We start from the raw sequence: 144,179 nt of genomic DNA, 5'->3' as shown, positions 1-144,179 counted from the left end.
ATGTGGTGTGGTTGCTAGTTTGCTCTAAATGGTTGCTATGGCGTGGCTAAGTAGTTTCCATGATGATACCTGAAGTCTAATTGCTCACCCAAGTAAAACAAGCCAACTGTCATTTCTCTAGGACATTCTGTTACAAAGATATCACTGTCAGCCAGTTTGAATTGATGTCAATGGGGTTTGCTTGCTAGTTTGCTCTAAATGGTTGCTAGGGCATGGCTAATTAGTTTTTATGATGACACCTGAAGTCTGATTGCTCACCCATGTAAAACATGGCAATTGTCATTTCTCTAGAACATTCGGATCCAAAAATATCACTCTCAGCAATATTTAATGGAAGTCAAATGGGCTGGTTGCTAGGTTGCTCTAAATGGTTGCTAGGGCGTGGCTAAGTAGTTTCTATGATGACACCTGAAGTCTGATTGCTCACCCAAGTAAAACAAGCCAATTGTCATATGTAACCATATCCCTAAAACAATGTAACAGTTAATCATGCCTGGCAACTTGACAAATATGTTTTCAATATTTGTAGGATATGTTAAACTTAAGGTGGCATTTCATTATCTATAATCATTTTGGAAATCACAGATTTATTTGCAAACTAATATTATAAAAGTCAGAAGACATTGTCAGTGTACCACGTTTCTTCAAATAAATTTATATGCATCCATACACTCATGAAAGCCTTAGATTTAAAATTATTTCTTATCCTGTGGCTCCCTATAGTGGACAACAAATAGTATTACAGCTTTCATAAGTTAGATAAATGGCTGATTATTTAAAATTTGCTGTTAGCCCCCTGTTTATCATAAATCCATGAAATTTAGGATGATTCCTCAGAATGTCCTGTTTTCCATATTTACACAGTTTTGTGAAGTTTGGCATTTGTGCACACAAGATACAGGAATATTAGTCATAATGGGCCACACTAGTCAAATATATCGGATTGTATCTTCTAGATGATTTAATGGATCAAAATTCTTTTGATAACTTTTTGCATGGTCTAGTGCTGACCTGGGCCAAGTTTGGTGAAGATCTGATTAACGCCCTAGGAGGAGTTCGAAAAAGTAGGGTTTTCAGTAAATTAGAATGGCAGAAACATTTTATAAAGTGATATACATTTTGTAGGACTTGACACAAAGATTTAGAGGTAAAAAGCATTTTGATTTTAATGTGCTCGGATACGAAGTAATTAGCAAAAATGTAAATGTTTTTTGTAATAGCGCCACCTTATGGCTGATTCTCACAAAACTTGGTATATAGCCTCATTTTGACACTGTGTATGAATATCTCAAGTTTTGTAATGGCCGGCCATTCAGATTTGATATTATTACCTGCTGAAATTTCATTGGCTGCTGGCGGCCATGTTTTTAAAGATATGCGACTGTGCTCATATACCTTGATGGCACCTTGGACAAAGACAGTGCATGCAAAATTTCATGGCGATCGGACCAACAGTTCCATAGTTAGAGCCATTTCAATTTTTTTATTATTATAGCGCCACCAAGAGGCAAAGGTGTGCAATATTTTTATATTAGACCTCAGCATGAGCCCTTACATATGTTTACCAAATTTGGTGATAATACCTCAATCTGTTCAAAAGTTATAACCATTTTAGTAAAATGGACACGCCCACTACAAACTTTTTGGCGTACCGTTTGACGATAAATCCGAATTTCAAAATTCCTTTGATAAATTTTCATATTAAGACTCTGCTGAATCATTCTGCACTGGTTCGGTTCCGACAGGGCAAACGGCCTTGGACGAGTTCGTTTTGAATTTTTTTCAAACAATCCAAAATAGCGGGAAATTGAAGGGGCGGAGCAAAATTCTGTCAGGGGATAAAACTTATCGGCATGATGCAAGGAATCAGAGGAAACAAATAATTTTATTTTTGTTTGCTTAGTTCACAATAGCGCCACCTAGTCTCTGAAGTATGTGTGACTGTATGCCTTAGTAGTGGGGGGGATTTGGAACCATCCTGCCAAGTTTGGAATCTCTACAACTTAAGGTCTCTGATGCCAGACACTTTTAGGGCAGAAAAAAATTATAAAAAGAAGAAATATGGCTGCAAGCAGCAATACCGGGATCAAACCAATTATCAGCGCCATGAGCAGCAAAAGAAGATTTGTGACATGTTTTTGGTTAGAGTCCAATGAAAAGTGTATGAGGAGTTAGAAAATGTAACCTTTCAATCATAAAAAAACCCATTTATTTTAAAAATAACTAAAAATAGCTAGTTCTTAGAATTTTTGTCCAGTATATGGTGCTGTTCTGAGACTGCTCAGGTAGTATCTGGGCATGATGGGTATCAGGCAGGAAAGCGTTCAAGAGTTATAAGCCAAAATAGCATTTTTCTATCTCCTCACCAGTAGGGGGCAGTGTGCCAAAACACTGCAGATAACCTCAGGGCCTAATGTTGATGACACATACTAAATTTCATCCCAATCCCTTAAAGCGTTGCGGAGATACAGCCTCAAGTTCAATTTTGCGCATTCTTCGGCAAATTTGTTGAAGCACCATTCAAAAACGGTATGATTTATCAAAGTTCTGTGAATAACATTTTTGTCGTGAGTGCCTCTAGATGATGCAGACCAATTTTCGTGCAAATTGGACAAACAGTCTAGGAGGAGTTCGAAAAAGTAGGTTTTCAAAACATTTAAAAATGGCGTACAGGAAGTTTGCTCAATCATGACATTATTGAAATCATTGTTCTCGGCCTGAAACACAGAATCTATCAAGACCAGTCTCATGACAGTAGGCAAAAGGAGTCAATAGCTATTAGCATTTTTAGAAATAGCATTATAATATTTGACCACAAGGTGCAGCTGTCCCGAAACTTTTTCAGTCCCTTCAGAGCATGGTGCCAAAGACATACCGAGTTTCGTAACGATACGCCAAGTCGTTCGTAAAATACAGCATTTTATGCCTAAATCCAAAATGGCCGACATAGGAATTTTTCATATCGTTGGACTCGCTATACCCCACTGAATCTAATGAGACCAATTTGATGATTTTATGACAAACTGTTCAGAAGTTATAATCAAAAATGTGCTTTTTTCATATCTCGTGACCACTAGGTGGCACTGTTCCGAAACTGAGAAGGCACCCTCGAGTCATGGTGCCTATGACAAATAACAAGTTTGGTATGAATACGCTAAAGCGTTACGGAGATATACCCTCACATCCATTTTGTCATGCTCCTCGTCGAATTCGTTCAAGCGCCATTCAAAAAGGGTATGGTTTATCAAAGTTCTGTGAATAACATTTTTGTCGTGAGTGCCTCTAGATGATGCAGGCCAATTTTTGTGCAAATCGGACAAACTAAAATTTGCATGATGGAAAATGACGTCATAGGGTGCAATCAAATCATCTTGAGCCAAGGAATCAGGAATTTCATTTCTAGGACTCATGGTTCAAAAGTTATTAACATAAACGTGAGTGCAAATTTGGGCAGTTGATGGCGCTAGAGGGTTTGAGGTAGAGACGCCAAATTTGCTGTGGTAACTTATCAGACTGTCTATCTGTGTGCCAAATTTCATAACTTCCCCGCAAGCGGTTCTATGGGCTGCCATAGACTCAAGAGTGGAAGAAGAAGAATAATAAGAAAACTAACGAAAACAATAGGGGTCTTTCGCCCTTCGGGGCTTGACCCCTAATAAGAAAATAAACGAAAACAATAGGGGTCTTTTGCCCCTTCGGGGCTTGACCCCTAATAATCACCCATCCATAAATGACATATACCCACCCCATTTCTCCACGAACCCATTGTACTTCCCCATTCTTCTAAACGACCCCTCCTCAAAGGCCGCCACCCTTCCCATCTCTGAGCACCACTCCTGAAAGGAGGGTGCTCCAGCCGACCTCCAGCCTCTTAAAATTATCTGCCTGGTGATCATGACACTGGTTAAGACCCAACTCTTTATGTGTCTATTTTCAATGTCGATGACCGCCCCATCACCCAAAATACAGAGTCTGGGGTAAAATGATACCCAAGTGCCTAATTCATCACACACCAGACTCTGAACCTTCAACCAAAACTCCTGGATCTCAGCACACCCCCAAAAGACATGGGTTATCGCCAGCAGGTGGGTGTGTCTTTAAGACCAAGCTTATAGAATCTAGAGGGGGTCCAACAGAACCGATGTAAAATCTTGAATTGTTTTCAGAATCCTAGCCCACTCTCCCTCCTCCAATTCCAAGTTTAAATCTTTCTCCCATAATCTCTTGAGAGTGGTCGAGGTTCCATCCCACAGACTCTGAATTAACAGGGAGTAATACACTGATGCCTCATGACCTTTTCCAAAAGCAGTAATCACGACTCTCATAGTATTTGCTGCTTTAGGGGGGTGAATGCTATTCCCAAAAACAGTACAGAGCAAGTGGGGCAGCTGTAAATACCTAAAAATCTGAGATCTGGGGATCCCAAAATGTTGAACCAAATTTTCAAAGGATCTCAACACACTACTTTCATATAGGTCACCGAGTGTAATAACCCCCTTCACAATCCACTCTGACCAGCAGAAAGGGGACATATGAATACATAGTTTAGGGTTCAGCCATAAGCTCGAGGCAACATTTAGATAAATATCCGAATTAAACACTCTGGACACTTTTGTCCATATCGAGTGCAAATGCGAAATAACGGGGTATAATTTAACTTCTCCGGTTAGATTGATAGAAAGGCTTTTCAATGGCAAAATGGAGCAAGAACTTCCTGTTCAATACAAAATTAGGGAGGGGCTCTTTCAGGTGGAAGCGACCAATGAGCCAATTGTCTCAGACCGAACGCATAATACTAAACAAAATCTTGGGTATGCCTAGCCCACCTTTGTCAATCGGCCTATGCTGTTTACTGAAATGTAATCTGGGAAGCTTACCATTCCAAATGAAAGACTTCACTATGCTCTCAAATTGCTTGAAACAAGAGAGGGGGACATCAATAGGGAGTGACTGTACCAGGTAGTTTTGGAATACAGTTCATTTTAATAACATTAACCTTCCCAATCATCGATAAATGTAATGAAGCCCACCTGCCCACATCACTCGAAAACCTTTTTATTAAAGTGTCAAAATTAACTCTAACTGAATCAGACAAATTTGCTGGGAAGAAAATACCCAAATACTTAATGCCCTGTTTGGGCCACTGGAAGGCGCCTGGCTGGAAAGCCGTTACTTGATAGTATGCTGTCAGAGCCAAAGCTTTGGATTTAGACCAATTGTCTTTGTATCCTGATAATTTAGTTAAGGAGTTAATAATTCTGTGGAGGCAAGGCATAGATCTAGTAGGGTCAGAGACGAATAATAAAATATAATCTGCATAAAGCAGAAGTTATGCACCATACCTCCCGCCATCACCCCTGGAAAATCATCCTCCTTTCTTATCGCGGCTGCTAATGGTTCCAGGGCAAGACAGAACAATAATGGGGAAAGAGGGCAACCCTGCCGAGTGCCCATATCCAGAGTAAAATAATCTGAAATTAATCAATTTGTTTGTACCACCGCTACAGGGTGTCTATAAAGTAACTTAATCCATCCAATAAACGTACTCCCAAAACCATACATTTCCAAAATCTTAAAAAGATAATCCCATTCTACCATATCAAACGCCTTTTGGGTGTCAAGTGAGATGGCAGCAACCGGAGACTGATCATTCGCCACTCACCACATGATATTGATGAAATGCCTAAGGTTATCAGAAGAGCTGCAGCCCCGAATAAACCCCACCTGATCTATATGTATAAGAGATGTCATAACTTTACTTAATTGATTAGCCAAACTTTTTTAATAATATTTTAACATCTAGCTGGATCGGGGAAATTGGATGGTAACTTTTACTCTCGCTTGGATCTTTGTCTTTTTTAAGAATCAGACTGATCCGGGCTTGTGTCATGGTTGGCGGAAGCTTTCCATTCTTTAATGATTCTGTATAAACTTCTAACAAAAGTGGAGTCAGTTCTGTAGCATAAGATCTAAAACATTCAGCAGCAAAGCTATCTGGCCCCGGAGCCTTGCCTGTAGGCAGGGCCTTAATTACCTCGTCAAGCTCCTCCAATGTTATCTCAGAATCAAGAGAATGTTTTTGCTCAGTTGTCAATTTAGGGAGTTCTAGAGGTTCCACAAAGTTTCTAATAACTTCATCAGTAGACGAAGATGTGGAACTATAAAAATCAAGATAGAACTTTTTAAAAGCATTATTAATAATATCAATGGCTGAGGTAAATATTTCACCACCAGCAGATTTCCCTGAGGGAATTGTAGAAAAAGACTCTCTCTGCTTTATATATCTAGCCAAAAGTTTTCCTGCTGTGTCCCCCGGCTCAAAATATGACTGTCTTGCCCTGAATAACCAAAACTCCACTTACTGCGACAAAACAGTATTATATCTGTTTCAATTGGGTCAATTCTCTGAGGCCATCAGACGACATTCTGTGCTTCAGTTCTGCCTCGGCACTTTTAATATTCCCTTCCAACTCTACGAGTTCTCGTGCTTTGTATTTTTTAATGAAAGAGGCATACTGTAAGAACCGCCTTAAGTTCTTCCCAAGCCACACCCACAGAGGATACTGAGGACCAGTTGGTCTCCATATAAACATTGATTTCTTTAAATCAGGATTTTGCAAAAGGGATACATTAAAGTGGCAACTATATGATTTCTTTTTCTCCATATGTGGCAACACCTCTAAACTCACCAGGACATGATCTGAGGCTAAGATGTTTCCAACTGAGCAGTCAACAACAGATGAAATGAGGGACTATTCTAGAATAAATCTTATGGACTGATGAAAAAAATGAATAGTCCTTACCAGATGGGTTCAAAAGTTGCCAAATATCCTCAAGACCAAGATTTTTGGACTGAATCCATCAACAGATTAAAGTCTTCTCCCAATATTATATCATGAGGGGTGCCAGCAGCTTGCAACATCCCTTCAAGATCTATAAAAAAGCCCTGATCATCAGCGTTAGGTGTGTAAATATTAGCCAAAATCAACCTTTGCCCCTGAATTTCTGCTAAAACTATAATGACTCTACCTAATTTATCATTAATCTGTTTGAGACATTTGAATTGTAGATGTTTACTCATCAATGTAATGACTCCCCTGCTCTTACTTGAGCCAGCACTAAAGAAAATATTCCCACCCCATATCTTCCCAAATTTTTCAGCTTCCTGCGAGGAAAGATGCGTTTTTTGAAGAAACACTATATCATATTTCTTATACTTAAGAAATAACCTTCCTCCTTTTTATGGGGTACCCCAACCCATTCACATTCCACGTGGAGAAAGACAGTCCACTCATATTAACATTTGACATTTTGACATATTATAAAAAATAGATTGTGTGTCAAAAACAAGATTATAAAGACCACATTCCCCATTAGTGCAACAATCAAACCCCGAACTTCCCCCAGAACCAAACAAACAGAAAAAAGAAAAACATATGCATTAATGACAGCGCCAACCGGCATCCATCCATCTAAACACAAACAGTCCATGTACGCCTACGAGAGCCCCCGCAACAACTTTGCCATCAGATCGCTCAAGTCCGGTGCTTCTGTACAAATGTTGTGAGGCATAATTACATAACAGAATATACTCTGTAAAACAAACTCCAGCCAATATGCAGAATAAACACAAAGAAATTGTAGATTCATTCACAGAACTGTCTCAAAGGTTGTTCCTCCACAAAACAAGCTCCAGCCTCTAGCGGAACCAGCATAAAAAAAAGAATGTTCAGTTAGCCAGCTGCTCATGAGTGCAGCAGATGACCTAATCCTTCCAAAGTCCTGGAAAAAATACTCCACAAAACAAACTCCAGCCAATAGGAGGCATAAGGCACGTGCACATTCATCCACAAACTATCCCAAAGGAGTGTTATTCCACAAAACAAACTCAAGCCACTAGGCGGAACCAGCAGTAAAAGAAACAAAACAGGCATCCAGATTCCTCGGACAGTCAAGTGTATGTTCAGCGAGATGAGCTCACTCAGGGGCCGCATGAGAAACACCAAATGGCTTTCTATCTTTCATAGAGACCATTGTCTCTATGAAAGACAATGCTTGCTGGGGACATGTAAATACTTTGTGGCCATCCTTAGTATCTATTCTCAGCTTGGCCGGAAACATCAGTGCAAAAGCGATCTTCCGTTGATGTAAGAGTTTCTTGCTTTCCTTGAATCGATCACGTTTCTCTCTTGTCGAATTTGCAAAGTCCGGGAACAAGAAAATGTTGTGATTCTTCCAAGAAATCTTTCGTTTGCTCTTCGCCTCGTGTAACACAAGATCTTTATCAGATGATCTCAGAAATTTGGCCAGAATTCATCTGGGCCTGTCTTCCTCAGCGGATCTGCGATCCGGGACTCTGTGAGCTCGCTCGATTTCCAAATTATGGCCTATTATGTCGAGCAGACTCAGAAAGAGCTCATCTAGGAATTTCACCATATCTCTGCCTTCTTCATGCTCAGGAATTCCAACAATTCAGACGTTGTTTCACCGATTATGATTCTCCAAATCCTCCAGGTCAGCAACAACGTTCGTCAGCATCACAGACATGCTTGCCAGTTGCCGCTGGATTTCTCCCACTGCACCATCCAAACCGAGTCCCTGGTCTGCGGGCCTGTCTGAGGTATCAGCTTTAGCACGTAAGTGTCTTTTAATGTCTCCAGAGCCCGAGGACTTTGAATTTTTTGACCTCATAGAACAGTTATGTAGCATGGTGTATCTCATTCACTGGTTTGTGACATAAAAATCATTAAAAACTAGCAAAGTGCGCAGAGCTCACCATTTACACGTCCGACCCCCACATGGCGCCACGCGACTCCACCAATATGATCATATTTCTTGGTTCTAGTCAGCACTCTGGCAGCTGCATTTTGAACCAATTGAAGTTTATTTATTGAACTTGCTGGACATCCTCCCAGTAATGCATTACAATAATATAGTCTTGAGGTCATGAACGCATTAATTAGTTTTTTGGCATCAGCAACAGAGAGCATATGTCGTAACTTAGTAATATTTCTGAGTTGGAAGAATGCTGTTCTACAAACATTGGAAATTAGATTTTCAAAAGGACAGATTGGTATCAAATATAATGCCTAAGTTCTTCGCTGTAGAAGACGACATAACAGTACATCTGTCGAGAGTCAAATGATATTTTAGCGGCTTATTTTTAGAGGTTTTTGGTCCAATAATTAGTACCTCTGTTTTGTCAAAATTGATTAGAAGGAAATTTCTGTCCATCCAATCTTTGATTTCATTGATACACTCTGCTAATTTGGAGAATTGTGAATTTTCATTGGGTTTAGAAGAAATTTAAAGTTGGGTATTGTCGACATAACAGTGGAAACTTATTCCATGATTCCTAATAATATCTCCCATGGGAAGCATGTATAAAGAGAAAACTGATCCCTAAAACTGATCCCTGTGGCTCTCCATACTTAACTTTTGTTTGATTTGACAATTCCTGGTTTACACATACAAAGTGGTAGTGGTCTGATAAATAGGACCTCAACCATGCTAATGCAAGTCCACTAATGCCAACATAATTCTCCAGCCTATTCAAGAGAATGTTGAGATCTATTGTGTTGAAGGCAGCACTAAGATCTAAAAGTACTAGTAGAGAAATGCTGCTGCGATCAGATGATAAGAGCAAGTCATTTGTAACTTTGATAAGTGCAGTCTCTGTACTGTGATGGGGCCTAAATCCTGACTGAAATTATTCATATATACCATTTCTCTGTAGAAATTAACATATTTGGGAAGACCCTATCTTTCCTAGTATTTTCGACATAAATGGTAGATTTGAAATCGGTCAAGCTGTGGCTTCTTAATAAGTGGTTTGATAACCAGGGTTGGGGAGTAACGGAATACATGTAACGGGAATACGTATTTGAAATACAAAATATAAGTAACTGTATTCCACTACAGTTACAATTTAAATCATTGGTAATTAGACTACAGTTACATTCAAAAAGTATTTTGATTACTGAAGAGATTACTTTGCATTTTATTGTCATTTATTTCATTTAATATTTAGTCCTTTTAGATGGAAAACATTTATACGTATAAATGATGCGATCCAAAGTGCATTTGAACAGCGGTGAAACACTTTCTTCTGATGTGTTACATTCATACGAGCAGACAGAGAAGTAAGTTTGAAGTAAGTTTGGAGCAGAAGAAATAGAAAATAAACCTTGTATAAATTGTCAGCTTTATGCTAAGCTAAAATGCTATTTCTAGCCATTTTACATGCACATGTTACCAGGCGCGATCATATTTTTTATCAAGAAAATTCACGTTGGATCATAATAACTAGTAAGATGTTTGATATTAGGGAAAAAGTCATATTCTTGATAATAATTTTTGTATTGTTTTCCTGTAAAAATATTTAAAAATCTTTAAAACAAGATCAATTTGATTGATCTTGTTTTAGAAACAACACTGCATAAGATATTTAGGTTTTTCAGAGAATGTATTTTTAACATGTGTATTTTGTCTTACTTTACTGGCAGAGTTTTTATAGTCAAAACAAGTGACAAAATCTACAAGTGCTGAAGAAGTAATCCAAAGTATTTAGAATACGTTACTGACCTTGAGTAATCTAACAAAATACATAACAAATTACATTTTACAGCATGTATTCTGTAGTCTGTAGTGGAATACATTTCAAAATAAACCCTCCTAACCCTGTTGTTAACTGCCATTTTAAAGTTTCTTGGGACATGTCCTAAGGATAGTGAGGAGATAATAATATCCTGAGGTCCTGAGATTACAGGGAATACCTCTTTTAAGAGCTTAGTTACATACATGCATGTTGTAACTAAACCAGAACCAGAAGTTTTGTAAGCTCTTCATGACCTATGACAGTTGCTCTCGAGGAAAATTATGAACCACTGTTTTCTGAGGTGCTGTGACAGTTGATTGCATAGTTCCAATTTGATTTCTTATTATTTCAGTTTTATCAGTAAAGAAATTCATGAAGTCTTTACTATTGTGCTGCGATTTTCTATGAGTTTGCTCAAATATGCTGACCTGGCAGCTTTTAGAGCCTGTCTGTAGCTACAGACACTATCCTTCCATGCACCTTGAAATACCTCAAATTTTGTATTCTTCCTCTTGCGCTCCATTTTCCGAGCTGCTCTCTTGACAGCATGAGTGTGATCATTGTACCATGGTGTGAGGCTTTTTTCTTGAATTCTGTTATTATATCAAGTTCTTCTAAACTTTTTGGCTTACTGAGTATGTGAGACAGTTCTGGAAGATTATTAGTGAAGCTATCTTTAGTGGTCGAAAGAATAGTTTTACCTGAACAATTGCGTGGTGTAGATTTAGTGACATTAGCTGATCGCAGCATACAAGAGACAATGTAATGATATGAGATGTCATTGCTTTGTGGTAGAATTTCTATTGTATCAACATCAACTCCATATGACAGAATTAAATCTAGCGTATGATTATGGTGATGAGTTGGTCCTGTCACATTTTGTCTGACTCCAAGAGAGTTGAGAATATCTATAAATTCTAATCCCAATGTGTCATTTTCATTATCTATGTGAATGCTGAAGTCACCAACAATTAAAACACTATCTACATTTACAACTAGATCTGATAGAAAATTAGCAAATTCACCAAGTACAGCTCGTGTGATCTATACACTGTAGCAAGGGCAAAAGACGACAGAGATTTTTTATTTATATCTGATGGTGTCACGTTAAGTATTATAGTTCAAAAGACTTAAACTTATATCCTGTCCTCTGAGTAACACTTCACTGTACATTGTAGCAACACCTCCTCGACCCTTTAGACGAGGCACATGTTTATAACAAAAACCTAGGCGAGTAGATTCATTTAAACTAATATATTCATCCGGTTTAAGACAGGTTTCAATCAAACAGAGCACATCCAAACTATGATCCGTAATAATTTCATTTACAATTAGTGTTTTGGTAGAAAGAGATATAATGTTTAGTAGCCCTACCTTTATATGATGTTTATCTTCAATTTGTTTTTTGTTTTTCAAGTTTGACCTTAATAAAAAAAAAAAATCTAAATTAATTAGTGAGAGTTTTGTGTTTAGTAGATCAGGAAACAGACACAGTCTCTATATGATATCTAGGTGATACAGTCTCTATGTGCTGTAGTTCATGTGACCTGTGTGACCAGTTACCAGCATATTGGTATGCATGTAAATGCACTCATGGCAAAACAGACTTTGAGAACAGAGAAAACATAGATCACCTATTGATGACACACATTAATGTGATATTAAATTATTTCTTATGTAAAAAAAATTAAAATAAATAAATATTGAGGGAGGATGCAGGGGTATATCGTCCCCCTTGTTAAAAGAAATCCTAAAAAGCATCCCCCTAGTAAAACCACCATCCTCTCTTCCATTCCCTGTGACATTGTGTCATCTATTACTTTTATATTACTTGTATAACTAATCATGCAAATCAAATATTTTAATTCTCTATGTTTGACAAATAATATACTCTAATTAATGGCGATTAGCCGATCAGAATTAGATTTCGACATATTTGGGGTTGCCATAAGAGATATCAACAGATCTTTACACTTGCACAGTTTGTTACTGTGATGCTTTAGTTGTGCAATCTGGCAACCACGAGTGTGCAAGCTCTCTCTCCACTGCAAAAAGGCGCCGGTGTTCTGAAAACATCAGAAAACCTATGTCGGAGTTTAGCAATGTGTTGACCTGTCCTTCCCAGTGTTCACATGACACTTACTGAAGGTAATGCACATTTTCAACAGTTTTGCGCATGTTCAAAAATGGCCAAGATAACAGTTCAAGAAAATCTTTTGACTTTTGTAATGTTATGCTATTGGTTATATTTGACCTTAAGAGTTTCCGTAAAATGGACACAGGAATTGACGGCAATGGATTAATAAAGTTGATTTTTGAATTAAGTGAACCTGTTGCACAGTCGTAGCTTTTTACATGTACCAGGAGTAAACAAAAAATAAAATATATGTGCATGAAATGGATGCCATCAAGCCAGCGGATGTATTGAAGTTGATGGGCAATGTGGACAGTAATTGGAAACAGGCTTTTCTGTTATATTTGAGAGCCATCAGTGTGAATGGCAAGAGTGGTGAGCAGAAGTTGCTCTGCTACTTACTATCGCGGGAACAAAGGCTTTACAACACATTCAAATTTGAAGAAGAAGCCCAAAATGATGATTTGTACAAAGTGATTGAATTGTTTGATGCGCACTGTTCACCAAAATTGAATGAAGTGTATGAGCAGCAAGTGTTTCAGTGCCAGTACAGAGTCCAGGAGAAGCGTTTGACATGTTTTTTGACAGACCTGCATTTGAATGTGCAGTCATGCAATTACGGCGAAATGCAAGCATCAATATTAAGGGATCAGATTGTCTTTGGAGTACTAAACAAAAAGGTACGTTAAGGTCTCTTACAGGAGTCTGAAATAACATTGGAGGATGCAATAAGGATATGCAGAGCAAGTGAACAGTCAGAGATGCATGTTTGTGTGTTTGAACAGGGCATGACAACCACGCATGCTACTGCCATTGATGAGCCTTTTGAGTGTTCAGAAGCAGCCGAAGCAAAACAGAACAGGACTCTGCAACAAATAAGAATTACGTTACTGACTGCAGTCATTGTGGGGGGGAGCACAAAGTGAGACAGTGTCCAGCTTTTGGAAAAACCTGGTCGAAATGTAGTGTTGAACCATTTTGCTAATAGATGTTCCAAAACAGTAAATAGAAAAAAAGAGACATTAACATGATGGACACTGATGGACTCTGATGATCTGGATGATGACGATGTTGAAATGTTCATTGGTGCAGTTGAAAATCGTTCAAATGGTGAAGGAAATTCTCTGAATAAATCTGCATCAGCGGACAAATGGGCAGTCCCAATGATTGTGAATGGGACGGTGTTGAATATGAAGCTGAATATGAGAGCCAAGGCTAACCTATTAACACTAAAGGACTACACTTCACTGTTGAACAGACCACAGATTGAGAAAAAGAAAGTAGGACTAAAAGCTTACAATGGACTAAAGATTGAAACAAAAGGTGTGTGCAAATTACTGGTTCAGAACAGGGACATTAAAAAGACACTGACATTTGTAGTGGTGCCCAAAGGGAAATAACTGCTGCTGGAAGATTGTGCTTGTAAAAACATGGTGTTAGTTAAACGTGTGCTTGCAATTACAACACCAAAACACAGGACTACAAGGAAGACAATTCACAGACATTATACTGGGAAAAACAGTTTCCTGGATTGTGTGATGGAATTTGCCTTACACTTACAGCATTAAATTGAAGGACAATGCCAAACCAGTTGTTCATGCCCCACGAAGAATTCCCATTCCACTCCAGCAGAAACGAAAAGTTGAACTGGACAGGATGGAAAACCTGAAAGTTATAAAGCCAACCACAGGAGCTACAGAATGGGTAAACTCAATGGTGTGTGTGACAAACCCAAACGGGGAACTTAGAGTTTGCATGGACCCAAATGACTTAAATGACAACATCCTTCGGGAACAATATCAAATACCAAAAAGAGAAGAGACCTTGAGTGAAAAGGCAGGGGCTCAATGGTTCACCAAGCTCAGGGCATCACATGGCTTTTGGCAGCAGCGGATGGATGAGAAAAGCAACAACTTATGCAAATGTAACACACCATTTGTGCGCTACTGTTATCAGCGTCTACCGTTTGGGATATCCTCATCCCCAGAGATATTCCACTGTGCATTGGAAAACATCTTTGAAGGACTGGATGGAGTACGAGTGTGCACTGATGATGTCATTATCTGGGGAGAGACAAAAGCTAAATTGAATGGAAGAGTGTGGAGAGCCTTGAAGAGAGTGCACAAATATGGACGTAAATTGAAAAAAAAAGTCAATTTGCCAGACAGAAGATCACGTTTCTAGGAGATAGACTGACACCTACAGGAGTAAAACCAGAAGTAAACAAAGTCACAGCAGTCATCAAAATGCCAGAACTGACAGATGAGAAAGCAGTGCAACGAGTTCTTGGTATTGTGAACTACATGGGCAAGTTTGTGCCTAATTTATCTACAAAAACGGCAGCTTTGAGGGAATTACTGCAGTTTCAATGTGAATGGTCATGGCATGAAGCACACAGGGAAGAGTGGAGGAAGCTAAAAGAGATTCTTGTCACAGCAAATGGACCAGGGTTTCTACTGATAAGTCAACGGATGGTGTGGGAGCTGTGCTGTTACAAGATTATGATGTTGTGCGCTAAGCTCAGGAGCGGGTTTGGTTATTAGCAATAATTAAAAATTATCAAAGATAATTATTAATTATTAAAATCAATAGAACATTGATTAGAATCAGTGATAGCTTTTTAATCCTTTATATCAACAATCATCAAAGATAACCATCAATTATCAAATTCAACAGAATATTAATTATTATCAAAGATAATCATTCATTATTAAAATCAATGGAACATTGATTAGAATTTACACTAGCTTATTGATCCTTCAAATTCAACAATCAAAGATAATTATCAATTATCAAAATCAATAGAATATTAATAAGGATTAATATCGCCGGGGCACCACCCTGGAATCAGGGACTAATAACCAGACAGTATAACTGGTAGAATCGACGTCCAGAGAACATCGACATTCAAAAAGAAACAATGAAGGCTTGAAGCCGAGCACTGACATCCCCTGCCAGCCTTTGACACAGGTGTATGCAAAACAAACCAAAACACTACTCTTTGAAATATAACAAAGTTTATTGACACAGTAATATCAATTAATAATCAATACAATGCAGTCAATAAACTTCCAACTACAAAACTAAACAGTGACATGATTAGATATGGTAACCAAAATAAGCCTATAACACATGAGAGGAAGGTATGTGGGTGTGAATGTGTGTGTGTGTGTAAGGAGTGAAGTGCACAAAATGGTGGACGTGACTCTCGTGGAGAGTACGTTTCGTGAGATTTCCGGACAAAGAATATGGCCGCGAATGTGGGAGGAGAGAAGCAGGTTAATGGCGTCTGCCCGCTTACCGCGTGTACGATAACTTAGGGACAAAGCTGAGCTTTATCAGCAAGTTATCTACTAACCAAATACGTGTGCGGGAATGTTTGTGAGGGGGTCGTGTGTGTGTGTGGTTAGTACGAAAGAGAGAGAATAAAGTGGCTGCACCGAAGCCGGTTTCGCGATCGTGGGAGAGAAATCAGCTGTTAGTTTATCATTCAGAGACGCGGTGAACGGCTCGTAAACCGTCCCGTGGTCTTTGGTTCTTTAATGGATCAACTCAATGTGCCGGTCTCACCCGCGATGGCAGAAATACTTAACAGTCCAACATGGTTGGATTACAACACAGCAAAATCTAATTCGTGATAACAGTACATTACAGTAATACCTTAAGTATTATTAGCAGCAATGTGTGGACTCGGCGGTCCGTAAACTGTACAAGCAATAATCTTGATACACAAGAATAACACACTATAATATTCTATCTCTGCCCAGATGTAAACCTTACTTGAATCGCATGAGGACACAGGTAGAATGTGTGTTCATCCATCATTTGACTCTGACTCGGTTCCTCGAGGCTCGGGTGATGACGGGAGTCCGTTTCCTCACTCTGTCAGAGGGCGGTACGGCTGCTGATTCTTGGCGGGCTGGCAGAGAAATCAGCGATGTCAACTCGGTTGAAGAGGGAAGAGAAATCTTCTTCACTTCTGCAGGCAAACAGATGAAGATGCGGTTTGCTCGGCGGTCTCCTTCGGATCCGTTAGAGTGTTCGGTAGAACACAGAGTTATCTCAACTCATCCAGCGAGATGGAGATTGTATGGCCACAGTTTCAATTCGTACGTTACTTCCTTGTGCAACGAGGCTACACCTAAGAGCAGCGATGAGCTGTGTCTACGTACAGCACACAAAGTTGCTGGAAGCAATGCCCAGAAGGATCTCAGAAGTATTTCTACGCCCGATGATGTCATGGTTGAGGGGCGTTCTGTCGTGCACCTCATCTAATAGGAGTTGAGAGTTCGATCCTTTGGAATTTCACACATAGGTGCAAAGTGAGCAAGGCTTCATGGGATTTGTAGTCTGTTTTGGACTCCCTTTATTTGATTTTGGTGTGGTTTTTATCAGTAAGATTTATGACTGTGTGTGTGGGCCTCAGTCAGGCTTTACAACTGTGTTAGGCCTGCCTTTGTCTTATATCTGAATACATGAGGCCCAACTATGAAGGAATGTGGAGGCCAGTGACATACGCAGTGAAATCCTCAAAAGCAACAGAAAAACGCTATGCCCAAACAGAAAAGTAATGTCTGGGGCTGGTGTTTGAATGTGAAAAGTTTCAATCATATATCTATGGATTACCACAAATTGAACTAGAGTCTGATCATAAGCCCCTTATAACCATCAGTCAAAAGCATTTAAATGACATGATGCCAAGAATTCAGAGAATGATGATGCATTTGCAAAGATACAGCTATGTACTCTCATACACACCTGGAAAATATCTGGTGGTTGCAGATCCCCTGTCAAGAGTGACATCCGGTAGTCAGATACACTGAAACCAAAAAATAGTGGCAGAGACAGGAGTGGACAAGCAGCTACAGAAAGTGATTAACTTGATGGAGACTGACTGGTCAAAACAGGAATGCCCACAGTTCTATTCATTCCAGGACACATTGTCAGTGGTGGATGGCCTGTTGCTTAAAGCCCAGCAAATTGTGATACCCACTTTATTGCGAAAATAAATCCTCCAAAAACTACACCTAGGAAATATAGGAATAGAAAAAACAAAGAGGTTAGCAAGAGAAACTGTGTAATGGCCCAGCATCAATAAAGACATTACCAACATGATAGAAAATTGCACAACCGGCATCATTCATCAAAATAAACAACAAAAAGAGCCCATGATCACTGACTTTCCCCAGCAGCCCTGGAAAAAGGGGGAACAGATTTGTTTCACTTTCAGGGAAAAGAGTATCTGTTAGTCATTGACTATTTTTCAAATTATCTGGAAATGGCACTCCTGACTAGTCCTACAGCAGCTGGTGTGATTACACACATGAAGTCGATGTTTGCAAGGCACAGAATTCCCCTAACAGTTGTCAGTGACAATGGTCTGCAGTATACCAGTCAAGAGTTTGCACATTTTGCTCAGCAATATGATTTTAAACATGCCACCGTAAGCCCACACTTTCCCCAGGCAAAAGGCAATGCTGAAAAAGGCGTACAAATGATCAAAACTCTTTTAAAACAGCCAGCCGTAAATAGAGAAGACCCTTACCTTGCTCTGTTGGCATATAGGGCAGCACCTCTGGCATGTGGATAGTCCCCTTCTGAATTGTTCAGGGGTAGGTAGTTGCAAACATTGGTACCAAGGGCACCAAATTAAAATACTTCCTCAGTGATACAAAAAATGAGACGGCTCAAGAGTCAGCAGAAATTCTACTTTGATCGAACAGCAAAAGCAATGCCATCTCTGAGTGCACGATCGTGTGAGAGTGTTTGTCACAGAAAGGAGTGAGTGGATTCGTGATGGCACAGTGCTTAAGGAGGTGACACCAAGATCATTCACTGTGTTTACGGATGCTGGTGCAATGGTAAGGAGAATTCATTCTCATTTGCTGAAAACACCAAATCTTCTCACACAGGATAATCTGCAGGATACACAAGATACCTTGCTCTCAAACCCAATACAACAAGCTGATGCTTAGGCGGAGGATCCTTCGATATCTATGTATTTACCTGTGAAAACAACTGGTGATTGAACAACCCTTCAGGCGATCAGCACGGAGAGTGAAAGTCTCAGACAGACTGAACTTGTAACACACATACATACACACATACACATTTTCAGAAAAGAGAGAGAAATGCATCAACATTAAGTTGTTCTTAACTGTTATACAAATTAAATGTGTTATTTTGTTAGTACACAACATGTTTCATAGCTTGTAAAAATAAATAAAAAAATAAATAAAGAGGGAAGATGTAATGATATGCTAATGGTTATATTTGACCTCATTTGATTTTTGAGTTGAGTGAACCTGTTGCACAGTCACAGCTTTTTAGAACTTTCTTGGAAAAAGAAGAGAACCAAAGGTAAGACATCGCTGTGACTAGTGTTTTAGGATATTTTCAGTGATTTAAAACATTAGAATAAACCATATACATGTTTTTAGATCAAAACATTTTCAGGTTTACGTCCCAAAATGGTTTTGTGTGTAAAACAACACCACTTTCTTACACCACTGTTTAGGTATCATGCACTGAGACAGCCCAAACTTCCATTACTCTTTCGGTTATTGGAGTAGAAAAGATGTGTGTGACTGTGAGTGAATGCTCGAGAGAGAAAACATTTTTCATTATCTTGATGTAAAAAATTTTATTTATTTATTTTTTTAATTTTTTTTTTTACAAAATTCAGCATAAACATTCTTTTGGATGTTGTTTACTGAAGCCTGCTAAAGACAAATCAATGGGAGTTTACACAATTGAATTGGTATGTTATTACGTATGTTATGTTATATTATTACGTTTTAATTTTCATAACTGTCATTTTGATATTTTGATATGTTGACACAAATAGGGAAATTATTCTAACTGTAACATTTACATAGTAAAACTGTGGCAAAATATCAAAGCTGGAGTGCACCTTTCTAATGATGTATAGGTTATCACAATTAAACAAGAATTGTATGGCATTAAATGAAAATAGCAAGGCTGTAGGCAATCTATGTGTGACTACAGATGATACTGTATAAACCAGGGCTACTCAAATTTGAAAAGCTCAGGGGCCGCAAAGCTGGATCTGTGTAGCCTTGAGGGCCGCACTCTTAATTTTTATAGTAATTCTTATATACAGTATATATATACAGGGCTGGGAGGGTTACTTTTGAAATGTATTCCACTACAGATTACAGAATACATGCTGTAAAATGTCATTTGTAACATATTTCGTTAGATTACCCAAGGTCAGTAACGTATTCTAAATACTTTGGATTACTTCTTAAGCACTGGTAAATTTTTTCACTTGTTTTGACTATAAAAACTCTGCCAGTACAGTAAGACAAAATACACATGTTAAAAACACATTCTCTGAAAAACCTAAATATCTTATGCAGTGTTGTTTCTAAAACAATATAAATCAAATTGATCTTGTTTTAAGGATTTTTAGATATTTTTACAGGAAAACAATACAAAAAAATATTATCAAGAATATGACTTTTGCCCTAAAGGTCTTACTAGAAAAAAAGAAATTATGATCCAACGTGAATTTTCTTGATAAAAAAAATATGATCATGCCTGGTAACATGCATGTAAAATGGCTAGAAATAGCATTTTAGCTTAGCGTAAAGCTGACAATTTACACAAGGTTTATTTCTATTTCTTCTGCTCCAAACTTACTTCAAACTTACTTCTCTGTCTGCTTGTATGAATGTAACACATAATAAGAAAGTGTTTCACCGCTGTTCAAATGCACTTTGGGTCACATCATTTATATGTATAAATGTTTTCCATCTGAAAGGACTAAATATTAAATGAAACAAATGACAATAAAATGCACAGTAATCTCTTCAGTAATCAAAATACTTTTTTGAATGTAACTGTAGTCTAATTACCAATGATTTAAATTGTAACTTTAGTGGAATACAGTTACTTATATTTTGTATTTTAAATACGTATTCCCGTTACATGTATTCCGTTACTCCCCAACCCTGTGTGTGTATATATATATATATTCATTATTATATTGAATATTTATATTTATAGAATGATTTATTTTATAATACAATATTATATCATAATAACAGAAATTTTCTCATGGTATGGTTTTAATTTTTCAAAGAGTCACTTTGTACCACATTCATTGCGATAAAGAAAACATATGAGTTATGTTATCACTGTAAAAGATACTGTCAACTCATAAACTCCAAGAGTGTTCCACATCACACTTAACTTATATGTTTATATATGTTTATAAACAAGAGAGATATATCATCCTGGTTACTTTTGTAACCTCTGTTCCCTGATGGAGGGAATGAGACGTTTTGTCGATGTAGTGACACTAGGGGTCACCCTTAGGAGCCCCAAACACCTCTGATCTATGAGAAAAGGCCAATGGGAATTGGCGAGTGGAATTTGCATGCCACTCCCCCGGACATAGGGGTATAAAAGGAGCTGGCTTGCAACCACTCATTCAGGTTTTGTGCTGAGGAGCCGAGACAAGGTCCCAGCCATTTCAGCGGGTAGTTTAGTGTTGTGGCAGGAGGAACACAACGTCTCGTTCCCTCCATCAGGGAACGGAGGGTAATAAAGTAACCAGGATGTTCCCTATATGTCACTCACTCAACGTTGTGTCGATGTAGTGACACTAGGGGTCCCTATAGTTGTGTCGATATAGTGACATTAGGGGTCCCTATACAAAACGCCACAACTAGCTGAACTGCGTTACGTGAACTGGCGGTGCGAGACGAGCAGACCATTGGGCCTCTGCCCAAGGAAGATGTGGGCTCACCAACGGGGGAACTGTCTCGTGGAAGATATATCACCACGGGGTTACATATGGGCAACCAGCGCACGTGGAGCACCTACCCCAGTACAGGGCCAAGTTAGCACATGTACTGTGCTGGCAACAAGTTTCTCCGCAAACTCACCTGCCACAGGGCTAAGGAGGAAGGTCATCCAGGGTCCACAACTTCGTGAACACGACTGGGGGTAAAAAGTGCACATCTTCGCCTCGCTATACGCAAGCGGTACACCCAGCCAGCTGTCCCGCAACTTACCTGCTCATACCTGACAACACACGGGACAAGACCGGCTCAACCTGGAGATTGTAGAACCTCGTGAAGGTATTGGGTGTTGCCCAGCCTGCTGCTCTGCAGATGTCTGCTAAAGAGGCGCCATTGGTCAGAGCCCAGGAGGCCGCCACACTCCTAGTAGAGTGTGCTTGTAGCCCCAAGGGGGGCGGCACGTCCTGGGCGTGATATGCCAAAGCAATGGTATCAATGACCCAGCGGGCGATCCTCTGTTTGGAGACAGCGCTCCCTATCCATTGTCCTCCAAAGCAGACAAAGAGCTGCTCAGAGCATCTAAAGCTCTGCGTGCGATCCAAATAGATGCGCAAAGCACACACCGGACACAGCAACAACAAGGCTGGGTCTTCCTCCTCCTGGGGCAGCGCTTGCAGGTTTACCACCTAATCCCGAAACAGGGTCATGGGAACCTTGGGCACATAGCCCAGTCGGGGTCTCAGTAGCACGTGACAGTATCCCGAACCGAATTTCAGGCACGTGTCGCCGACAGAGAATGCCTACAGGTCCCCTACCCTCTTGATGGAAGTGAGCACAGTCAGGAGGGCAGTCTTCAAGGAGAGTGCCTTTAGCTCAACTGACTCCAGATGCTCAAGTGGAGCTCCCCGTAGGCCCCGAAGGACCATGGAGAGGTCCCACGAGGGGACGAGATGCGGTCTGGGAGGATTCAGCCTCCTCGTGCCTCTAAGGAACCTGATGACCAGGTCATGCTTCCAAAGAGACTTGCCATCAACTGCATCATGGTGCGCTGCTATAGCAGGCACGTACACCTTCAAGGTGGAGGGGGACAGCCGCCCCTTCAGCCTCTCCTTCAGGAAGGAAAGCACTGACCCGACTGTGCATCTCTGGAGGTCTTCACGTCGGGAAGAACACCACTTAGCGAACAGACGCCACTTCAAGGCATACAGGCACCTCGTAGAGGGAGCCCTAGCCTGAGTGATCGTGTCTACCACCGTGGGCGGTAGGCCACTTAGGTCTTCCATGTCCTGTCCAAGGTCCAGACGTGGAGATTCCTGAGGTCTGGTCGCGGGTGCCAGATGGTGCCCAGTCCCTGAGAAAGAAGGTCCTTCCTCAGGGCAATTCATGGGGGGGGGGGGCTTTCGCGAGTAGCATGAGATCCGAGAACCAAGTCTGGGTGGGCTAGTAAGGTGCTACTAGGATGACCTGCTCCTCGTCCTCCCTGACCTTGCATAGCGTCTGTGCAAGTAGGATCACTGGGGGAAATGCATACTTGCATAGCCCCCGGGGCCAGCTGTGTGCCAGCACATCTGTGCTGAGGGGAGCCTCGGTCAGGGCATACCAGAGCGGGCAGTGGGAGGATTCCCGGGAAGCGAACAGGTCTACCTGCGCTTGACCGAATCGACTCCAAATCAGCTGGACCACCTGGGGGTGGAGTCTCCACTCTCCCCTGAGAGTGACCTGCCATGACAGCACGTCCGCCGCGCATGCCTCTTTGGCGGTTGATGTACACTACCGTCACCGTGTTGTCCGTCCAGACCAACACGTGCTTGTCCTGGATCAACGGCCGAAGCCTCCGCAGGGTGAGCAATACTGCCAGCAACTCAAGCTGTGGAAGGCGGAGCCATGGCAGGTTCGAAGGGTGAAGCCGTGGAAGGCGTAGCTGTGGGAGGCGTAGCCGTGGGAGGCTTGAGGTGCAGAGCCATGGCAGGTGGAGCCATAGGAGGCTCGAGGGGTGAAGCCATAGAAGGCAGAGCCGTGGCAGGCTCGAGGGGTGAAGCCGTAGAAGGCAGAGCCATGGCAGGCTCAAAGGGTGAAGCTGTGGAAGGCGGAGCCGTGGGAGGCTCGAAGAGTGAAGCCGTGGAAGGCGGAGCGGTGGCAGGCTCGAGAGGCGAAGCCGTGGAAGGTGGAGCCATGGCAGGCTCGAGGCTGAGTCCAGAATGACTGGGAAATGACTTCAGTGGTCGTGAACATGAGTCTCGGGAGCAACCTCTGTGGTCGTGGACATGGACAGAGACTCGGGAACGACCTCTGTGGTCGTGGGCATGGGCTGAGACTCGGAACGACCTCTGGGGTCGTGAACATGGACAGAGACTTGGAAATAACCTCCGTGGTCATGTACATGGGCAGAGACTCGGAGACAACCTCCGTGGTCGTGAACATGGGCTGAGACTTGGAAACGACCTCCGTGGCCGTGTACATGGACAGAGACTTGGAAACTACCTCTGTGGTCATGAACATGGACAGAGACTTGGAAACGACCTCTGTGGTCGAGTACATGGGTAGAGACTCGGAGACGATCTCCATGGTCGTACACGTGGGCTGAGACTTGGAAACGACCTCTGTGGTCATGAACATAGGAGACCCGGAGACGAAAGCATTTCTCCTCCTCCGGGAGGCCGAAGTTGGTGGTGCAGGCTCTAGGATGGACAAGGCTGGCAACGCAGGCTCTGAGACAGACGAGGCTGGCAACGCAGGCTCTGGGACAGACGAGACTGGCAACGCTGGCTCTGGGATGGAAGAGGCTGGCAACGCAGGTTCTGGGATAGATGAAGCTTCCAGCTCATTGGCCGTGGCAGGCGTGGGCATTGGCTCGTTGGCCGTGGCAGGTGTGGGCATTGGCTCGTTGGCCGTTGCAGGCGTGGGTTTTGGCTCATTGGCCATTGCAGGTGTAGGCTTTGGCTCGTTGGTCGTGGCAGGCGTGAGCATTGGCTCGTTAGCCGTGGCAGGCATGGGCATTGGCTCATTGGCCATTGGCTCATTGGCCATTGCAGGCGTGGGCTTTGACTCATTGGCCGTAGCAGGCATGGGCATTGGTTCGTTGGTCGTGGCAGGTGTGAGCATTGGCTCGTTGGCCGTGGTAGGCGTGGGCATTGCTGTGACATGGCATGTAGCAGGCTGAGGTTTGACTGACTCGGAAGATGGAACCGGGATTGTGAGAGGAGGATCCTCTGTGGTGAGTGTGTCGAGTACTAGCCTCACATATTCCTCCCAAGTGTAATCTCTTAGAGGGGGGGGTTCTGTTATGATTCACTGTTGTTTGTCTTGTGTTTCTCCCCTGTCATCTGTTCCTCTCGGACTACCAGCTGTCCTCGATTGTTTTCATCTGTCCTTCATTTTGTAGGGCTTTACTGGTTGTTTAGATCAGTGTTACTATCAGAAATAATTAATAATTATTTATTTAGTTATTAATTAATATTTAAATTAATTAATTGAATCTAACTCATTAAAACCTCATATGGGGCTCCAGTAAATGTAGTGCGCTACGTTTAGGAGCGGGTTTGGTTATTAGCAATAATTAATAATTATCAAAGATAATTATTAATTATTAAAATCAATAGAAAATTGATGAGAATCAATGTTAACTTTTTTAATCCTTTAAATCAACAATTATCAAAGATAATCATTAATTGTTAACATCGATGAAACATTAATTAAAATTAACACTAGCTTATTGATCATTCAAATTCAACAATCATCAAAGATAATTATCAATTATCATAAATCAATAGAATATTAATAAGGATTAACATTGATGGGGCACCACCCTGGAATCAGGGACTAATAACCAGATAGTATAACAGTCTCAATATTAGATTGTTTTCTTAGGAAAATTGACATCCGAAGAATATCGATTTTCGGGAAAAAAAAACAATGAATGAAGGCTTGAATCCGAGCACTGACATCCCGTCAGCATGACACAGGCGTATGAAAAACAAACCAAAACACTTCTCTTTGTAATATAAACAAAGTTTATTTATGCAGTAATATCAATTAATAATTAATACAATGCAGTCAATAAACTTCTGACTTACAACTACAAACTAAACAGTGATATGATTAGATATGGAAATAAAAATAATTCTATAACACATGAGGGTGTGTGTGTGTGTGAGAGAGAGCGTGTGTGTGTGTGTGTGTGTGTGTGTGTGTGGTTAGTACGAGAGAGAGAGAATAAAGTGACGGCCCTAAAGCCGATTTCGTGATCGTGGGAGAAAAAGCAGCTGTTAGTTTATCGCTCAAAGACGCGGTGGACGGCTCGTAAAAGTCCCGCATTCTTTGACTCTTTAATGGATAACTCAGTTTGCCGGTTTCACCCGCGATGACGAAAATGCACAACAGTCCAATTTGGTTGGACCACAATACAGCAAAACAAATTCGTGATAATTAATACCCTGAGTATTAATAATGAGCGGACATGGCGGTCCGTAAACTGTACAAGCAAAAACCTTGAAACACAAGAATAACACACTATAATATTCTATTTCTGCCCAGATGTAAACCTCTTACTTGAATCGCATGAGGACACAGGTAGAATGTGTGTCCCTCCATCCTTTAACTCCTTGAGGCTCGTGTGATAACGGGAGGCCGTTTCCTCGCTCTGCTGGCGGGCACGGCTGTTGATTCTCGGCGGGCTGGCGGAGAACTCAGAAGTGTCGACTTGATTGAAGATGGAAGAGAAATCTTTAATCTCTTCACTTCTGCAGGCAAACGGATGAAGATGCGGATTGCTCAGTGGTCTCCTTCGGTCTCCTTCGGAGTGTTTGGTTGAACACAGAGTGATCTCAACTCGTCCAGCAAGATGGAGATTGTATGGTCACAGTTTCAAGTTGGACGTTACTTCCTTGTGCCACGAGGTTGCACCTGAGAGCAGCGATAAGCTACGTCTATACTCGGTGAACAAAGTTGCTGGAAGCAAATCCCGGAAGCATTTCAGAGGTATTTCTACTCCTGATGATATCATGGTTTGAGGGACATTCTGTTGTGTGCCTCATCCAATAGGAGTTGAGAGTTCGATCCTTTAGTGAGCAAGGCTTCATGGGATTTGTAGTCTGTTTTGGACTCCCTTTGTTTGATTTTGGCGCGATTTTTATCAGTATAATTTACGACTTGGAATGTGGGGGCCTGAGTTAGGTTTTAACGACTGTGTTAGGCCTGCCTTTGTCTTCTATCTGAATACATGAGGCCCAACAATTTACTCATTACCCATTGTATATATAATGCCCTGTTGTTTGCTTAGTCCTTGTCAGTTGTTTTGTGTTTTGACCTCCCTTGTATGACCAGTTCCCTTCGTAGATGTTTCCTCCTGTTCATGTTCTTGTTTCCCATCGTGGATGTTTCATTTGTTCCTGTGTTTACCCATTATTTTGTACTTGTTTATTTCTCATTAAACTCCTTAGCCGCACCTAGGTCCAGCTCTCGTGACTTCCTTCCAGATCGTTACACAAGGCATCAAATATTGCCTCTTGACCGAGAGCTCCACGTGTCAACAGGTGGACGCTAAAAGCAGCCTTTGGCATCAGTTCCCGACGCATCTGGCAAGCGCATTGCTTTCAATGAGGAACGTGAAATAAAATGAAGACTGATGCAAAGGGCATTAGATTTTTTTCATCATGAGATTATAGGCAATTTTGTCATTCTGACATAATATGCTGGGGTATGCTTTTCATTACGTTTGAAATCAGCCACGTTTATTCACAGTGGTAATGATTAATCAGCAACATTTATTAGTTTGCAGTGGTTAATGTTTAATCCGTTGTTTTCTGTACACATTCTGCTCTGCTGAAGTGACCTGTTCAGTCCCGGGTGTATTCCATGTCTTCCGATTGCTTTGTGTGAAGAACAGAACCAAATGTAAGTTTTTATTCCACGATCATGGTCCCCCGGCATCTGCTGTAACACATCTCGCTCTCAACTCGTTCTAACAAATAAAAAAATTGCCACCTCAAGACGCAAAACGACACAGGTTTGACGTCAGTGACGTCATATTAGTGTGGTTACATTACACATTCATATAGATGATTTTAGATCCCCTAACCCAACCTCATTCTTAAACCTAACCAATTATCAATTATATAAACAGGAACGAGGTTTCATGTTTTATTTCATTGATAAATGGTTAGGTTTAGGGATGAGGTTAGGTTAGGGAATCTAAAATAATCTATATGAATGTGTAATGTAACCACACTAATATATTTATAAATACAATAAAACATATTGTTGTTAAACACATGTGATACTATCCTAAGATTGACAGATACTGTATGCCTCTCTTCGAGACTGCCCTGTGCTACCTGCCACATGCGTCGGAAACTGATGCCAGGGGCTGCTTTTGGCGTCAGTAGATTGACGTGCGGAGCTCTCGCACAAGCAGCAGTATTTGACACCTTGAGAGTGAGAACGAGTTGACTTAATACGTTTACTCTACATATTAAGATGGAATACCAGAAAGTATTTGAAAAAAAAAAAATTAAATACACAATTCAGCTTTGATACACATTCCAGGTCTTATTGCGCGTAGTTAATACACCATAAAATAATAATAATAATATTTGTAATCTTTCATCAAAATAACTTGCTCTGCCTTTTTTGAAATTATTTTCCTTTTCAGGTGACATCACCAAGCACTTTTTTTTAAACCTCCTGTCATATAGAGAGCACTTTTATAATCCAATCAATTTCCAGTCAGTTTTAGAATAGTGCCGGTACAGACATGTACAGTACACCTCTTGTCAAACATTAGCCAACTATACATAGCTATATTTACCATTTCAGCATTTCAAAAACCCAGCAGGATTTGGCATTTCATGTCATTGTTTAATATCACAGTATTTCTGACATTTATTGGTAAATCCAAACAATGTGTTTTTTACATTATAGGTGTACAAACTGTAACTAGAGGAAAATATGAATATGATCCAAGTTTTAAAACAGAAGTTTACTTTTATAGATATAGTAGGATTGTATATAGCTTCTGTGCTCTATAAATGTAAATAAATGTGTTCTATGAAGGGAGGTTTTCCTGGAGTTTTGGCAAAGCAGTAGATCTCATGCAATTTGTTTGACCCACTACAAACAACTTTCCTCATGCATGACGTACAGCTGATGTCAGCAGGTCAGAGGTCAGCTGTGATGGTTGGCTGTCAGAAAAGGAAAGTGTGTTTTCTATGAGCATATTAATGTGTCATAATTAGCAACAGCTGTACAAAACAACTTTATGATCTTTGCATATAGAGAGAAATATTATCCTATGTTGATTTCCTGTACAGTTCTGTATAAAATGTCAACTGAAAATCCTGAAACATTGTGATTAATTAATGTTGTTTGCAGCATCACTATTCTAATGTTTTATGTGTGTTCACACATTACATTTACAACACAGTATTTCACAAATATTTTATTGTCTGCCTGACTTAAGCATCACTGTTCCTCTGTACTTGTTTCAGTTCCTGTTTCACTGATTTGCTCTTTGTCTTAAATATAATAATTATTGCAAAAGCATGTACTGTATGACTAGTGCTGCCACACACATCAACATCCTGCTGGTTTCTTATTTCAGATTGAGTGTGCAGTTCAAATGCAGACTTTTTTTTTTATCTAAGTGTGTTTGAAAACTCTTAGTGCCTTTTTTAAACCAATCCCATAGGCCATGTCCTGGATTCTGTCCAATGCTCCATATACTCACTTGACAGTAAACTGGATTGCGCACAACAATAATCCCTGGTTAAAAGGAGCAAAAAACACAACACACAACACAAATACTATCGTTAAATGCACGGTCAGCCATACATTAATGAGTACAATCTTGCTATTCAGACACTATAATCAGTTCAGCTAAACTGAGCATACACATTTTAAGATTACAATGACTCTGTAATCTTTCAGGTATCAAAGATGCTATAAACGCAGTAGCTGGAATGCATTCATTTGCAATATCAGTATACAAAGCACCTTTCTTAGTGATATGTGGTTGGCCACACACCATTAATGTGCTTCAGTCAATTTTATTAAAGAAAACGCACACAAAGAAGCATGTAGTTTATAGTGGACTATGGAAAACTTTGCACCATCTTAAATTAAAGTGTTTCAGTGCATTGGTATCAGTCCATCAGAATTGGCCCTGCTTTAGTTTTGGTTTTAAGTACATTCAACTTCAATCTAATGAGTGCAATTTCAACCCTAACTAATCTGATGCAGCAAATTAAATATCTAATGACCATTATTAAAAACCACAGTCCACATAGTAAAAGTGCACTGATGTGGTTTTACAATTGCATCAAATGCATCTCAGCAGTTTAAGGCTATGGCGTCACTGATAATGCGTTACTCTTGGCTTGCTGACCAAATACCTCTGAGAATTGACTGTGCAGTTTAACCCTTAAATGCATGCCTCTGGCCTGTAGTGACCTGGGACTTCATTCCACCCCCTTTATGTCATCCATTGTTTGGACCCAGGGTTTCCCAGCAGAACATTGCCCAGATAAATAAGGCCCCAGGTTGAGATCGGCACACTCTGTGCATAGAAGCCGCTTTCACCATGTCAAATTAAAAAAAATCCAGCACACAAGTCATTATTTTAAATTAGTATCTCATTATTTTGAGTTAATATTTCATTATTTTGTACTAGTATCTCATTATTTGGTATCTAAAATCATCATATAATATTTTAAAATGAGATCTCAAAATAATGAGATACTAACTAAAAATAATGCAAAAGAATTACTTTGACAGATTTTTTTTTTTAAAAGCTTCCATGTGCATGTTTACATTTTAACAAAAATGTAAACGTAAAAAAAAATATATTGTTAGGGGACCTGGGTAGCTCAGTGGTAAAAGACACTGGCTACCACCCCTGGAGTTTGCTAGTTTGCTAGCTCGAATTCCAGGGTGTGCTGAGTGACTCCAGCCAGGTCTCCTAAGCATCCAAATTGGCCCGGTTGCTAGGGAGGGTAGAGTCACATGAGGTAACTTCCTCGTGGTCACTATAATGTGGTTCAGTGGGGCATGTGGTGAGTTGTGCGTGGATGCCGCGGTGGATGGCGTGAAGCCTCCACACGCGCTATGTCTCCGTGGCAACACGCTCAACCCCACCGAACCACATTATAGTGACCACGAGGAAGTTACCTCATGTGACTCTACCCTCCCTAGCAACCGGGCCAATTTGGATGCTTAGGAGACATGATAAGATGCGTGGGTTGGCGGTCTCAGACGTGGAGGCAACTGAGATTCGTTCTCCGCCACCCGGATTAAGGTCATAATGAATTGGGCATTCCAAATTGGGTGAAAAAGGGGAAAAATCCACAAAAAAAACAAAAAAACAAAAAAAAAAGAATGAGCATATTGTTGTGCATGTAAACACTCTCAGTGAGTCCTGAGAGAGTACTAATATCTGCTTATTCTAAAAGAATCACTCTTAACTTTAGTTACTCTTACTAAGTTACTAAAATAATAAATAGATACTGCATACACTGTATCTTTGTGAGAGCACTTGAGTTGTATGTTTTAACAGTGTTTTATGAGTCACAGACAGTGTGAGAGACATCTCACTTGTGATAGCCCCTGGCACTGTTCATATTACTCACTGTCTCATGAGGCCCTTCACCACCTCAGACACACTGATATCTGATATGAGCACAGTGTAAACATGTTCATCCATTTACCCAGCAACTGTTGGATGATTGGTTGGGATCATAAAGGTATAATGCCATGACAGTGTTTCTGCATTCTTTAATGTTTCATGTAATTTTTTTCCTTGATTTGTGATAGATTTCTGAGAAGTAATACTTGAATGGCATGGAAAATAAAAATACTCTGAATAGCTTGGTAACATGATACTGTGTATAACCCCAACTATGGTACAACTACATTTCACAGTCAAGTTGAACTGGATGTGCTGGTGCTATAAAGTCTGACTGTACCACTCAATCGGTATATGTCTCATCACTGTCACGACTGCTATGTTGATCGGAACTGCACCCAAGAATTTCACACACCATTGCACTTGTGTATATGGCTGTGTGACAATAAAGTGAATTGATTTTGATTTGATTTGATTTGAATCGTTATTCATTTAAACCACAAAATGAGGACATAAAGGCCTTATTTTCTGTTACAGCATAATTTTCTGTAAAACTGCTTTGAAATTATGTGTGTTGTGAAAAGTGCTATACAAGTAAAAAGAAAAAAAGAAAATAAATTCACTCAGAAACATGGACTACATCCGATCATCTAGAAAACTTTCTGGTAATGTTTCAAGGATCAACACCGCATATATTAAGAATGATGAATTTTCACTAGTTGATAATACTGTATAACAGTTAAACAATCAGAATTAGATTCTGTTAGAATTTGATTCAGTTATCAAATCACATAAATGATAAAAGTCTTGTAATGGTCTAATAAGTTAAAACATTAATAACTCATCATTCCTTCTTCCCTGAAAAAAAGACTTAGAACAAGTTAGAACAAGCCACCACTCCTGCTGTATCTTGTGTGAAAACATCTCTGAAGAGTGGAGCTGGAGCGTACCCATCAGGCCTTTAACAGTATTACATGGTTTATGAAAGGGGCGTTTTGTTAGACAGATCTCCAAAGACTAACTGACATCTTTTAGCTATTTTAAAACTTAACTGTACAGTAATTCAGTAATAGCATTTATGTAAAGGAAATTACTGATGTTTATAAATGTCAGTTTATGGATCAGTCCTGACAGATGGAAGATATTTCAACAGTGCTGGATGTACAGCATCAACCCACTTCAAACTATTAATCAAAACTCTGTAAACTCCTTTTATTTTGGTCCTAAATGCTTTTACAGACCCACATTGTTCAGTTTTTTGTAAGCTTCCATAAAGATTTAGGGCCTACGTCACATTGTTTTTCTTTCTTTCTTTTTAGACAATTGCTTGCTTTTTCCATGTACAAACACACGTGCACACATTTTTCTATCGTGGTAGGGACTTTCCATCGAGTTCTATTGAGTTTAGGGCTGTCAATCAAGTAAAATATTTAATCCTGTTTCATCACATAATTTTTTCTGAGTTAAAACATTAACACATTCAGTTTGAAGAAAACTTAAAAATAGGCCTACAGTGGCAAGAAAAAGCAAGTGAACCCTTTGGAATTAGCTGGTTTTCTACATTAATTGGTCATAAAATGTGATCTCATCTTCATCAAAGTCACAAGTATAGACAAACACAATATGCTTAAGCTAACAACACACAAACAATTATAATCTTTCATGTCTTTATTGAACACATCCCATTAAACATTCACAGTGCTGTGGAGTTAGTGAACCCTTAGATTTAATAATCCAAGGGCCATATTTTTAGGATGTCTAGTGTGAACGGCTCTCTTGAGGTCATTCCACAGCATCTCTATTGGGTTAATGTCTGGGCTCTGACTGGGCCACTCCAAAAGTTGGATTTTCTTCTTTTTTTTTAAGCCATTCTGTAGTGGGTTTACTGCAATGTTTACGGTCATTGTCCTGCTGCATCACCCAACCAACACAGCCACACTGACATTATGCTGTATGATATCTTATATAAATGTTTTCCTCCATGATGGCAAGCGGTCCAGGACCCGATGCAGCAAAGCAGTACACGGTGCCCTTTTTACACCATTCATAGTGCTGCGTGTTCTTCCCAAACAATTCAACCTTAGTTTCATCAGTCCACAAAACATTTTCCCTGTAGCGTTGTGGAGTGTCAATGTGGTCTTTGGCAAACTTCAGATACGCAGCAATGATTTTGTTGGAAAGCAGCAGCAAAATGTTGACTTTTTATAAGTTAAAGTAGCTCTAACCCACACCTCCAATCTCATTTCATAAATTGGATGCCAGGTTTGTTAACTCCTGACTCTAATTAGCTTTTGTTGACCTCATTAGCCTAGGGGTTCATTTACTTTTTCCAACCTACACTGAATGTTTGAATTATGTATTAAATATGTACAAGAACATATGTGTGTTATCAGTTAAAACAGATTGTGTTTGTTCATTATTGTAGCTTAGATGAAGATCAAACCAGATTTTAAGACAAATGTATACATAAATGCAGGTAATTCCAAAGGGTTCACATAATTTTAGACAGCACAGAGCCAGGCAGCTTGCTAATTTTGGAAAAGAGCTATTGATTTAATTTAGCCTAAATGGCCTAAACTTATGACCTAATAAGTCTAAAACAAATTCTAAACTCTAAAAACAATATTTTTTTTCTTGTCTCCCTTGTACTTTACTTTGAAACAAGGCCCACAAAAAACATTATCTTTTTTTGGGCAAGAACTTCTTTTAATTGACTAAGCATAGCAGAAAGAGGAACATTCAATTTGATATTTTGGCATTCAAATCTGTCTGTCTTTTATTAGATTTTCTTTGGCTTCAGTTCACTTTATTCACATGATTGTGTGTTGACAGGCTTGCCATGCTTGCACACCTCTTGTCTGTGTGTGTATGAAAAGGATGAATGATTTTTATGATTATTTCCACAGAGTCAGTCATCAGTGTCTTGGGTGGTGTCCAGAGTGAGGGCCGTAGCATTGACAGATGATAAAAATGAAGAAAATGCATGTGTGTGTGTGTGCGTGCGCGTGCCTGCGTGTTTAAAAACACCTCACAGCAGGCTGGTTTCCTCGTTGTCCAGTTATCTGAACCTGAGGAACAGAGATAAACGGACTCATAGCAGAAACACGCGTGCTAAAGTAATCATGCATTAATGTAACAGTGGTGAGTATCTCTGCAGTTCAAAAGGAAATGAAGTACTTATTTGTGTCAGGTTCCCGACACTTTGTTCAGTTTTTATTTAGTGTTAGGATCCTGTCATCGGTTTTTATTTCGGCTTGTGTGTATTTTCTCCCCCATGTGCTCTATCTTGTGTCTAAACCCTGTGCCCTAGTTTGCTTTATTATTAGTTCATTTCTCCCACCTACTCTCTCTGTTACCCTCATTCACTTCCCTTTATATTCCCTTTATGTGACCTGGGCTGGTTTGTTCTTTGAGTTCCTTTTGGTTTGTCGGTGTTCGCAGCATCCGGTCCTGTCAGTTTGCAGTTCTGTTCTCCTGGTTTGGTTTTTGTAATTTTTTGGTGTTTTGGTGTATATATATATATATATATATATATATATATATATATACATACACATATGTGCTCAAAAGTTTGCATACCCTGGCAGAAATTGTGAAATTTTGGCATTGATTTTGAAAATATGACTGATCATGACTGTCTTTTATTTAAGCATAGTGATCATATGAAGCCTTTTATTATCACATAGTTGTTTGGCTCCTTTTTAAATCATAATGATAACAGAAATCACCCAAATGGCCCTGATCAAAAGTTTACTTACTCTTGAATGTTTGCCTTGTTACAGACACACAAGGTGACACACACAGGTTTAAATGGCAATTAAAGGTTAATTTCCCACACCTGTGGCTTTTTAAATTGCAATTAGTGTCTGTGTATAAATAGTCAAAGTGTTTGTTAGCTCTCACGTGGATGCACTGAGCAGACTAGATACTGAGCCATGGGGAGCAGAAAAGAACTGTCAAAAGACATGCGTAACAAGGTAATGGAACTTTATAAAGATGGAAAAGGATATAAAAAGATATCCAAAGCCTTGAAAATGCCAGTCAGTACTGTTCAATCACTTATTAAGAAGTGGAAAATTCGGGGATCTCTTGCTACCAATCCAAGGTCAGGTAGACCAAGAAAGATTTCAGCCACAACTGCCAGAAAAATAGTTTGGGATACAAAGAAAAACCCACAGGTAACCTCAGGAGAAATACAGGCTGCTCTGGAAAAAGACGGTGTGGTTGTTTCAAGGAGCACAATACGACGGTACTTGAACAAAAATGAGCTGCATGGTCGATTTGCCAAAAAGAAGCCTTTACTGCGCCAATGCCACAAAAAAGCCCGGTTACAATATGCCCGACAACACCTTGACATGCCTCACAGCTTCTGGCACACTGTAATTTGGAGTGACAAGACCAAAATAGAGCTTTATGGTCACAACCATAAGCGCTATGTTTGGAGAGGGGTCAACAAGGCCTATAGTGAAAAGAATACCATCCCCACTGTGAAGCATGGTGGTGGCTCACTGATGTTATGGGGGTGTGTGAGCTCTAAAGGCACGGGGCAACTTGTGAAAATTGATGGCAAGATGAATGCAGCATGTTATCAGAAAATACTGGCAGACAATTTGCATTCTTCTGCCGAAAGCTGCGCATGGGACGCTCTTGGACTTTCCAGCACGACAATGACCCTAAGCACAAGGCCAGATTGGCCCTCCAGTGGTTACAGCAGAAAAAGGTGAAGGTTCTGGAGTGGCCATCACAGTCTCCTGACCTTAATATCATCGAGCCACTCTGGGGAGATTTCAAACGTGCGGTTCATGCAAGACAACCAAAGACTTTGCATGACCTGGAGGCATTTTGCCAAGATGAATGGGCAGCTATACCACCTGCAAGAATTTGGGGCCTCATAGACAACTATTACAAAAGACTACATGCTGTCATTGATGCTAAAGGGGGCAATACACAGTATTAAGAACTAAGGGTATGCAGATTTTTGAACAGGGTTCATTTAATTTGTTTTCTTTGTTGCCATGTTTTGTTTTATATTACCAATTCTCCAAGGGTATGCAAACTTTTGAGCACAACTGTATATATTCTTAAGATTATCTGTATAAAATTATTATTTATTTGGTAGATTCAAAGCTTGCCCCTTTGCAGACAAAGTAAGCCTTCAGAATATATGTAAATGAACACAATCATAATAAATGAACACAATAAACATGCTGCAGTGATGCCCCTAAACTGTATGTTAGTAATTAATTAGGGGTGCAAATAGCATATTTCGCTATTTGCACTTAGTGCAAATAGCCTCTGCCTAAAAAAGAAAACATTACTTGTCAAACAACCTTACAATAACATTCTGACAGTGATAGGGGTAATAACTATTGTAATAACTATAGGAACTACAAGTATTTACTCAGTTTATCCTTTTAAAAAAATAACAAAAGCCAAAGGATCAAATAAAAATAATAATTGTGAATTTACATTCAAGTCAAGTAATTGGATAGATTTCTATCAAACATGTCAAGTCATTTTTAACTGTATAGCACTTTTCACAACACATCATTTCAAAGCAGTTTTACAGAAAAGTAGATGTTGGAGATTGAACTGTAAAATTAAGTGTCGCCGAATTGACTGTGGAAGTGCACGTAGATGCAGTGTCCTTTTTTATTTGTCTGATGGTGGCTATAGTTGGCATTAATTAAATGTCTATGCATTCCATTTTAAGACAGTGTAGTCCATCCTATGACCAATATGATGCAAGCAGTGGTCAGAGAAGTGTTATTCGCTGTTCGACTGGATTGCGGTTGACAGAAGTTTATTTGCTGTGTTCATTTTAAACTAACTAAAGCTTATTTATTGAACCTGCAGGACATCCAGTCTTTGATATCATTGATACACTCAGCTAACTTGGAGAATTGGGAAATTTCTCAAAGAAATATAAAGCTAAGTATCATCAGTATAACAGTGAAAATGAATTCCATGTTTCCTGATAATGTCTCCTAGGGAAATCATACACAATGAGAAAACACTCCATACTTTATTTCTAATTTATCTGAAAAATTCCTTGTTTACACAAAGTGGTAGTGGTCGGATAAATAGGAAGTATACCATGCAAATGACTGTCCACATATTTCAACATAATTCTGAAGCCTATCCAAGAGAATCTGATAATCTATGGTGTTGAAGGCAGCACTAAGATCTAAAAGCAGTAGAAGAGAGATGCAGCCATGTGTCAGGTGTATTTTGTTGATTCATGTCTTTTATTTTGAAATTCTAGTTCCGTTTCATGTCATGTGTTCCTGTTTCCCTTGTCATGTGATTTCTGTTTTCCCTCCATGTTCATGTGTCATGTTTTCATTGGTTTATTGTTTAATTATCTTGTTATCAGTTCTGTTTGTTCATTGGTTTATGTTCCCCCATGTCCATGTATTTAAGCCTCATGTTTTCCATTGTGTAGTTGTCAAGTATTGAATGTGTTTGGTATGCCGTAGTCAAGCCATAGTCAAGTCCATGTCCATGTTTTGTTTGTATTTAATGTTTCTAGCGAGGAGTTAATCATTTTGAGAAAAGGTTCTGAAATAACAGGAAACACCTCTTTCAATACCTTAGTGGGTATAGCATACATGTTTCTTTTGATGCATTAATAATTTTTGTTAGCTCTTCTTGACCTGTAACAGAAAAGGACTGAAGTTGCTTGTAGTGAATATTATGAGACACTGTCTTCTGAGGTGCTGTGGCATAATTCAAATTTTCTTTCTGATAGTAAATTAATTCATAAAGTCTTTACTACTTTGCTGCGAGGGAATATCTGGTTCAGTCGCAGCTTTGTTTCTTGTAAATTTAGCCAATGTACTGAATAAATACCTAGTGTAAGGAAGTTTGGTTATGAGGAGTAAATGGTTTGATTCCAGCAATGGCCTGTTGCACGAAGTTAGTTGAATAATCTCTGAGTTCAAGTTGACAAAACCACTCTGTGTTAATTTGGGTTAATGGGTTTTGTGACACTGGTTATGAACTTTCTCTATCAACACAGGTTTTAACCCTGAATAAATAATTACTCATCACGCACATGCACATAATAGCCTGACGTTTGCAGCGAACAGCCAATAGTGTTTAACATGGAGAAAAGTAGGTGTGCGTACTTTTCGGTTGAAGAACAAAAAAGAATTATGAGAAAATTTTAGGAATTTAAACCTACACTAACTGCAAAAAGCAACAATGTTGCAGCTGCTAAAGCTTGGGAAAATTGCTGGAGGAACATTATGTCAGGATTTCCCCTTGATCTGGTGGTGAGTCACTCTGTTATATCATGCATCCTGTTTCCCTACGTATCCCTGTGTGTTTGTTTACAGGTGCCATGTGCTCATCGGTGCTACATGGTTTCCTCGCAGGGCCGGCAGGCTCGTTATCCCGATCAGCAGCACCTGTTCCCCATTTCCCTTTCCACTTTAGAACTCCCTTGTGTTTGCTGTCTTGTGCCAGATTGTCTTGTGACTCTTCCCAGTTACCAGTGTTGGTCTCCTGTCTCGGTCGGTCGGTCAGTCGGTCAGTCGGTCAGTTCTTGCTGTTTATTCCTGTGGGTGTGTTCTGCTCCCAGCCAGTTCCTCCTCATCATTGCCATACCCCGGATCCAGCAGTCAGCACTCCGCTCACCTTCCTGCCCTGGTTCTCCCAGTTCCCTCATCCTCTCCATCGGCCATGGCTCTCCACATCTGCCCTGCCACTCTCCGCTGATGTTACCTGGATGGATCTTCCCCCTCAGCCCCATGCTTCGGCTGCTGCCTGCTCTGCTCTCCTGAGTGTTGGTTTCATTTTGACTATCACTTATTGGGTTTCATTGAAGCATTGGAATTTATTACCCTGGTCTCTGGGTCCTCCCTAACTGGTCCTGACACATTGCTGATTGTGTAAACACATAAGTTACATTTTATAGGCTCACAATGAAGATAAAACAGATTGAAACATCATAATCATTACATGTAATTTCATTTAATATAAATGTAAACCATTTCAAATTAATATTAATAAAATGTGTCAATTTATTAGTGAAAATATAATTGGACAGGAATAATGAATTGGCCCTGACAAAGGTTTTGTATTTTAAACACATTCTTTTTAATACTTAGATGCAACCCAAACACCAAACAATCCTGGCAGCAAATTAAAATGAAACGAAAATCTCCTCTTTATTGTCCTTGTGAGCATATTACAATAAAATGTATCCTCTGCAGCAAAGAGAAAATAAAAGTGTTAAAGAAAACAGGGGGAGGGCCACCTCACAAACAATACACTGTGGCAGAGGAGTTGGCCCTCTCTAAGAACCAGGGGTGACCCATTATGGATGGGATCCAAGCCAGTATGTCTTCAGATCCAGGTGCTGGCTCCTCCAAAGTGACTTCATTTATACAGGGTATGTGTTCAAGAATTTTAAGATGCAAGCACATATGACTTACTGAATGTATTTTTAGTTCAGGGAAGTTCAGTAACATTGTTGGAGCCAGCACACACACATGCAGAGTCCCACACAGAGGTTAGTATCCAGCACACAAAACACCATATATGAGACATTTCTTTTGCCAGTGTATTAATTGCATCGCCTTATTTGGTCATTAGGGTGAATCATGAGATTAGGACACACTATCAGTGTGCTCAGACAGAGCTGCAGACGTAAATGCACTTTTAAGTGTTATAAAAAAATTTCAGTGTAAAGAAACATAGCAAGTTAATGCCTTTTCACTCATGTCTATTCCATTATAGGATTCACAACTGCACCCTCTATCTGAATCTTCTTCATCCCACAGCTTCCCAGGACAAAGAAATAGGGTAATACATGTTTCCACATACAGACATTATGTGTCCTGTTTTTATGTGCCAATGTCATTGTGTGTGTTTTTTCCCCAGGTCTAGAATATAATTGTAACCAATCTGTTATTTCTACAGGCAGAAACAGATTCCGTCAAAGCCCTTTAGAGGACCCTAGAGTTCAAGGAGTAGGAATATGAGATCAAGCAACTTTAAAGAAACTGAAATAACAAATTGAGGAGTTGGAATACTGGAAGATGGTATGTGAAGCTACCACAATTACTTGAAATAATGCAGTGTTTTAGTATGAAGGGTAATGCATTAACACCTTTTTTCTGTTTCTTTAGCAAAGTGAAAATCAATAAAACACTTGGACTCCCAAATATGTGTACTGTGCTTTTATTGAAAATTAACTGAAATATTGTGCTGGGGAAATATTGCATCTCTGACTGCTCTGCCTGCTGGATGGTCCAATGTAATGGGGTCAATCACATCAGGGGGGATTTGGTGGTTTGGTGGCACTCGCTCTTTTCTGATAGTGACTATATTGTGCAGGATAGCACATGCAGCCACTATCTGGGATGCCTGCTGTGGTGGCACTCTCAGGCCTCGCAAACAGTTGAATCATGCCTTCAGAATTCCAGAAGGTGTTGGGGGTCAATAAAAACCTTTGGCATGCATAACCACTGTCTCCAACCAACAGGCCATCAAATAGCCCTGTCAAGAAGCACAAAACAGAAATTATAGAAGTATACAATACATTTCCCCATTGTTAATTATTTATTTTTTTTATTTATTTTTTTTTTTTTTTGCGGTACTATCTTCAAAGTGCTGACATAATGCAGACTCACAGAAAATTTTGTCATACACTGAACCAAGCCATCTAGCATCCAAGCTTGTGATCATGTACTGATGGTCACAAGTCATCTACGAATAACAGGTATGTCAGTGTTACAGATGGCATGACCTTAAAATCATATTGAATTTGAGCAGAGCAGAACCCACCCAAGGCAGACCATAAAGACAATTCATTCACATCCTGTCCCAAACAATGACAGGAACACAAGTGCCAGGCACAACAGTGACCAACACGGCATCAGCTTATGGACCGAAATCTCAGCCATTAGCCTTAACCTCAACCACATCCTAACTTACAACATGACAGAAACTCAGTCATACAGCAGCTCAAGATGAGTCATATACAGACATCAAGAACTGTGTGAAAGACTTCCATGAACAGTGGCTTCATCAGCATTAACAGTCTCCTAGAGGATCCAGAATAGCCAAGACACATAGCGGGTCCATCGAAACCAAGTCGACAGAAAAGATCTCTGAAAGCCCAGAAAAGAGGGGAGCTTGAAACTAGCTAAGGGGAGCTAAAACAGTCTCGAACACAGCTAAAACAGTCTGACATAGTTCGATCTGTTCTTATAATACACCACTAACACGTCCAACCACTACAGGAAAATATCAAACTGTTTTCCTCATAAAGGCACCCAACACTATTTTAAACCTTAGCTACCCTACACTAAGTTCATAAAAGTATACACTAACCACTCAACAATGCTTATGTTAACTTACCACATATTATGATAGGAAACACTTCAGATTCCTCTTCAATAAGCAAAATGCTAAAGCTAATCCAATTAACCAGCAAGAAAATCAATGGCACTATATAAGTACTGAATCCTTATCCTTTTCATTCACGAGTCACCATGAATTCTTAAAGCATTCAGAAAGCCTCGTACGAATAAGACATTTATCCGTGATATGCCATGATAGCGTGGACAAGAAACAGTCCCAAATAAATTGAAGGAACTTACCACGTTATGCTGCACAATTGAACCATGCAGATCAATTTCCATAAGAACGAAATCCTTCATTTTTATGACTTAGCCTTTCAGTACTTCCCAAGTGAAGAGCGCCAAACTAAGCTCAATCTCTCTTGTTTTAAATGGGTTCTCCTTCACCCTTGGATCTGAATCGCAACAGAAACAATGCGGAAGGAATTCACCTAACTGAAATGACTCAATTTCACAAACAATCGCTCGTATTCATGACGATTCACCCCAATCAAACCGAAATGACCCTTTACTGGTTTCCGAACCACTAAGGATAATTAAAGATTACCCTAAAACCCAAACAATCATGAAAGAGTCCAAATAGCATCAAAACATCTCAAGATTAATCTGAACGCTAGAACATCTACTGAATAATTCATTATTCTGCACCAGTGCTTTAGCTTTGATAGAGGTGTTGTCTTGTTTGTTTGTGCTTGTTTTCTTCTGCCTGTTTTCCAGTGATCGCAGATGATTGTCTCCACTTCAGCAATCGAAGGGGGGAATGTAGTGTATTATGGGCAGAAAAACAAACAATTGCAACACATAATGACTGAATGATTGAATCCAGGATCTACGCTGATATTTCCTTCCAAGTTATTAAAACTAAGACACAGAGAGGCCCCCGAAATTCCTCAACATCATAGATTAAAGACTCTGCCCTGCTGACACCCAACAGTCTACCAAAATCTGACGTAAATGAGCCAGAGGCCTGAAGAGTCCATAAAAGCTGCTCTGTTGAGTGTCAACCATCGTCTGAACACAGGAAACTTTTCAGGATAGCACATAATCTTCCTTCAGACCCCTCCTCACTCATGTTATAAATCAGGAAATACCCCCACACTTAATTGTCATCACATGACATGGCCATCTCGAACATCTGCAAGAGACTTTCCCAAGAAACATTCAGGATTGCAATGGAAAGCATAGAATCCTAGACTGAGGCTTCTTTGTTCATGGACCAGTTTGCTACACTTAAAATTAAAACTCATTGTTCAAGACAGAGAGATTGAACAGACACGCACTGGATCTGAACCGTTGAACTCTTTTTAGCAGGACACAAAACTAATGCTCTGCTCATAACTTCAAATGTACAAATGAATTTTTCAAGTGTATACACATATCAGGACATCTCATCTTAATCCAGGAACTTTGACACAATCGCAAAACTTACTTTACTGTAATTTTATCCTGCACATAACCTGCCAAAGTGCCTAGAACTCTAGGCTCTTGCTCTTCTCTTAGCCCTTCTTCAGCTGGCTTCGCTTCGGCACCCCTCTGCCCAGGTTCCACACAATGTAGAGTTAAGGAAACTCGGAATGCAAAGTTCTGAGAGGAGTTCTCTTCTCTGTGCTATGACTCACACACATGACATGGAGTCAAAGCCCCGCCTGATCATACCGGCACCAAACTATCCGGCGTCCAAATTCTTAACAGAGGTCCAAAACATCGACGGAACAACCAGAACTTTCTACAGACCCAGCCAAAGAACCAAAGCAACGCAATGAAACGCAAGTACACCTCCAGACTTTTGCTAGAAAGTGCTGGTGTTTTATTTAAATACTTCAGGTAACCCGACTCCAAATTGAGGTATACTAAATGAAGTATCTAGGGTTCACGTCATGATCTATAGATTCCTTAAAGTTCAATTTTCTCTGTGACAGATAATTTCCATTCACCTTCTTTCACAGCTCATTCACCAACCTGTTTTATGTTTGTCTATATGTGTTAGTTAGTTGATGTTGTAGATTAGAAATAAAGTCTTGTTTGTAGTCAAAGAGAATTTGACTAGTATATTTTGATAATCTCATCAATTGATTCTTAAAGGTCTACGCTCGGTGCTCGAACAATATTTCAACATATTTGTGATATTATTTTCAATGGCCATGAGAATATTATTACTCTAAAGAGTTGACAGATGCTTCATATCAACTCAGCGTGGCCGAGTGATCAGACGTACACCTTAATTCATGGGTTGGCAACCTTTTTGACATGGAGTGCCATTTTTTTATTTTCCTGGTCAATGGTTGTGCCGACCCCCAACCCACATACGCATGTATGTGATTTTGAGTCCCCTTGTGAAAATGTTTCTATTTTAATCATTTATTTTTCATTACAAATGATATTATCAGCATAACAGTTCGAGTGAAATTTTTTTGCAAAACCCACATGTGAACAATCTTGCATGTGAATTTTCAGAGCATCTTGTGAAAGTGCTTTAATGAAAGAAAACCTGTCCTTTTGTTAAAAATGAGTTAACACAGTTAATGTCACAAATTTGCTCATTTGATTACTGATCACGAAAGTGTGTGGAATCTTAAATATTTCTTATATTACGTCATACATTTTTTAAAATCAGGGGTAATCACTGCTCCTCTCTCGCTGTTGCTTGCGTGCTAGTCTATTTTATTTATATGAAGTTTTTCGCACCTGACCTGCATTCCAATCTACATCTTGATGTAATCCTTCCTCATGATAATGCAGCGTGTTTTCATAATCTGAATGGGAGGCTAAACACCATTCAAGTATGACAAGACTCACGCTGCGTGTGCAAGCCATTCGCACATCACAAGCCGACCAACTATTTAGCCCTTTTTGGTGAATCGCACCTGCAAAATCCTAAAACTTTATTTCCAGGTTTAATTTATATTTTGAATAGACTCAGATTTTTGAACCCCACGATGTGGGTTTGTTTTCTCTTTTAATCGTTTAATGTAATTTTGAATGTGACCATGGTTCAAGGAGGGTGTACCTGAATGCTGGGTTGGAAATCTCAAGGAGTAATAGTGGTGTTTTCCTTACTACATGACATGTTGTTCTGAAAGCAAAAAGAAACAAATGAAACACGGAATGTAGGCTGTCATCCGCACAGCCTGACCGAATCAAAGCGGGTGCGTTTACTCGCGTGATTAACCGAAAGTGAAGCACTGCCGGCTCGTGATGTGTGAATGGCTTGCTCATGCTGCACGAGTCTGTTTGGTGTACTGCAGTCTCAACACATTTTTACTTTTTGTGTAGTCTCTCATTCAGCTCATGAAAACACACTAAGATGTAGATTGGAATGCAGGTGCGGAATTTCATATGAAAAAATAGTCTACTCCTCTCTCACATGTGCAGTAGATTGCCAACCCCTGCCTTAATTCTTTCAAAATTCCCTTCTTAAGCTAAAATTCCTCATACATAAATTGTGAGCAGATACAACAAGCCTGTTGTATTACATACTTAATGGTGTAGAATTTTATTCATATTTCTAATCTGATCATTTGTAATTTATCCTTCATGTAATGGTGGTCGAACGCGGCCAAGATTCCTAAACTAATTTTCATATAAAATTCTTACATATAATTGGAGATGAATGCTGGTAGTTATAAGTGGCAGGGTATATAGTAAATATACCCTGCCACAAAGTCGCTAATTTCCTACAGGGGCATCTAGAATCCTTGCAGTGCATGGGGCTATGTGCAGGAAGGGTAGTGCAGAGAGGGTCTGGCAGCTCTTGAGGCCTCTGTGTTTGAGGGGAATAGAGGCCTGGCATCCTGGCCCATTGGCCGCAACATGTGCTCCAATCCCCGGTGTTGCATCTATTTTGCGCCGGATCCTCCCCGCTCCATTTCTCAACCTACAAGGATCCCAGTGGGTAGAGACACGTCTCCTAAGGAGAGGCGCATTCGTGTTTTAAAGGTAGCAGTGATGAGGCTCTTCATTGAGTTAAGGTGAGCCCCATCACGTGCTGCCAAACAGTGAAAAGTTCCCGTGCCCCTCCTCTTTCTCCTCTGCCCACTCCAGTTGTGGGCCTGGCTGAAGAATGGCCCTGTAAAGAGGTGGGGTGACGATGATCCATGGGAGGGTGTTTCGTTCCATCACAATCACATAAACAGATCATATGCAGGGCTTAATGGTAAAAAAAAAAAAACATTCTGCTGGCCTAGTTGGATGGCTAGACAGTTCCTTCTCTATTCTGACAAAAAAATGGGTATCAATTATTGGACCAAAACCACTAAAAATAAGATGCTAGAATATAATTTGTATCTTGATGGATGTACTGAGACAAATCATCTTGGTCTTAGGATGGACTACACAGCAAATAAACTGCATCTACATACATTTCTGCAGTCAATTTGGGATAGACTTAAGACACTTAATCATTCATCTAACAGTTCAATCAATATCTTTTAGTTTTAAACATTGCCCACCGAAATCTAGTCAGTTTACTTAATACATAACTTGTATTACACATAGATTACTAATATTTGCACTATATTCATGCTGTGTAGCCAGAGGGGAACTAGATTCCCCAAATGAGCCTGGTTTCTCCCAAGTTTTTTTTTTTCATCCATTAACTAACATTGTATGGGTTCCTCATCACAGTTACATTTGGCTTGCTCTTTGGGGACCTAAAAAAAACAATTGTTTTTTTGAAACAACAAGAGTAAATGAAAGGATTTTCATTTTTTGGATTTATGAGAAGTGCGATAATCTTTTCTGAAGAATCTTAAAACAGGCTGTGGCAAAAAGGTCTCTTGCTTATCGGAATGGAGGAGGCGGGAACTGGGTGAACAATCACAAAGATTTTTAATCAAACACAACACATACATTGATGCACACACACAGCTCCGTGTGCATCTCTCTCTTTCACGAACTGGCTTCTCGCGGTTCCTCCTTAGCCCCCTCCCAGCTGATTGGGGTAACTCAGTGCCAGGTGTCCATCCATACGGCCTGGCCATGTCCTCCTCCTCGTCACACAGGCCTATATTTAATTTGAAAGCACATCTGTGAGAAGGAGGAGGGCATGGCCGGGCCGTGAGGACACACATCTGGCACTGAATCGTCCTAATCAGCCGGTTCAAGAGAGAGAGAGAGAGAAACGCACATGTCTGTGTGTGTGTGTGTGCGTCTATGTTTCATTGTACTGTTTAAATTTGAGTTTAAAATTAAAGTTCTGTTGATTGTTCACTACGATTCCTGCTTCCTCCTTGGTAAGGAAGGCAGAGTCTACCACAACATCCATAAAGACTGTGCTGTGACATCTCCAAACACATCACTATCCTTAGAGATAAAGATTAAGATGCCAATTTGAGGCCAATCAAGATCCCATTAATCATACTCCCAGCAACAGTGTGACAGTGCCAGGGCAGCACTGGCAGTGAATGCAAAGGTCAATATGCTGGTGCTCTGAACAACTGCATCCTGCAAGGGCAGAGACAATGATGGATGAATATCTTTGTTTGTCATCCTCTTCAATTGTAAGGGAATGAAAGAGGAAATGAGAGCAATCAATATTTTATAACTAAAGCCAGGATTTATATGGTCCACTCCAGCTGAGTGAAGAAGACATGGCAACTGCCCCCCGCAGTGACAGTCCTCACATGTTGCCCTAGACGAGATCAGACATTTCAATAAATAAATAAAAAGAGGCATACTCCGTATAGCAATATTTTTTATTATATAAAACATTTTATCAACACAAGTCACATTTTATTGGGACCTAAAGACTACATTGAAGCTATTAAAAGAAACAAATATTTGTAATAGTATAATTATCAAATTATCTTATTTAATTCTACAATAAATTTACTATAAATTCTACACAATTTATCTGGCACAAAAACAATGATGATCACAATTAGGGTGACATTAAACCAGAGTTTCCGCCAAGAAATTTTGGTGCTGGCCAATGTGTCCAGGAATTATAAAGTTCACCTGCCAAATTGCAAAACATCCAGTCACCTCATTTCTGTGTTTATTTTGCACTCAATCACGATGTACTACGCATAATATGTGATAATGACACATCAAGTCAAAAGAACAAAATAAATATAGTTTCATTATAGCTGCTTTTCCATTAAAAAAAAAAAAAAAAACTTCAGTCATGGAATTAGCATCTAATAAAAAAAATAAAAAATAAAAAAAAAACACACATTCAAAACAAAAACAGAAGGCAAAGCAAAAAGCTAAACTGCAATTTGCCACTTATCTTTTCGTTCACAAAGAAATATGAAAATTGTTAGGTTACGTCATATAATTTATCACCTTGGTTAATTTCTCTTTATTTTTGACTATTTTCTTCAGATTTTACATAGCACAGAAGCGTTTTGCTGCCAATGTGAAGTCAAATGTGTGCAGCTTGTCTCTACAGTTTGAGATGCATATAAGCCTGTTGTCCTAATTCAGAAGACAGCAATGTAAGGATGTTTTAATACGATTCTGAAGTGAGAAGCTTCTCAATGCAGGCAGGCGAGATGGGAAAAATGCAGACTGCTTTTGCCAGTGTGCGAACCACAAACTGTTGGGAAAGTTTAAACCTCCATTGCAGCGAAGCACTGTCATCATTGGGATTATCACGCTGTACACTTGTGGCATCAGTTTATCCATTTATCTATCAATTTATTGCAGGGGTTGCTGCAATGCTGATGCTTTATATTAATATTTTCACTAGTTGCTGATGCTTCGTGTTAATATTTTCACTAGTTGCTGATGCTTCGTGTTACTATTTTCACCAGACATTGTATCCACATTTTTTTTATTTGTACATTGGGACATTATAACGGTCAAAAAGTGGTATTTACCAGCTATAGCTTTCACAATCAAGCTGCATCTTCTTTCGGTAAAGACTGGACTGTTACAATTCAAACTTTCACTGATGTGAGACCTGTATTTAACACAACTGAATGGGTTGTGCTAAAAATAACCCAACAAAATAAAAAAAAAATAAGCCAACATAATTATCCAATGTGTGTTAACCTACCTATTGGGTAAAAAAAAAATTATTTTTTAAATAACCCAACATGACAACCCAATATGTGTAAAAAAAAATCTATTGGGAAATAAAAAATAAAAATACAAATATTTTTTTGAGAGTGTAACGGAAACCCTGTATTAAACAAGTAGGGTGGCAACATTAAAAAATAAAATAATAGACTTTTAAATGAAACGTACCAACTTGAACAATTTATACTAAATACAGCTATAAAACACCGCGATTGGGTTCAACCTGTCATCTGTGTCTGTGTGTGTTGTGACAAGCTGCTTGTTTATTCAACTCAGTAATATAAACTGTAGGAATTTTGGTAGTATAAATGTACACGGGATAGGTTAAAATGCCCACGTACCCCCACCATTATATGTAAGGAAATTTAGTATGTGTGAGCTAGGAATTCAATTAAACTGTCCTTATCCTACATTATTATGTAAGGAAATTTATAATGGAATTAGTCGCGTTCGACAACCATTATAAATCGATAAATAACAAATAACTAGATTATTTGTCTGAATAAAATTCTCCACCATTAAAATCGTAATACAACGTCTCCTTGTATCCGCTCACAATTTCTATCGTAAGGAATTAGCTTTAATAAGGGAATTATGATTAATTCACTTATTGGCGTAATATTATTCTCATAACTTATTGAAAACAATATTACACATATTTAGGTATAGCTTTGAAGTGAAATCTTTTGAAAACAGGGATGGGATTATTTATTAGAATATATCACAGTCAAATCATCTTTGAATACAGACAAACTTTATTGCTATTCTAAACATAAAACTAATCTAACACATACAACATGAAATAGGTTGGTGAGTAAAGTGACAGAATGATCAATACAGAGGAAATGAACATAATGGAGTCTGCTGACAATGCCTTAAGAACCATTTATCCTTCTTTGAGTCTACATCGATTTGCAATCGGATTACCCAAAGTATTTAACTAATACACCAGCACTTTGAGCAAAAGTCTGGAGATGTACTTGCATGTCGTTGCGTTTCCTTGTGTCGCTTGGTTCTTTGTCGAAAGTTTGTTCCGTCGATGTTTTGGACCTCGGTTATGATCGGATAGTTATTGTCTAGATGAAGCGAGGCCTTCTGCAAGAATGACTCGTGACTCCTGTTGGGTGTTTGGATCGTAGAGCAGAGAGTGAGAGGCTTCCTCGGGACTTTGTGGCCGCACCGCAAAGGCGAAATTGGCCGCACCCCAAAGGCATCCTTAGCCAATCAGAAGTGACTTTTCAGAGTCGCATGGTCGACTGGTCTGTCCTTTTCACAGTTGATTTACAACCCTTTGTGTGCAGAATCCTTACACTCTTCCCGCTCAAAAATAGTGAATGTTTAATCATGAACTTTTATATTTTGAAAGCAGTGCAAGACACATGACATTCATCATCATCAAAATTCTCTACGTAAACAAGCAAACATTTATATACTAAATGTGACATACTTTCATAAATATTACACTTGAAGGTGACAAAACATGAAAATCCTTGGTTACAAATCATACTGGTTAATTCATTGGTTTTACAACATGGATAATACATTACACGTTATGACAAACCTGATTGTCAGGGTATAGTTACTTGAATAGTTACCATTCTTAGTAGAATGAGATGACTCATACAAGATTAAAGATTGTAAACATCGATTTGTTAGTTAGAAGTTATTACAAATCACTACACATATTAATAGGTACATCAGGCTATAATCATTAATTTGTCAGTTATAAAAGTAATCACAGGTCAAAGTAATTTTCAGAATTATCTAGCAAGGCTAGGTATCGTGTACATTGTGGATCTAAATGCATTCTGTACATCTTACAACATTCATGGATTCCTTTTAGATGCTGTTTGCGGAATAATGAGAATCTCATGAAGATCTCATGACTAATTATCGTCCAGAATAAAGAGTCATCGAATTGGTGTTGGTGTTGTAATTCAAGGGGAACAAGACAGGGTGTGTTCTGAATCTTTCCCGGGAGTTCTAGGAATGTGTCCTCTGTCTTTTATTGCTTGTGACCTCTGCACTTAGGGGCCTCTTTGCAGAGAAGTTCTTAATAGCAGTGTCAGGCCAGAACCATTGAATGTGGGGGCATTTCTTCAGAAGCATGAAGTTCTCAAGTCATGCGCTATTTAGACAAGTTTCTTTTGTTAATTTATTGGCCAGATATGAGCTTCAGCTAGGCTTCTTGACGTCAGCTCAAGCAGAGTCTTTTAATTTATGATGTTGAGGAATTCCTGGGTTAGAAGGTTGGGTTTCAAGTCATATGGCTGCAATTCTTCTGCATCTAATATCCTACAAAACTAATTACTGAGTTGAATAAACAAGCAGCTTGTCACGACACACACAGACACAGATGACAGGTTGAACCCAATCACGAGAGCTTTATTGAAGATGACACTTTTCAGGTAAGTCTGCAGTGATATGGGGATTAGTAACTTAGCTTGACAGAGTTCATGTTCCCAGGGAGAATGCTGAAGGATCGCCACTCCAGGATGACAAAGGAAGAAGATGAAACCTTGGAAAATGGAGTATGAGTGGTTTGAGGGTACGAATACAGCTTTGCATAGGGATTCTGACAAGCAGGTGAGTCTGAGCGTCCCTTGCGGAGACTAGACATTGATGGAGTAGCGGAGTAGCGGGGTGAGTATTTATGGCATGAATGTGATTGAGTGCTGGATTGGGATCAGGTGCGAGCGATTAGTGATTCAGGGAGAGAGAGCGGAGTGTGGAGTGAGAGAGGGAGTCCAGTGTGGATGTGACAGAACCCCCCCCCCCAAAGGGCGACTCCTGGCACCCAAAGATGGATGAGGAGGGCAGGAAGAAACAGATGACAGGGAAGGATCCAGGAGGCGGTAATGAGGCCAAGGAGGAATTGGAAGATGATCCGGTGGCCAGGGAGGAGTCTGCGGATGATCAGGAGGCCAGGGAGGTGGCCGCAGGGACAGAGTCAGGAGGCCTAGGAGGCGGCCACAGAGCAGGGACAGGGTCAGGAGGCTTGGGAGGCGGCCATGGAGACAGGGTCAGAAATCTTGGGAAGTGATTTGGCTGCAGGAAGTGGCCATAGGCGGATCCAGAGGTGGAGCAACAGGAGTAGGAGGTTTAGGAGGTGGAAACCATGGTGGAGCAGGCTGAGCCATAGGAGGTGGAGTTTCTGGGGTTGAGGGCGGAGCCATGGAAGACTCTGAGGGTGGCACCATTGAAGGCCCAACGAAGGCAAGTAGAGCCATGAGAGGCTCGATGGGCGGAGCCAGGAAAAGCTTGAGGAGCAGAGCCATAGATGGCGGAGCCATGGAAGACTCAAGGGGTGGAGCCATGGAAGATGGAGCCATGGGAGGCTCAAGGGGCAGTGCCAAGGAAGGTGGAACCGTGAGAGGCTCAAGGGGCAAATCCATGGAAGGTGGAGCCATGGGAGGCTCAAGGGGCAGAGCCATGGAAGGCTCAAGGGATTGAGCCAAGGAAGGTGGAGCCATGGAAGGCTTGAGGGGTGGAGCCAAGGAAGGTGGAGCCATGAGAGGCTCAAGGGGCGAAGCCATGGAAAGTGGAGCCGTGAGATGCTCGAGGGGCGAATCCATGGAAGGCGGAGTCATGAGAGGCTTGAGGGGCGAAGCCATGGAAGGCGGGACCATGAGAGGCTTGAGGGGTGAAGCCATGGAAGGCGGGGCTGTGAGAGGCTCGAGGCCATGGAAGGCAGAGCCTTAGGAGGCTCGAAGGGCAGAGCTGTGGAAGGCTGGGACGGAGGAGCCATGGAAGGCTGGGAGCAGGGAGCCGTGGAAGACTCGAGGGGTGGAGCCATGGAAGGTGGAGCCATGGGAGGCTCAAGGGGTGGTGCCAAGGAAGGCGGAGCCATGGAAGGCTCGAGGGGTAGAGCCAAGGAAGGCAGAGTCAAGGAGGTGGAACCGTGAGAGGCTCAAGGGGCGAATCCATGGAAGGTGAAGCCATGGGAGGCTCAAGGGGCGGTGCCAAGGTAGACAGAGCCATGGAAGGCTCGAGGGGCAGAGCCATGGAAGTCTGAAGGGATGGAGCCAAGGAAAGCAGAGCCATGAAAGGCTTGAGGGGTGGAGTCAAGGAAGGCAGAGCCATGAGAGGCTCAAGGGGCAAAGCCATGAAAGGTGGAGCCGTGAGATGCTCGAGGGGCGAAGCCATGGAAGGCAGAGTCATGGGAGGCGGAGCCATGGAAGGCTCGAGAGGTGGAGCCATGGAAGGTGGAGCCAAGGGAGGCGGAGATGTGAGATTCTCCAGGGGCAGAGTCATGGGAGGCGGAGCCATGAGAGGCTTGAGGGGCAAAGCCATGGAAGGCAGGGCCATGAGAGGCTTGAGGGGTGAAGCCATGGAAGGCGGAGCCGTGAGAGGCTCGAGGCCATGGAAGATGGAGCCTTTGGAGGCTCGAAGGGCGGAGCCGTGGAAGGCTGGGATGAAGGAGCCGTGGAAGGCTGGGAGCAGAGAGCCATGGAAGACTGGGACGAAGGAGCCGTGGAAGGCTGGGTGCAGAGAGCCGTAGAGGCTGGGAGATAGCTGGTAGTGACTGGGAACTGACCTCCGTGGTCGAGAGCACAAGCAGTGACTGGGGAACTGCCTCCATGGATGTAAGTGCTAGCATCGACTGGGGAGCAGGAGTCCCTTTCCTTCTCCTCCTCTTCCGGACAGCTGGGAGCATTGTTGCGGGAACATTCGAGGCTACAGGCGTTGGCTCTGGGATGGTTGAGGCTACAGGCATTGGCTCTGGGACGGTCGAGGCTACAGGCATTGGTTCTGGCTCGTTGACCATGGCAGGAATGGGTGCTAGCTCGTTAATCGTGGCAGGCATGGGCGCTGGCTCATTAACCGTGGCAGGCATGGGCGCTGGCTCATTTACCATGGCAGGCATGGGTGCTGGCTAGTTTACCGTGGCAGGCATGGGCGCTGGCTCATTTACCATGGCAGGCATGAGCACTAGCTTGTTTACCGTGTCCGGCATGGGCACCAGCTCATTTACCATGGCCGGCATGAGCGCAAGCTCATTTACTGTGGCAGGCATGGCCGGTGACAGGGAAGTGACCTCTGTGGGAATCGACCACCGGAGCTTGGAGAGGGTTAGCCCCCCCAAAAAATTTATTTAGGAGGAATGTTGGGAGAGGAGTCACCTTGTGGGTCATGGTGATGGGAAAGACCTCCTTAAAACGTGTGATGAAAGCACTGTAGGTCTGGATCATGTGGCCATTTTGATTCCATAATGTCGTAGCCCACTGTAGAGCTCGCCCAGAGAGCAGTGAGATATGGTAAGCCACCTTCGCTCGTTCAGTGGGGATCTACCAGGCTGCATCTCCATAAACAGTAAACAGTACAGAAGGAATCCAATGCAGTCCTCCGCCGATCCAGAGAAGGGCGCTGGTGCCATGGAAGTGGGGATGTACGTCGAAGAAGAAGATGCGGAAGTTGTGGAGGTCATGGCTGCTGAAGTCACATTCGGGTTTTTTTGAGACGTTGCAGGGACGTTACTAGAAGCTGCAGCGGTGAGCAATGTTTGTCGTAGTTGAGTCACCAGAGTGTCAATCGTGTTAGTAAAGGTGCTCCATTCGGCTCCCACTGGATTCATGGTTGGGGACTAGTTTTCTGTCACGACACACACAGATGACAGGTTGAACCCAATTGCGGGAGCTTTATTGAAGATGATACTTTTCAGGTAATTCAACAATGATATAGGGATTGGTAACTTAGCTTAGAATGACAGAGTTCGTGTTCCCAGGGAGAATGCTGAAGGATCGCTACTTCAGGGTGACGAAGGAAGAAGATGAAACCTGGGGAAATGGAGGATGAGAGGTTCGAGGGCACGAATTCAGCTTCACATAGGGATTCTGACAAGCAGGTGTGTCTGAGCATCCCTTGCGGAGATTAGACATCGATGGAGTGGCAGGGTGAGTATTTATGGCATGAATATGATTGAGTGCTGGATTGGGATCAGGTGTGAGCGATTAGTGATTCAGGGAGAGAGAGCGGAGTGTGAAGTGAGAGAGGGAGTCCGGTGTGGATGTGACACAGCTGCAAGTGCCAAAATATTTTGCATCAAAAAAAGACAACGCAGTGACTTTTACACAAGCGGCTGAATTGAATCTGTAAATAGTTTATTTGAACTGGTTCATGATTCATTAAAGTGATATGGCCTTCCCAAATGTAAAAAACAACAACAACAACAACAACAAAACAGTATGATTGGGTAACCGGTGTTGTGTCACTGATGCAAAATAAGAATGCAAAATTCGGTTTCTAGCAAGAAATACTTATTTTTTATAAATGTTTTATAATCAGTTATAATAAATATAACTGGTTTTATAATATTTTTAATTAATTTTGGATGCTGTGTAAATGTCAGTTAGCAAAGCAGTAATGCCTCTATAGACTGAACAACTCATCACTCCTGACACCATTTCAGATATCATATGGTAACTTGCTAACAAGAAAACTCATACATTTTTGTAAGTTTGCCATGTTTAAGAATTGCGTTTTTAGTTAAATTTTTGTGTTTGAAAATAAAAAGCTGTGAATTAGTTATATTTCCCATCTAAAAAAAAGTTTATAGATTAAATTACTCTGATGTCACATTGCAGCCAACCATGCTTCCGGGTTCTTTCGAATAGCAGATTTCAATGGTGGATATGAGCAGTGCTTAGTTTTTATAATCTTAGCATTGCATAATGTAATAATGTTTGTTTATATTAGAAAAAGTCATTATAAATAGATATATTTGCTGGTTTACAGTAAACAAATTATGTAGGTTATTTTTGAATTATCGGAAAAACAAGTTTTAAATTGATTAAATATGCCTGTGTGATTATGTCGGACATGTAACAGGTTGAAGAATACACATCCTCACACGCTTAACACACTTCTAAAAAGCCTGTGAAATGTGGCATATGAAAATGAAAACTACCATCAGACATACAATATGCGTCTTTACTGCTTAAATTATTATCCCACATACAGTAATAATAATACTATTTTTCTCCAATATCATCAAATTCCACGTTAAAACTTAACAGCTGTTTTTTGACGATGGCTACTAACTTCATTAAAATTAAGTGTATGACATTATTTTTATTTACATATCCTTTCACAACAGTAGCCACTGTGCTGCTATGGTGGAAATGGGGTCATGTTCTTCCCATTAGGCCTTCCATGGGTTTTCTTCATATAAGATCATAGTTTATGTAAAATTTGGCTTCATATGTATCACAGCAGCTGCACTTTGGAAATTAACCAACAGCAGCTGCGGGTCATTTGGGTCTCACTAGAGCAGAGGCGATAACAATGACGGTGATCTGTGATATATCATAAACTCATGAGTTTGTCCTGAAAGAAATTTAAAGAAGCCAAAATATCCAGTAATCAATTGGAAACGTGGCGTTTCAACCCCACAAAACACACTTTTTGGGCATTTTCAGCTAAATTTGAGTGAAGAACCCATAGACAGCAGTTCTTTTCTCTGCTGCATAAAGAACCCGGAAGTGCCGGAGTGGAGTGTTTGTTTGTAGACAGTAACTTCATCTATAACCCTCACCAAACACCCAAATTGTTAAGGGGGCCCTAAAATAGTTTTGTGTCCGGAGCCCGACATTTATTGCTACAGCCCTGGCTATAGGTTATTGTACTTGTGCGTTAAGAAGATTGTTTTCTTTTGTTTGATCTGCATAGTTGTATATTTACTGCCTTTTGAGTGTAAAGTATAATTGTTGTTGTTCAGTATGAAATAAATATTTGTTTTCTAACAGTGGCAGTGTTTACTCTTGAATAAAAATAATATGATAGTGTGTGAGACTCTTTTGAGCTTTTTGCATTAACATAATATCAAGCAACCTATTGTTGTATACAATAGGGGTCATAATCATCTTGCATAACCCCGTTAGAAATGTTTATGGCACCCCCATGTATACATTATCATATAAAGGACAACAAAATTGAGGCTACAGGTGAACTGTCATGTAGTAATAATCTTCCCTGAGGTCCACTGATAATGTTAATATCCTTTTTTGGGGGGGGCATTAAAACTAATTTATTATATAATTTAGTAATATATGATCATTTTCCACCCTGTCTCTGGCCCTCTGTCTGAAACTCTTGGTTTTCACACAAGTGCCTCCTTAAAACTTCAACGTAAACTACCATGGAAGCGTCCGTTGTGGCGTGTCGCCTTGTGATGACAGTAAACAGATGTCCTGTTCCATTTTGTGCTGCACGCGCAGACGCTAATACTGCCAACAACACAAATGGTTTCAAAAGTTTGTGTCGATGTGCCCTGTGTAGACCGCCTCAAGCTGTTGTGTTGCATCATCAGACGCGCCCGTGTGTAAACAAGATGCCAGCAACATACACTGAAATACACCGAAGACACATCCACATGACGCACACTTCCAGTTTCGTCCTGCACTGAAATGCACATCACCGGAAATGCATCTAAACGGTCAAAGACGTCCATCCAGTGTATGTTTTCATACACCAACAATTAAAAACAGCACAGATGGGCGAAAGATGCTTTTGTGCTCAAAACAACAGCTGAATGAGGCAGCAGTTGAATGACAGAGAATGGATTCTTACCGCATCTTTTAAAAGCGGCCTGAGATATGTATCTGTGGCAGACAAGCCTCATGTTTATTGGAAAGGAGGAAGCTGGGAAACCAACTGGCCTCACCTACTCCCCCCCCCCCAACCCTTCCTGGAGGGGAGGTGTTGCCCCTTTGGCTGTTCTGCTGCCGACTGGTCTTCCCCGCCTACTGGGAACCTGAGTAGGACGAGGGGAGGGAAAGGGGAGAGAGAAAGAGAGCAGGAGAGTCCAAGAGAGAGAGGGGGGGGGGGAGAGAGACAGAGAGAGAGAAAAAAAAAAGAAAAAAACTCCAGTTCCCGACCACGCCGCCATTTGGCCCTCAGCCAGCTGTGCAGCACTCCTCCGCGATGCTGGCGATGGCAGCGGGTCCGCCTCCAGGCGAACTGCTCCAGTTCCACTGGATCGTGTATCCTCGGTGTCACAATCCTCCTTCAGCGGTGAGGGCTCTCTGACAGTGCGTCTTTCTCCAGTACTGGGTTTCAGCACTAGTGTGGCAGACAAGCCTCTTGTCCATTGGAAAGGAGGAACCGGGTTATCAACCAAAAAGAATTTTAATAAACAAAACACAACATAAAACTGCTTTTCAGCATAACCAAAACACACGTCAACACACAGCTCCGTGTGTATGTGTGTGTCTGTCTGTCTCTCTCTCTCTCTCTCTCTCTCTCTCTGGCGTCTTTGGCTCCTCCTAATCTCTCTTTCCTGCTGATTGGGGCAACTCAGCGCCAGGCGTGCATCCTCATGGCCCGGCCACGCCCTCCTCCTCGTCTCAGTATCAAGCGATCAAAGATTGTCTGTGCATATTTAAATACAAAAATAATTGAAAATAGTCCAGATGGGTCCCCTTAGGTATTCAGGAAAAGATCAGCCACTGTAGGCTTTGTTTGTCCTTCTCTCTCAGTTTACTGAAGCACCAGTGGGTGGGGCCATGGGTGCATTGATGTAAAAGTAGGCATTGACGATTTTGAGCTGTAGAGGTGATCATGAATTAATGCGCCCCCAAATTATGTAGGGTAGTCGCAGAAGTAGACAATGAGGCATTTTTGCAGCTTGCAAATGTTTTTTTTTTTTTTTTTTTTTTTTTTTTTTTGCATTGGGGATTATGTTTTGAGTTCAGAAATTAACAGTATGTTTTTATAGTAGAAAGACCTAATATGTCAAAATAAAGTAAAATTTGATTCCTCAAATTTCACATGAGATGTGCAAGAAATGGCCCAGTTACACCATAATCTATTAAAACAGAGAAACCCTTCCACTCAATTTAAAAAAACACTCTAGGACAGTGGTTCTCAATGGGGGCGTTCAAAGGATGCCAGGGGGCACTGAGAGAAAATTAGTAGAGAGGAGGGTGTTAGGTTACAAATGGGGGGCATTTATCAGTCATAATAATCAAATCAATCATCAAGTTCCTCTTTGCATTAAAACGTTTATCTAGACTTGGGAGTATATCAGTTGGTTCTCGATTATATGTGTTGGTATGCATTTGTACCACAGTTCGTCTGATTTTGAAATCTAGCGACGCATCTGAAGTATCTGGTTTAGCAGCGTCAAATACACACCTCGGCTAATGCAACTATGGCTCTGTAGATTGATACAGCTCAATGGACAGAGCAGCGCAAGGCAAAGAAGCAGACCGGTCACAAGCTCTTGAACTCGCAGCTCTGCGAGAATCAGTGAGAAACAAGGCGCGAGAAGTGGAAACCATTCGAATTTGGCACAGAATTCTACATCACCACCCTTGAATATACAATAGTAACACTAACTGTACTTTAGGCAGAAATAGATTGATAATAAATATCTCATTACTTCAGCTCTATTAAATTTGTCATAGGCTACATTAGTGGAGTGAGCTGGGGTAAGGGAATGAAGTAGGGGGGTGTTCATCAAAGGTTGAGAACTACTCTAGGATAAACACACAAACCACTTTTGTTATGCAAATCACCATGACGAGCAAACAAGTGCAAACTCATTTGCCTCTTTGAGAACACCATGACATTTGGACATAGTCAGAGTTAGCATAAAGTGTCACTATATGCAAAGAAAACAGCAGAACATAATCAACACGACACAGTATTTAGAGCATTTCAGAACTGGAATTAAAACGGTGTGAAGTAGCAGTGTTACCTGTACAGCAATTTGCTGACTCTGAATTGGGTCCCGATGACTGCAGCGGTCCTCAATCGCACACTCAGCACATCTGTCTATGAGAAGACTTATGTTATCAAAGAAACTAGATATGCATAAAAGGAAACTACAGATCAAAAGATCATAAGAAAATGTATGTGCTCATTTCTCAGAAACACACAGAACAAATTGCCTATTATTTTTTTCTCAATAACAAATCAATTGTTAATTGGAAGACAATGTAAAAGCAATTTTAAACATTAAGAACTAAATATCCTGCAACAGTCATAGTACCTGGGACAGAATCCTAGGAGCGTAACAGTATGGTTTCAGAAGTAAAAATCCCATTCACTTCCCCCATAGGCAAATTGACCTGTAATGGCCTACTGGGAGCTCTGAGGTTTTTAATTGATGGTATATGTTTCTGTAAACCCATCAGTCTGCAATATTTCAACTTTTAATTGCGGAAATTCAGGTGAAAAACTACACTACCGGGGATCCTGAAGAGGTCTTAGATTAGCAAATATCTAAATATTTTGCAATAAAATTAATAAATTGATTCTATGCTTATCAATAGTTTTTTCCTATTAACATTTTTTATTAATGATTAAAATAGTTGACAAAGAAAAAAAATAAATAAATAAAATGAATCAACATTTAACTCCCTCTACTACCCCTTCCCCTCCCCAATCACCAACCCCACCCGACCCTCAACGAACATCCCCGTGGTCACACATAAGTACACACACACAGAAAAAAAACATTTAATAATAATAATAATAATAATAATAATAAAAATATAATAATCATACATATCCAAACCTACGCCTCTCTCTCCACAGCCCCTCCTAGAGAGTCCCCCAAAAGCTCCCCCATTTCCCATCAAATGAATACCAGATCCCCAGCCTTCTATATGACACCTCCTCGAAAGCAGCCTCCCTCCCCATCTCTGTGCACCACTCCCGAAATGAGGGCGCTCCAGCCGACTTCCATCCCCTTAAAACTATCTGTCTGCTTGTCATAACACTGGTCAGAACCCAATTTTTTATGAGTTTATCCCCTATTTTGATGACCACCCCATTGCCTAAAATACAGACTCTGGGGCAAAATGAAACCCGAGTGCCCAACACGTCACACACAAAACTCTGAATCTTCAACCAAAATTCTTGGATCTTAACACACCCCCAAAAAACATGGGTTGTGTCTCCATCTTCTGATTAGCATCGCCAGCAGGTAGGTGTGTCTTTAAGACCAAGCCTATACAATCTAGAGGGGGTCCAATAGAATCTATGTAATATCTTGAATTGCATGTGGCACAAGTTTGCATCTCTAGATACAGACTTGACATTTTTTAGAATCCTAGCCCACACTCCCTCCTCCAATAACAAGTTTAAATCTTTCTCCTATAATTTCTTGATAGAAGTTAAAGCTCTGTCCCCCAGACTCTGAAATAGCAGGGAGTAATACACTGATGCCTCATGACCTTTTCCAAAAGCAATAATCACCACTCCCAGAGTATCTGCCACTTTAGCGGGGTGTATGCTACTCCCAAAAATAGTACAGAGCAGATGGCACAGCTGTAAATACCTAAAGAACTGAGATGGCGCAGCTGTAAATACCTAAAGAACTGAACATTTTGAATCCCAAAATGTTGAACCAAATTTTCAAAGGATCTCAACACTCCGCCGGGCATATTAACCTCCCTAACAATCCACTCTGACCAGCAGAAAGGGGACTTATCAATACATAATTCTGGGTTCAGCCATATGCTTGGGGCAACATTTAAATAAATGTCCAAAATAAACACTCTGGAAACTTTAGTCCATACTGACTGCAAATGCGAGATAATGGGGTGTAACTTAACTTCTCCGATTAGTTTGATAGAAAGGCTTTGCAATGGTGAAATAGGGGCAAGAACTTCCTGTCCAATACAAAACCAGGGAGGGGCTCTCTCAGGTGGAAGCGACCAATGAGCCAAATATCTGAGACTGAAAGCATAATAATAAAAGAAAATCTTAGGTAGGCCTAGCCCACCTTTGTCAATCGGCCTATGTAACTTATTGAAATGTAATCTGGGACGCTTACCATTCCAAATGAAGGACTTCACTATGCTATCATATTGCTTAAAATAAGAGAGGGGACATCTACAGGGAGAGACTGTAGCAGGAAGTTGAATTTTGGAATACAATTCATTTTAATAACATTAACCTTCCCAATCATAGATAAATGTAATGAAGCCCACCTGCCCACATCGCTCGAAAAACTTTTTATTAAGGGGTCAAAATTAACTCTTAACTAAATCACATAGATTTGCTGGGAATTAAATGCCCAAATACTTAATGCCCTGTTTGGGCCACTGGAAGACACCTGGCTGAAAAGCTGTCGCTGGGCAGTACGCTGTCAGAGCCAAAGCTTTGGATTAAGATCAACTGACTCTGTATCCTGAGAATTTAGAAAAGGAATTAATAATTCTGTGGAGGCACGGCATAGATCTAGTGGGGTCAGAGACGAATAATAAAATATAATCTGCGTAAAGCAAAAGTTTATGTGCCACACCTCCTGCAACCACCCCTGGAAAATCATCCTCCTTCCTTATCGCGGCTGATAATAGTTCCAGGGCAAGACAGAACAATAATGGGGAAAGAGGGCAACCCTGCCAGGTGCCCCTAACCAGAGTAATCCAACTTAATCCAACCAATGAAAGTATTCCCGAACCCATACATTTCTAAAATCTTAAAAAAAATAATCCCATTTTACCATATCAAATGCCTTTTCAGCATCAAGTGAGATGGCAGCGACCAGAGTCTGATCATTCACCACTGACCACATAATATTGATGAAACGCCTAATGTTATCAGAAGAGCTATGGCCCAGAATTAACCTCACCTGATTTATATGTATAAGAGATATCACAACTTTACTTAATCGGTTAGCCAAAAATGTTGACAATATTTTAACGTCTAGCTGGATCAGGGAAATTATAAACATATAAACTTTTAGCAAAAGTGGAGCCAGTTCTGTAGCATAAGATCTAAAAATCTCAGCAGCAAAGCCATCTGGCCCCGGAGCCTTCAAGGCCTTAATTACCTCACCAAGCTCCTCTAAGGTTATCTCAGAATCAAGAGAATTATTTTGCTCAGCCGTCAGTTTAGGAAGTTGTAATGGTTCCACTAAGTTTCTAATATCCTCATCAGTAGATGAAGACGTGGAACTATAGAGATCAAGATAGAATTCTTTAAAGCATTAATATCAATGGCTGAGGTAAATATTTCACCACCAACAGATTTCACTGAGGGAATGGTAGAAAAAGACTCCGTCTGTTTTATATATCTTGCCAGAGGTTTTCCTGCCTTGTCCCCCGACTCATAGTATGACTGTCTTGCCCTGAATAGCCAGAACTCCACCTTCCGTGACAAAATAGTATTATATCTGTATTTCAATCGGGTCAATTCTCTGAGGCCATTAGACGACATTCGAAGCTTCGGCTCTGCCTCGGCACTTTTAATATTCCCTTCCAATTCCACTTTCTTGCACTTTGGATTTTTTGGTGAATGAGGCATACTGTATGATCCGGCCCCTAAGAACCGCCTTAAGTGCCTCCTAAGCCAGTCCCACAGAGGATACTGAGGACCAGGTGGTCTCCATATTAACACTGATTTCAGCCTTTAACATTTGTTGGAATTCAGGATTTTGCAAAAGGGATACATTAAAGCGGCAACTATGTGATTTCCTTTTCTCCATATATCAAATCAAATCAAATCAAATCACTTTATTGTCACACAGCCATATACACAAGTGCAATGGTGTGTGAAATTCTTGGGTGCAGTTCCGATCAACATAGCAGTCGTGACAGTGATGAGACATTTACCAACATATACCAATTGGCAACAACTCTAAAATCACCAGGGCATGATCTGAGGCTAAAATGTTTACAATTGAGCAATCAACAACAGATGAAATGAGGGACTTAGATATATAAAAAATAAAATCTATTCTAGAGTAAATTTTATGGACTGATGAAAACAAATTTATAGTCCCTACCAGATGGGTTCAAAAGTCTCCAAATATCTGTAAGACCAAGATTTTTACACATCCTATGAAGCGTCAATGTTGCTGTAGGGGGCTTGCACACTTTTTTGCTTCACTATGATCAAGGACTGAGTCCATTAAAAGATTAAAGTCTCCTCCCAATATTATATCATGAGGGGTGCCAGCGGCTTGCAACATCCCTTCAAGATCTATAAAAAAGCCCTGATCATCAATGTTAGGTGTGTAAATATTAATATATATAATATATAAATATTAATAATGACTCTTTCTAATTTATCTTTAATCTGTTTGAATGTTTTCATGTTTTTCTGTTTTGTAGATGTTTACTTATCAGTGTAATGACTCCCCTGCTCTTACTTGAGCCAGCACTAAAGAAAACATGTCAACCCCATATCTTCCCAAATTTTTCAGCTTCCTGCGGGGAAAGATGCATTTCTTGAAGAAACACTATATCATATTTCTTACGCTTAATAAGTGAAATAACCTTCCTTCTTTTTATGGGGTGCCCCAACCCATTCACATTCCATGTGGAGAGAGACAATCCACTCATATTAACATTTGACATTTTGACATATAAGAAAAAAAAGATTGTGTGTCAAAAACAAAATTATAAAGACCACATTCCAACATTAGCCCAACAATCAAACCCCGAACTACATCTACTCTTAATTTGGCCGGGAATATCAGTGCAAAAGCGACCTTCCATTGATGTAAAAGTTTCTTGCATTCCTTGAATTGATCACGTTTCTCTCGTCAAATTCGCAAAGTCTGGGAACAAGAAAATGCTGTGATTTTTCCAAGAAAGCCTTCCTTTACTCCTCGCCTCACGTAACACAAGATCTTTATCGGATGATCTCAGAAATTTGGCCAGAATTGATTGGGGCCTGCCTCCCTCCGCAACTCACTGAGAAGAAACCCTGTGAGCTCGCCTGATTTCCAGCTTATGGCCTATGTCGAGCAGATTCGGAAAGAGCCCGTCCAGGAATTTCACCATATCCTGACCCTCTTCGGCCTCAGGAATTCCTATAATACAGACGTTATTCCGCTGGCTATGGTACTCCATGTCCTCCAACTTCTCCCAGACATGCTTCGAATCCACCTTGGTCCTTAGCGGATTAGCAGAGAATTCCCTCTCCAATGACTCCAGATAATCAATCCATTTCTTGACATCCCACACTCTTGCAACCACCTCGATGGCAGTGATCGATCGACGTATCACAGCAAGATCCTCCAAGTCAGCATGACCTTAATTTGCCTTGTTTTGGTCGTGAACAAGGTGCTTTATCAGTGGTTTAATGAGTTACTCAAAACACATAAAAGATGTTCATTTGTTGCCACGTACTGGTGTAAAAGTGGGATTTACAAAAATGGTTACTGAATGAATAAGTGAAAAAATCTGAACTAATTTTTTTTATTTTTTATTTTATACCTTTATTTTACCAGGGTTATTCTATTGAAATGAAAATCTGTCTTGGGACGATTCATTCTGTCGGTTTGTTTCTGTGTGTCTCCCTCTTGTTGTTGCAGGTGTGGGGTTAATCACTTGCCGGCGTTGCTCAGCAACACTCATTACCAGCCGCTGATTAGCTCGGCAACTGCACACTATTTGCTCTTCCCTTTATAAGCTGTCCTTTTGCATGAATTCAGTATGGGATCATTCTCGTGTTGTATGTTTTGTTACTCATGTTTCTTACGCTATTCGTTTGTATTTTTCTAGTTTGGATATTTTGCCTATTTTCCTGTGCTCCAGCCATTACCATGTCCTGCATTCACTGAATCACTCACCTCTGTTTCTCTTTGCTCCATTCGCCGCCATCTCACACCACTCCTTGGAATATATTATCTCTACTCTCTCCCTGCTGCAGCTATCACAGTCAGAGTCCTCCACTATTATCTTCACCCACCTCATCTCTGGACTTGATCTACTTCATATTTTCATCAGTTACCTGAACTTCTCATTCATTAAACATTGAATGAATTGCATGAATTTAAGAAAAAGAAATGACACAACATGAGATGTAGTTATTGAGGATTATATTTGAACAATTATGAAAGTGATTTGTAATTTACAGTATTTAATTTACATGGACATACACAAAATATACATTTACAAACTAGTGTGCCCTAGAAAGCACACTTATCTTTCTGATAATTTCAGTACATGAAGAATTAACACTGTACATATGGATTTATGTGCTATTTTCTGCCCCAAAACTTTTAATTTTAATAATAATCCATAACCAACCAGCATCATGTTATTGTTTTTCACATAATGAAGAAATAAAAACTTTTAGTTCAGTTAGTTTACCAAAATTGACTGTAGCCCCAAAACAAGGAAATTCATAATTCAAAAAATCAAATCAAAATAACACCTATAAACAACCTAATATTACAGAAATTATAAATTAAATCAAACTTCATAAACATCAGCTCAAAGCTGACTAACAACACTGTAATCCCTGAAACAATTATTACATTAACCCTGACCCTAACCCACTGACACCATTAGTACAATGCATTTTCTTGTTTAAAATTTTACCCAGTAATTCATTATAACAGATTTTTTTTGATTGCCAACAATTGTTCCAAGACTTCACATCACATCTAAACATAGTAAATTGGTTGGTTTTTGTCCATTGTTGATAAATATTGAAACTTTCAGTTTTCATAGACAAGAGAAGGACCTCTTGTGGTGATAAACGGTAGTATATACTGAATATTCAAATGAATTGATCACTATCTTTCTGTCTTAGGACATCTATGATGTGGTCATAATGTCTCAAGAAATATTTAGAAACTTAAGGTTCCATGGATGGCTTTCACACACAGAAACATACTAGTGCAGACTGTAGACCTGTGTATGAATATTAGGGTAATCCATGTGTATAACATGTCTCAGATTAAAACTACTGATCAGAATCAGTTTCTTCAGTCTAAATACAATACAAAACAATAAAAAACTAAAACTGTATCAGCACTTTCCCTCTGAGAGCTAGCATTATTCATTTTGATCCATTTAAAACAATGGAGACATTAAAGATCAGAGATTAATCATAGGAATGTGACAGAGGGAAATCAAATCTATCTAACAAAAGAGCCGTCCTGAAACATGTTCCTTCATCAGTGTAACCAGTTACATTGTATGGTTTTAAAACAGGTTAAAATCCATTTGTCAATAAACTTTCTCAATGAACAAAGTTCACTTTGTTGGAGGGCTTTAAAATGAGAAAAATGTTTAATACTGTAATAAGTAGCTGATTATAACTTTTAAATATTAATATTAGATTTTTACAATTTGACATTCAAAACAATGCTACGCTTGTGGGTTGTGGATGTTTGCCATTGCTTTACAAATGAAATTTGTAAGCAGATTTTTGCTTTTTTTTAAAGGAAAAGAGGGACAAGTCTAATTAAATTTTGTGGTAATTAACACTATGCAACAGATGCTGTCTATTGAGCTTAACCAGAATATTCCTTTAATATTAGTTAGGGGTTCGTTCAAATCACTAACCTGATTATAAGTAATGATTGCCTTAGCAAACACCATTAATTATAATGAATAAACCATATGAGGGCAAAAGACTGTAATGCTCTTCCAGTTGATTCAGACCTTGAGGAGTGTTGGTTTCTCAGGAGTTATTTACATGTGGATGTAAAGCTCCCAGTGGTCAGTTAGGTCAATGTCCACAGCACCATCAGTAAGGCTCAAGTATCCCCTCATCAACACAAAACCAAAGATGTGTATTAAAGATTAAACATAATTTATATATATAGAAATATAGAAATGTAATCTATACAGAAATATTGTTAATGACCTTTATTTATAAAGAAAGAAAAAAACAGGCCAAATAAGCCAATTAGAATGGACTAATGCTGTTAATTATACAGGGTAGGGGATCTTGTTACTTGGTTCATTGGGAAATATAAATTTGACCAAATTTATTTTATCATTAGTTTTTCACCATTTTGGTAGACAGTATATTAAGATAAAAAAAATATGATGGTCAAACTATATATACTGTTTAATAAATACACACACACACACACACACACACACACACACATATATATATATATATATATATATACATACACACATACACCGATCAGCCACAACATGAAAACCACTTGCCTAATATTACAAAGGTCCCCCTCGTGCTACCAAAATAGCACCAACCTGCATGCTATTCTTCTCAACGCAATTGTACAGAGCAATTATCTGAGTTACCATCATTGAGGAACTTTCCCTTGGGAACTTAATAGAGTAGTTACATCCTGTTTTTACAGTTTAACAAAAAACAGTTAGAAACACGTTGATAGATTAAACATAAATACAGTAAATACTAGGGGTGTAATGGTTCTAATTTCTCATGGTTCAGTCTATATCACGGTTTAAAGGTCACGGTTTCGGTACGGTTCAGTATTTGCTTTGTTAAAAAAAAAAATTATATTACTGCCAAATCCAAAGAATAATCTATTTGGTAAACACTTCAACAGGTTTGCCCTTAAATAACAATCATTGTTTTACAACAGTAATCATAGTTTACCATGGCATTTGTAGTAAAATCATAGTAACCACAATATAAACATGGTTACTGTCATGGTTACAATATATAATAAAATCATGGTTACTATATAGAAACTACAGTATTACTGTTATAAAACCATGGTTAATTGTATCAAAACCATGATTTCTGCTCAGAAAACCATGGTGACCGCAGTCATGGTTACTAAAATATTACTATAGTAAAACTATGGTTAATTTTTGTCCTTAACTAAAAAATTTTTTTTCTCTAATTACTAAATCAACATTTTAACTTAATAACTGCACTAATACGCTACATGCATCAACATACAGTGCACTTCAAACTCATCTCAACATATTCAATATTCGGAAGCAGTACATCACTATAAAAGGAATTACCTTGCTATTAGAATGCATATGAGAAGGGATGTTGTGATAATGCTGCTTAAGTATTTTAATCATACATGGAAATCCCACATGAACACCCCAAGCACTTTAGTTATTGTTTCATGTCTGTCCGAATTAGCATTGAGTGCCTGCTTAAAAACGGAAGGGAGTGTGTGCAGTTTCGGCTCACCTGTGGCCCTTTCCCTGGGTGATGTCGGTGTAAATGATTAATCATGTATCAATGTAATACTATAATGGCATCTTAATGCCATTAATCAAAGCGCATTATTGATGCTCGTGATAGATTACAGCCGCGCGAGGAAACAGGAAGAACTTACGTGCGTGTTTTAAATAAACCCTCATGTGCATTATTGACATATATTACCAGTATACAGCACTCCTGTCGAGCGACATCTGTAAACAGTGCCTGTTTTGTAAATGTCTTTTGACCATCGCTGTTGTAATTGACTGCAAAAAGAAAATGTTCCCAGAAAGGAGAAATGCAGGGGGCTTCTCTATCAGCATTTCGTTTTCTCCACTTACCATTTTCAACTACACACAACGCTTGCAGAACAGTGATGTCATCAAGTTGACCCATATGAAACACAGGTGGAGCGTATCCATTTACAGATCCATTCAGGTGCATTAGCGGAGGTTGTAACTGTGCCTGTCTGTTTAACGCTTTGTTTTCTTGACCAAAACCTGTGCTCCAGATGCATCATTAAATGTGAGGTGAACCGACCACGGTGCCAATGCTTCCCGAACCGTGGGTGGTGAACCGTACGGTTAGGTTTTTTACCGAGAATCATTACACCCCTAGTAAATACACGATAACATGTCAATGTTTTTTATGCGGTTAAGGTATTTTTACAATAAATGCTAACCAATGTAGCCTTTAACATCGTATAGAAAGCTACAAATAATATATTTTCTGCCTTATTCTATGAAAAGAATCCAAATACGATCATAAAAGGATGTCGTTGTCTACACTCACTGGGGTTTTGACATTTAGAGCAGCAAAAATAGTTCACTTTGTGTAAATTGTCATGAACATTTAGCTTTATGATAAACTAAAATGCTATTTCTTGCCTTTAGATACTTCTGTTACCAGACACAATTATATTTTATAATGAATTCTATGAAGAAAATTCATGTTGGAGCATAACTTTTTTCTCGAGTAAGACTTTTAATATTAGGGCAAAGATCTTATTCTTAATAAGAATTTAAATGTTTTCCTGTAAAAATATCTAAAAATCCTTAAAACAAGATACATTTACTCGAGTAGCAAAACCGCATATGATATTTAGGCTTTTTCTCATAAAATGTATTTTTACAGTGAAGTGTATTTCCTTACTTTATTTACTTGTTTATAGTCAAAACAAGTCATGCTCTGGTGAGTTCAGAGGTGTTGCCACATATGGGGAAAAGGAAATCATATAGTTGGTGCTTTAATGTATCCCTTTTGCAAAATCCTGAATTCCAACAAATGTTAAAGGCTGAAATCAGTGTTTATATGGAGACCAACTGGTCCTCAGGATCCTCTGTGGGCGTGGCTTGGGAGGCACTTAAGGTGGTTTTTAGGGGCCAGATCATACAGTATGCCTCATTCATCAAAAATTCCAAAGCACGAGAACTCATGGAGTTGAAAGGGAATATTAAAAGTGCCGAGGCACAGCTGAAGCAGCAAATGTCGTCTGATGGCCTCAGAGAATTGACCCGACTGAAATACAGATATAATACTATTTTGTCACGGAAGGTGGAGTTTTGGCTATTCAGGCTAGAGGCTATTCAGGCTAGTCTTTTTCTACCATTCCCTCAGTGAAATCTGCTGGTGGTGAAATATTTATCTCAGCCATTGATATTAATAATGCTTTTAAGGAATTCTATCTTGATCTCTATAGTTCCACGTCTTCATCTACTAATGAGGATATTAGAAACTTTGTGGAACCATTAGAACTTCCTAAACTGACGGCTGAGCAAAAAAATTCTCTGTTGAGCAAAAAGCTCTTGATTCTGAGATAACCTTGAAGGAGTCAGATGGCTTTGCCAGTTTTTTTAGATCTTATGGTACAGAACTGGCTCCACTTTTGCTGAAGTTTATACGGAATCATTAAAGAATGGAAAGCTTCTGCCAACCATGACGCAAGCCCGGATCAGTCTGATTCTTAAAAAAGAGAGAAATCCAAGCGAATGTAAGAGTTACTGTCCAATTTCCCTGATCCAGCTAGACATTAAAATATTGTCAAAATTTTGATTTTTTGACAATATTTTTTATAATTTATCTCTTATACATATAGAACAGGTGGGGTTTATTCGGGGCCATAGCTCTTCTGATAACATTAGGCGTTTCATCAATATCATGTGGTCAGTGGTGTTGGGCCTCATGTATTCAGATAGAAGACAAAGGCAGGCCTAACACAGTCGTAAAAACATAACTTAAGCCCCCACCTTCTAAGTCGTAAATCTTACTGATAAAAATCGCGCCAAAATCAAACAAAGGGAGTCCAAAACAGACTACGGATCCATGAAGCCTTGCCCTCTAAAGGATCGAGCTCTCAACTCCTATTGGATGAGGCACACAACAGAACGTCCCTCAAACATGACATTATCAGGACTTCAAATAATTCTGAAATGCTTCCAAAGTGGCTTCCAGCGACTTAGTTCACCGAATACGGACGTAGCTTTTTGCTGCTCTCCGGTGCAGCCTCGTGGCATAAGGAAGTAATCTCCGACTTGAAACTGTGGCCATACAATCTCCATCTCGCTGGACGAGTTGAGATTACACTGTGTTCAACCGAACACTCTTAACGGATCCGAAGGAGACCGCCGAGCAATTCGCATCTTCATCCGTTGACCTACAGAAGTGAAGAGATTAAAGATTTCTCTTCCACCTTCAATCAAGTCGACATTTCTGAGTTCTCCGCCAGCCCGCCGAGAATCAACAGCCGTACCGCCCGCCGACAGCGCGAGGAAACGACCTCTCGTCATCACACGAGCCTCAAGGAACCGGGTCAAAGTTAAAGGACAGAGGAAAACACATTCTACCTGTGTCCTCATGCAATTCAAGTAAGCGGTTTACGTCTGGGCAGAGATAGAATATTATAGTGTGCTATTCTTGTGTTTCAAGGTTTTTTGCTTGTACAGTTTACGGACCGCCATGTCCGCTAATTATTAATACTCAGGGTATTAATTATCACGAATTTGTTTTGCTGTATTGTGGTCCAACCAAATTGGACTGTTGTGCATTTTCGCCATCGCGGGTGAGACAGCAACTGAGTTCATCCATTAAAGAGTCAAATAACAAGGGACTTTTACGAGCCCCACTCGTAAAACCGCGTCTCTGAGTGATGAACACGGCTGCTTTATCTCCAGCTATCGCGAAATCAGCTTTCGGGCTGTCACTTAATCATCTCTCTCTCTCTCTCTCTCTCTCTCTCACTAACCACACTGACACACACACACACACACTTATTTCCATATCTAATCATGTCACTGTTTAGTTTGTAGTTGTAAGTCGGAAGTTTATTGACTACATTGTATTAATTATTAATTGATATTACTGCATAAATAAACATTTGTTTATATTACAAAGAGAAGTGTTTTTGTTTGTTTTGCATACGCCTGTGTCGTGCTGACGGGATGTCAGTGCTCGGATTCAAACCTTCATTCATTGTTTTTTTTCCCGAAAATTGATATTCTTCGAATGTCAATTTTCCTAAGAAAACAATCTAATATTGAGACTGTTTTAATATTCGGTTATTAGTCCCTGATTCCAGGGTGGTGCCCCATCAATGTTAATCCTTATTAATATTCTATTGATTTATGATAATTGATAATTATCTTTGATTGAATTTGAATGATCAACAAGCTAGGGTTAATTTTAATTAATGTTTCATCGACGTTAACAATTAACGACTATCTTTGATAACTGTTGATTTAAAGGATTTAAAAAAGCTAACACTGATTCTCATCAATGTTCTATTGATTTTAATAATTAATAATTATCTTTGATCATTATTATTTATTGCTAATAACCAAACTTGCTCCTAAACGTAGCACACTACATTTATTGGAGTCCCATATGAGGTTTTAATGAGTTAGATCCAATTAATTAATTTAAATATTGATTAATAACTACAGAAATAATTATTAATTATTTCTGATAGTAACACTGATCTCAACAACCAGTAAAGCCCTACATAATAATTGGTGCCCCGTGTGAGGCATCCTACGTGCCAGTTCTGTCACAGTGTGTATGCATAAGAATCCAAAGTAATAACTTGAAATCCTTACTTCAAAGTTTGGTTCTGTTTGACAATTTACTTCTCAAAACTTGCCAAACATAAGCCAGTGTGGTGTGAAAGTGCTCTTAAGAGTGAATTAGGGGTTGGAAAATTTACTGTAGTCTGCTTAAAACCTGCTGTTGTTGTTATTTAACTCCTAACGCTTTCATCTAAATGTTACAGAGAGGTGCCAAGTCACTTCATTGACGTCCACCAAAGAGAGAACACAGTGAAATTTGCACATTACATAACAGTAGACCGTAAGCCACAGGTTGAAGCCTCTCAACTGTGCTTTTGTGTTAGCATTATATCAACTGTAAAACAACAAGCTGTCAGAGCCACTATCACAAGAATTTTTACGGCCCCAATAAAATGAGTCACCAATCGCCCTGCGTGATTGGAGCTAAAGCTCCACAGAGGTTAGTCGACCCAGCACTGCAAGATGTAGTTGCTGCTGTCCTCCGTCTCTCCATAGAGGAGAGAAATAACCTTAACGGCTACAATGTTAGTCGTTGTGATGAAGCTTTGCAGGAACTAGTTGATTATGTCAACAACCCGGTCGGGAAGCCAATGCGCACAATCCTGGACCTTGTGGGCCAAATGTTCCTTCTTCATCACCGCAAAACCCAACTGCAAACCGCCGAGCACCAGGCCCAGCTCGCACAGCTGCAGAGCAGCTATCATGCGGTGCAGAGGGAAAATCTCAGCCTGCACCAAGAAATTAGGTGCACTCAAGCTGAGAAAGTCCAGGCACAGAAAGATAATGCCCGATTGCAGGAGGAAAACAAAGCCCTGCGCAGGCAGCTTCAAGCTGCCCAGCTAAAAGTAGAGTCAGATCGGGTAAGTGCAGCTGAAACGCACAGCACATCATCTGACATAGAAGAGGTCTCCCTTTTTAGCGATACGCGTAGAAATGTGCCCCTGAGAAACCCAGGAACACACGCTAGGAGCCGAGCTACCCCTAGTGGTACAGTCTCTGACTTCGTCCTCCAAGACACCTTTCAAAATCCTCCAGCGGCCTGCTGGTTGGATGCAGGTGCCCCTCCTTATAGTTGCCCTCCTCAGTCATTTTTCAGTCATGACACCGTGCGTTTCAAACCGACTGATTCCACACCACGAAGGGGGGACAATTATTTTCAAGCCCAGAGTGGGGTAAGCGGCTCAAAGATCCCATTAGCCAGGGAGCTGTACGCAACCCGGGGTCCACCCCCACGCGTCGACTGGACTCCCCCACCACGAAGGGGAGGAAGTCGTCCTCATCGCTATAGCGATCAGAGTGACTATGATGTTTCGGATGACTCGGACGACCCGTGGTCATACCGACACCAACGCTTGCACATCCGACAACTCGAGTCCCTCGCAGGGGACATAGAACGCTTTGACCCAAGTAATCGAGATTCAAACATCGACAATTATCTTAGGGAAATTGAGCACTGCCTGATTGATTTGCCTTACGCTTCGTCGCGTGAAAAACTCAAGCTCATATGGAAGACCACGGTAAGGAGTGTCCATGCGTTCATGGAAACGCTACCGACTGGTACACGAAACCGCTACTCAGCTCTGTGTAAAGCCCTACGCGAGGAGTATTCGCTGTATATCGACGAAGCCTCCGCTACCATAGCTGCTTTCGCCATCACCCAGAAGAGGCACGAGCCTCCGCGTGAGTATTATAGACGCCTGAGAACCACGTACTTCCAAGGAAGTAATGCACCAGGTCTGGAGGAGGAACGAGCTTTCAAGTCTCTTTTCCTTCACAACCTCCACGAGTGCATGCGATATGACGTCACAATGCACTGCAGAATGGGCAACCCCACCATGCAGGAAATCAGAAAGTACGCGCAACTGGCATGGGAGACACACGTGCGCCCTGTCCGAGGGCACGAAGGCGACGCCAGAGCCCTGGGGATCCAAGCCTCATATGCAGACCTAGCGTTTGAAGGCAACAAAACGCCTCGCGTTAAGGTGAATGCTAGAACCGGACCCCAGAGGCGCCGATCACCCCACCAGCAGGGTAAGCAACAGAACCAGGGGGGTGGTAACCAGACACACCCCCAGGGTCATGGCAGGCCTAAACAACAAAACGTTCGCCAGCCGAAAGGAAATGCGTGTTTCAAACGAAAACCCAAACAAGAAGGTGAATGGGTAGGAAAAGTTTCAAATCCCCTCAGAGAACAAGATTTTACAGAGGAAATGGAGGATATTAGGAGACGCTTGACTGAGTTAGTAACTAAGCTTGACGTGCTCCGTTGTTCACCAGGTCCGTCGACCTCCTCAAAGGAACACGGCACTGAAACCCTGTTAGTATGACTAGACGATGTACCCCCTCCCGTTAACACCAAAGTTTACTTTGTAGGTCGGGAAAAAGGGAACAGTGTCCAAGTTGCTCCCCAAAACAGTCACACCTAACATGCCACACCCTCTTTTCTGACCTTCTTGGGTGATCTGTACCGTAAGGGCAACACCTGACACGTGGGTCATTCAGCTCCCACGCACTACTCGACACCGGTTCCAAAATAGTCTAATGGGTTCCAACACCTTCGCAGAGGTGGCTAGAGCAAAGCTCTCCCTTGGCAAACCATTATAGACAGAGACCTGCAACGTAAGCATCACAAGCTACACGCAAGATAGGTCATCTATCACAAAACGGGCCTGGATTGACACCTTTCAAGGGATGATGCTAACAGACCTTGTTTACATATGTCCCATTAATACGGAACCACTGTTAGTTGGCCAGGACCTATTGAACCGATTGGCTCCGCTCATTGACTGCCGTCGTGGACACGTGGGCTCAGGTTGACATACCGAGACCACTTGGTCCAGAAAACAGTTCGCCAGCTTCAGATACACACGTCGCCATCGTCCAAAAATCCAGCAGAGACGATGACTCCAATAAGAACAATTACAGGGCCTGAATAAAACCCTTCAGGGTACTATAGTCACTGTAAATTTGCAATCCGTTCTTATCAATAACATTTTGCACACTTTAGGGACTTTGTCAGAGAAAACAACTTATGCGTGTATCGTTAGAGATCTAATGCAGGACCTCCTCAGGGAAATTAGCTCCTCAGTCAACAGTCTGAGTGGTGGAAGGATTCCAGCTTACCTGGTCTCCCTAGACCTGCTACTATCTCCATTGTGCAACCTTCACAGATACACATGGCATATAGTTTTGGCATTGAAATTCCAATCCATGTAAATCCTCAGAACCTAAAAATAGGATTTATCCTCAATCTACCATCATAGGCAGAATATATATAGACTAAAATCTGTATTTAATGTTGGTTTTCAGAGAGGTAATGCACACATTCACCTCAAAACACCATCAACACTCGCCTACCATGATGAGGACCCCTCGCTCTACCTTATCTCTAACCTAAACATGTGTACCAAGACAAAGTACATTCATTGGGTTTGTCAAAATGCAACCCCTTTGTTAGAGAGGTGACTAACTACCTCTGCGGCCAAAGAGCCGAATTCCATGAACAAGTGTCATGATAGCAAGTCCATCAAAGATGAAGGAACAGAGACAAAGGTAGAGTGAGCAGGCAGTCGCTGGCTCGTTAACACCAGCCACCGAAGTCATACGACTGCCATGATACAGCCACTAAACTAAGGCCACTAAACTAAGGCTACCAAACCAAACAGTGTTCTTAATGGTTCCCCAAAGAGCCATCGTGCACACTGACGATATTGTCCTCCATCATCTCAATGTCAACAAACATGACGCAGAAATTGAGATCATGGACGCATTTAGAGGTCACAGCCTCACCGTTGATGACACCCTTCAACAGCAGCTTCAGGCTGAAGGGATGGAATTAGTGAAGTTCAGTCTCAAACCGACTGGCTTGACCACTATGTTTCATAGTCACATAAGCAGATCGTCATCTTACCAAGAACACCCTATCAGTTTGGTTGCCACCTGGCTCCTCCTTAGTGGTTGGATCATCGCAATTATTGCACACGCCATGTACAGGTACATTCAACACCTACAGGCCAGACTGGACTCACTTCTCATACAGCCGCATTTTACACACCAGTCTGAGCCCATCACACAGGTTAACCCCATCATTTCCAAGGATAAGCCATTTTAACCTTTAACCCTCCTTTCCTCTAACATTTTGTTCCTAGTAACCAATGTCAGGTTCTACTTTGATTTTGTGTTATGACCAAAGAACAACAAAGGATTGTGTTATGGTTAATGCTGTGCCTTCCAATAACTTGAAATGTTTATGTGTGATGAGTGTAGTTTTAGAATTAGCTAGAAGTTCTATGCCCAGATGTGCCTCAATCTCTGTCCAGACGATAAAACCTCTGTGAACTCTAATGAACTGTATGGACTGTGCAACCATTTCTCTTTCCTATCAGGAATACATGGATGGCGTAACCCACAGGTTACTGTGAACCGACAAGAACTGTTCGGCCCTTCAGTTGCTCTAAAGATGCTGGACAACAACCAACTCTTCAGAACAAAGGGGGGAATGTTGGGCCTCATGTATTCAGATAGAAGACAAAGGCAGGCCTAACACAGTCGTAAAAACATAACTTAAGCCCCCACCTTCTAAGTCGTAAATCTTACTGATAAAAATCGCGCCAAAATCAAACAAAGGGAGTCCAAAACAGAATACGGATCCATGAAGCCTTGCCCTCTAAAGGATCGAGCTCTCAACTCCTATTGGATGAGGCACACAACAGAACGTCCCTCAAACATGACATCATCAGGACTTCAAATAATTCTGAAATGCTTCCAAAGTGGCTTCCAGCGACTTAGTTCACCGAATACGGACGTAGCTTTTTGCTGCTCTCCGGTGCAGCCTCGTGGCATAAGGAAGTAATGTCCGACTTGAAACTGTGGCCATACAATCTCCATCTCGCTGGACGAGTTGAGATTACTCTGTGTTCAACCGAACACTCTTAACGGATCCGAAGGAGACCGCCGAGCAATTCGCATCTTCATCCGTTGACCTACAGAAGTGAAGAGATTAAAGATTTCTCTTCCATCTTCAATCAAGTCGACATTTCTGAGTTCTCCGCCAGCCCGCCGAGAATCAACAGCCGTACCGCCCTCTGAGAATCAACAGCCGTACCGGCCGCCGACAATCAACAGCCGTACCGCCCGCCGACAGCGCGAGGAAACGACCTCTCGTCATCACACGAGCCTCAAGGAACCGGGTCAAAGTTAAAGGACAGAGGAAAACACATTCTACCTGTGTCCTCATGCAATTCAAGTAAGAGGTTTACGTCTGGGCAGAGATAGAATATTATAGTGTGCTATTCTTGTGTTTCAAGGTTTTTTGCTTGTACAGTTTACGGACCGCCATGTCCGCTAATTATTAATACTCAGGGTATTAATTATCACGAATTTGTTTTGCTGTATTGTGGTCCAACCAAATTGGACTGTTGTGCATTTTCGCCATCGCGGGTGAGACAGCAACTGAGTTCATCCATTAAAGAGTCAAATAACAAGGGACTTTTACGAGCCCCGCTCGTAAAACCGCGTCTCTGAGTGATGAACACGGCTGCTTTATCTCCAGCTATCGCGAAATCAGCTTTCGGGCTGTCACTTAATCATCTCTCTCTCTCTCTCTCTCTCTCTCTCTCTCACTAACCACACTGACACACACACACACACACACACACACACACACTTATTTCCATATCTAATCATGTCACTGTTTAGTTTGTAGTTGTAAGTCGGAAGTTTATTGACTGCATTGTATTAATTATTAATTGATATTACTGCATAAATAAACTTTTGTTTATATTACAAAGAGAAGTGTTTTTGTTTGTTTTGCATACGCCTGTGTCGTGCTGACGGGATGTCAGTGCTCGGATTCAAACCTTCATTCATTGTTTTTTTTCCCGAAAATCGATATTCTTCGGATGTCGATTTTCCTAAGAAAACAATCTAATATTGAGACTGTTTTAATATTCGGTTATTAGTCCCTGATTCCAGGGTGGTGCCCCGTCAATGTTAATCCTTATTAATATTCTATTGATTTATGATAATTGATAATTATCTTTGATTGAATTTGAATGATCAACAAGCTAGTGTTAATTTTAATTAATGTTTCATCGACGTTAACAATTAACGACTATCTTTGATAACTGTTGATTTAAAGGATTTAAAAAAGCTAACACTGATTCTCATCAATGTTCTATTGATTTTAATAATTAATAATTATCTTTGATCATTATTAATTATTGCTAATAACCAAACTTGCTCCTAAACATAGCACACTACATTTATTGGAGTCCCATATGAGGTTTTAATGAGTTAGATCCAATTAATTAATTTAAATATTGATTAATAACTACAGAAATAATTATTAATTATTTAATTATTTCTGATAGTAACACTGATCTCAACAACCAGTAAAGCCCTACAGTGGCGAATGATCAGACTCCGGTCACTGCCATCTCACTTGATGCCGAAAAGGCGTTTGATATGGTAGAATGGGATTATCTTTTTAAAATTTTGGAAATGAATGGGTTCGGGAATACTTTTATTGGTTGGATTAAGTTACTTTATAGACACCCGGAAGCAGCGGTACAAACGAATTGATTAATTTCAGATTATTTTATTCTGGATAGGGGCACCCAGCAGGGTTGCCCTCTTTCCCCTTTATTGTTCTGTCTTGCCCTGGAACCATTAGCAGCCGTGATAAGAAAGGAGGATGATTTCCCAGGGGTGGTGGCAGGAGGTGTGGCGCATAAGCTTTTGCTTTACACAGATGATATTTTATTATTCGTCTCCGACCCTACTAGATCTATGCCTTGCCTCCACAGAATTATTAATTCCTTTTCTAAGTTCTTAGGATACAGAGTTAATTGGTCTAAATCCGAAGCTTTGGCTCTGACTGCATACTGCCAGTTAACAGCTTTTCAGCCGGGCACCTTCCAGTGGCCCAAACTAATTAAGTATTTGGGTATTTTATTCCCAGCAAATTTGTGTGATTTAGTTAGAGTTAATTTTGACCCTTTAATAAAAAGGTTTTTGAGCAATGTGGGCAGGTGGGCTTCATTACATTTATCGATGATTGGGAAGGTTAATGTTATTAAGATGAATTGTATTCCAAAATTCAACTACCTGCTACAGTCTCTCCCTATAGATGCCCCCCTCTCTTATTTCAAGCAATTTGATAGCATAGCGAAGTCCTTCATTTGGAATGGTAAACGTCCCAGACTACATTTCAGTAAGTTGCATAGGCCAATTGAAACAGGTGGGCTAGGCCTACCCAAGGTTTTGTTTTATTATTATGCATTCGGCCTCAGACATTTGGCTCATTGGTCGCCCCCACCTGGTTTTGTATTAAACAGGAAGTTCTTGCCCCTATTTCGCCATTACAAAGCCTTTCTATCAAACTAACCGGAGAAGTTAAGTTACACCCCGTTATCTCACATTTGCACTCGGTATGGACAAAAGTGTCCAGAGTGTTTAATTCTGACATTTATTTAAATGTAGCCTCAAGCATATGGCTGAACCCAAAATTATGTATTGATAAGTCCCCTTTCTGCTGGACAGAGTGGATTGAGAGGGAGGTTAATATGCTTGGTGACCTATGGTATATGAGAGTGGAGTGTTGAGATCCTTTGAAAATATGGTTCAACATTTTGGGATTCCCAGATCTCACTTTAGGTATTTACAGCTGCGCCACCTGCTCTGTATTATTTTTGGGAGAAGCATACAAAACACTAAAGTGGCAGATACTCTGGGAGTGGTGATTACTGCTTTTGGAAAAGGTCATGAGGCATCAGTGTATTACTCCCTGTTAATTCAGAATCTGAGGGAAGAAGCTTCAGCTTCTCTCAAGAGATTATGGGAGAAAGATCTAAACTTGGTATTGGAGGAGGGAGTGTGGTCTAGGATTCTAAAAAACATCAAGTCTGCATCTTGAGATGCATGGGTTTGCCTTATGCAATTCAATATTTTACATAGATTCTATTGGACCCCCTCTAGACTGTATAGGCTTGGTCTTAAAGACACACCCACCTGCTGGCGATGCCAATCAGAAGATGGAGACACAACACATGTTTTTTGGTAGTGTGTTAGGATCCAAGAATTTTGGTTGAAGATTCAGAGTTTTATGTGTGATGTATTGGGCACTCAAAATTCATTTTCGACTCTGTATTTTAGGCGATGGGGTGGTCATCAATATAGGGGATAAACACATAAAAAATTGGGTTATGATCGGCAGACAAATTGTTTAAAGAGGATGGAAGTTGGCTGGAGCGCCCTCATTTCAAGAATGGTGCATGGAGATGGGGAGGGTGGCGGCTTTCGAGGAAGTGTTTTGTAGAAGGCTGGGGAATTGAGATTCATTTGATGGGACATGGGGCAGCTATTTGGCGTTTTTGGAGGGCTTTCGGGGAGGGGCAGTCGAGAGAGAAGTTTAGCTTTAAATGTGTGTGATTATTATATTTATATCAAAATCAAATCAAATTTGATTTTGATATATATATACACACACTACTGGTCAAAAGTTTTGAAACACTTGACTGAAATGATTCTCATGATCTTTAAAATCTTTTGATCTGAAGGCGTATGCTTAAATGTTTGAAATTAGTTTTGTAGAGAAAAATATAATTGTGCCACCATATTAATTTATTTCATTATAAAACTAAAATTTAATTTAAAAAAAAGTTTTTGAAATTGATGACTTGGACCAAATAATAAAGAAAAGCAGTCAATAAGTGCCCAACCTAGATGGGAACTCCTTCAATACTGTTTAAAAAGCATCCCAGGGTGATACCTCAAGAAGTTGGTTGAGAAAATGTCAAGAGTACATGTCCACAAATTCTAGGCAAAGGGTGACTGCTTTGAAGATGCTAAAATATAACACAGTTTTGATTTATTTGGGATTTTGTTTAGTCACAACATTATTCCCAAAGTCCCATTTATGTTATTCCATAGTTTTGATGACTTTACTATTATTCTAAATGTGAAAAAAAATTATAATAAAGAATGAGTGTTTCAAAACTTTTGACCAGTAGTGTATACAGTGGTGTGAAAAAGTGTTTGCCCCCTTCCTGATTTCTTATTTTTTTGCATGTTTGTCACACTTAAATGTTTCAGATCATCAAACAAGTTTAAATATTAGTCAAAGATAACACAAGTAAACACAAAATGCAGTTTTTAAATGAAGGTTGTTATTATTAAGGGAAAACAAAATCCAAACCTACATGGCCCTGTGTGAAAAAGTGTTTGCCCCACCTGTTAAAACATAACTTAACTGTGGTTTATCACACCTGAGTTCAATTTCTCTAGCCACACCCAGGCCTGATTACTGCCACACCTGTTCTCAGTCAGAAATCACTTAAATAGGACCTGCCTGACAAAGTGAATTAGACCAAAAGATCTTCAAAAGCTAGACATCATGCCGAGATCCAAAGAAATTCAGGAACAAATGAGAAAGAAAGTAATTGAGATCTATCAGTCTGGAAAAGGTTATAAAGCCATTTCTAAAGCTTTGGGACTCCAGAGAACCACAGTGAGAGCCATTATCCACAAATGGCGAAAACATGGAACAGTGGTGAACCTTCCCAGGAGTGGCCGGCCGACCAAAATTACCCCAAGAGCGCAGCGACGACTCATCCAAGAGGTCACAAAAGACCCCACAACAACATCCAAAGAACTGCAGGCCTCACTTGCCTCAGTTAAGGTAAGTGTTCATGACTCCACCATAAGAAAGAGACTGGGCAAAAATGGCCTGCATGGCAGAGTTCCAAGATGAAAACCACTGCTGAGCAAAAAGAACATTAAGGCTCGTCTCATTTTTGCCAGAAAATATCTTGATGATCCCCAAGACTTTTGGGAAAATACTCTGTGGACTGACGAGACAAAAGTTGAACTTTTTGGAAGGTGTGTGTCCCATTACATCTGGCGTAAAAGTAACACCGCATTTCAGAAAAAGAACATCGTACCAACAGTAAAATATGGTGGTGGTAGTGTGATGGTCTGGGGCTGTTTTGCTGCTTCAGGACCTGGAAGACTTGCTGTGATAAATGGAACCATGAATTCTGCTGTCTACCAAAAAATCCTGAAGGAGAATGTCCGGCCATCTGTTCGTGACCTCAAGCTGAAGCGAACTTGGATTCTGCACCAGGACAATGATCCAAAACACACCAGTAAGTCCACCTCTGAATGGCTGAAGAAAAACAAAATGAAGACTTTGGAGTGGCCTAGTCAAAGTCCTGACCTGAATCCTATTGAGATGCTGTGGCATGACCTTAAAAAGGCAGTTCATGCTCGAAAACCCTCCAATGTGGCTGAATTACAACAATTCTGCAAAGATGAGTGGGCCAAAATTCCTCCACAGCGCTGTAAAAGACTCATTGCAAGTTATCGCAAACGCTTGATTGCAGTTGTTGCTGCTAAGGGTGGCCCAACCAGTTATTAGGTTTAGGGGGCAATCACTTTTTCACACAGGGCCATGTAGGTTTGGATTTTGTTTTCCCTTAATAATAACAACCTTCATTTAAAAACTGCATTTTGTGTTTACTTGTGTTATCTTTGACTAATATTTAAACTTGTTTGATGATCTGAAACATTTAAGTGTGACAAACATGCAAAAAAATAAGAAATCAGGAAGGGGGCAAACACTTTTTCACACCACTGTATATATTTCTTTTTAATGTTTTTTTGTGTGTGTGTGTGTGTGTGTGTGTGTGTGTGTGTGTGTGTCTATAATCATGTGTGACCACAGGGATATTGTTGAGGGTCAAGGTGGGGTTGGGGATTGGGAGGAGGAGGGGTAATAGTGGGGGTTAAATGTTGATTCTGTGTATATATGTTTTGCTTTTCCTTGTTATCTATATGAATAAAAAAAAAAATATGTTAGTCAGAAGAATCAACTACAACACACGCACAAAATTACTGAAAGGCAGAAAGCTGTCACTGAGACAGATGAGATATCTCAGGACACTTACTGTATTACAGCAGGGCCAGAACCACCACAGACATTGAGGGGGACATGTCCCCTCCCCCAAAAAATTTTTTGCATACCATTCTATCTAATCTTGCTGCTAAACTTCATATATTACAAAAACGATCTTAGGAATTTTTTTTTCGTAACCCCTGGAACCTGCTTACGTACAGTACCCCCTGGTGCACATACCCCTGGTTGGGAATCACTGACCTAGGTCATCGAGGTAACAATATCCTGCACACAGCAAAGTCTAGCACACATACCCAACCCTTGCTCCTTCAAAACCCTCAGTGGGTAGATCTGAGGGGAATGGTCCTCTACTTTGAAAAGGTACTGATGAAGTGGTCCAAGCTGTATCAAGAGTTAATGGAAGTACCACAGAGAAGCATGTCTCCACTCTTCAGTTTGTCCTTCAGATGGTGATTGTGGGGAATCGAAGAGGTTCATAAAATCAGAAGATTATTAAATGGACACACATCTCCCAAAACACATGCTAATTCATATTCAACAGCAGTAGAAGATCCTCTGATTGCTGCTGGTGGTTCTGACAAACAGTATATGAGTCCACTATGTGGATATGTATTGGGTTTTATTAGTGTCTGTTGCTGTATTTGTTTCTACAGCACTGTCTGTGCTCTCTCTTTTGCCTTCTCCTCTTCTCGTCTCTTCATGGCCTGTATCATTGCCATCTCTTTAGCCTCTTTTTTAAGGTTCCTCTCCTCAAACAGCAACCTGGCAGACAAAGGAAGGAATAATGCTGACTTCATTTAAATATCATTGGTGCTTGAAATGTCCATTTCAATTTACTTTCTAAGGACACCCAAACAAACATTCAAGTACTATAAATCAGAGATGATTGTAACACCTGTTTTTGATGATCCTCTGTACAATGTCGTCAGTGGTGAGACTGTTTCCACTGTCCACTGTCCGCAATATCCCCATTCTCCTAGGCACCTGCGGGTAGAAAACATGAACATGATCAAATCGTCAAACAGAAGCAGGACTCGACAATAAGGATGGCCTAGGGCCAATGTTGCATTTATGCTGTCAATTTAGTTTGCCCCATGTTCACTTTCACAGTTTATTTAGTCTTTTGACACAAAATTTCCTTTAAATTTAGTCAATATTTCATCATGTCATATTCATTCATTTTACTCTAACTAAAACAGCAGTTTCAGTTTTGTGTTCTGAGTGTATCCCAAATGCTGTGTGCTACTCTTTTATAATTTTAATAAAAATAAATAAGCATTCAAAGCTTAATTAAGACTTGATTTGGTTTTTTAAATAATGTTGTGATAATTGTGATAAGGCCTTCGGAGTTATGAAAGTCATCTTCTTTGATATTTACTTTAGTAAATGTCAAATGTCACTATGGTTACAGGTGCTATTCACAACTTTCAAAAGAACAGAATAAGGGATTGACATGATTGACCTATTTGTTCATACAGACAGTATTAATCCACTACTGTAAAACTTGAGTTACACCCTTTAGTAAATACTGTTTCTGTGATTCTATTGCAAATCTAATATTTCGCTGTTTATTTGAGTATTACAGCCAGCCTGACAGCAATATTATCTCAAACAAAAGTGTGAGTTTGCAACAGGGCAAGTACAAATTGGAACTACTGTACTAGCCCAACCGTGAGCAGAGAAATACTTGTTCAGTCCTGAAAAGTGTATTTTGCTGCACTTACAAGAGGTGGTGAAATTAACTTACGGCATAAGGGTCTGATCCATCTCTGTCTAGAAACACTTCTGTTTTCCCGTGGCACACCAGATCCACCTGTACCATGGAGACAGCAAGTGTGTTGCTCACTATATTGGAATGACAAATGCCATCTGTCAACCGTTCTTACACACAAGAGTCAGAAATATAAAACAACAAGAGAGTGTATACCTTAAAATTGTCCAGTAAGTCTTTAGTAACTGCATATGGTGCCCCAATCACAACCTCGGAAACATACTGGAAGTTTGGAAGATATCAGAAAGGGAAGAAATTCAGCATTTAAGTTCAAATTCCATTGTTTATACATTCATATAATAAAAGGTATCTAGACAGAAATGCCGTACTATTTGATTTGTCTCTACCCAAATAAATGGATTTAATTAAAATAATGATGTGTGAAAAACTTAAATTGTCTGCATTCTGAGTGAGTTTGATTCTTGTGTGAATAAACCCTCATCTTGTTCATGATATCATTTTACAGCAATTTATATGCAAAATAGAGGTCGAACAATATTGGATTTTGTTGATACAGAAACTAAGTTGCTGGAAGAAAGGCGATTAATCGGCAGATAGTTTTTAAAATTCATATACTGAACTTTAAAAAAAAAAAAAAAAAAAAGTTCAAAATACACGGGGACTCTTATTTTGAAATGTCTGTGCTCCCAGCTGCACACACAAACAGATAAGGAAAACAAAATATACACTGTTACACTCATTTACAACGTATAACAATACAACCACTATAAAGTAAACATTGTCATATAACAAATATGAGCAGTAATTATGGTAGATCATCAGTGAGCGCATTTACATGTACGTTCTTACACTGATTATGCTTAATAAGATGACAATGTGTGTGGTCATTAAAACGCAATAAACCATGTTCCTTTTCAGTGTCAAGGCCATAAACTGCTTATGAATAACCCGATCGACACGGGAAGATTTTTCCCCCTTACGCCGATTTCATGTGCCATGTAAACACCTTATCGTTTGTTCTTACCGGCTCATCCAATGTGCGCACATGCCTCTTCACAGTTTGACGTCAAAAGTAGAGATGCGATTATTTCAAATGTCATGTAAATACAGATTTCTTGCCTTTTCAGATTTTTTTTAAAATAAGCTGATTTTAGAGTAATCAGCGTATTGGTGTGCATGTAAATGGGCTCATTGATCACTTGCTGTAAATGTCCGGTAATCCAGTATTAAACATACTTTTTTCCTTTTCTTCTGGGGAAACCGCCTAACAAAATCAACATGAACTCGATCAATAATAGTTATATAAATACACGTTCATTAATGTCCACATTATATGTGCTAATTAGATGTCATCTAATATGTGTCTTCTCTATAATAATCATGCATTAGTCCATAAACAGTGACTGAGACTTAGCTCTGTTAAAATGCACTACGTGTGAGCAATCAGCATTAATTTCTGCTGATAACCAATAGTTCAAAAAGTAGCTATCGGCCTTTCGATATGAACAGGGCTCTAAAGGAGAAATGAAGAACTTACTCGACAAGCCAGCACACTCAGTGTTCTTTCATGGATGTTCATGATGGGATAGTTTTTCCCTTTGTAACGATTCACCTCCTACAGGGATAACAGAAACAAATACAGTTCCTCCTTCTACTCCCATTCAGATATCTTCTGTCCATTCTACAACACTGAGCAGTATGCCCAATCAAGAAAAATAAATGTTGAATATATTTCAAAGAGTCCAGAGTCCAGTTTCCAGCTTACCTGATCGAAGTGTAACCCCACAATAACATATGGCTTGTCTGAAAGCTTAGACACTGCCTCCAGGAAATCCACATGACCAATGTCTGATGTATGCCTGGTCAAGGAAGACAACATTAACAGTGTCTTAAGAGGCATGCATTCATAACTTAGCAACACAGGATGCATTCTTATTAGATAACGTCTGGTATTGTCTTTTGCCGATACTGATAACTAAGGTGGTAGTAAAAGCCAATAACCGATTTATCAGCCGATAGTTTTAAAAATCAGTTTATTGAATGCATTTAATTTCTAAGAGAATTTTCTTAGTTTTGACAGGCACAGATATATAAGCTACATGAGGCTACAAATGAATGAAATCCCAGCTGCAGTAAATTGTACAATCAAAATCCCAATAATAACCAGAACAAATTTTGAGATTTGGTGGATAACGAGGGACAGCCACCATAAACCAGATTAAAATATATTGGGAATCTTATTTTGAAATGTCTGTGCTCCTAGCTGCTCACACAAACTGATAAGGGAAACAAATTCTGCCCAAAGTTCCAAAAGTACTTCCAAAAGTAGCTATCAGCACAGTTTAATGACCAAAGAAGTCTTGCCATTTACCACCTAAATGTCATACAGAAAATAATGGCTAATAAGAAAATAATAAAGTGGGTCAACTGTGTGGAATACTTTTATAGAAAACCATTTGAAATATGAAAAAAAAAAAAAAAAAAGAATATATATATATATATATATATATATATATATATATATATATATTATTTTTTATTATTATCTATGTCTTGCTGCTGTTTTTGTATTGTTTTTGTATTGTTGTACACTGGAAGCTCCTGTCACCAAGACAAATTCCTTGTATGTGTAAGCATACTTGGCAATAAAGCTGATTCTGATTCTGATATATATTTGGACCAATCTTGAGACTTCAGTTTTAGACACTGCTGAGAAAATGCACTAAAAAGTAAGTGTCCAAAGATAAAATGTTTTTTTTTTTTCCTTTTGTAATTTTTTGGTTTATGACAATACAGCTTTTGTGTTGTTCCCCAACATGTAAACTGTACCTGGTTAAAACTTTATGCTGATGGTACAAAGAAATCAAAGTTACAACATTTGGGACTCTGATGGCCTTTTTTAAGTAATTCATGTGTTTTATTGAACATTAAAACTGCTTATAAATGCAAACATATCAATAAATCATAAAGCACCACTACCTCTACCACTTGTTTTTGTGCATTTAAAAAATAATTGTTTTACCAAATATGGATCAGAACACTCTAGATATCCAATGACGATGATCGAACGCATCTATTACATGATCTATGAACGAGTCTCATGACCAGACGTGATATGCTAGTAGACACATTTGTGTCATGACACTGAGAAATAATTCAAGATCAACACATCATATCACATTGTATTTTTTTTCTTGTTTGAATCGGGATCACCTGCTGCAAGCTACAATGTGCCATTTTGCACATTATTTGTATTTTTCATGAAGTAATTAGTGAAAAGATGACAAAAAGCAACATTTCTTTGCTATATACTAAATATATACTATATACTTCATACAAAATCAAAGAACTAACAGGTGTGACATCATTTAGAACAAAATCTGGCCAAAAAGAAGGAAGGTGTTTTTGAATTCGTTTCGGTGGTTTGTAACAGATCGCCTGGGTGAACTTGTAGGAAAAATTATTTCCTGGATCTGGAACTCCACCTACCTTGAAGCCGACTTTAGTCAGTTAAAGGTGCACTTAGTACTTTTTTCCTTATAAAAAAGTTGAACTCCTAAAGACATTAATTGTAATTTTGCAATATATGTATGAAATCATGAGCACTCACATTAAAATTAAGACTCCAGTCATATCAATAACCTTAAAAAATCAGTTTTATTCTACATGGATAGGGTCCACACATGGGGGCTGTCATGTTAGAATCACATGACCAGCCGAATACTACTCGCTTAATCTCAGTAACCGTCCTGTTATTTGACACTTTCACTCATTGATTAAAATAATCATGGCTGACTATGAATACTACATTTCTACAATGGCATCTGAAACTGAAAACTATTGATTTACATGATGCTGCATCCAAGCCGCTAGGTGTTAGTGTAAGTCCAAGATGACACAAAGACATAAGTTACTGAGTGCACTTTTAAGATAATCAACATGAACACACATTTACCAAGACATTTTCATGCTATTTTTTGTTGTTGTTGTTTAATTAAAAAAATAAAAAAATTATAAAAATAAAAAATAAAAACATTAATAAAAAAATTTAAATAAATTAAATTAAATTAGTCTACAAAAGGAATCAAACCTTTTCAAATACTCTCAAGTGCTCATTCACTCATGCACCATCTTCAGCGAAAGCCATTCACACATCTGCCCAAAGAAAGATATGCCTCTATTATCATACGTTTGGCTTTATTCTGCACATTAACACTTTTATACTCATCTTTGCAGTAGTATCAGTGTCATCATAAATTACAATAACAGTGTAACTGACGCATATTATGGCTGTGTATTAAGTTAGCGCATTAGCATCATGGATTCTAAATGTAAACAAGACAAATGAAACAATTTCCACTGCATATATATTACTTTAAATCATCATCGAGTGATTAAAATAACTTCTTTTACTGACCTCATGTGAATTTTACTCTAGAATGAGGCATAAAGTCATTGATAATACATTTTAATGTCACATTAGTTAAGGTTTAACATGTAGCGTCCTAATATTTTAATGTACTTTTAAATGCCTCCCACAGCGGTGTGGCTAGTGTCTGAATGTTTGCAAACAGTATATCGTTGCTCAGCTAGCCCTGAATGAAGAATGAAGAAGAACTTCTCCAGACGTATATAGGGGTCTTTAGTTTGTTATATACTAGTTTGGTCTCTGATTGAAACAAAGATGCTTTCCAACGATAGTATTTGACTAATTGGGACCCATGTCAGGAAGCAGACAAACTGGTTAATCCGAACGTCTCCTAGCTGCCTTGAGACGTCACACAGGTCACATAAACTACAACACATAGAGACTGTATCACCTAGATATCATATAGAGACTGTGTATTTTCCCCGAACTATCAAACACAAACCCCTCACTAAATCATTTAGAAAAAATTTGATTAAGGTCAAACTTGAAAAAACAAAACAACTGAAGATAAACATCATATAAAGGTAGAGCTACTAAATATTAGATCTCTTTTACCAAAACACTAATTGTAAATGAAATAATTACAGATAGTTTGGATGCGCTCTGTTTGACTGAAACCTGTCTTAAACCAGATGAATATTTTAGTTTAAATGAATCTACTCCCTCAGGTTATTGTTATAAACATGAGCCTCATCTGAAGAGTCGAGGAGGAGGTGTTGCTACAATTTACAGTGATGTTTTTGGTGTTACTCAGAGGACAGAATATAAATTTAATGACACACTGGGATTAGCATTTATCGATATTCTCAACTCTCAATTCTCAAATGTGACAGGACCAACTCATCGCTATAATCATACACTAGATTTAATTTTGTCATATGGAATTGATACTATAGAAATTCTACTGCAGAGCGATGACATCTCAGATCATTACCTCTTCTCTTGTGTGCTGCGATCAGCTAATGTCACTGAATCTACACCATGATATCATTCAGGTAGAACTATTCTTTTGAACACTAAAGATAGATTCACTAATAATCTTCCAGAATTGTCTCACATACTCAGTAAGCCAAAAAGTCTGGAAGAACTTAATGTAATAACAGAAAATATAAATACAATCTTCTCTAGCACTCTTGATAGTGTCGCCCTCCTTCGATTAAAGAAAATTCAAGAAAAAAGCTCCGCACAATGGTACAATGATCACACTCATGCTCTCAAGAGAGCAGCTCGGAATATGAAGCGCAAGTGGAAGTATACAAAATTAGAGGTATTTCGTGATGCATGGAATGATGGTGTCTGTAGCTACAGACAGGCACTTAAAGCTGCTAGGTCATATTTTAGCAAACTCATAGAAAATAACCAGAACAATTCTAGGTGTTTATTCAGTACTGTGGCTAAATTGGTTAGGAATAAAGAATAGACTGAACCAGATATTCTGTCGCAGCACAATAGTACTGACTTCATAAATTTCTTTACTTATAAAATTTAAATAATAAGAAATAAAATTGGAACTATGCAATCAACTGTCACAGCACCTCAGAAAACAGTGTCTCATAATTTTCCTCACAAGCAACTTCAATCCTTCGCTGTCATAGGTCATGAAAAGCTAACAAAATTTATTAAAAAAATCAAAAGCCACAACATGTAAGTTAGATCCAATACCAACTAAGCTCTTAAAATATATTAGGACATGTCCCAAGAAACTTTAAAATGGCAGTTATCAAACTGCTTATTAAGAAGCCACAGCATTGAATTGGCTAATTTTAGATCAATTTCAAATCTACCATTTATATAGAAAATGCTAGAAAAGGTAGTGTCCTCCCAACTATGTTCCTTTCTACAGAGAAATAGTATATATTAATAATTTCAGTCAGGATTTAGACCCCATCACAGTACAGAGACTGCACTTATCAGAGTTACAAATGACTTGCGCTTATCATCTGATAGCGGCTGCATTTCTCTTCTAGTGCTTTTAGATCTTAGTGCTGCCTTTGACACGATAGATCACGACATTCTCTTGAATAGGCTGGAGAATTATGTTGGCATTAGTGGACTTGCATTAGCATGGTTTAGGTCCTGTTTATCGGACCGCTACCACTTTGTATGTGTAAACGTGGAATTGTCAAATCAAACAAAAGTTAAGTATGGAGTGCCACAGGGATCAGTTTTAGGGCCTCTGCTTTTCTCCTTATACATGCTTCCCCTGGGAGATATTATCAGGAATCATTGAATAAGTTTCGACTATTACGCTGACAATACCCAACTTTATATCTCTTCTAAACCCCATGAAAATTCACAATCCAAATTAGCAGAGTGTATCAGTGAAATCAAAGATTGGATGGTCAGAAATGTCCTTCTACTTAATTCTGACAAAACAGAGGTATTAATTATTGGACCAAAAACCTCTAAAAATAAGCCGCTAAAATATAATTTGACTCTCGATGGATGTACTGTTACATCGTCTGCTACAGCAAAGAACTTGGGTGTTATATTTGATACCAATCTGTCCTTTGAAAATCACATTTCCAACATTTGAAGAACAGCATTCTTCCACCTCAGAAATATTGCTAAGTATTGATGCTCTCTGTTACTGATGCCGAAAATCTAATTTATGCATTCATGACCTCAAGACATTACTGGAAGGATGTCCAGCAAGTTCAATAAATAAACTTGACTAGAATCAATAAATATGATCATATTAGCCACATTTTATCATCATTATATTGGCTACCTGTTAAATTTCGTATTAATTTTAAAGTTCTGTTAACTTCATACAAAGCTTTGAATGGTCTAGCGCCACAGTACTTAAGTGACCTTCTGACACGCTACATTCCATCACGTTCATTATGATCACAAAATTCTAGCTTGTTAATAGTTCATAGAATATCAAAATCCACAAAAGGAGGTGGATCATTTTCCTATTTGGCTCCTAAACTATGGAATAGTCTCCCTAACACTGTTCGGGATGCAGACACACTCACTCAGTTTAAGTCTAAACTAAAGACTCATCTATTTAGCCAGGCACACACCTAATTTATCCATCAACTCACAATTAGGCTGCTTTAGTTAGGTCTGCCAGAACCAGAAACATCTATCATGAACTGTAGCTCTACATAACATTTAATGACATCTACGCTAATATTATTCAATTTGTTTCCCTGTCTCAATCTCAGGATTCAGAGCCAGCCAGATCCAGCTCTGTTCCTGCTTGGTGTCGGACTCCACGTCTATGTGTCTCTGAGTGATGACGACTAAATGCAGCCGGTGCTAGCCAGACATCACTTTAGTCTTTTACAGTGGACTTCAGAGGATGAACTAAGGCCAACTCCTATTGTAAGACATGGGATACTTCATATGCCACTGCCTGAACCTTGGATTTAGGATGGACTCCACCAAACCTCACCAAAATGACCTGCCAGTTGTACTGCGATGCACCTCATTGTGCCTGCATCACCTTTGTCTATTGATGGACTACACTCTTGAAATGGAATACATAGACTATCGTTTAATTGCCAACAAAAGCCTTCATCAGCCAACTAACAAAGGACAATGCATCAATGTGAACTTTTGCAGTTAATCAAGGATGGACTTCAAAGACATTAGTCATTAATCTAACAGTTCATAAAAATCTTTTTTTTTTTCAACACTTACTTAGTTTACTAATCTTAAACCATGACCTGCACTGTATATAAATAAATAATATTGGCATTATATTCATGCTGGTTAGCCAGAGGGGAACTGGCACTCACAGTGAGTCTGGTTTCTCCCAAGGTTATTTTTCTCCATTAACCAACATCTTATGGAGTTTTGTGTTCCTTGCCACAGTCGCCTTCAGCTTGCACACAGGGGTTGTTAAAACAGTTATTATTTAATTATTTAATTTTTATACACAATTTACAATCATATTTAATCAAACTACACAATAATCACTCTAAGACTTTATAGATATTACAGTTTCATTTTCTGTTAATGCATGATTTTCTGTAAAGCTTCTTTGAAACAATGTGTGTTGTGAAAAGTGCTATACAAATAAAAATTACTTGACTATATTACACATTGCTATTTGTTTTTTATGATTTTACAGATTCTGAATGTGACTTTTAGGATCACAAACTTGCAAATTCTAAAAATGGAACAGTTTTCATTTGAAAGCAGATTAATAAGCATTAAATGTGATTTATTTCATTTTTTTATTTTTAATACATTTGCAAAGATTTCAAACAAACATCTTTCACATTGTCATTATGGGGTATTGTTTGTAGAATTTTGAGGAAAATAATGAATTTAATCCATTTTGGAATAAGGCTGTAACATAACAAAATGTGGAAAAAGTGAAGCGCTGTGAATACTTTCCGGATGCACTGTATGGACTACATTTAAGGTCTTTTTTGTCAGCCCCAGTCCTTATAATGGAAAAGATTGTGAGTTAATGATGAAAGAATTTTCATGTTTTGGATGAACGTTTCCTGTATAATCTTAAGCATGAAAGGATACGGAATAGGTCAAAAGCTCCAGCCACATAGATGATGGTGTCTCCAGGCTGTGGCTCCTCCCCTGAGGCAAACTGAATTATTTTTTGGGACGTCTGCAGAAACTGTGACACTCCCGTCCAGGGACTGTGGCCCTTTGGACCCTATGTAGCAGTACAGAAATGATAACAAACATCACAGCAAAAAATTACAAGTCTACATGATATCAAAATTGATGATATTTATTTTCTTATTACACGTTCCTGGTCTTACTGTGAATGATTCATCAGAGCACATCTAAAGATAAAAAGATTACTCGTAATCTTTCATCAAAATTTCATAATTTGCACTTGCTTTTACGGCTGATGCCATCAATACCTCTTATTATTCAACCACCTCTCATACAATCACAAGTCTATTCCAATAAATCAAATCAAATCCTACCCGAATTGTTTTTCTTGTTGAATGTGCTGTTTCACTCAGAAATGTGTCACATTAAGGAAGTAAAATAGGTTGTGAAATTGGTTCCATGTTGATGTTACACCTGCAACCCATTGAGGGAGCCAAACAGCTATTAATCCATGGCAATATTTCTTTTTCTACTGTCAAGTGTAGGCTTTCTTGTGTGACTAAGGGCATCACAGCACTATTCTTTCTTCATTTGGAGGCACTGATTGAGCAGTGCTTAGTCAATGTTAAACTCATGCACAGAGGTGCCATTCATGGCTCTGAATATGGACTGTGGCCACAATAAATCATTTCATGTGCCAACTTGGCAGGTGCATATGAGGACAACGCAAGCAGCAGGACGACGAGAGCAAAGAATTAAAAACAAGGGGGTAACCTAAAGGGTGAAATCTGAGGACACATTGCAATTTTCCAATCCTTAAGAAACTTTTCTTTCATTTAAAATGTTGTATTAGTTAGTGTTTTAGGCCAAAATATATATATTTCTACAAGGCAAAGTGTTATTTTAGGTAAGTAAAAAAAAAAAAAAAAATTAACACTTTTAATTACCTTTTTGCCTTCACTAGTTTATTTTAAAGGTCACTGACAAACAAGGTTGTCCAAGGTGATAACAATTATAATCTAGTTTATAACACACGTCAAGTTCGTAGAAATGTAATCTTTGTGTCCAAATATTTGAAAGACATTTAGAGCATTTTCTAAAAACAAAAAAAAATGGATTTACTCATTTTTAAAATGTCATGTGGTGAAACTATCATGTAAAAAGTATTAAAATAATTTCCTTGAACCTTAAATACACAAGAGTGAACACAACTTAATCATTAATTTAAAAATAGTTTTCAAAAATATTTTTCAAAGTAAAAAATGTTTTTTTTTTAAATGTCATCGATTTTTGAGTCACAAATAACAAGAAGTTTTCTCATGGTTACTCCATTTGACTTGAACTAAAATGTACCTTTTCATAAAAATGTCAGAATATCAGATATTTTTTAAAACTTCACAAACAGTCTCGAGGGTCTAAAGGGGTCCGCTCTGTTTTTTGTTTTATTTTTGTCACAGAACAGCAAAATAGATACGTACATGTTGGTTACACCACATGACTTTCTACACTATTCATGTCAACATTTATTTTTTCATGAATTTAAGCTTTTAATGAGATTTACTATCTGCAAACTTTTTTAGCATAGAAAACATGTTCATCATAATAGAGGTGTATTCAAGTAATTGTTTTGTGTAAATTGGATATTTTAATGTACTTTTTAAAATGTTACATTTTTAAAAAATGAACAGATCTGGACAAATAATTAGCTTCACGTCATCGACCCTGCAGTGGTCCTGCAGTGACAAACAAATTCTCAAAAGTACAAATATTCCATGTAAGATCTCAATTGATACATGGTCATGAAAAGTGTATGCAGAATACTTTTTGAAAAATTACCATTTAAAGCAGTTTTAAATGGAGTTTAGCATGTCACACCACAGGACAATTCAAGATACAGTGGTAATAAAAAGTATGTAATCCCTTTGGAATTACCTGCATTTACTGTATGTATAAATTTGTCTTAAAATTTGGTTTGATCTTAATCTGCAGTAAGTTACAATAATGAACAAACACAATCTGTTATTGTTCTTGTACATACTGAATACATCATTCAAACATTTACAGTGTAGGTTGAAAAAGTATGTGAACCCCTAGGCTAATGATGTCAACAAAAGCTAATTAGAGTCAGGAGTTGGCAAATCTGGCATCCAATTAATGAAACGAGATTGGAAGTGTGGGTTAGAGCTACTTTGACTTATAAAAAGCACTCAAACATTTTGAGTTTGCTATTCACAAGAAGCATCTGCTGAAGTGGACCATGCCTCCCAAAAAAGAGATCTCAGAAGACCTACGATCAAGTAGTTGCTTTGCATAAAGCTGGAAAAGGTTACAAAGTTTTCTCGAAGTACCTAGATATTCATCTGTCCACAGTTAGACAAATTGCCTATAAATGGAGATGATTTAGTACTGTGGCTACTCTCCCTAGAAGTGGCTGTCCACCCAAGATAACTCAAAGGGCACACTGCAGAATGCTCAGTGAGGTAAAAAAGAACCCCAGAGTGACAGCTAAACACTTGAAGGAATCATTGTAACTGGTTAATATCTCTGTTCATGAGTCTACTATATGGAAAACATTAAACATGCATGGTGTCCATGGCAGGACACCATGAAGAAAGCCACTGCTTTCCAACAAAAACATTGCTGCGCAACCGAATTTTGCCAAAGACCACCTTATCACTCCACAACGCTACTGGGAAAATGTTTTGTGGACTGATGAAACTAAGGTTGAATTGTTTGGGAAGAATACACAGCACTACATATGCCATAAGAAAAGGCATCACATACCAACATGGAAACATTATCCCAAAGGTTAAGTACAGTGGAGGGAGCATCATGATTTGGGGCTGCTTTGCTGCTTTGGGGCCTGGACAGCATGCCATTATTGAGGAAAAATGAATTCCCAAGTTTATCAAGATATCCTATAGCAGTGTTTCCCCTATATGCATTCAGGAGTGCTGCTGCGCCGCTGCAGAATTATGAACGCTGCTATTATCTATTGACATTTCATATGGTTCATTAATATCCATGACGCAACGTAACCCTTGCCAGCAACAGTCAGTTGCGCGCTTATACTGCATGCAGTCAAATGGGACACCTGTATGAAGCAAAAGGGACCCCACTATTTACATGCACGTATTCACTGTGACGTCATTGTATAGCAGCCCATCAAAGGCTGTTCGCGAGCGCATACACATACACAACAGAGAAGCAGCAGACCCGAAATATAACATATAGATACCTCTTCTAGCGGAAAGTCTTTTACTCTGATAACTTCTTTGGTAAAAGTAGTAGAAATATAGGGCTCTAGACTGCGATTAAATGGTTGCATCTTGCAATAATTTTTCCTGCCGGTGAGACTTATGTTTTTTTAGAGGTCACACCGGTGTGACTACAGAGTCTGCCAACTCGTTTATGCGTGACGCGTCTGTTTTCTGTTTCGTATGAGAAAAACGGAACGTAACATCACTAGCCACTATCCGGATCAATTATCAGCCAGCTCAATAAACAAAGCAGCACCAGCGCAGAGCAGTCTCACCCACGCAGTGCAAATCATTATAATCAGCACTGTGAGAAATGTGGCGCGAGACGCGAAACTCATTTGAATTTGGCTGTGGAAAAACCCTACGAAAACCCTTAGTGTCTCTTGCCTTGATGATTTAACGAGTTTAAAACCATGTTTAGCGGCACACCATTATAAACAGCACAGACCAGAACATAAATTATAAGGCTGTACAATCCATACATCACCACCCTAACAAAATTGTACCTTGGATTTACTATAGTAACACTTTATTGATTCATGTTATGACCATTGCCTGTTTTTCTGGATTTAATGCTTTATGGATAACTCTTTGTTTTGTTTGCCTGGTTGGACTGTCTATTTGGTTTATTGGATATATCGGCCTGCTTTTCGACTACGACTCTCTGCCTGCTGTTTTGGATTGTTTGCTTGTGTCTCTTTTAATAAACTTCCTGCACATGGATCCTAACTCCGTCTCCATGGCCAGTTCGTTACAGAATACTTCGACTACCATGGATCCAGCGGAAGTCTCACAGCTCCAGGCTGCATTTGCACACCAGTGCAAGGTTTTAAAGGGTTATCAAGACCAGCTGAACAACCTACGAGCCGCCAACGAATGTTTGACTCACTACATTCACTCACTGCCAGCTCCCTGCGCTAAACCATTAAGCCTTGCTCTTCCTGACAAGTTTGATGGTTCTGCTGAGAAATGCCGGGTTTTTTTTACGACAGTGTAAAGTTTATTTCTCTAATCAACCTGAATCATTTAATCAAAATGCCAAGAAATGTACCTTTTATGATGGCTCTGCTTACCGGTAAAGCACTCGATTGGGCCGCCACAGTTTGGGACAAAGATCCTCAAATCCAGACCTCGGTTGACTACTTCGTTCAACAGATCCACGAAGTCTTCGAGTATCCAGCGGGTGGTTAAGATATCTCTGTTCAGCTGCTTCATTTACGCCAGGGCCATCGATCTGCAGCAGACTACGCAATTCTGTTCAGGACGCTAGCGGCTCAAAGTGGGTAGAACGATGTTGCTCTGAAAACTGTTTTCCACGAGGGGCTTCACCAAGAACTCAAGGCTGAACTGTCATGAACTGAACAATTCATTACCATGGTTATCAAGATAGATAACCTTCTTCGTAATGCTCCATGGCCCCAGTTTCACTCCGCTTCTAAGTCTACAGTCTCAGTACAGGCACAGGCATCCACTGAATCACCCGAACCTATGCAAGTTGTTTACGCCCGTATTTCTATGGAAGAACGTCAACGTCGACATAACGAAAAACTTTGCTATTACTGTGGTGAATCAGGTCATCTAAATGCTGCATGCCCACACAAGAAATCAAGTTCCCCTGAATCAAGGCTGAAAGTGAGTACCACGAACTTTGTATCACCTATCCTTCACAGTTTTCTTTTGCCTGTAGAGATCTCCATTGGTGATCATAGAAAATATGTTACAGCTTTAGTGGATTCCGGGGCTGCTGTGAATCTCATAAATCAAAAGATCGTACAAGAACTCAATATTCCCACCAATCAATGCATTCCAACGATTAATATCACCACAGTTGACAATGCTCCCATTGGTACTGGTATAACCCAATAAACTGTTCCCATAACCATCAAGATTGGACTATTTCATGTGGAGAACATTTCACTATATGTCATAAACTCACCCAATCACGCTCTTATCCTGGGTCATCCTTGTCTGGCCATCCACAATCCTTCTATCTCCTGGAACCAGGGTGATCTCACGGTATGGTCTAGTTTCTGTCATGAACATTTGTCTCCATGTTGCTGTCTCCATGCCTTGTCTTACCACCAGCATTGAAAGCCCTGAATTCCAAACAGTAACCATGATTCCTGAGGAATATGCAGAATTCAATGAAGTTTTTAGTAAGGTCAAAGCTACTCAACTTCCTCCTCACCTTCCATGGGACTGCGCCATTGAACTTCTGCCTAATACAGCTCCACCGAGAAGCAAGACTTATCCATTGTCACATCCTGAGACCCTAGCTATGGAAACATACATCGAGGAAGCCCTTGCCTTCATCCATCCCTCCACCTCTCCAGCAGCTGCAGGTTTTTCTTCGTGGAGAAAAAGGATGGAGGTCTATGTCCATGTATCGACTATCAATGCCTGAACTCTGTCACCTTGAAATACCGTTACCCACTGCCACTCATCCCCTCAGCCCTTGAACAACTCCGTGAGGCTAAGATTTATATTAAGCTCGATCTAAGAAATGCTTATAACCTCATCAGAATCAGAGAAGGAGATAAGTGGAAAACTGCATTCATCACCACCAGGGGGCACTATGAATATCTGGTCATGCCGTATGGACTTGCTAACGCCTCCTCTGTTTTCCAGTCTTTTGTCAATTAGATTTTCAGAGATCTAATGAATCAGTGTGTGGTGGCCTACATTGATGACATCCTCATCTACTCTCAAAATAAAGAACAGCATATCCAGCATGTCAGGACAGTCCTATCACATCTCCAGGAACACCAGTTATTTGTCAAGGCAGAGAAATGTGAGTTTCATATCTCCCATACCACGTTCCTAGGTTACAATATCAGCCACCAAGGTATAGAATTGGATGTCTCTAAAATCACAGCAGTTACCGAATGGCCTCGACCTTCCACAATCAAAGAACTACGGCAATTTCTACCGCTGCTTCATCAGAAACTACAGTATCATTGCAGCCCCACTCACATCATTGCTCAAGAGAAAACCCAAACAGTTACCATGGAACGATGACGCATACCAAGCCTTCGTCTCCATCAAGTCAAGCTTCACGACCGCTCCTATACTGAAACACCCTGACCCCAGTCTTCCTTTCATCGTTGAAGTAGACGCTTCTGATTGTGGAATTGGAGTGGTCCTGTCACAACGTCACAGTACCCCAGGCAAGCTTTACCCTTGTGCCTTTTTCTCCAGAAAGTTAAATTCTGCTGAACGAAACTATGATGTGGGGAACAAGGAATTACTTTCTATGAAGGCAGCACTCGAAGAGTGGCATCACTGGTTAGAGGGGGCAGTCCACCCATTCCAAGTTATCACTGATCACAAGAACCTTGAATACATCAAGGCAGCCAAGAAACTGAATCCACATCAAGCCCAATGGTCCTTGTTCTTCACCAGGTTAAATTTTACCGTTACTTACCGCCCTGGCAGCAAGAATAGCAAAGCAGATGCACTTTAATGCAGGCATGATCCACCCACATCCAGCCTCATCCTGGATGAGTCCTATCACCATCTGTCATCATTGCACCGATTAGTTGGGATATCATGGAAGAAATACAGCGAGCACAACAGCACGAACCGTCACCACCTGACTGCCCCCCAAACAAGCACTTTGTACCACAAGCTCTATGTCTGAGAACTATCCAATGGGTCCACACTTCTTTGAGCACAGGACACCCTAGCATCCAAAGAACTATCACACTTGTACGTAATTCCTTCTGGTGGCCATCTGTAATTTGTGATGTTACTAAATATGTGAAGTCTTGTCAAGTGTGTGCACAATCTAAGACCCCCAGGGAACTACCCATGGGATTACTCCAACCACTGCCAATACCCCAAAGACCATGGTCCCACCTGTCCATCGATTTAGTCACCGACATGCCAAACTCCAATGGATACACCACCATACTGGTAATTATCAACCGATTCTCAAAATCATGTAGACTTGTCCCTCTCAAGGGTTTACCCACAGCTATGGAAACTGCTAACTGCTATTTCATCAAGTATTCAGAGTCTATGGATTACCAGAAGACATCGTGTCCGATCGAGGTTCACAGTTCACATCCCGAGTTTGGCAGGCGTTCTGTAAGCAACTGGACATCAATGTGAGTCCCCCCAAGCTAACAGACAGGTGGAATGTTTAAACCAGGAGATTGGCAGATATCTTTAGAGCTACTGTAGCCATGAACAGGAAAAGTGGAGCGACTTCTTGCCCTGGGCCGAATACACACAGAATTCCCTCATACCTCTACGGGACTAACCCCCTTCCAATGCGTGCTGGGCTACTAACCCCCAATGTTCCCTTGGTCCGGAGAACCTTCTACAGTGCCAGCGGTGGACGATTGGATTAGGCAGATTGAGAGGGTGTGGGACAGCGCACATGTCCGTCTATAGCAAGCGGTTCGAGCACAACGCTTTCAGGCTGATTGGCAGAGGTGCCCTCACCCCAACTATCAGCCTGGACAGAGGGTCTGTTTATCTACAAGGGATCTCAAGCTGCAGCAACCTGCAGGAAGCTCAGGTCAAGGTATGTGGGTCCATTCAGAATTATCTGTCAAATAAACCCAGTTACTTATTAGAGCTTCCTGCTAACTACTGCATCTCTCCTTCCTTCCATGTGTCCTTGCTGAATCCAACTGGCGTCTGGCCCTGGAATCACCAATCCCGAGCCTCCGCCTCCATTGGAGGTTGATGGAGCACCTGCGTATATGGTCAGAGAGATCATGGACTCAAGGCGACGAGGGAGCCAGATGCAATACTTGGTGGACTGGGAAGGCTATGGACCAGAGGAGAGATCGTGGGTAGTTGCCAAGGACAAGGGGTTCTGTAAAATCGGAGATTGTTACCAATCTTACCAACCACCGAGCGTTTTCCATTACCATTGTTTATTGATTCATGTTATGACCATTGCCTGTTTTTCTGGATTTACTGCTTTTTGGATAACCCTTTTTGTTTGCCTGGTTGGATTGTCTATTTGGTTTATTGGATTTATCGACCTGCTTTTTGACTATGTCTCTCTGCCTGCTGTTTTGGATTGTTTGCTTTTCTCTTTTAATAAACTTCCTGCACATGGATCCTAACAATGTCTCCATGGCTAGTTCGTTACAGATGTGCAATGTGTTATATTTATATAGTCCTGTTAAATAATTTCTGTTACAATTATGTCAGTTTGAAAAAGTTTCTATTTTGTTTTTGTAGTTTCTAAATGTAAAGTTTCTGTCATTTCATAAAAAAAAAAAAAATCCATAGTTTTGAAGTTACTTACTATCATAGTAAGGAGCCATGCTTGGTTTTACCAGTGACTACCTGTGATCTAGTTACAAATATCACTTAAAACTATGGACACTAATGGAGGAATTATGGCAGCTTTTCATAATTATTATGGACCAAGCAATCAGTTTTTCTTCGGTGTAAAATCTGTTATAAGTAACTGGCTTTGTTTGCCATTAGAAATTCAAAGAGATGACTGTACTTAATCAGTAGGATCGCATGTAGAATATTTTAATTTAGTGCTATATAAATTACATAGGCCTATAAATAAGCTTTTTTACAGTATAACACTGGCTGGTAATGACAGGCAGACAAAGACGAGATGATGTGAAGAACCTAAGTGCAGTTTATTACAAATGTGAAATCCCAAAACCGTAAATCCAAACATGAACAAAACATAGACTTGACTTGACTTGACTTGACTTGACTTGACTTGACTTGACTTGACTAACCCAACAATGTTACCTAAACACAATACCTGACAAAGGACCATGGCAAACATGAGGGTATAAATACATGGACAAGGGTAACAAGACAACCAATGAACAGACAGAACTATATACAAGATAACAAGACTAATAAACTTAAACCAATGACAAACTAGAACAGATAACGAGATAAGACAATAAACCAATGAAAAAAAGACACATGAACATGGAGGGAAACAGGATGATCACATGACTTGACATGGAAACAGGGAGTCACATGACATGGCAGGAACTAAACAAAAAAAAGACATAAATACAAGAACAAATCTCATACATTTGACATACAGATGTTACTGTTGCATCAAGTCAAAATCAATGCTATACTGTCTAATGTGCATTTCAGTGCAAAATAATATCAAATATATAATAATGTCACTATTTTTTATTAGTTTCAATCATTAATTATTATTAATTTGTTTTTTTAAATTAAGGACAAAAATATTTATTTTTCCACTGTTGCTACCAAATCAGGTGCTGGTGCCACCATCTGTAGAACTTGGTGGCACCAGTGCTACCACTCTCATATGTTAGTCTGGAGCCCTGTGGTGACATGTATGTTCTGTTAGATAGGTTTATATTTTCTGTTAGTGTTTATGTTTAATAAAAATAGTGAAAGTGATTTTCTGAGCACTTGCAGTGTCAAAAGCTCCCAGTAAATATTAAACACACACATGACAAGGTGAACATGAATAACCTATCTATAATGATTCTAAGGTCATTTTAAACTATTACATCACCGATGGGAGTAAATATGGGTCCGGCTACTACAGGATGGCTTCAAAAAAAGAAAATCCACCATTTGGAGTGGCCCAGTCAGAGCCCAGACCTTAACCCAATAGAGATGCAGTGGAATGACCTCAAGAGAGCCATTCACACCAGACATCCTAAGAATATGGCTGAGCTGAAGCAGTTCTGTAAGGAAGAATGGTCCAAAATTCCTTCTGAAAGTTGTGCAGGTCTAATCCGCAGCTACCAGAAGCTTGTGGGTGTGGTTATTGCTGCCAAAGGAGGATCGACCAGTTATTAAATCCAAGAGTTCACTTTTTCCACAGCACTGTGATGTGTCCAATAAAGACATGAAAGATTATAATTTTTGTGTGTTGTTAGCTTAAGCACATTGTTGTTTGTCTATACTTGTGACTTTGATGAAAAGGAGATCACATTTTTTGACCAATTAATGCAGAAAACCAGCTAATTCCAAAGGGTTCACATACTTTTTCTTACCACTGTATTCCGCTATTTTGGCACATTGTTTCCAGTAGTTACACTCCAGTAAGCTGCAGCTACACAAATAAGTGCAGCTTTTACTTATTTTATGCTTATTATTAATGCTGATTTTAATAATTTCTCATTATGTGGAGTCACACTTCAGAGCTGAATAAATGAATAAATGAATATAGAATTAGTTTAATATGAACATTACAAATCTGATTACAGTTAAAACATTAAAAATGTCTTATTTACATTCTGTTGGGATCCTGATTAGCAACGTATTGAAAGATCCAAAATAAATTGCCTATTTACACATTTCAGTGGTTCACAAGTTAATGTAATCCTGCTTAGAGGATAGTGTAAATGTGTGTGGCTTGCTGTCCTTGGCAAAATAAATTCCACTCATCCACAAATAAAGCTCTATTTTGGTTTCGTCACTCCAAATTACAGTGTGCCAGAAGCTGTGAGGCGTGTCAAGGTGTTGTCGGGCATATTGTAACCGGGCTTTTTTGTGGCATTGGCTTCTTTCTGGCAACTCGTCCATGCAGCTCATTTTTGTTCAAGCATCGTCGTATTGTGCTCCTTGAAACAACCACACTGTCTTTTTCCAGAGCAGCCTGTATTTCTCCTGAGGTTACCTGTGGGTTTTTCTTTGTATCCTAAACAATTATTCTGGCAGTTGTGGCTGAAATCTTTCTTGGTCTACCTGACCTTGGCTTGGTATCAAGAGATCCCCGAATTTTCCACTTCTTAATAAGTGATTGAACAGTACTGACTGTCATTTTCATGGCTTTGGATATATTTTTATATCCTTTTCCATCTTTATAAAGTTCCATTACCTTGTTACGCAGGTCTTTTGACAGTTCTTTTCTGCTCCCCATGGCTCAGTATGTAGACTGCACAGTGCATCCACGTGAGAGCTAACAAACTCATTGACTATTTATATACAGACACTAATTGCAATTTAAAAAGCCACAGGTGTGGGAAATTAAACTTTAATTGCCATTTAAACCTGTGTGTGTCACCTTCTGTAACAAGACCAAACATTCAAGGGTATGTAAACTTTTGATCAGGGCCATTTGGGTGATTTCTGTTACCATTATGATTTAAAAAGGAGCCAAACAACTATGTGATAATAAATGGCTTCATATGATCACTATCCTTAAATAAAAGACAGTTTTTTGCATGATCAGTCCTATTTTCAAAATCAATGCCAAAATTTCACAATTTCTGCCAGGGTATGCAAACTTTTGAGCACAACTGTATATACGCTTACTCTGTGATTGATTGGATTAAATGAAATTGCTCCTCCCGAAGCTAGTTTATATTCAGTCTTTCACAAGTAGATGTAATCCTGCTTAGAGGATAGTGTAAATGTGTGTGTCTTGCTGTCCTGGGCGAAGGGCTCGAGGCTTGACCTGAGCTCAAATACCCCCCAAAAGCTGCCAGCAAAACGGGACAGTGATCTGTTGTCTACGGATCCTTGTGTTTGAGACGAGATGAAATATTTTGTGAAGTCTCTTTTGCCCCACAAAGTAATGTAAAAAACCAGTTGCGGGGGGTGGGGGGTGGTTTTTGCTTGCTTATCTTGTGTGAGATGGCAGATGTGCTCGGAACTGACCTGGCCCCCCCTCCAGACGCAATGGGGGCCCTCACTGCATCCAAAACCGGGGAGTCCTCGCTGCGCTTTGAAGGGGGAGCCCATGACATGGATAAACATGAGTTAGTTCACATGCATTAGAACGGGAGAACCCCCTGCTGCATTTCGGAAGGGAGAGCCCTTGAGTGTTTTAAGCAGGCCCGTCTAGCAATATGAGACGGGGGGGCTACTGGGCTAGCCGGAGAGGCCTCCGCAGCACCTAAATGGGGGGGTGGCCTGGTGGTTTGACAAGGATAAGGCATGCGTCCCCCTGACCTTGATCGTGAATGTATCGTGGTTAGCTAATGAGGGCTTGTTGGTGTTTTTGATGTGTAGACGGTTGGTATGGATGTAGGTATGCATCGGATGACCAACAGTCCAGGAATCATATTTGATGCTCGGGCAGGCCTTTTGGCTGCAGTGGTTTCCGCCAATGCAGAAGGAATGGTTTGAATGTAGTTTTTTAAGATGCCGGATTTAATCAGAACGGATTTTAGATGTTTTTGGAACCAGAATCGGGAAACTGCTTGGTTTTGGTCGTCTATGAAGAGTGGATCAAGAGAGTTTTTGGATTGTGAACCTCTGTAGTGCAGGTAAAGGGCTGGATGGGAGTGAGCAGGTTGAAAATAAAAATTTTAGTCTGGTCTGTTTTACTCTATTTAATAAGGTATCTGATTGTCTCGTGGTCTTTGATATGGAGGTCAGAAATGGTGGGATGGATTCTTGGGTCAAATTTTGCCATGGTAGTGTGTTCTGAACATCGGTAGAAGCTGAAGAAGGCGAGGATGAACATTGCATCTAGTGTTTTTGAGGTGTTTGGAGATACAAGTATGTAGCCCTGGCAGAGGGTATTTAGACATCGGATGAGCAGGTTGATGGTGTGGGGTAGCCTAGTATCGGTTCTGGTGGGTTGGGATTTGTGGATACCCTTGATGAGAAGTGAGATCTGGGGATGGTCTACTGAGGAGGAGTTTTTGCCAAAAATTAGTTCATAGAAGAAATGGATGCCACTTAGGTACCCCATGATGGTTCCTGGATGGAGGTTTTTGGATTGGTTGAGATGTGAGGAGAAGAAGGATATGGAGAGGAGAGAAAAATTGAGAAATGGCAGGTTGTAGGTTTGATGGAAATTTTTGAAACATTTCCACACCATCCAGTAAATTTGGAGGGTTTGGTGGGAAACGGCTTGGAGGATGGAATCTAGGGAAGCTTGGTGAAGGATTCTGAGGGGGTGATTTATAGAAATTTCAGTTCTGAACAAGGAGGAACTGAGGTTGGTGTCGGGTTCGCTTCTGGGGCCAAGGCTCTGAATCTCTGAAAGAGAAAACGAGAGAGAGAGAGAGAGAGAGAGAGAGTCAGCAATCTGGTTCTTTGATCCTGGAATGTGTTCGGCTTTGATGATAAATTGGTTACGCATGGAAATCCAAATGAGGTGCCGGAAGAATTCGATGGAAGTGGATGGGCTGGCAGTCTTTTCTTGAGCAATAGGAATTCTTAGGTTGGAGAAAACTTTCGTCACCATGGTTAGATGTAGGGCTGCGGGAGAATTGTGAAGCGAGACAGTGAGGAAATCGTCAAGCAGGTGGATGAGGTAAGGCACGAAGTGATTTTTTAAGAGTATCCAGCAAATTGCTTTGGATAGCATGTCAAATATCTTGGGGCTGCTTTTGCAACCGAAGGTGAGTCGGAACGGAAAAATAGAATTTGCCATTCCAGCGTACGCTGAAGAGGTGCCAGAAATCGGGTTGCAGGGACATGATTTTGAATGCTGCAGTGATGTCAACTTTAGTGAGCCATGCCTTCCTTCCTACTTTTTTAATCATTTGTATGGCTTGGTCAACGTCATGGTAGTGAAGGGAGTATTCATCAGTTGAAATCAGGCTATTGATACTCGGGTGGGGTCTGCTGTGGGGGGCTGAGAGGTCTATGATGAGGTGTTTTTTCCCTGAGAATTTCCTGGTGGCTACTCCAATGGGATTGATATGGAAATTCTCAAATGGAGGTTTAGTGAACAGGTCTATCATGAAACCTGATTTAACTTCTTTATTTAGAAGGTTGTCGACTACTTGAGGTTCAGTGAGGGCTGATTGCAAGTAGTGATAGAAGAGACTGGAGGTCGGTGGACTCTCTAAACCACGATTAAAACCATGTTTTAATCTGGACAATAGAAATTGGATGAACGATTTATCTGGATAGTTGACCAGTTCTTTAGCTAGTGCAGGAATAATGACAGGAGTACTGAGGTACTTTCTAAATTTGTTTTTAATTGATGATTTTTTTAACCGGACAAATTTAACCTGCATGAGCTCCTCCGCAAAAGTCACAGATATGCAGGAAATGGCATGATGGTCTGTGACATCCGTAATCATTGAAATTGTTGCAAATTTGTGTGCCTGCTGAAAAGCTTACAGATCTTCCTTTTTGATCCTTGATGTACGAGTTTGATGGGTTGCTGTTGGGTTGAGGGACATAGTTAGTCGGCTTGGTTCGGAGGGTGTGATTGAGGGTCATGAAGTAGTTAGTTGCTCGGTTGACCTGCAGGCGGTGCATGAAATGCTTTTACATCCTAAGAACAGTCTGTTATGGAGATCTAGGTATAACGCTCCCAAGTATTGGCATAGGTTCCACTGTGAAACTCTGGTTGCACATTTGGCTGAAAAAGCTTGTGATATGTAAAGAAATGGATTCCGCCATAAGAGAGCGATAGTACGGCAATAATGGAAAGGTAGTCATTAAGCTTGCGCCGTCTATGAGGAAACATGGAGCAAACGATATCAGTAAAATGCCCGAAGGTGATGCAAAACTCGGCGAAAGCGAGCATGCGAGAAGAGCTAGGAGAGGGAATTTTCAGACTGACTGAGAATTCGCCGCAGTATATGGTTCTAATGGTGGTGCTGTTTGGGATTGCTGTCAGTAAAGAGGAGAGATCTATGTCTGCACCTGCAAGAATTTTAGACTGGAGGTGACTGGAGACTGGCAGGGGTTCTGAGGCTGCAAAGTTTGAGGGAATAGAGAGGTATGGCAGTCTGGAGGTTGAATGAGGGAGGGCGAGCTGGAGAATTTGGGCTGGCTAAGGAACGATTCTGGAACGTATTCGCTTGCTGAGGCAGCCTAGTAATGGTTCCAGGGTAGGGGAGAAAAGGAAGGTAGGAAGCAGGGGGTAAAGTGATGAGAGGAATGGGTCTGGGGTGGAGTTTGCCAGTGGAGGCAGCCTCACGCAGAAATCTGCTCCAGTGGCCCATGGATAGGAAAAAGTGGTGGGGGGATGTTAGCATGAGGAATGAATTGTGTTGGAAAAATAGAGGCATTTGGAATGGTTGTCGTTGGAGAACGAGGGAAACAGCCTGTGTGAATGGTGAAAATTTCATTGGATGGATGGTGGGTTTGCTGCGTGTATGGTAGAAATGGGATTGTTGAGAAATCTGTTATTGAGTGGAGATTTGAGAAGGAAGAGAAGGAGGCGGAGGGAGTTAAGCGGGGGAAGGGATGGTGACACGGGCCGAGCTTCCATGTTTACCTCGGGGTTAATATGACCGCTGGAGCTGGTTAGCTGTGACAGAATTCTGTGGATTTCTTTAGATTTTATGTTGAGGACTGCCGATTTAGAGCATATAGCAGGTGGAGAAGTTCTAGGGGCGGGTGAGTCGCCGTGTTTAGAGGCGGCAAGCAAATCATGGAGCTGAGCTTTGTTTGCCAAGGGTACGTGATGTCTGCGACTGCGAGAGCATGTCTTAATCCGTTGATGGTCCATTTGGCTATACTGGGGATGGAATGGCGATCGGACGTGGAAGAAGCATTAGATGAGGAGGTATGTGAAGCTCTTGAGGGAGGGGAGAAGAAATAATCTGGCGGCACCGCCTAGAAGAAGTAGTATCCGAGCGTGAAGCTTGGCGGCCTCAAATCACTGCTGGAAGTTGTGGAATGGCGCTGGGAGAGACAGGATCCTGGGTTCGATAGGCTGTTGTGCGGAGTCCGGAGCGATTTAAAATTCGTCGTCGGAAGGAAACAGTTCGAGTTTCTGAGACATCTTCAAGTATGGGTGGGGCTTAATGCCAGAAGACTCAACGCCATGTAGAGGTAAGCAGCTGTTTATATATGCTTACTCTGGCGATGTGATTGGTCGGATTAAATGACCTTGCTCCTCTTGAACCTAGTTCATAAAACTCCATATTATATATTTTCAAAATAGTAGAGACTTTTTACATTATTAAGGCAATATGCAAATTTATGACTAGTCATTTTTTTTTAAATAGACCCTAATTAGATATTGTTAATATATTTAAACAGTATTTCTGTCAACATTGTTCATTTTGCTATAGTTTTGTATTTCAAAGTTCGGTCACACTGCACGACAACACATCTTTCTTGAAATAGCCTCAAAATTCAAACATAATTTGAATAGATAAGTGTATGCTCTTTTGCTGTCCACCCAAATGAGAAAAATATGAGTTAGAAAAAGATTGACTTTTTCTTAAAGGAATAAAATGACCTGTCATGTCAACTGCCCTGCTACAGATAAGAGCAGCTGAGAGAAAATAATACTCACTCTTCCAAAGTTGTCTGTGTGTTGCTGATAGTCTGACCTGCCCTGAAGAAGGAAGATAAGAAATCAATGTCCAATTTGACACTGAGTGAGTAAATACAGCATATCATGTATATTAAGTCAGAAGCATACTCGACACAAGTAAGCACACACAGACATGAACGTCTGTGCCATTAAAGCAGATGTGTTATTATTCAGGTAGCTATAAACATGTAAACATGACTGTTTAACTAACTTTAACTCGCTCAGCAAGATCTTCAAACTGTTGCTCTGCCATGACAGTTGACCTGAATAGAAAACTGACCATAAAAGAAGACAGTACATGCTAATGCCCACCATGGTGCCCCTTATGGCATCACTGAGAATGCAAAGCGTACTTGCGGTACATTATGAATTACAGTCTGACACATTTCAGAATGCAACAATGGAGCTTAAGTAGCTAGAAGCATTTGTGTTGAGGAGCACTGACGTGCACAGAACGGGGGCAGCAGGGGTGCAAGCCCCTGCCCCTTTCATTCACAAATCTAAAGGTGCCCTTTTGGTCATCCAGAAAAGGGGAGAAATGTTAATAATTAAATTAAAATAGTTAAATAAAACAAAATTAAAATCTCATCATAATTTCATAATAACAGTAATAATGTGTTATGAGATTTCTTTGTAAATCGCGAGTGTTTTAAAGAAAATTAAGCGGAGGTGCCTTTAAGAGCACGTGCTACAGCAGATTGGGGGCATATACCAATCGCAAGTGATCCTCCCTATGCCCTATACTCACTCCAAACTGCAGAGCCCTTGAAGGGGGTACTCTGAAGGAAACATGGCGTTACTGTATGAATGTACCCTTCACTAACAGTCTTGTGGAAGGGCCCTCCGAGAAAAGATTAATTTCTCACTTTTGTTTTGAACGAGCATTCGAAAGGCATCCCCTCCTGCAGCAGTGCCCTTCAAGAAAGCAAAAAATGCAGTTTTGAATTCGCCCTGGAGCATCGAAGTGCTGTTACCTCAGACGAGTAACAGGTCAGATAAAAAGTCCACTCCATTTATTGTGCTGTAAGTTCATCAAAAGAATAATACTCAATTGCTACTGCATTTCCAACATTGCAGTGTCTAGTGTAGACAGATTTATTAATTATAATGGGAGTGGTCGTGTCACTTTCAGTGATATAAATTTAATTAGTCTTTTTATAGAATACTGACATAAACTGAAGGAGCTGTCTGGTTCAGCCAAAGCCAGTTTGGTTTTGTTGAAACTAATAAGCCATTAGACTAATCACTTTCAGAAAAATACCATTAGGCTACCACAGTACCGCTGCTTCCTATGCGCGTATTATGCAGACTGCGTAGGGCACCAACTCCCTAAGGGGGCACCATCATACCCATGGAGGGCACCAGAAACTCAACCGGCTGCTCTTACTCGCATGTTATAGGTTATTCAAGTACCCTGTAGCATTCGCGGAACACAGTTGATCGCCTCGCTCTCACACTTTCTCATCACGCTTTCGCACCGTGCACCACGTTACCAGGGTAATGCCATGGTACTGAATGATTGATCATGTTCATATTTCATGATATTGTCATGGTACTCCAAGGTACTTTAAGAAATACCATATTATACCATACTATGACACATGTCAAAAACATGGGGTTATCATAGACCATGTCTGAAAATAAATAAATAAACAAGTGTATTACCATGATACTTTTTGTGAGAAATATAACAGAATAGGCTATTATTTGTGATAAAGGAAAAATGGAAAAAAGTATGTACAGTACATGGTTAAATCCTCAAAAAGCAAAGAAATTAGTTAAGTATTTATAATTACTACTCATTAAAAAAAAGAAAAAACACAGTGCCCTTTTTTTATCCTTCCGCCCTGTCCCTGCTAAGGTCTGTGTATGTCACTGTTGAGGAGAGTATGTTTGAGGCCTCAGGTGGCAGTGTCTCACCATGTTGCTGTGATGAGCTTTAGTCATGAGCAGCATGCGGCCGACCAGGTCTGTAGTGGACACACCCTGCGTTCTTTTACACTCTCTGTAAACATATCCACTCTGAGTGAGAACCAAACTAAACATAAGAACAATATAGCATCATGAAAGGCAGGCTTACCTGTACCTACCCGACTTTTTCACTTCTTCATACGTGTCTTTTCCATCCACGGTGAGTGTTATATCATCTGAGGAGATAAGTTCAAAGGTTATGAATATGTCAACTGTGAACTACATTTACCAAAATCTTCAATCTAAAGTCAGCAATTTTAATATAATATGAAACATTTAGCATCAAATTCTTCCCAAACTGAATGATCTAAACTATGCTACCCACATTAATTTGATAGATCTACTGTATAATCCTCTGTATCACACAAATTGTCTAATTTGTACAGTATGTGAGACAAAGTTGATACTTCAATGGCACATAACCAAAAACTCCATTTAGTTTCCTGAGCTATGAAAAAGCAACCACTAAGCCAGTGGTTCTTGAACTTTTTCAGTGTTGGGCCCCTCCTTGGGAATGGTGCATCCCTTTGTGGCCTCTCAGAAGACCAAATGGCCCCCTCTGTCTTAGCAATCAAATGTTCATCATTGTTTAAATAGCAAAATACCTACTGATGTCTCTGTTCAATGACACTGCAGCTTAGTGTGGGGGATAGCAGTGAAATGTACAGTGCATCTGGAAAGTATTCACAGCGCTTCACTTTTTCCACATTTTGTTATGTTACAGCCTTATTCCAAAATTGATTAAATTCATAATTTTCCTCAAAATTCTACAAACAATACCCCATAATGACAATGTGAAAGAAGTTTGTTTGAAATCTTTGCAAATGTATTAAAAATAAAAAACGAAAAAAATCACATGTACATAAGTATTCACAGCCTTTGCCATGACACTCAAAATTGAGCTCAGGTGCATCCTGTTTCCACTGATCATCCTTGAGATGTTTCTACAACTTGATTGGAGTCCACCTGTGGTAAATTCAGTTGACTGGACATGATTTGGAAAGGCACACACCTGTCTATATAAGGACCCACAGTTAACAGTGCATGTCAGAGCACAAACCAAGCCATGAAGTCCAAGGAATTGTCTGTAGACCTCCGAGACAGGATTGTATCGAGGCACAGATCTGGGGAAGGGTACAGAAAAATGTCTGCAGCATTGAAGGTCCCAATGAGCCCAGTGGCCTTCATCATCCGTAAATGGAAGAAGTTTGGAACCACCAGGACTCTTCCTAGAGCTGGCCGGCTGGCCAAACTGAGCGATCGGGGGAGAAGGGCCTTAGTCAGGGAGGTGACCAAGAACCCGATGGTCACTCTGACAGAGCTCCAGCATTTCTCTGTGGAGAGAGGAGAACCTTCCAGAAGAACAACCATCTCTGCAGCACTCCACCAATCAGGCCTGTATGGTAGAGTGGCCAGACGGAAGCCACTCCTCAGTAAAAGGCACATGACAGCCTGCCTGGAGTTTGTCAAAAGGCACCTGAAGGACTCTGACCATGAGAAACAAAGATTGAACTCTCTGGCCTGAATGGCAAGCATCATGTCTGGAGGAAACCAGGCACCGCTCATCACCTGGCCAATACCATCCCTACAGTGAAGCATGGTGGTGGCAGCATCATGCTGTGGGGATGTTTTTGAAGATGAATGCAGCAATGTATAGAGACATCCTTGATGAAAACCTGCTCCAGAGCGCTCTGGACCGCAGACTGGGGCGAAGGTTCATCTTCCAACAGGACAATGACCCTAAGCACACAGCCAAGATAACAAAGGAGTGGCTACGGGACAACTCTGTGAATGTCCTTGAGTGGCCCAACCAGAGCCCAGACTTGAACCCGATTGAACATCTCTGGAGAGATCTGAAAATGGCTGTGCACCGACACTCCCCATCCAACCTGATGGAGCTTGAGAGGTCCTGCAAAGAAGAATGGGAGAAACTGCCCAAAAATAGGTGTGCCAAGCTTGTAGCATCATACTCAAAAAGATTTGAGGCTGTAATTGGTGCCAAAGGTGCTTCAACAAAGTATTGAGCAAAGGCTGTGAATACTTATGTACATGTGATTTTTTTTTTTTTTTTTTCGTTTTTTATTTTTAATAAATTTGCAAAGATTTCAAACAAACTTCTTTCACATTGTCATTATGGGGTATTGTTTGTAGAATTTTGAGGGAAATAATGAATTTAATCCATTTTGGAATAAGGCTGTATGTAACATAACAAAATGTGGAAAAGTGAAGCGCTGTGAATACTTTCCGGATGCACTGTATATATATTATTTTGTTATTACTGTACAATACATTTCTATTCATTAACATTGGTAAATGCATTCCAATATTTACTGTGAATTTTCACACTGAGAATAAATGGGTTCATCCAAAAGCTAAAAAATGCTTTATATGGAGTTAGGATGAAAATAAGGTGCATTTCAAACTGTTCTGAGACCTGTGCAGACAGACAGCACACTAGAGGTTAAGTTATTCACTAAATAGGGAGCAAGGGGACATCTTATGGCTTTCTTGCAGCTAAGTGCATTCACTCCTAAGATCCAACCAAAAGTTCAGTTTCAGGCTGCAGATGATGTTTCGACCACTCAACATGTTTGGCAAACATGGGACAATGGTAATCAGTACATAGATTCAGAATGCAACATTTTATTTTAACATGGTTGGCAGTGATTGGATGATGCTATAACTTTGAATCAGAATTATTTATTCAGCTTTACAAAAAATCAGCTGTAATGTCTGTAACATCTCATTCTAGAACTTGGTATTTTTTTAAATTTCACAACTTAGTCCCACAGTCAACATAACAGTATGTGGACATAATTTTTTTTGCTTGTTATTAGGTGCTACTAGTTACAAATCAAAAAACAAAATGGAAAATGCACACAGCAGTGATGCTCTGGTCTCAGGAGGTTAAAGGAGCTGTCTGACTCGTGATCTTCCATCATTTTATTAAATTCAGTGTTTTAAATCTGATGGCTACTTAGCTAACGTGGTCTTGTGGGATAGTAAAGTATCAACTGGTTGCACACTTTAGAATCTGTGACATACTGCTTTTGGCATAGTATGTAGTAGGGAAAAGGCATATTTGGACAGGGAACTAGCCTGCTGCTGTAACTACGCGAATACTTAATTGCTACTTCACATATTGATTCATATCTAAAATTGTCCCTTTAAAAGTCATCAAGAACAGGGTGAATTTTTGGCTCAGTATGATTGTTTTTGCACAGGTTATCATGATTAAGCTCTGACCTCCATGAACACAGAAATCACAGCAGTATTTGTCCAGAGTCTCAAGCGTGGTTACGTATGGAGCCCCTTCCACAATCTCATCCACCCATTTGATGGCTCGCACCATCTTATATCTCTCTGCTTGAGTGAACACTGGAGGACCTTTGTGCTTAGAGATCTCATCTGCAGGAGGAGAGTGACCACATTAGCATCAAGAACATTTTATTTACAACTTCTATTATTTGCTAGAGTATTAAACTAATGTTCATTCGTTCATATTTTTAGTCAAATTGTAGGAAAGGAAAATATGGTTACCTCTATTTCAACTATGTGATACCATTACTGACATATAAAGCTCTAAATGTTCTAGGCCCTCAGTATTTAAGAGATATTTCTTCTACCCTATAATCCAATAAAAATGCAGGTCTTATGCTGCCTTCATGTGCTATTGGAATTATCCTACTTCCCACCTCTGAAGTGGTAATTACGAGTACGTCATGTTCAAGTGCTTTGTTGTCGGAAAGAACAGGAAACATGGACATGGACTCAGTCATACATATTTCTTGAGGAACTTTTATTTTACAATGTAAAAAAGTACAACATGCATCAAATGGTTGCTGCTATACATAAATGAATATGACCGAAATGGCAAGTGCTAAAAATTTGCTGTATTTAGAAAAATTTATAAAAGCCTGCCATTCACTACAGAAACCGAACTCTTCTCCGCCTGGTCTACCATGTTGAAAGTGTACGAGCCCTCCCATCTCGGAAAGTTGGGTATCAAATTTGTCTCAGAGTTTCCCAGGCATAATTTCGACTTGAGGGGTCATTCATGTGCAACTTCAGAGTGGGAAACGTCATGGTTACTGGTGTAACCTCCGTTCCCTGATGGAGGGAACGAGACGTTGGTGTCGATGTAGTGACACTAGGGGTCACTCTTGGGAGCCCGAGACACCTCTGGTCTTTGATAAAAGGCCAATGAAAATTGGCGAGTGGTATTTGCATGCCACTCCCCCGAACATACGGGTATAAAAGGAGCTGGTATGCAATCACTCATTCAGGTTTTACGCTGAGGAGCCGATATAAGGTCCGGCCATTTCAGCGGGTAGTTCAGCATTGTGGCAGGAGGGACACAATGTCTCGTTACCTCCATCAGGGAACGGAGGTTACACCAGTAACCATGACGTTCCCTATCTGTCACTCCTCGATGTTGGTGTCGATTTAGTGACACTAGGGGTCCCTATACAAAATGCCACAAGGCTGAACTGTGTTATGTGAACTGGCGGTGTGTGGTGGGCAGACTTGCTGTGTGCCACATAGCCAGCACACCAGGTCGACACGTAACCTCCCCCCAACACAGTTATGAGTGTCGAACAGCCCGTTTTGGGGCCAAGTCGACTACCCAAAGATAGAGACAGGCTTAACCCAGTCATGGCCTCTTTTCCCCTTCTCTTTTTCCACTCCCTAAAAAAGAAGGGGGATTATCCGACTGGGCCGCCAGGTCTAGTCGGGGGGTGTCCCTCCGAAGGGGAGGACACCACGGAGACCACACCTCGCCCCAAGAGGGGGGGGGGATATTTAAGTGGAAGAATACGTCACATGGTCTTTCCAACAATGTGGACAGCCTTCAAGGTAGACCCTGCCCAATGGGGTAGGAGATACTACAACATAGAGACTGGGGCAGAGGGGCTCTGCCCAAGGAAGATGCAGTTTGCCAGCAGGGAAATGAATTAGCGGAAGATATAGATCGCATGGGGTTAGCCTTACAGGGAACCACCACATGCGGAGCACCTACCCCAGAACCGGGCTCTTAGTTAGCGCGTGTACTGGGCCAGCAGCGAGTCTCTCCGAAAACTCGACTGCCACAGGGCTCGGAGGAAGTCAACCAGGGAACAAATTTTGTGAACACTACTGGGAATTAACAGCGCACATCTTCAGCTCAAAAGGAGGTGGAAGGCGCTATGTGCAAGCGATACACCCGGCCGGCTATCCCTGGCTTATCCGCTTGTTGCGTGCCACTACCTGGGACGAAACCGGTTCCACCCGGAGGTTGTAGAACCTTGCAAAGGTGTTGGGTGTTGCCCAGCCCGCTGCTCTGCAAATGTCTATTAGAGAGGCACTTCTAGCCAAGGCCCAAGAAGCCGCTACACCACGGGTAGAATGGGCTCGTAGCCCTACCGGGGGCGACATGTTTTGGGCGAGTTATGGCGTCAACGAGCCAGTGGGCGATCCTCTGCTTGGAGACAGCGCTTCCTTTCTGCTGGGCACCAAAAGCAGACAAAGAGCTGCTCAGAGATTCTAAAGCTCTGCGTGAGATCCAAATAGATGTGTAAAGCACGCACCGGACACAGCGACGACAGGGCTGGGTCTGCCTCCTCCTGGGGCAGCACTTGCAGGTTCACCACCTAGTCCCTAAAGGGGTGGTGGGAACCTTGGGCACATAGCCCGGTCAGGGTCTCAGGATCATGTGAGAGTAACCTAGACTGAACTCCAGGCACGTTTCACTGGCAGAGAACGCTTGCAGGTCACCTACCCTCTTGATGGAAGTGAGCGCAGTCAGGAGGGCAGTCTTCAAGGAGAGTGCCTTAAGCTCGGCTGACTGCAAAGGCTCAAAGGGGGCTCTCTGTAGACCCTGAAAAACTACAGAGGTCCGCTGAGGGAATGAGGTGTGGCCTGGAGGGATTCAGCCTCCTGGCACCTCTTAGGAACCTGATGATCAGGTTATGCTTCCCTAAGGACTTACTCTCAACTGCGTCGTGGTGTGCTGCTATGGCAGCAACATACACCTTCAAGGTGGAAGGGGACAGCCTCCCTTCCAACCTCTCCTGCAGGAAGGAAAGCACTGATCCGACTGCGCATCTCTGGGGGTCTTCGTGTTGAGAAGAACACCACTTAGCGAATAGACGCCACTTAAAGGCATACAGGCGCCTCGTAGAGGGGGCCCTAGCCTGAGTGATCGTGTCTACCACCGCGGGTGGTAGGCCACTTAGGTCTTCTGCATCCCGTCCAGGGACCAGACATGGAGATTCCAGAGGTCTGGGCGTGGGTGCCAGAGGGAGCCCCGTCCCTGAGAAAGAAGGTCCTTCCTCAGGGGAATTTGCCAGGGGGGAGCTGTCGCGAGGAGCATGAGGTCCGAGAACCACGTCTGGGTGGGCCAGTAGGGTGCTACCAGGACGACCTGCTCCTCGTCCTCCCTGACCTTGCACAGAGTCTGTGCAAGTAGGCTCACTGGGGGAAATGCGTATTTGCGAATGCCAGGGGGCCAGCTGTGTGCCAGCACGTCTATGCCGAGGGAGGCCTCGGTCAGGGCGTACCAGAGCGGGCAGTGGGGAGGATTCTTGGGAGGCGAACAGGTGTACCTGTGCCTGTCGAATCGACTCCAAATCAGCTGGACCACCTGAAGGTGGAGTCTCCACTCTCCCCTGAGGGTAACCTGTTGTGACGGCGTGTCTGCCGTAGTGTTGAGGTTGCCCGGGATGTGAGTGGCTTGCAGCGACTTGAGGTGCTGCTGACTCCAGAGGAGGAGACAGCGGGCGAGTTGTGGCATACAACGAGAGCGCAAACCACCTTGGCGGTTGACATATGCTACCATTGTCGTGTTGTCTGTCTGAACTAACACGTGCTTGCCCTGGATCAACGGCCAAACCTCTGCAGGGTGAGCAGAATTGCCAACAACTCGAGGCAGTTGATGTGCCAACGCAGCCGCGGACCCGTCCAGAGGCCGGTGGCTGCGTGCCCATTGCAAACGGCGCCCCAGCCCATTTTGGAGGCATCTGTCGTGACCACGACGTGCCTGGGGACCAGTTCTAGAGGAACACCTGCTCGTAGAAAAAAGAGGTCAGTCCAAGGGCTGAAAAGACGGTGACAGACCGACGTAATGGCCACGCGGTGTCCTGTGGCGCCATGCCCGTCTCGGGACTCGAGTCTGGAGCCAGTGCTGAAGCGGCCTCATATGCATCAACCCGAGCGGGGTGGCCACCGCCAAGGATGCCATATGCCCCAGGAGCCTCTGAAAAAGTTTCAGTGGAACCGCTGTTTTCTGTTTGAATGCCTTCAAACAGGCCAGCACCGACTGGGCGTGATCGTTCATAAGGCGCGCCGTCAAGGAGACTGAGACCAACTCCAAACCGAGAAAAGAGATGCTCTGAACTGGGAGGAGCTTGCTCTTTTCCCAGTTGACCCGAAGCCCTAGTCGGCTGACCAGAGGTGTCTCGTGCTCCCAAGAGTGACCCCTAGTGTCACTACATCGACACCAACGTCGAGTGAGTGACAGATAGGGAACTCATATTTACGATAATTCCGATAGCATGTGAAGGCAGCATTAGGCAGAGAATACATGGCTCTTAAACTCTGGACAATGTTAAAAATTCAGACACACTCTCTCCATACAGAAAACACACTAGTCAAAGTAGAAAATGACTTACTTCTATCATCTGGCAGGGCTTGCTTGTATTATGGGACCTTAGTGCTGCTTTTAACATTATAGATCATAACATAGTTTTTAGATTATATTCATATTGTTTGCTTGTTGTTTGTCAGCACAGGTAAAGTATGACTGTCTTTGTCATTAGTGGTACTGATTTTAGTTACAGTAGATGGCATATTTAAAGGGATAGTTCACCCAAAAATGAAAATTCAGTCATTGTTTACTCACCCCTGTGTTGTTATAACCCCATATTACTTTCTATTTCTTAACACAATGGGAGAAATTGTGAAAAAAATCTGTGCTCAGTGATGTCACACAATGGCAGTTTATGGTGACTACATCTTCAAGATTCACAAGGACACAAGAGTATAATTCAGAAGTCTAATAAATTATGGTATGCGACTAGTGTTTTGTTCTGAAGGAATACGATAAGGTTTGGTGTGAAACAAACCAAAATCTAACGTATTATTAAGCGAAACTCTTGACTAACGGTTGATCTCCTGTGCTCGTTCATGAGTCTGCACGTGAGCTTTAGAGCTCCTTGAAGGAGAGCAACAGTAAACTCCTTTTGTTTCGCTTCAACAGGACCACCAGTGATATTAACAACAGAAAACACAACATAGCTGCACACAAACCAGAGAGCAGAACTTACAAAACATGTCTGAAGAGTTTGTAGTCAAAAAATATATGCTTTTCTATGCCTAGCCTTATTTGACTGAGGACTCAAACAAATAAGGCTAAACATGGAAATGCATCTATTTTTCGATTACAAACTCTTCAGACATGTTTTGTAAGTTCTGCGCTCTGCAATAAAAGTTATAATTTTTATGTTAATCTGAGTTTTTGTCCTAAGCAGCTGCGATGGGACATTTTGTCTATCGCTTGGTTTCTATATTTGCTGTTGTGCCGTGTAACACTATCTGCTATGAACTGGCACCGGTCTAAAATCATTCTGATAAAATTATATTGAAGCCAGCATCTCATTTGCCGATTAAAAATACTTGATTTTGGCCGAGAATGTTACACCTACCGACTGTTTTTGCGGAGGTCTAACATACACACCCACACACCTATTCAGAATAGAGGTGACAGACATTTCCACTTCCTCTGCCTTTCTCTCTGGTTCTTCTACTTCGCTTTTGGTAAGCGAAACCTCCAAAGAACTGTGGTCTCCCATACTCTCTGTCTGACTGTAACATCTGGGTGTGTGTGTGTGTAGCTACTTTCAGCCTCCTCAGTGACACTGTTTGATTGAAGACTCCGATTCAAACAATTAAGGCTGGGCATAGAAATGCATCTATTTTTTGACTACAAACTCTTCAGACATGTTTTGTCTCTGGTTTGTGTGCAGCCATGTTGTGTTCTGTTGTTAATACCGCTGGTGGTCCTGTTGAAGCAAAACAAAAGGAGTTTTCGCATAAAACGCACCACTTTGTGAGCGGAAGCGTAACTGTTGCTCTCATGCAAGGAGCTCTAAAGCTTGCGTACAGACTCATGAATGTGCACAGGAGATCAACCGTCAGTCAAGAGTTTCACTAAATAATATATTAGATTTTGGTTTGTTTCTCACCAAACCTTATCGTATTCCTTCAAAACAAAACATGAGTCGCATATCATAATTTAACAGACTTCTGAATTAAACTCTTGTGTCATTTTATAGCTTGAAGAGGTGGTCATAAACTGCCATTGTATGACATCACTGAGAACAAAATTTTTTCAAAATTTCTCCCTTTGTGTTAAGAAAAAGAAAGTCATATGGGGTTATAACAACACAGGGGTGGGTAAACAATGACTGAATTTTCATTTTTGGGTGAACTAATCAATAAATTTGATGGGAACTGAGACAAGGCTGTCAAGGACAGAAATACAGTCCATTCAATATGTGGTACTGTTGTGTACCTGTGTGTTGATCTCACAACTGACAAAACACTGCAGAAAACATGGGTTGTGAAAATTACATGTGACCAAGGATTTCAAGGCTGTATAATATATCGAAGGAAATGTACTACCGATTATTGCGTCAGGTTTCTGAAAGAGCTCTTGGTCTCAAACATGGTTATCAAATCTCAATGAAATGAACTGATTGACTGATTGTAGTGATAAAGCAGCGCTGTCACTCCACACTGGTACTGTGTGTGTGTGTGTGTGTGTGTGTGTGTGTGTGTGTCCGCACCGTCAGTGTGCACTCCAACAATGAGGTAGTCTCCCATAGCCTTGGCTTGTCGAAGCTGATTGGAATGACCATAATGGACCATGTCATAACTATAAGGAGAGTGTAAAGAAGACAAAAACAGTTATTAAAATAGGGAGGAGCACTAGAACAGTGGTACCATAACCAGCTAATCACATTTGAGTCTATTTGAGTCTGTTGCATAATCCTCTGCAGAAAATACATCTTGTGTGTGGAAACTTTTATAACCCCAACATACAACATCTATGTGGTTAAAATTATTTTTTTACAGTATATTCACCTATAAATTGTTCACTCTCATCTATAGTGGCCATAGAAAGTATTTGGACACTTAAAGCACACTTAAAAATGTCTGAATGTCATTGTTTTATATATCAAAGCAAGTGTCATCTGCAATAAAAAATATATTTTAAATGGATGTATGATGTCAGTTCTCTAAAGTGCACAAAGGTGTTCATCACATTAAAGTTGCTGTTTGGTTGGCAGTTAACCAAAGTTAACCAATGCCTAAAAAAATGTTCAGCACCCTTCAAGTCACTTCTCACCCCAAAATCAAGAGAAAAAAATTATAAAGTAGTTATGGTTTGCATTTTAGGACCATTACAACTTTTAGCATTTTTAAATTATTTTTTAAAATATTTCGGGTTTAATACAACTTAAGCTCAATAAACAGCATTTGTGGCATAACATTGATTACTTTATAATTATTTTGACATTCCATCTTTTCTTGAGAAAAGCAAAAATCTAAATCGGGGCCAATTTTGGAGGGTTTAAGGGCAGAAATGTGAAGTTTATAATTTGATAAAAGCACAATTATTTTCATTCTGTTAAAACTTGTGTATTATTTGAGCTGTGAAGTTGTTTAAATCAATGTTTTTATGTTTGTTTTAGGGTTTGTGGAATTCCATTGTCATGGCAACAAAATTGGATATAACTTTACACCGAAAAGGTTAGCAAGCAATTATATCACACTAAAATCATGTTTACACACATAATGAATTGTCTTGTGGCTATACTTTTGAAACAGTGAGTATTTTAATGTTTATGGATTGGCCCCATTCAATTTTATTGTAAGTGCCTCACTGTTTTCATTTTTTTTTTAAGAAAAGTTTTCCGTTAATCAACATTATGCCACAAATGCTGTTGATTGAGCTTAAAGGTGCACTCGGTAACTTTTGTCTTTGTGTTGTCTTGGACTTACAGTGACACTTAGCGGCTTGGATGCAGCATCATTTAAAATCAATAGTTTTCAGTTTCAGATGCCATTGTAGAAATGTAGTATTCACAGTCAGTCATGATTGCTTTAATCAATGAGTGAAAGTGTCCAATAACAGGACAGATACTGAGATTAAGCGAGTAGTATTCGGCTGGTCATGTGATTCTAACATGGCAGCCCCCATGAGTGGACCCTCTCCATGTAGAATAAAACAGCTTTTATAAGGTTACTGATATGACTGGAGTCTTCATTTCAGTGTGAGTGGTCATGATTTAATACATACAGGTGCATCTCAATAAATTAGAATGTCGTGGAAAACTTCATTTATTTCAGTAATTCAACTCAAATTGTGAAACTCGTGTATTAAATAAATTCAATGCACACAGACTGAAGTAGTTTAAGTCTTTGGTTCTTTTAATTGTGATGATTTTAGCTCACATTTAACAAAAACCCACCAATTCACTATCTCAAAAAATTAGAATATGGTGACATGCCAATCAGCTAATCAACTCAAAACACCTGCAAAGGTTTCCTGAGCCTTCAAAACGGTCTCTCAGTTTGGTTCACTAGGCTACACAATCATGGGGAAGACTGCTGATCTGACAGTTGTCCAGAAGACAATAACTGACACCCTTCACAAGGAGGGTAAGCCACAAACATCCATTGGCAAAGAAGCTGGCTGTTCACAGAGTGCTGTATCCAAGCATGCTAACAGAAAGTGAGTGGAAGGAAAAAGTGTGGAAGAAAAAGAGAACCGCAGCCTTATGAGGATTGTCAAGCAAAACTGATTCAAGAATTTGGGTGAACTTCACAAGGAATGGACTGAGGCTGGGGTCAAGGCATCAAGAGCCACCACACACAGACGTGTCAAGGAATTTGGCTACAGTTGTCGTATTCCTCTTGTTAAGCCACTCCTGAACCACAGACAACGTCAGAGGCGTCTTACCTGGGCTAAGGAGAAGAAGAACTGGACTGTTGCCCAGTGGTCCAAAGTCCTCTTTTCAGATGAGAGCAAGTTTTGTATTTCATTTGGAAACCAAGGTCCTAGAGTCTGGAGGAAGGGTGGAGAAGCTCATAGCCCAAGTTGCTTGAAGTCCAGTGTTAAGTTTCCACAGTCTGTGATGATTTGGGGTGCAATGTCATCTGCTGGTGTTGGTCCATTGTGTTTTTTGAAAACCAAAGTCAATGCACCCGTTTACCAAGAAATTTTGGAGCACTTCATGCTTCCTTCTGCTGACCAGCTTTTTAAAGATGCTGATTTCATTTTCCAGCAGGATTTGGCACCTGCCCACACTGCCAAAAGCACCAAAAGTTGGTTAAATGACCATGGTGTTGGTGTGCTTGACTGGCCAGCAAATTCACCAGACCTGAACTCCATAGAGAATCTATGGGGTATTGTCAAGAGGAAAATGAGAAACATGAGACCAAAAAATGCAGATGAGCTGAAGGCCACTGTCAAAGAAACCTGGGCTTCCATACCACCTCGGCAGTGCCACAAACTGATCACCTCCATGCCACGCCAAATTGAGTTAGTAATTAAAGCAAAAGGAGCCCCTACCAAGTATTGAGTACATATACAGTAAATGAACATACTTTCCAGAAGGCCAACAATTCACTAAAAATGTTTTTTTTATTGGTCTTATGATGTATTCTAATTTTTTGAGATAGTGAATTGGTGGGTTTTTGTTAAATGTGAGCCAAAATAATCACAATTAAAAGAACCAAAGACTTAAACTACTTCAGTCTGTGTGCATTGAATTTATTTAATACACGAGTTTCACAATTTGAGTTGAATTACTGAAATAAATGAACTTTTCCACGACATTCTAATTTATTGAGATGCACCTGTATATTGCAAAATTACAATTCATGTCTTTAGGAGTTAAACTTTTTAATAAGGAAAAAATTACTGAGTGCACCAGTAAGAGTGCAACTTGTATTGAACCCAGAATATTCCTTTAAGCATAGTTTCCCCCTAAAATACTCATCACCGTAATGTGTCACAGTACTAAAAATGTTACTATGATATATAAATGCTTTACAATTAAATAATAAAATAATTTATCATTTAAATATTTTTTTTCTTCACATTACTGTATTGAGAGTGATATTTTAATATTAGGGTATAAATTAGCTTGTCACAATGCAATTTTTTTTTTATTTAATGTTACAATTATTTAGTCAAAATAAATAGGCTTCATTTTCTTTATTTAAAATATAAATTTGTATTTCTTTTTTTATTTTGGGGTGAAATATGAGCCGGACATGTTCTTTCATGAGATTCATCGTCTAATATATTGCTATGACAAATTAACTTGCAGTCACTTGGACAGCCAGTAATAGATCCATGAAATTAGATAATAATGCTCAGATACCTTCTGCTGTTTGCTGTGTTCTCATTTACATGACGGTGCTTCCCCTAAGGAAACTTTCCATCTTGCCTTGTAATACAGGGTCTGCTGTTACACTAACAGTCATATGAGTCATATGATCTACACTGATAATGTAGAAAAAGGGTTTTGGAGCAGCGCTGCAGATGAGAGAAGATGGATCTGCCAGATGATTACTTACATCACACAACAAGAGATGCACTTTGTTTTGTCTGTACATCTGATTTTACTTGTTGAGAATGTTGAAGCCATTCCTGGCTCTGCTGCATCTTTAAGAGGACAGAATAACAACAGCACTGCCAAAGACCATAAAATATTAACTACTGGAGCTGCTTTGCAGGCACCCAAACTGCAACTGAGCTCTGCATCTATTTGACCAGGGAAACAGTATCATGACAACAGAGTTTGAAAGCCTTGCAGAGTTTGATGTTGTTCACTCATATGGGTGAATTTCACGAAACATATCAAGAACATGTCCTGGTCATACTTCACCACAAAATCAAAAGAAAGAAAGATCAAAAGAGAAAAATGATCAATTATATTTTGCATAAAGAACATTTATTTTATTATTTATAATTATTAACTTAATGATTCAGTATTAACTTATTTTAAGTTTAATATAAATGTAGTATTTGTTTTTAATTTATGTTTATATACACTGGCGGCCAAAAATTTGGAATAATGTACAGATTTTGCTGTTTTGGAAGGAAATTGGTACTTTAATTCACCAATGTGGCATTCAACTGATCACAAAGTATAGTCAGGACATTACTGATATAAAAAAACAGCACCATCACTATTTGAAAAGTCATTTTTGATCAAATCTAGACAGGCCCCATTTACAGCAGCCATCACTCCAACGCCTTATCCTTGAGTAATCATGCTAAATTGGTAATTTGGTACTAGAAAATCACTTGCCATTATATCAAACACAGCTGAAAGCTATTTGGTTTGTTAAATGAAGCTTAACATTGTCTTTGTCTTTGTTTTTGAGCTGCCACAGTATGCAATAGGCTGGCATGCCTTAAGGTCAATTTTAGGTCAAAAATGGCAAAAAAGGAACAGCTTTCTCTAGAAACTCATCAGTCAATCATTGTTTTGAGGAATGAAGGCTGTTCATTGCTTGAAATTGCCAAAAACCTAAAGATTTCATACAAAGGTGTACACTACAGTCTTCAAAGACAAAGGACAACTGACTCTAACAAGGACAGAAAGAGATGTGGAAGGCCAGATGTACAACTAAACAAGAGGATAAGAACATCAGAGTCTCTAGTTTGCGAAATAGATGCCTCACATGTCCTCAGCTGACAGCTTCGTTGAATTCTACCCGCTCAACACCAGTTTCATGTACAACAGTAAAGAGAAGACTCAGGGGTGCAGGCCTTATGGGAAGAATTGCAAAGAAAAAGCCAGTTTTGAAACAGAAAAACAAAAAGAAAAGGTTAGAGTGGGCAAAGAAACACAGACATTGGACAACAGATAATTGGACAAGAGTGTTTTGGATCTTAAACCTATTGAGCATTTGTGGGATCAGCTAGACTGTAAGGTGCATGAGAAGTGCCCGACAAGACAGCCACATCTATGGCAAGTGCTACAGGAAGCGTGGGGTGAAATGTCACCTGAGTATCTGGACAAACTGCCAGCTAGAATACCAAGGATCTGCAAAGCTGTCATTGCTGCTCATGGAGGATTTTTTGATGAGAACACTGTGAAGTAGTTTAAGAAGTTCTGAATTTTTTTTCAAATTGTAATAGTAATTTTTCATGTTATTAATGTCCTTACTATACATTGTGATCAGTTGAATGCCACTTTGGTAAATAAAAGTACCAATTTCTTTCCATAAGAGCAAAATCTGTACATTATTCCAAACTTTTTGGCCGCCAGTGTATAAGTTATGTGTGTTTCTTCAAATATGGGCACTTTCGACCTGTGGACTTTAAGAAAGTAAATTCTCTTAAAACGCACTTTTCACACTCTCACTAGTTTATTTAATTTGTCTACTAACAATGTCCAGCAGTGTCTGTACATGCATCACAGGAGATTTATGTACATTTAAAATAAAATAAAAAAATGAATCATGAAATTCACTTGCATTGAAAGGACCAACAGAGCTGAGATATTCTTCTAAAAATCTTCATTTGTGTTCTGCTGAAGAAAGAAAGTCACACACATCTGGGATGGCATGAGGGTGAGTAAACGATGAGAGAATTTTCATTTTTGGGCGAACTGTCCCTTTATAATCACATCCGTTGTATTGGAGTTGGTGCTTGACACTCTGCCCCAAATGCATATGTCATCGCTGGCATATAAACTGGAGCACAGTGCCATTTCATCAGGATTTTTCAACTGATGGGAAGAGAGCACTGTGGAGCGGGACGTGGTCGTGTGTCTGTCATTGGGGAGAGTGGAAGCAGTAAGGGCCATCACCTGGTGACTGTTAATATTAGACACCTGTGCCTCATTTCAGTGATGACGGAGACGGGCTATAAAAGGCCACCAGAGCGACAGACCAGCAGAGACAAACACACACCCGAAGCTGCAAGCTAAAAAGCCAATAATTTGATTGTGAAGCTGAAAAGCCAATACTTTGATTGTGAAGCTGAAAAGTCAGTACTCTGATTGTGAAGCTGAAAATGCTTGAATAAAAAGCTGACTTACCTGGACTGCCACCCCGCTTCCCGCTTCCTTCTTGCTGGAACTTTTACACTGGTGCTGAAACCCAGGATAAGGAAGAAGTCTGGTCGCCATGGACACCTCACCGCTGGACGAACTCATCTGTGCCCTGGCTAGCATCCAGGAGACCCCTCATCAAGCCCTTCTCGTCCAGGAGCGGCGCTACCAGAAGCTCCTCCAAGCCCAGGCCGAGGATCAGCAGGCCTTTCAGAGCTGGCTGGCTCCAGGCGGATCCTCCGCCGGGACCCCGGAGGCAGCATAGCAGCCGCACATCCTACTCTCCAAGATGGGCCCCCAAGATGAACCAGAGGCGTTCGTGGGCATTTTCGAGCAGTCAGCCACTGCCTCACAGCCATCTACCACCTGAGAACCACCTGGACTACGTGAAGCTGAAGACTGCTGTCCTGCAACGGGTTGGCCACACCCCAGAACAACACCACCAGCAGTTCCCCTCCCTCACACTGAGCAAAGTCAGCCACCCATTTGCGTTTGCCCAGCAGCTCTGTGATGCCTGCCGAAGATGGGTGCTAGCCAGAGAAGGCCCCGGCGTGGAAGATGTCATCGAGCTGATGGTGCTGGAGCAGCTGACAGTACGCCTGCCCACAAAAAAACACAGAATGGGTCCAGTGCTATCGCTCCACGTCGGTGAATGATGCCATCCAGCTGGCCGAAGCCCACATGGCGGCCTACCCAGTAGCCGGTGAGCCACAGTCCAGTGCTCTCTCTCTCTCTCTCTCTCCCTCTTGCTTCTCCTCCTCTACTTCTTGCCCCTCCCACTCCTCCCTCTCGCCCTATACCCGCTCCCCGGAAACGGGGAGTGGTGCCACCCAAACTGGCGCTCCGCCTTCGCGGGCTGCACTATGCACCAGCCCCCTCCCCTACACCTCTCCATCGTCCTTCCCAGGTTGATGTGTCCGCCACCACCGGTGCAGCCGGGAAGTCTGGGCCGGTCTGTCGGAGTTGCGGGGAGATGGGTCACATCCAAGACCAGCGTCCAGTAATGGAGGTGGAGATGTGGATTTGGTCCCCGACACGCCACAGTCTGCCCCTGGTCGAGCAGGGGTACAGGATACCGGTAAAAATTAAGGGCCGTACGTACCAAGCCCTGGTGGATTTGGGCTGCAATCAAACCTCGATCCACCACGGCTTGGTTCATGACGGGGCTTTGGGTACAAAACCCAAGTTGATGGTGAGGTGTGTGCACATGGATGTTCACAAATATCCGGTAGTGACTACCGTCATTCAATTTCAGGGGGTAAAGCATAGAGTGGAGGCCGTGGTTAATTCCCATCTCACCCATCCACTGATCCTGGGAACCAATTGGCCAGGGTTTAAAAGATTATTAAAAGCGTTGTATGTGGATGGGTCTTGCAAAGCGAGAACACAGTGTGTGATGTGTGACATGATGGCTGGGGAGGCGAAGCTAGGGCCATCCACGTCTGCTCAGCATCAGAATGACACAGGAGGGGCAACCTCCGGCATTCCCGCCCATAGGGAATTCCCGGAGTGGGACTTCCCTCTAGAGCAGTCGCATGGCAAAACCCTTAGGCACGCCTTTGACCAAGTGAGAGTAATCGATGGCCAGCAGCTCCAGCCTGACGTCACCCTCATATATCCATACTTTTAAATTATTAGGGACCGATTGTATTGAGTGACGCAGGACACTCAAACCTATGAAAATATGACCCATTTATTAGTCCCAAGGAGCCATCAGGAAACACTTTTCCAGGCGGCTCACCACGATCCTATGGCGGGTCACTTAGGACAGGAAAGAACATTGTACCGTTTAACGGCCCGCTTTTATTGGCCGGGCATTTGTGGGGATGTACGCAGATGGTGTGCAGCATGCCGTGAATGTCAGCTGGTGAATCCACGGCCACCCCAAGAGCGCCATTGCGCCCATTACCGTTAATCGAGGCCCACTTCGAAAGAATTTGTATGGACCTCGTCGGGCCATTAGAACGGTCAGCACGCGGATATTTCTTTGTATTAGTCCTGGTGGATTATGCAACACGATATCCGGAAGCAGTGCCTCTTCGCAACATCTCAGCATGCAGTGTTGCGGAGGCACTCTTCAAAATGATCTCCCGGGTGGGGATTCCGAAAGAAATCCTCACCGACCGGGGCACAATGTTTATGTCACGTACACTACCTGAACTTTATGAATTACTGGGGATTAAACCGATTCGCACCAGTGTTTACCACCCGGAAACTGACGGGCTGGTGGAATGATTTAATCGAACCCTGAAAAATATGATTCACAAGTTCGTACATGAGGATGCTAGAAATTGGGACAAATGGCTGGAATTCCTATTATTTGCAGTCAGGGAGGTCCCGCAAGCCTCTATGGGATTTTCCCCCTTCGAGCTCCTGTATGGATGTCGGCCCCGCAGGGCGCATGATTTCATACGGGAGGTGTGGGAGGAAGGACCTTCCCAAAGCAAGAATGAAATTCAATATGTCCTTGATCTTCAAGCAAAGCTACACACACTGGGTCAGTTGTCACAGTAGAATTTGCTCCAAGCTCAAGAGACACAAAGCCGGCTCCATAATAGGGGTGCCCAGCTACGGGAATTTGCACCGGGAGACAAAGTGCTTGTATTACTCCCCACGTCAAGCTCAAAATTACTCGCCAAATGGCAAGGACCCTTTGTGGTTACACAGCAAGTCGGGGACCTTGATTATGAAGTTAAACAAACGGATAGAGGCAGAGCACATCAAATTTACCACCTCAACGTCCTTAAATTATGGAGAGAGGTGGTCCCCATGTCCATGGCAATGATAGTTCCGGAGAGGGCGGAGCTCGGGCCGGAGGTGAAGTTCAAAGTCGATCCATTCACCCCGGTCCCTTGTGGAGACCACCTCTCACCGTCCAGCTCATGGAGGTGGCCAGGTTGCAAAAAGAATTTGCGGACGTGTACTCTCCTCTTCCCAGTCATACTAACCTCATACAACACCATATCAAGACCCCACCGGGTTTGGTTGTGCGTAGTCAGCCATACCGCATACCCGATCACAAGAAAATGGTGATTTGGGATGAATTAGAGGTAATGCTCGAAAAGGGGGTAATAGAAGAATCGCACAGCGATTGGGCCAGCCCGGTTGTTCTTGTACCTAAGAGTGACGGGTCAGTCCAGTTCTGTGTTGATTACCGGAAAGTCAACGCGGTGTCTAAATTTGACACGTACCCAATGCCCCGAATTGACGAACTGCTTGATCGGTTGGGTGCGGCTCAATTTTATTCGACACTGGATTTAACTAAGGGATATTTGCAGATCCCCTTAACTCCATTATCCCGAGAAAAAACAGCCTTTTCCACACCATTCAGATTACACCAATTCGTCACTCTTCCATTCGGTTTGTTCGGGGCTCCTGCCACATTCCAGCACCTAATGGATAAGATTCTCTGGCCACACGCTGTGTATGCCACAGCCTATTTAGTTGACATCATTATATACAGTAATAATTGGCAGAGGCATATGCAGCATCTGAGAGCCGTTCTGAGGTCGCTGAGGCTCATGGCAAACCTGAAAAATTGTGCAATTGAACGGGTGAAAGTACGGTATCAGGGCTTCCACTTGGGTCATGGGCAGGTACGTCCCCAAATTGATAAGAATGCAGCGATAGCGGCCTGCCCACATCCCAAGTCCAAAAAGGAGGTGAGGAAGTTCATGGGGCTGGCTGGCTATTACAGAAGGTTTGTGCCTAATTTTTCTGATGTCACCAGCCCCTTGACTGATCTCACTAAAAAGGGGGCACCAGATCCGTTCCAGTGGACGGAGGCATGCCAACAGACTTTTACGAGGGTGAAATCTGCACTCTGTGGCAGGCCGCTCCTACATGCTCCTAACTTCTCTCTCCCCTTCATTTTACAGACAGATGCATCAGAGAGGGGGTTTGGGGTCGTGCTCTCACAGGAGGTAGAAAGGGTAGAGCGCCCCGTGCTGTACATTAGTCATAAACTCTCTTTGAGGGAGACTAAGTACAACACGATTGAAAAAGAGTGTCTTGCCATCAAGTGGGTGGTCCTAACCCTCTGCTATTACCTGCTGGGGTGGGCCTTCATCCTCCACTCGGATCACACCCTGCTTCAGTGGCTCAACCGCATGAAGGATACCACTCGTTGGTACCTGGCACTTGAGCCCTTCAAATTTAAGGTGGTCCACAGGCCGGAGCCACAGATGGTTGTGGCTGATTTCCTCTCCAGGAATGGTGGGGGGGGGGGGGGGTTAGCAGGCTGGACGTTGCCCAGACCTGAGTTGGGCAGTGGGGGTATGTGGAGAGGGACATGGTCGTGTGTCTGTCATTGAGGAGAGAGGAAGCGGTAAGGGCCATCACTTGGTGATTGTTAATACTAAACACCTGGGTCTCGTTTCAGTGACGATGGAGACAGGCTATAAAAGGCCACCAGAGTGACAGACCAGGAGAGAGAGTCAGAGACAAACATACACCCAAAGCTGCAAGCTAAAAAGCCAATACTTTGACTGTGAAGCTGAAAAGCCAATACTCTGATTGTGAAACTGAAAACACTTGAATAAAAAGCTGACTTACCTGGACTGCCACCCTGTTCCCGCTTCCTTCTTGCTGAAACATTTACACGCACATCTCTTGTTCCCTTAACAGCGAGAAATCATTAGTGCGGCAAGAGTTTGCAGCATCTTGTTCCCTCCTTTCAGGGAACCAAGTATTATATTAACAAGACCATTCGATTCAAATGGAGGAGGAAAGCATGTAGTCAAATCAAGTCATTTTTATTTGTATAGTGCTTTTCACAACACACATTGTTTCAAAGCAGCTTTACAGAAATGTATGCTGTAACAGAAAATTATGCTGTAATGTCTGTAATGTCTTGAAGTCCTCATTGAGCAGTTTAAATGAAAAACATGATTAAAAATCATGCTTTAAAAATTATTTGTATTTAGGCCACCAGTGAGCAAGCCAAAGGCAACTGTGGAAAGGAACCCAACACACTTGACTATAAGATGTTAGCTAATGAGAGAAGAAAAAAAACCTTGGGGGAAGCCAGGCTCAGCTGGGGTAACCAGTTCCCCTCTGGCTATACAGCATGAATATAATGCCAATATTAGTTAACTATGTGTAATACAAATCATGTATTAATTGAATAAACTGAGTAGATGTTAGTGGGCAATAATTAAATCTGAAGGATATCGATTGAACTGTAAGATTAATGATTAAGGGTCATTAAAGTCCATCCCGAATTGACTGTGGAAGTGCACGTAGATTATTATTTGGCTGTTGAAGGCTGTAGTTGGCATTCATTTATTGTCTATGTATTCCATTTTAAGAGAGTGTAGCCCATCCTATGACCAAGATGATGCAAGCAGAGGTCAGTGCAGGCCGGCTAGAAGCTTGTTGCAGTTAATTTCCGTTGAAGTCCATCCTAAATCCGAGGTGAAGTATCCCTTGTAGTACGGTTGGAGTTGGCAGTAATTCATCCTCTGTGAAGTACATTGTAATAGACTGAAGTGATGCAGACAGTGGTCATCAAAGTGCCCCTCACTGTCTGGTTGGCACAGGCTGCAGTAGTTATTGCTCAGTGACACACATGGGAGTTGAACATCGGGCTGGACCGGAGTTGGATCTGGCAGGCTCTGGTAACTTCTGGATATGTAGTCAGAGGATGAGACAGGGAAACAAAAATAATAATATTAGTGTAAATGTCGTTCACTTTAAAGCAGAGTTATAGAAAATGAGAAGTGTTTCCGGTTCCAGCAGACCTAACTAATGCAGCATAACTACGGGTTGAGGGATAAATTAGGTGTATGCCTGGCTGAAGAGATGAGTATTTAGTGTAGTCTCTAAGTCCCGAACAATGTTAGGTTGCATGTTTCTAACTCAGTAAACTTCTCCGTCAGCCTAACTAATTCCTTACATTTATCACATGTGAATTCCTCACTGCTGATGGATGGAGCTATGAAATAGCATGTGGCATGTAGTGCAGGTGATGATAACATGTGATGGTGCCATGACTTACCACAGTTATTTGTTGAAAAAGGTGTTTGTGGTTCCTGTTTGTCGCTCCATGCAAGAACTTGATGACCAAGGGGTTTTTTCCCACAGACAAACCACCCAAAAGGTTGTGGCCTGTCGCTAGTGAGTCCTGCATCCAAACACTCCAAACATCCATGAGGCGCAAAAAGAGAAGCACTGTCTGCATGGGGCAAGGCGCTGGGTTCTCACACCAGAAGGAACACCAGTCAGCATAAACTCACCACTCCGGCCAACAGTTACCTGTCTTCCCGAATTTGCACAATACTTGGTGAAGCAAATGAACGAGAGAGAGAGAAAGCATAATTGCGTTTCGCTGGCCTCCAAGCCGATAGTGCATGATCTCTGGGGATGCAAACACTCTGGCCTCCACAAAAACCTCCCAAATTCTCAGAACAGCTTCCACTCCCCCTGTCTGACACCCTGACACTATAGCAAATCAGTGCTGCAGTTCAGGTGACCTGGGATTTGCACGTATTGACAGGAGATGCCTCTTGCAACAGAGGAGAAGCTGGTGTGCCACGTTCAACATTGGGCATGACCAGACTGTGGTGTTGTCTGTCTGGATTAGTATGTGAAAGCCCTGCATGACTGATCAGAAAGCTCTGAGAGCCAGGAAGACTGCAAGCAGTTCCAGGCAATTTATGTGCAACGCCACCCGCACACCTGTCCAGGTGCCGAAGGTTGGATGACTGTGGCACAGGGCTCTCAAGCCTGTGTTGGATGAGACCATTGTGACAACTATGCATTGTCCTCTTATGTAACAAACAAAGAGGCCTCATACGTAACAAGCTCAGTGGGGTGACATCAACCCCAATGCCCTCTGAAACCATTTTAGTGGAAATGCTCTCCCCAGCTTGAAACTCTGCAAGCACTGGAGAATAGACTGAGTGCATTTGTCGGTCAGCCAACATGGTCAACGAGTCAAATGTGCAAGCAACAGGTCTCTGTGCTCGCACGCTTGCTCTTCTGACTGTGCTAAAGGCAACCAGTCTTGGAGCAGTCGCAACAAGGTCTGCAAGCTTTATCTAAATATGACAAACATTTAGAGCCAACACTTTTATGGTGATCTTTGTAGCCCGGAGTGCCAGATCAGTGGTGCAACACAGCTGAGAACGCTCGGGCTCACTCGGATCACTCAAGTTGGAGCTTCATGACCACCCGCAAGAGAGCCTCCATCTGCTCAGCTGGTCCAGCATAGGTTGTAATTCCTTCGCTAGTTGACTAATTTCAACCTCCCACAGGTGCTGCTGATCCAGTTCTACTCAGCAGTCATTGAGTCTGTCATCTGCACTTCAATAACTGACTGTTTTGGTTTGGATACCAAATCAGAAGACTACAAAGGACATTTCGGACTGCCATCTGTTGCAGGGCTCCCTGTTCTTCTATTCTATTCTATTTGCAAAAAGAGTCTAAAATTTATATTTCCTACTGACACACTAAAGTTGAAGATATAAATAACCATCTGAAGACAAATGTTTTTGTGAAACATCTTATGTGCCTAACACTTTTGCACAGTACTGTGTATTTACTATTCACTTATTTTTATTTTATTTTTTATTATGTTTGTCTTGTTGCTGTTTTGTTTGTTCACTTGAAGCTTCTGTCACCAAGACAAATTCCTTGTATGTGTAAGCATACTTGGCAAAAAAAAAGCTCATTCTGATTCTACTGATGCAGCGTCCAAGTGACCAACTTAAAAGGGAAAACTTTCACACCGCAGCTGAATGTGGCCCAAATCTGATTTTCTGCTCAAATAAAAAAAAATGTGTAAGGTTGTTCAAAAGACATTTTAAATGTAGCCTATAACAGACACTTGTATGAACAGCTGACGCTCGTTAAATGACCTGCATGCATATAAGGATGCGTATAACAAACCCAGACATGTTCATTATTTTAAAATGTATAATGAATTAACTAATTAAAATTGTTATAAGCAGTTTTTTATATTTTTAACCAGAATAGGGTACTTAGGCTAATGAGTATCTAATAAAATATCTGCAAGTTTTTGAAACCAGATGGTTAAAGTAATTTTAAATAAAGTCTAATTGCAGTCGTATGGTGGAATTTAATCACAACTGAAGCTCAAGAATGTTATATAATGAGCGAGACATCATAAAATCGAAGGACAGCAGGAAAAAACGGCATTATACAGAATATACTGTATGTGAGGTAAGAGTTGTTAACTGTAATTATTTCAGATTTCAATTGACTTAATATATGGAAATATGAAAATATATTTTTCTGCACGAGTGACATGAGCAAAGAGCTGTGTTACATAGGTTAAATCTGCCTCCGGATGTTTCATGTGCATAATTTACTATGTGAAATTCAAATGAAAAGCTGAATCCAACTGTTGAAACCTATAATTTTCTTTTCTTTTCTTAAAAAGAGTGCATTAACTAGAATAGATATGACTTCAAATTAAAGGTTTAAAACCATAACAGGCATATTATGCTGTAAATCAAGCATGCAAGTAACAAATGTTGAAAAAAAAAAATCACATTAAATCTGACCTGGCTGTTCACACTGAAGGCACATCAGAAGAAATCAGATACATACCTGATTTCTTTCCACATATGAAAGTGGCCCAGATCAAATTTGAAAATGTCAGATTCAAAGCACTTGTAGCTGTTCACACTGTCATCAAATTAACAGATCTGTGTCACATGTGAATGAAAAAATCAGATATGGGCCACATTAATCTGCAGTGTGAACATAGCTCTGTGAGGCACATGTTACACATATTAGATTTAGTGATTGATTGACCCAGCGTCAGCTGATTAAGTCTGCCTTCCAACCATGTCATGTGGTTCATCCTTCAGAGGTCAATCAAACCCTGTTAAATCTGTTCTGCTCTGTATGGCTGCATTAACACTGCTGTCATTAGATACACAATACTGCCCATCAGTTTACTGTAATCACATATCATGCTCTGTATATTTATCATCCTAAAGGCTTTCACTGTCCAACTCAAGTGAAATCCACTCTGTTTGTGCTGACTAAGATCTGACCATTGCTCAACGCTGACATGATGTGTTCTTGGCCTGCAAACATCACATGCTCTTGCCCTCTGCCCTCATCACAATATGTAGGGGTTACATGTCATTCGACTGAAAATGGACTTTAGCACAGATGTCATGATGTTTTAGGGCTGATGAGGCACTTACACTTTGATCACAACATTCAGCACGCATTAAAGGTTCAAAATGGCAATAGTACAATATATCCAACAAGATTTTTATATTTTATGTAGAAAATTATAGTGGTATTTTCCCATACAAAACTCACCACCATAAAGCTAGTGTTGTGGGTGGTTGCCAGGAAGTTGCCATGTGGTTGCTAAGGTGCTTTTTAGTGAATTGCTATGCAGTTGCTAAGATAAGTTACTAGATATGGTTCTGGACTTTTAGGCTATGTCATTACCTTTAGTGTCATCTGTATGCTAGTGTACCACTAAATGTTGACAAAATTCACATTCAGCAGTTACTGTATATGCATTTAACATTTTCAGTCTCTCTCTTCTGGATAAAAAGACCCATGAAAATTCATGAAGTAACAAAGCTGCTGAGAAATGATCAAATGCTTTCTAGAACAAGAATGCATTGTCCCCCTACATCTGTTCAACACACCCGTCTGTGTTCTAAATGGCATACGGTAGATGATGCCTTCACAGGGCACTTCAAAGGCAGCACAATCCATGCTGTAGGGTTGTTCCAAACAGATTTTCCAATAAAAATAACTTAAAAACTGAGTACCGAATGACCGTTATCACCTTACAGCCCTCTGAAGCTCTCACAGTGGAGGGTAAAAAGCAGAAGGCCTAAAACTGATCCCTGTGGCACTCCATGCTTAAGTCTTTAAAATATTTAATCTACAATGGATGAAATGATGGTTCATCTGATAAAAAAAAAATAAAAAAAAAAAAACACTTTTGAGCCATTTTAGAGCAAATACATAATTATCTAGATATATATCGAATATCGTCAATAGGCTGAAAAATTTCGAGATATACGTTTTTAAGACATAGCGCAGCCCTAATAGCAATCTGTCCTTTGAAAATCAAATTTTTGCAGAACAGCATTCTTCCACATTGCTAAGTTATGACACATGCTTTCTGTTTCTGATACCGAAAACCTAAATAATGAATTCATGACCTCAAGACTAGATTTTTGTAATGCATTACTGGGAGGATGTCCAGCAGGTTACAGTAAATAAACTTTTGGTTCAAAATGCAGCAGCTAGAGTGCTTTTTTAGAATCAAGAATTATGATTACTGTGGCCCAATTTTATCATCGCTACATTGGCTGCCTGTAAGTTTCATATTAACTTTAAAATTCTGTTAATTACTTGCAAAGCTTTGAATTGTCTAGCTCCGCAGTACTTAACCAACCTTACACCACGCTATAATCTATCACATTTATTACTATCGCAAAACTCTGGCCTATTAATAATACCTGGAATATCAAAATCCAAAAAAGTAGGGAGATCCTTTTCCTAGTTGGCTCCTAAACTTTGGAATAGCCTTCCCAGCATTTTTCGGGACTCTCTCAGTTTTAGTTAGACTAAAGACCCATCTCTTTAGCCACACAAACACATGTATGTGCATAAATGCATTAGTCGGGTCTGCCGGAACCGGAATCACTTCTTATATTCTATATGTCTCCTTTACATTGAATGGCATCTACGCTAATATTATTCTTTTTGTTTTCCTGTCTCATCCTCAGGATACATAGAACCTGCCAGATCCAGCTCCAGTCCAGCCCAATGTCCCACTCACGTCACTATGTGTCACTGAGTGATGACTTCTAACTGCAGTCTGTGCCAGCCAGACAGCTTCGATGATCACTGTCTGCATCACTTCAGTCTACTACGATAGACTTCACAGATGATTAACTACTGCCAAGCCCAACTGCAAGATACTGGATACTTCACTGGCCACTGCCTGAACCTTGGACCTAGGATGGACTTCACCAAAATGAACTGCCACAAGCTTCTAGCCAGATTGCAATGCACCTTACTGACCTCTACCTGCATCCTCTTGGTCATAGGATGGACTACACTTTTTTTAAATGGAAGACATAGACAATAAAATAATGCCAATTAAAGCCTTCATCAGCCAAATAACAAAAGACAGTGAATCTATGTGCACTTCCACAGTTAATTCAGGATAGACTTCAAAGACACTTAGTCATTAATCTTACAGTTCATACAAAATGATTTAGTTTTAACATTGGCCACCATCATCTACACAGTTTACTAATTAAAACCATGGCTTGTATTTCACATAGATAACTATTATGTGCATTATATTCATGCTGTTTAGCCAGAGGGAAACTGGCTGCCCCAGCTGAGCCTGGTTTCTCCCAAGGTTATTTTTTCTACATTAACTGACATCTTATGGAGTTTTATGTTCCATGCCACAGCAGCCTTTGGATTGCTCACCGCGGGCCTAAATACAAACAATTTATTAAGCCATTATATCACGCTATTCAATTAAACCACACAATGAGTACTTTAAGATATTACAGACATTACAGCTTAATTTACTGTTACAGCATGGTTTTCTTTAAAGCTGCTTGAAACTGTGTGTTGCGCTATACAAATAATAATTACTTGATATATTGTGATCTTTTACTGGCTTGTTTCTCATTCATCTGCATTGGACTTGCACAACAGCAAGTTTTATTGTACGTGTCCATTAAAAAACAATTTATTCATGCATATGAATTTCTATGCTACTAATTTTTTTCATTATATTGAAATAATTCCTGATCATGGCACTAAAAACAGCCCATAATGGCATAAAGACACTGAATTAAATTACTTAAAATATGTTCTCAAAACACCAGCCTCTTAATTTTTTCTGTTCGTCTAAGAAAAAATGCTATTTACAAATACCATATGTTTGAAATTACTGATATACATTTTTATTTGTTATAACCTTTGATGGTTGCACAAAAGCAGGCTGTAAAACCATAAAGATGTAAAAACTCGTCAGAGTTGTAAACAAAGACTGCAATGTGCTGTGTTTGTTTGTGGGCTGGTTAAGTTGTAACATGGTCAGTTAGATCATCATCTGGTTCTCAAGTGAGTGGAAAAACAACTGATATGGAGATCCCTTCTCAGTTTCCTCGGCTATACAACTGCTCTGCCATAAGCAGCAGCATCATTTTGGTGGAAAAGGGGTAGCCTATGTGTGTGCAGCTGCGATGTAAACTAAAGCCAATTGGCTATTTAAAAAAAAGGGACAAGCAATTTGACATGTCCTGCTCCAAATTCCTGTTTCAGTAGGAAATACATCAAAACACCAAAGAAAACTGTACTTGTCAAGGCACTTCAATGGGACTGTAAGAGTTGACCAATAAGAGTTCACAACAGGAGGGGCTAACTGACGCAGAAGTAGAAAGCAAGCAATTCACAAAATGTTCTGTCATTCGTTGCTGTGGCAGTTGCAGGTGGTTAGGACAAAAATTCTGTTGAACATGAAAGAGTTCAATTTTTTTCTCTTGTTGCTTGGCTAGAACATGGTATAAGTTTGAGCAATAGTAATATTGATGCTTGTAGTTAGAGGCTCAAATATGACAATTCCCAGATCTGATGAAAACCACTGTGTGTTTATTTTTTATTGAGTCCAGAATCATGAGCTGTAGCGAGGTTTAACAGTCACATTCTCTTGTAATGCAGCAGGGGGTGTTAGGGGAAGAATAGTGAACAGGCAGGTGTGGGTGCTGGGTTTGAGGGGGTGTCACTGAGCGGTCTGTGTTTACACTGTTCACTCCACTGACTAATATACTGGCATCCCAAACATTCTGCAACATTCCAAAAAACACCATCAGGCAGGTGGACAGAAATGGCTGGAATTCTACAAGAGAAAGCTGCTATAATCCTGCTCCACATACACATGAATACAAACACATTTTTGAGCCACATACACATCAGAAGGTCTGACGTTCCTCACATCAGAAAGAAATTATACTAACGTCAACTACTAATAGGTCAACTCAAACTGATGAATAATGGCCAGCTTATTAGCACTCCATAGGTGTCTAATAGCACAAAGTCAACCCTGCTCAGTGGATAACACATGTTAATGTTTAGGCAAGCAAAAACTTACAGTTTTTCCATCCAACTGTCACCTTTGGCTTGCCCACTGGGGGGTTTGAAGGCCACTATTTGAAAAGCTGCTTTGGAACAATATGTATTGTGAAGAGCACTATACAAATAAACTGAATTGACGTGAAATTGAATTGAGAGCACTGTGAGAAATAACAGATGGTATTCAGGAGTCAAAGCAGATGATAATGTATTTCAGTGATAATATGCATTTTTATGAGATGTAAACAGACCAGTGCAGCACATTTATCAAGGATCTAAATAAGATACTTACTTAAGTAATTTGGCTAACAAGCACAAAAACGCCCTTTCTAACACATTTGTAGGATGCAGATGGCCATGCAGCTATGCCCGTCTGTGCACTTACTCACTGATATCTACTGTACTTCTCTCTAAAGACTTGAGCTTGGTTTGAGGGCAAAGAAAATTACATGAAGACAGCAGAGAATTAGAGAATACTTTCTAGAAATAATGAAAATGTTTGGGTTATTCTCACGAAACCCACAAGGAAATTTCATGGTCATATTTAACCCCAGATCAAAAAATATATAAAATAATAAAAGAAATAAAAAAAATTAAATTATATTATATTTGCATGAAGAGAATGAAGGCTACATTTAGGACCGTTAAGATTTTTTGCATTGTAACATTATTTTCACTACACTTAAGCACATTTTATTCCCCTAATTCTCATGAGTCTGGACATTTTATTTTTAATTGTATATTCTGTTGTGATTCCTATTGCCATAACACAGTCTTTGTATATATTTAGTAAATAATGTCACAATGTAAAAAAATCTTAATGCCCCTAAAAATAGGTTTCATTTTTTTATATGCAGAATAGAATTTCTTATTTGTTTATTTTGGGCGGCACAGTGTGCAGGTGAGTTCAATAATCAAGTGAATTGGAAACTCCAAATTGTGAGTGAGAGTGTAAATGTCTGTGTGTGTTTGCCCTGTGATGGACTGGCCACCTGTCCAGGGTGTTTCCCTGCCTTATGCCCGAGACAGCTGGACCCTACATAGGAAAAGCAGCTATAGGGGCAGTGGTGGCTCAGCGGTTAAGGCTCTGGTTTACTGACCAGAAGGTCAGGGATTCAAGCCCAAGTACCAACAAGATGCCACTGTTGGGCCCTTGAGCTGAGGCCCTTGACCCTATATCCTCCAGGGGTACCATATCATGGCTGAGCCTCAGCTTAGCTGGGATATGCAAAAAAAGAGTTTCACTGTATATGTTCAAAAATGTATAATGTGTCACAAAATATAAAGGCTTCTATAGAAAATGGATGGATTTGTTTATTTTGATTTTGGATTGAAATTGGACCAAGAGATTTTCTTTCATGGGAATCATCCAGTTATTGTCAGGACTCCTGATTCTGGTAGTATCGAAACTATTCATAGCCTTCTCAATTCAGAAAACCAAGATTAATTTCTACATGAAATAAATAAATACTCTTACTGTAATTATTAAAAGGCTAATACTGTATATGAAATGATAATTGTAATTTTAAAATAATAATCAACATCACCATCATCATAATAATAGGTGCTGACCATTGCTGACCAAGCTTATTATTATTATTATATGGAAACAACTTGAACAGTCCAATTCAGCTGTCCAGTCTATAGTCCATTAACAGTGTTATTCTAACTATCTCATCAACATTTAAATAGGGTTCTAGTAGCAAAAGTAGAGAATTCCCCTTTTAATGGCACTGCAGTGAAACGCGTTGTGGTGTGCACTCACCATCCATCGCACCAGACGCGGACAGTACTCCTCCTCTTCTCCGGACTGCAGGCAGCGGCGGCCGGAACGCAGCTCACATGATGCCCGTTGTTTATCATTTTTTTCAGTCCGATTCACAAGCACTGCAGCACAAAGCGGCGTGAAGACAGTTATATTCACTATATTCCCCTGTATTCAGTGTGAGTTAGAGGACTACGAACACGTCTGTCCCTTTGCAGGAAAGCCGGTTTCTGCATTGGATGAAGGTGACGCTGTATTAGGGACAACGCCTCCTCTGCCGGCCAGGGAATTTACGAAACCTATTACTGTTAAGGTAATACTCATTAATATTAATGACGTAGCGGAACATTTGGCCCGTGAGCCTAACTGATTTGCTGAAAGGCATTAGTAGCAGGGCGTTGGCAAATTGACAACTCGTGCTAGTATAACTTATGAATATTAATTAGATTGCGTGTTGGACACTCCACGAACTTTTCCAAGCAACGTCAGCTTTTTAAAATGAATATTTATGAGTCAAGCCTTTACCATAGTAGGATTGGTAAACTCCCTTCCGGGTTAAAGTCGTCATATGGAATGAGTCGTCCGATGTGCGCTGACAGGCAGCGGACATAAACTGCTGTTACATAATCACAGCTCTAGCGGTGCGTTCCAAATCCAAACGGCATATGTGATGTCTTGTCTTCCCAGGGCACTAAGAATGGAGAACAATCTTGCCAGCTATA

General features: G+C 40.6%; 1 protein-coding gene across 2 annotated transcripts; it reads right to left on the bottom strand.

Annotated features, from left to right (window-relative positions):
* Positions 1-83,345: 83,345 nt before the first annotated feature.
* LOC127452168 (ethanolamine-phosphate cytidylyltransferase-like) lies at positions 83,346-143,686 on the bottom strand. 2 transcript variants are annotated; one of them, XM_051717463.1, is made up of 13 exons: positions 143,458-143,686; positions 122,289-122,377; positions 115,711-115,872; positions 112,574-112,640; positions 112,414-112,498; positions 110,473-110,514; positions 94,009-94,147; positions 86,851-86,933; positions 86,623-86,700; positions 85,281-85,346; positions 85,101-85,166; positions 84,249-84,337; positions 83,346-84,115 (listed from the first exon to the last, which is right to left on the bottom strand). In XM_051717463.1, the coding sequence occupies exons 1-13, from the start codon at positions 143,553-143,555 to the stop codon at positions 84,001-84,003; spliced, it is 1,179 nt and encodes a 392-aa protein (XP_051573423.1). In that variant the 5' UTR covers positions 143,556-143,686; the 3' UTR covers positions 83,346-84,000. The 2 variants fall into 2 exon arrangements, with proteins under 2 accessions (XP_051573423.1, XP_051573424.1); XM_051717464.1 differs by lacking the exon at positions 110,473-110,514.
* Between the last annotated feature and the right edge of the window lie 493 nt (positions 143,687-144,179).

Source organism: Myxocyprinus asiaticus, chromosome 14 (assembly GCF_019703515.2).
Source record: "Myxocyprinus asiaticus isolate MX2 ecotype Aquarium Trade chromosome 14, UBuf_Myxa_2, whole genome shotgun sequence".
NCBI classification, from domain to species: domain Eukaryota; kingdom Metazoa; phylum Chordata; class Actinopteri; order Cypriniformes; family Catostomidae; genus Myxocyprinus; species Myxocyprinus asiaticus.
This window is presented reverse-complemented; position numbering and strand designations above follow the sequence as displayed.

Coding starts and splice junctions, on each gene's coding strand:
- LOC127452168 (XM_051717463.1), bottom strand. CDS start 143,555: ATGATAAACAACGGGCATCATGTGAGCTGCGTTCCGGCCGCCGCTGCC. Junction 115,873..122,288: donor TGTTGGAGTGCACACTGACG/GTGCGGACACAC, acceptor CTCCTCCTGCAG/ATGAGATCTCTAAGCACAAA. Junction 86,701..86,850: donor TGGGGTTACACTTCGATCAG/GTAAGCTGGAAA, acceptor TTATCCCTGTAG/GAGGTGAATCGTTACAAAGG.